At 42.8% G+C, this 144179-nt stretch overlaps 4 protein-coding genes and 1 pseudogene across 14 annotated transcripts in view; 1 reads left to right on the top strand and 4 right to left on the bottom strand.

Annotated features, from left to right (window-relative positions):
- Nucleotides 1-18306, bottom strand: part of AMOTL2 (angiomotin like 2) — a 19736-nt gene extending 1430 nt beyond the window's left edge. The window contains exons 1-10 of one of the 2 annotated variants that reach the window (XM_079977262.1): nucleotides 18047-18306; nucleotides 14309-15148; nucleotides 10788-11055; nucleotides 7235-7379; nucleotides 6020-6112; nucleotides 4244-4539; nucleotides 3268-3560; nucleotides 2399-2598; nucleotides 1831-2007; nucleotides 1-793 (exon numbers count right to left, since the gene is read on the bottom strand). The exon at nucleotides 1-793 is cut by the window's left edge and continues 1430 nt beyond it. In XM_079977262.1, coding sequence (XP_079833388.1) covers nucleotides 735-793; nucleotides 1831-2007; nucleotides 2399-2598; nucleotides 3268-3560; nucleotides 4244-4539; nucleotides 6020-6112; nucleotides 7235-7379; nucleotides 10788-11055; nucleotides 14309-15057 — 2280 coding nt within the window. In that variant the 5' untranslated portion in view covers nucleotides 15058-15148; nucleotides 18047-18306 and the 3' untranslated portion in view covers nucleotides 1-734. Of the gene's footprint in view, nucleotides 794-1830; nucleotides 2008-2398; nucleotides 2599-3267; nucleotides 3561-4243; nucleotides 4540-6019; nucleotides 6113-7234; nucleotides 7380-10787; nucleotides 11056-14308; nucleotides 15149-16926; nucleotides 17134-18046 lie in introns of those variants that run through there. The other variant, XM_079977263.1, reaches the window with a different exon arrangement.
- Nucleotides 18307-38434: 20128 nt separating this feature from the next.
- On the bottom strand, nucleotides 38435-39033 carry LOC307217413 (fatty acid-binding protein, adipocyte pseudogene; annotated as a pseudogene). Its single transcript has one exon. The product of its transcript is annotated as a fatty acid-binding protein, adipocyte pseudogene (transcript).
- Nucleotides 39034-65983: 26950 nt separating this feature from the next.
- Nucleotides 65984-68850, bottom strand: ANAPC13 (anaphase promoting complex subunit 13). Its single transcript, XM_079977325.1, has 2 exons — nucleotides 68555-68850; nucleotides 65984-66730 (listed from the first exon to the last, which is right to left on the bottom strand). Exons 1-2 carry the CDS (start codon nucleotides 68651-68653, stop codon nucleotides 66605-66607), a joined length of 225 nt encoding a protein of 74 aa, XP_079833451.1. The 5' UTR covers nucleotides 68654-68850; the 3' UTR covers nucleotides 65984-66604.
- A 66-nt stretch (nucleotides 68851-68916) lies between these two features.
- On the top strand, nucleotides 68917-95803 carry CEP63 (centrosomal protein 63). Of its 8 annotated transcripts, none has more exons than XM_079977269.1 (15): nucleotides 68917-69002; nucleotides 71677-71733; nucleotides 73715-73889; nucleotides 75579-75674; nucleotides 78929-79054; nucleotides 82533-82646; nucleotides 84821-85054; nucleotides 85311-85456; nucleotides 87338-87457; nucleotides 87911-88025; nucleotides 88882-89079; nucleotides 90654-90719; nucleotides 92758-92963; nucleotides 93220-93502; nucleotides 95309-95803. In XM_079977269.1, exons 2-15 carry the CDS (start codon nucleotides 71702-71704, stop codon nucleotides 95465-95467), a joined length of 2070 nt encoding a protein of 689 aa, XP_079833395.1. In that variant the 5' UTR covers nucleotides 68917-69002; nucleotides 71677-71701; the 3' UTR covers nucleotides 95468-95803. The 8 variants fall into 8 exon arrangements, with proteins under 8 accessions (XP_079833395.1, XP_079833392.1, XP_079833394.1 ...); XM_079977266.1 differs by having other exon boundaries at nucleotides 73712-73889; XM_079977268.1 differs by lacking the exon at nucleotides 68917-69002 and adding an exon at nucleotides 69139-69270.
- Nucleotides 95804-95902: 99 nt separating this feature from the next.
- On the bottom strand, nucleotides 95903-130263 carry KY (kyphoscoliosis peptidase). Of its 2 annotated transcripts, none has more exons than XM_079977273.1 (11): nucleotides 129851-130263; nucleotides 124934-124984; nucleotides 123088-123135; nucleotides 120963-121037; nucleotides 119665-119721; nucleotides 115597-115679; nucleotides 113581-113689; nucleotides 112131-112248; nucleotides 105998-106186; nucleotides 103496-103686; nucleotides 95903-102629 (listed from the first exon to the last, which is right to left on the bottom strand). In XM_079977273.1, exons 1-11 carry the CDS (start codon nucleotides 129990-129992, stop codon nucleotides 101725-101727), a joined length of 1968 nt encoding a protein of 655 aa, XP_079833399.1. In that variant the 5' UTR covers nucleotides 129993-130263; the 3' UTR covers nucleotides 95903-101724. The 2 variants fall into 2 exon arrangements, with proteins under 2 accessions (XP_079833399.1, XP_079833400.1); XM_079977274.1 differs by having other exon boundaries at nucleotides 119665-119713; nucleotides 120964-121037.
- Nucleotides 130264-144179: the final 13916 nt, after the last annotated feature.

Raw genomic sequence — 144179 nt, 5'->3', positions numbered from 1 at the left:
GTGCTATCCCCCAGGCAATGGGAACACACTGCTAGCAATCCCCAGTATCGGCAGCAGTCTTTCTGCCTGGGAGCTGAAAAGTGGACGGGGGGTGGGGAGAGTGGGGAGGGGAGAAGGTGCAAGGAATTAGTTCTAGCCACACCAAGCACCAGACAAACACTCTTTGCTTACAACAGCTTACACTACAGGTCCAGGTACCTGCCAGGAGCCCAGTGATTCAGGAGTATCAACCCGTTTGGTGCCAAACCCCAGCATGCCCCCCCCCCCCGCTGCTGCCCTGCACTCTGTTGGGCCATATCCAGGCAGCACGAGAGTCCCCCCTGGCTTCGCCGTTTGCCTTCCCATCTCTTGGGAACGGCAGTGGCTAAGAAAGTCATGGAGCAGTTTCTTCCGTGCAAGGACTGGCCTCAATTGATGGTCCTGCAGCTGCTGCTGCTCAGTCCACTGGTGGAAGGGAGAGACCTGCCTGGGCAACTGTGAAAACTCACAACCCAGAGAGGCATGTTGCCGCCACAGCTTTGTGCCTGAAAAAAATCAAAGGATCGGCGTGGGGTTTTCCTTCAAGTCCTTCTTGAAAAGTCTTTGCCCTGCATGCCGCACGCCATCCTAATTCTCTGAAGGCTTCCTTCGGTCCTTGCTCTCTTGGTTTGTTACCGTCCCCTGATAAGGCAGCAATCTGCTAAGGAGTGGCAAGATCTGGTCATGTGCTTGGAGGATTCCCACTCCCCAGTTCCTCAGATGAGAATCTCCACCATGTCCGACAAGTCCACGGCTTTAGCAGCTGGTAAAATCTCTGTGAGGAAAAAGAAATGCAGCCCATGTTATAATGCAAAGTGCTTTGCGGAGGAGTGCAAAGCTTTGCAAGGCAGCAGTGCAAACCATCAATGACCTCAGTGTGTCTTCTGTAGTCGAACCTTTTATCCTAATGACAGAAACTAAGGGGGTGAGGGAGGCTCAAGAGCCATCTATTGAAAAATAACTTGGCAAACAGGCAGCCCGCTGGGGGGAAAAACTTGATAGGCCAAGGCACTAAAACCTGCAGCTCTTGCCTCATGCTAATGAAACACATGTCACATTGACCTAACCATGGGCATCTGTCATTCATTCAACCCACATGTTGGAGGAGGCTGATCAAATCCAGCTCCTAGTATGAAGCTGATGCATGCCTAGGCACCTTCTCTTTGTAGGTTCAAGGCAGGGGATAAATATCTTGGGTTCACAGCTCTGAGTGTGGAAAGAGCCCCCCCCCAACAGGTAGAGGTAAGTACCATCATCTCTGGAGGGTGGGATGGGTGGAGAGTAGGAGAAGGAAGACACTCAAGATTTCACCTTCCTGTCTTGAATCCTCCTTCAGAACTTTTCCTCTCTGTGCCAAGCTATTTCAACAAGGGGAAGTTGGGGACATCTGGGCTTTATTGTGGAAAAGGGTCTCTAAGAGACTACTAAGGAATTTAGGGAGCTTTAATCAATGCAGCCTTTCCGCATAAGCCTTTGTTTAATCTCCCCTCTCTCCCCCCTCCAAACACACTGCCCCCCCACCACTTTCTGCTCCACCTGCTCCTAGAGGATAATCCTGTACTGCATTGCACGAAACTCATGATTAGTCACTATGGCAGGAATCTGGATCCTGGCATTTAGCCTGCTGAAAGCAGCTCTGTGTTCACCTCTTAGTTATGTGAACCTTGCCTGGCATCCCTGGTGGGGGGTGGGGAGGCAGTTCACAGGGTTTACTGCAAGCACAGCTATTAGCAGAGCCCATTAGGAGATTGGCAGGCACTAGGGTAGCCCCACAGCCGCACTCTGTAGGTTAGAGCAACCGCTGGCACTCACCTAGGGAATTTGCTGCACTGCCACTGCTGGCGCTGCTTTCAGGCTGGGGTTCATCACACTGAGTCCCCTCGGGTAAGCCTTCTGTCTGTGTGCTCCCATCTTTGCTGCCGTGTTTGGCATGGAAGGCATGCGGGACACAAGCTGATGTGGTGGCTGCTTCTGCTGAGGCTTTGGGTGCTGGAGGAAGGAGAAAAGGAGCCCCATTTAGATGAGCAAACACAATAGAAGTGAGTAGAGGTTCGCAAAAGTTGAGGAGCTTCCCAAGAACAAGCCCTTGTGTGTGGTTTTTTGGGAGGGGGGTCCTAGAGCTGCATGCTAATATCCTCTTCTGCATTTTATCCAGAACATGAGCATTCACAAGTGTCCAAGCTTTGCTTCCTGAAACGGACTCCTAAGCAGCACAATAACAAGTGGGTGCTAAAGAATGCCGATTCCATATAAAATATAGCTACCATCAAGTGTTTCATGGGAAGCTTAACAGGAGCTAGTAGAAAAAGCACCCTTGTATACATTCTAGATATAGTCTCCCTCCCTCCCTTTGCCTAGCATCAAGCAAAGCCTCTATTACCTGGACTCCCTCGGGAACCACTTTCGCTGACAGAGGCACCTGGCCAATACTGGGTACCAGAAGCGGCAAAGATGGCAGGCACAGATTTGGCAGGCCGCAGGGAGCCCTGGTTAGCCTTGCTAGGGTCCTTGCGAGAGCGCTGCTGTAAGACTTTGATGACAGCATCCTTCTCGAGTATTTGCGCATGGAGTACTTTTAACCTGGGAAGTGAGAGGGGGGAAACACAATGTCAGGAAAGAGGCGGGATGACATCAGAATATGCAGGAAGCATTCTTTCTGAAGCATCTGAAGATGAACCCTGTGGGATCAGACCAAAGGAAGCCAATCTATTTCAGCATCCTGGTCCATCCAGAGGCCTATGGAAAATTCAGAAGCAGGACAGGTGCTCTAAACCCTGCTGTTGTATTTTGTGGTTCTGGTTTTTAATCTGCAAGCTGCCTTGAAAGACAGGGTAGAAAAATATATATATATGATAATAATTGTTTCCCCAGCAACTGACATTCTGAGGCATGCAGATCCTGAAAGTAGCATGCAGCCATGAGCACTCCTAACAATGGAGAAGAACATAAAAAGATCTCTCCTGGATCAGACCAGAAGCCTTTCTAGGCCTTCGGACTCTTGTTCTCCTGCAGCTCAATGGAGATTTCCCTCCAAGCCCTGTCTCTGTTTTTCCTGCTGTTGACTAGTTAAGGGACTTCTCAGAGGCACCAGGAGCACAAGCTTCCCTCTGGCATGTTTTTTTTCAGGATGTAAGCAAAGAACCCATTTTTTCAAGGCATGCAGTGCACCAAGGGGACCAATCATCCCCTTTGCGTTGGGACCAGAGCAGTGGACGAGTAACCCTGTATGCCATCTCACGCAGGACTAACCTGTTCTCCATCTCCTGATGTTTGTGGTTTGCCAGCAGCAGGTCCTCGTCAAAGCTGCTGTTGGGCGAGTGGCGCGGGGAGTGGTTGATGATGGTGGTGTCCCGCTGTGCGGCCGCCGTGGCAGCGGCATCCATGGCAAACTGCCTCATGGTGCACTCTTCCAGGTACTTTTGCTCCCACTTGGTCATATCAGCCTCCAGGGCCAAGATCTTCTCTTCTCTTTCTCTCAGCTGCTCAGAGAGCACGTGGGGGTTCAACTCGGGTGATGCTCCACTAGGGGCTCCCATCTGTCTCTAGATCAACAGTGAGGAAGAGAGGCCCAAGTAAGTCTGCATTCTGGGCTACTGGTGGAAACAGCCTATTAACACACCTACAGTAATGTCAAAAAAAAATTCCTTCTAGTAGCACCTTAAAGACCAACTAAGTTAGTTCTTGGTATGAGCTTTCGTGTGCATGCACACTTCTTCAGATAAAAAGAAGTGCATGTACACTTCTTTTTGTTTTGACTATGGCAGACCAACACGGCTACCTATCTGTAACTACAGTAATGTGTTTGGTGTTGGGAATGACCCTGAATTAACAGTGCAAACCCAAATGTGTCCACTCGGAAGTTAAGTTCCATTCACACCACTGGGATTTATTTCCAGGTTATTGTGTATACAACCGTAACCTAAACAACTTTTGAGAATTTGGGCACTTTTAGTTTTAAAGCAATCCACATCTATTAATCGTATTGTTTGTAATATTAATCTCTTCAGGATGTGGCTCCAAATTTGCCACCTGAGGCTTCAGGACCCCCAATGTTATTGGGTTGGAGATGCCACTGTTCTAATATTTTATAAGCATTTCCTTTCAAGTTACGGAAAAGTGAAATTGATGGGCATCTTTCAAGGGGAAGAAATAGGATTGTAACTCTTCAGAAATGACTAAATAGCCCCAATTTGGAAGCACAGGGTTGCGCGGCCTTCCTTCTCACCTGCTGAGCCCGCAGCATCTTCAGCTCCTGCTCCAACCGGGTGCGGAGACGCAGTTCCAGCTGCTCGCGTTTTTCGCAGGCAGCTTGGAGCTGGCCCAGTGCCTGCTGCAGCCTCTCCACTTTTTCCACGTACGCCCGTTTCTTTCTCAGCTCATCCTCTGTTTTGGCGGCCCGAGCCTGGGCACTGCTCAGAGCCTGTTCCAGCAGCTCTGCCCGCCGGCGTTGGTCATCGTTCGCGCTGTGCAACCGTGCAACCTCCTGCTCTAGCTTCTCCCTTTCCTGCTGGTGCTCATAATCTGGGAGAGAACATGAGGAAAAGGCAAGGTCATTACAACCAATCCATGGACATCACTGGGGGAGGGGGGTAGGCAACACAGCCAAAAACCAACCACACAGTATCAACCAATAACTTTTAGCCACCACAAACTAAACCAGCCATTCAACAAGTCAAGAGAAATGGGTGTTGCCTCCATTCTTAGTAGCCATTGACCTTTAACTTGTTTAATTATTCCATGGGGTTGTGGGGGGGGGGGTTACATTGGACCTGTGCCCAGGAAGCTGACTGACACCATGGGGCATGGGAGTGTACCAATTTGTGCCAAGATGCTCTCTCTTATACTATGGATCCTAGGTATCAATGCCCTGATTTAGGTGTTCCCACACTGTTCGTTTTCCATGATATGATCATGATGGGGGCACCATGCACATTTCCCACAATGAACAAAAAGAAAAACCTGTGGGAACTTGGCACAGTCATCTGAAAAGCTTCAGTTATTGTTATAATTAACTGTATTTGTAGTCGCTTTCCTCACAAAAGCGAATTGCACGAAAACCAATGTATATACATGCCTAAAATAAATACTACTTAAGTGTTTGCAGTTTTATACCATGCATGTCTGGACTGGCTACAGAGCTGCCTCCCTCATACCTTACCAGGAACCAGGAGGAAAAGAGCTTTGGCAGTTCCTGCATCAGTTCTGGAGAGCCCTTCTCCTCACTCTCATAACTCTGAGCAAGGGAGTGTCTTCCCAGACCACAAGAAGTGGGGTCGATATAAAGCTGAATCGATACAAGCGAAGGACTGGGGCTTGGGTCCATAATTTAGTTTCAACAATGAAAAGCCACTAACAAAGAGGCCATTAAGGTATATCTCTTTTTACTGCAGCCCTAACAAACTTATGAGGGAGTAAGTTATTTCTGAGTCATTGTGCACAGGGGATCTTGCTTAAGAATATCAGTTTTGCATTTACAAGGCCAGGAAGAAAGATCTGCTTCTGAGAGGGAGCAGGAGAAATCTTCAAGGGCTGAAGGCATTTCCTTAAGTTGGATACTGAAAACTTAAGAACAAGTATTATCCCCATCCCTTGGCAACTATCTCTCCTTTTTCAAAAAATTCAGAACAATAGCAGGAGAGAAGGAGAGAATGAACAAGTTGGGCCCAGGATTCTCAACAGAGGGAGTGTAGCTTGTGTGCTGGAACAGCCGTAACAGCCACTGGAATGCAAAGAATCCAGGTCACACTGATGGCTGTGGTGATTAATGCCTCTAGTTTAAGTGCCAAGAACAGCTTAGCGCTCTCTGGGGAATGGCAAAAAGCTTCCAAGAGAGGATACGCCTCCTCTTCAATCTTAAAGGAACCTTTACTTTTCCTCCCTTCCCAACCCATTCACAGGAAAGCATCAGAAATAAGGACCACACTGTTAAAAAACAAACAAACCCAGCCCAACTAGGTTAGAGCTACAATCACAACAGCAGAAGCCTTTTGAAGAGACTTACTTTGGGCAATAAGTTTTGCCATAGTCCCTTGGTTCCCTTCTTGGTTTTCCTGTGCCCGGCTGGCCAGCTGCTTGTTTGCAGATTCCAACCTCTCTGTGGCAAATTGAAAGAAAATAAATAAACCAGGATTTAATTTATTTCATACAGAGGTTCGTGGAGTAATAGAAAGGAGTGGTATAACCTGTCAAGTGATGGCAGTCTGCTACCAATATGTGGTCCTCCAGATGTTGTTGGACTCCAACTCCTATTAGTCTCAGGAAACATAGCCAATGGTCAGGAAATATGGGAATTGCAGTCCAACAGCAATCTGAAAGGCCACAAGTTTCCCATTCCTGTTGCAGACGGTAATGGCAGGGTTGCTGTAGAACCAGCAACACTTTGAGTTCAAAGCCTTGGGACACTCTTACCACATTTTTTGTTTTGTTGGGTTTCTTTATTATATTTTTCTTCTAGTGCCAGGGTATAGAAACTTAGGGGGAGATATCCAACATTCATTATACTGAGAGCATGCCCACAGAAATATATTGATAAGTAATGCAAGTCCATTTATTTCAGGAGGTCTACTCCCAAGCATGAATAATGTCTGATATTACCCAGGGTATTTTTTTTTTTTAATCATGTGGCTTCCAGGGTCTACCAAGCTAAACAATGCAGGTTGGAAAGTTTTCCAAACAATGGTTTGGAGGACTGGATAAGCCATGGGCTTGCACGCTCTTCTGCTCTCATGTGCACAGCTTCCCTCTTTATTGTCAGCTCATAGCTAAACAGATTCCCATAGGCATACACACTGCAAAATCACAACTGGAAGTCCCACAATTTAACAGACAAGATAGAGAAGTCACATGCAAGAGGAGGAGGAAATGCATAAGTCTGTAGCTCATTCACAATTATATGAATAGAGTCAGGGCCTCTCGTGAGCAGACATGCAATTCGACTACCTGCCTAAGGAGTTTGTTTTAAAGCAGGAGTGGCTAAACTGTGACACTCCAGATATTGCCAGACTCTGAGGTTTTATCAGTCTCAGTCAGAATGGGCAATGGACAGGCATGATGCGAGTTGTAGTACAACACCTGAAGGTCCACAGATTCGCCCATCTCTATTTTAAAGGTATGCAGGATTGGAAGCTTCAGTCATGCATGCATCTTTCTTATAACAAAAATTTCCTCTACACAGATATTGGGACCAAGGTATACTAGGCCATCTCTGTCATCTTACCTTTCAGATCTCGGTTGAAGTCCTGCAACCGCCGCATCTCTCCATCCTTCTTGTTCCTCATTGCCTTCTCCAATGCCTCTCTCTTAGAAGATGCCTTCATTAGGTTTTCATAGTCTTCTGAAATTCGCTGAATCTCTGTTTCCAGCTAAAGAAGACAGCAAAGAGACTTTAGTTAAAATGAATAGTCTGTATGAGAAGATATATGAATGCCCCTTAGTGATAACTGCTCAAGATATGTACTTTGCACACTGAATGGGAATATAGGCAACCATCTCTTAATAACTGGAACTTGGGTTCTGAATATGGATTTGAATTTTGTAGGCTGCTTTGATTCATGAAACAAATAGGCTCAGGAAGGCGAAGCACAGGAAAAGCATGAAAAAATGGCAAGGCATGAATAAAATGTAAGATGCAATATACAGGGAGACGTTGCTTACTATGTACCTGTCCCAAGATGCTGTTTCTGAGCAAAACCTTGTCTTTTTGTTGCCAGATTGGTTGTTAATAATACTGCTCCATTACAGCAGTATTTTGCATATGAATGTATACAAGCAATTAATGGAAAAATATTTACTTTTAAAAAGTTGAGACTTTTGAATTTGGAGTAAATGGACACCCTCACTAAATACAAATTCCAGGAATTAATGAGACAACTCAAGGCCATTAAAATGGTTTCAAAGCAGTTTAAAGTTTGTATGGGACACTTAATTTCATGTATGATACATACACATACACACACACACACACACACACACACACACACACACACACTCTTGCCTTCTCACCCAGATATGCAACTAAAATACCAGCCCAAAAAGCTCTCAATGTTTCTGGATTCCACTCCAAGATAAATCAAACAAGCCAGTGTGCAATTCGGATTTCCTAAAACGCTTTTGCCCCATGCTCTGCTGCTTTGCTCAGCTATCTAGCATAAGCTGGGGCTTGAGCTCTCAGCAGTTAACAGGGCTTGGCGCTTATTTTGAAAACAAGCAATAAAATTCACCCTATCACCCTCCCTCTGTTTCTCCCATAGAGGCTATCAGTGCTAGACAAATCCAAATGGTGCTTCTATATTCTGCACTCTTTCCTTTCCTTTCCTTTCCTTTCCTCTTCCCTCACCCCTACCCCAGTACCAGCTGGCAGGGTCCTGACATCCAATTATGTGTTCCATTTTTACCCCTTTCCTTTGCAGGCTTGGCACATTCCCTCTGCATCCCCACCTCTGTAGCCCTGGCACGTGCCCCTTACAGTCCCCAAATAACTAGCTAGTTCAAAAGGGAGCAGTCTCACCCTTGGCTGAAGCTGGGACACAACAGGCCTCTCCTTGTGCACCTTTGCACAAAAGCCTTTCTGTGACTCGCCTTAGTGCAGACCCCAACAGGGAGGGCTTGATAGGGAAAGGGCACAACTGCTAATAGAGGTGGTGAATGGACTCTTTTCTATGCACTCAACAACTGCTGCAGCTTAAGACCTGTTGTGTGCTGTGGTGCTTGTGCTCCACAGCTGCTTAATGGGGAGGGGGGGTGTGATTAAACAAAATTAAGGGAGATGTATTTTCACGACAGCTGTTTTGGGGGACAAAAGACAAGAGTCAAAGGATTTCAGGAAATGCTCCTGAAGACAAGGCTGGGGTTGTGAGGCATTTTCTAGGGAGCATCAGGACTGCTCCCAGCCACAATGTCTTGTTCATAATGGCCTGGATATACACTTTCACTACAGCATACCCTCCAACATTTCTCTGATGAAAATAGGGATGTCCCATTCCATAATAATTTTACTATTTATACCCCAGACACTCTTACTGGGTTACTTTCAACATATATAAAAACAACAAAACATTTAAAAAAAACCTTCCCTATGCAGGATTGCCTTCAGACAGCAATGAAAATAAGGACATCCTACCATACCCTCCAACATTTCTCCAATGAAAATAGGGACGTCCTAAGGAAAAGCAGGACATTCTTGGATCAAATCAGAAACCGGAATGGCTTCTCTAATCAGGGACATCCCTGGAAAACAGGGACACCTGTAGGGTCTGCTACATCAAGGGGACCAGCTTGAGGCCCATACTCCCTTTTAGGAAACCTTTGAGAGTCACATGCCTTTGACGGCAGGACCAGAGTCAAAATTGGGCTAAGCAACAAATGTAAATTTTAGCATTGTACAGTAGACTAAAAACACACCCATGGTTCTATCATACACCCATGCAAGCAAGTAAGTAAGCAGGATGCATTATCAGAGTTCCAAGGAACATTCCAACCAAGCAAAAACACCTGGGGGGCGTGTAGAGCAGGACTAGTAAAGTGTATAAACGGGGAGAGTTCCAAGGGCCACATGTGGCCCCCCGGCCCACACTTATGGGCCAGAGCTTGTTGACATGACTACCTTCCTTAAAAACTGAGCCAGTTCTCTGCAGCTAGTCCTAAAATCATACTGGGAGATACAAGCTAGCTCTCTAGCCCTATTGGAGAGGAGAAACACTAAGAAAAAATTCCAACTTTAACATTCCTGGTTCTTTCAACACAGTATGCAAAGAAAGCAACTTTAGCTGTGAACCTTTCCTACAGTTTAAAAGCAACCATCCTCCCATAGCTCCCCTACAAAAACTGGTGCCCTCCAGACCTTCTTTGCTTCAATTTTGCATACTGAGTATGTATGTTGAGGATATAAAATTATTCCATTGGTTTTAGGCTTCAAAGAAATTACATTTGTCTATTTTAATTGTGGGCGAAAACCTATGTGCTTATGCTCTGTAATTTTATGTGATATATTGTCCCCTTTCCTATAGCTCCTGCTTGGATTTTTTTTAATAAATAAAATATCCAGCATCCTGAGTTGCTTCTTCTCTCTTTTTTCTGGTTTGCTACAGTTCCCAGCATCCTCAGCCAGCATGGCTGATGGTAATAGATGCTGCACCTCTGGGAGGAGTCATGGTGGGGAAGGCATGTTTGCAGTCTTGCTACCAGCTATGTCAACTTAGAAGAGAGGCAGTCAAGAAGTGGCTTTAAGGAATCCATTTCTTATGTCAAACAATGGATTTAACCTCTAGAACAGCAGCTGCGACTCTTTCTCAGTCCATCATGGACCTCCCAGAGGTTACAGGTCGGTGGTGAGTGGGGCCAGAGACAATAGTGGGTGGAGCAAAGAATGCAATTGTTACCTTTGTATAGTGGGCTACATTCCACTCATACAAGACCAGAGGCTTCCACAAACACCCCCATCCTCCTCTCCACCCTCCATCCAGACAAGCAAGCAGCAGCATCACCACTCAAGGCTACATTCCAGCTAAACAAATATACCAGATGAGAGAGCACCACAGACCCGGTGAACAGTACAGCCAGACAACACTTGGAAGACCAAGATGGCCGCATCAGACCCTGCCCCTTGGGCCGGACGTTCCTTACCCCAGCTCTTGCACCTTGAGGAGCAATTGTCAGGCATGGAGTATCTTGCCTGGAATAGATGCAACCCATAAGGGGTCTGCATCTCTTGCAAGTGCTTTGGGTCGAGTGACCTCCTCAGAAAACGACAGCTACTATGCCTGCTCTTTTACCTTCTGTATGCAGTTGGCTTTTTCGCCGTAGTTTTCCACTTCCCTCCGCAGCATCTCGTTTTCCCTGCGGAGCTTCTCGTTCTCTCTCAGCAACGTCTCGTTGTCCATCAACACAGCTTTCATTTGGGACAAGTGGCTACTGGCAGAAGCAGCCTGGGCTGACATAAGAGCCTCCATCCCAGCAGGAGTGAGAGACCCCAGAGGACTATGGCACAGGGCAGCCTGTTGGTGGGGCAGGTAGGCTTGGGGCATCTGGGCCTGCATCACTCTATAAAGAAAGCAGAGATGAAGGAATTAAAGGCAAGCATCTTGGGCAAGAAGGCCTGAGCACTGATTTTTGCAGCAGTACTGTGCAAACCCTAGTTCCAAGCAGGTACCTGATGCACTCAAATGAACAGCCCAAAATACTAGGCCTCAAGGATACGGCAACTTGAACTTATTGCTTTAAAACCTAATGGTACAGGGACTTTTCACACTGACTTTTCACTAACAGTATAATCCTATACATGTTCAGTCAGCGAAAAATCCATGAGGCTTACTCCCAAGCTCAGCAATTCAACTAAATTCTTGCTAACACAATGGGATTTCCACCCGCCTTCCTGTGTGCACCCTGAACCATCATCCTGTCTGCACCCTGGAGGAGAACTTTCCAATTCACAAGGAGAAATGTCACAATACCGCTACACTGAATACCACTCCAAGCGTCTGGGGAAGCAAGCCAGATTGTTTTAGACTCCTATTGTATTCCCTCATAAATTACTCTTCCCACTTCCCCGCCCAGGGTTATAGGAGGCACACCAGCGAATTATTATAGGCAGAAAAGATTCTTGAAGACCTCCCAATTTATTTTTTGAGAAAGACACAGCCCCTATTTCATAAGACATGGACTCTATGGCATCAGTCAGTGCCAACCACTGATTTAAAAAATGTAAATTTTCACTGGCCAAGTTTGACTGTGAAGGAAAGTGAGGGTCAATCAGAATAGTTAAGAGGAGGATAAGAACCGGGGTAAAGAGGAGTCCATGTTTAAAGCCATAATATTTTCGCAACCATTGCATCCTTACAAGCTACTCCTTCCCAGACTCCCTGTGTTTGTAGAGCAAACATGATCTCACTCATCATTTGGCACATGTTTAAAACAGAGGAGTACAGAATTGTGTTGAAAGAAGCAGCCACTCACCACAAACTTTTACAGCTCCTGGCATTAAAGAAACCAGTATTTTGATTCACAATGGAATATATATTGCACAATCCATAAAGGAGAATGTGCCAGTTTGAAAAATTTGTATACATTAGGATTAATTTATTATTCTGCAGATTTGATTGATAATTCTGTGGCAGCTAAGATTACTACTGAAGTTACTTGTACCTGGATGCTAAATGCATTTACTTAGGCTACAATCCTAAACACGTTAGAGGAAAACCCACTGAACACAGTAAATATGCATAATATCATGTTGTCAGAGAAGTAAGCCAATTTATGTCAATGGGTGAGCGTCAATTGTGACGGTATATACCTATGGTTACTCAAAAGCAAGCCCCATTGAGTCCAATAGGGCTTACCCTGATTAAGCTACAGTCCTCTCCATAATTATTTTGAAGTATGGGGAGGACTGCAACTTAATCTGGGTATATTCAAATGGTCAATAAAAACAAATTTTGTGAACTTGTTTAAATGCTCATTATCTGGGTGCAATAATCAAGTATGGCCTGAGAATATGAAATGGGCAATTTAGTAAATCTAGAAGAATCCATGATATGCACAAGCCTGACTTTTTTTTTAAAAGGGGTTGCTCACAACTCAAACATCTGCAGAAGGACAGCTTGAAATTCTTAGAATTCAAATGGCCACTTTCCTGGGGCCTGAATGGGAAGGTGTTGTCCAAGAATATATGATTTCATCTGACTGAGGCTTATTCAGACATTCTTGTGAAGTGATCTTGGAGCAAGCAAGAATAAATGCACCTTCCTCTCAGCATGTAGCCACCACCCTCTCCTTTTGTTCCCCTGGAAAGAGGCTTATTTCCTGTCTCCAACATTATCTCTTCCTGTCAGCATTCACTACCATTTGCCTCACAGAAAGCAAGCCATGGTTCTGTTCCCAGGCCCACCTCATGCTTCTATAAAGGGGCTGGCTTTAGCCAGCAAATCACAAACTGTGGCAGGCAGCTGTGAAGCCAGCTATAAATGTCCTAAGACATCAGTAGAAATAGAATATTCCTGAGCAAGTAAGTCTTTCATAAGACAACTTCAGAATGATGTACAATGCCGAAGATCAACCTTCAGCATACTCATATAGTATGGCAGTGCAACTCACAATCTTGGAAGGGCAATGGCATGTTAATGAGATAGGATAAGTCCCCCATTTTCATTTTTGTTCAATTTTTTATTGATTTTCCAAAATATTTTTTAAACAAACAAACAGATAAACATAAATCTCAACCATATTTAAACCAAACATAGTAACATTGTTAAGTGACTTCCTCGTATCCCCCTGGCTGAATTTCAGTGTATATCATTTTAACAGTTTTCCAAAACTAGTCTCCCATTTTCAAGGCAGGGCAGACTTTGGTCACCTCGGTTCCACCTCTGAAAACACTCATCACTTACCACCCTCTAACCAGAAAAGGTTTTGCAAAGAACCACATGCAGTTTCTGCTAAGCAGAACATTGTTGCTCTCCTTTCCCACCTTGCTTACATGTGTCCTAGATTTAATCTCACATATACCATCTTCCTAAATATGAAGCTGTACACGGTACAGGAAGAAAAGCAACTCTTTGACTCCTCCCTATCATTTTGTGCATGACTTGATTGGCTAATGGTGAAACCCTGACCCACCCTATCCCAAAACAAAGCCATGTGAACTTTGAGCCTTTTCACTTAGTTGTTTCATAGCTGAGGCTAAAAGTCAGTGAAGCAACCTTCTTCTCTTTTGTAGGGTGCTTAGTTCCTTCAAATATTTCTATAACCTGCAGCTTCTTTGCATTCCTGGGACAATGAGCATCTTTAGGCAAAAGTCCATCTCTTTTTGCTTTGCTACCTTTCTACATTCACTAGTACCTCCTTTAGGTATAGGGTGGTATATAAATTCAATCAATCAATCAGAACCAAACATTCAAGCCCACAAAGGAAGGTGGTTTCCACAATTAAAGGTAAATATGGAAAAACAACAGCACTGGAAGCTAATTTATACCTCTCAAGCTGATCAGGTACACAAATTTCTGAGTCTGTTATCTCCCATCTACCACATCCCACTTCCATTCATTACATTTCAAAATCACTTCCATTCTTGGAAAAAGGGAAGGTACTTTCCAACCAAAGGAACCAGAACAACCATGCAAAGCAAGTTATCAGTTCTCCTCAAGCACCTTCCGAACACTTGCCAATCATGAATTTCCAGCCTTGTGTCAACTGCATGACTAACCCAGTCCACCACCTAAGTCTTTGTGGAATCAACCCATCTTTCACCAACATCTGAAACACACGAGGGTGTGTAAAGAGCAACAGTGTGATTGGTTACCTGATTTCAGGATGCTGAAATGCTGGGCCTTCTCTGAAGTGATGCCTGGGGTCTGGGAGGTAACCCCCTGGCGCCTCCTGCAAAGGGATGACATAGGGGTATTCTGGAGGAGGCCCTCGAGATTCTGGTGCCTCAGAGGGCTTCCCTCTAGGGACAGAGAGATGGTGGTGCCTAGAGAGCTGAGGGTAGCTGTGAGAGGAGCTCATGTGGTTCTGAGCTTTGGCTCCGTTCCTCTCAAGCGACATCTGCAGCAGCCGTTCACTGAGCGACCTCACATGCCCGTGCTTCAGCTCCTTCAGCGACTCGTCCTGGTGTGGGCTGCTGGCGTCCGAGGTGTAGGCCCTGCGTTGCCCGCCTTCAGCGTGCGCCCCGAGCGCGGCAACCCCAACCTGCTGGCCTCGTTGCGAGGCGTAATACTGAGAGTGCGCTTTCGCCTCCTCGTAGGTGGGTAGCTCCTCTCCCTTGTGCTGAGGCTGGTAGAGGTGGTACATATTGTTCTCCAGGTAGAAGTGGTCGCCATGGTGCTCCTGGCCCTGTGGCTCCTGCCGTGTGGACTGCTGGACCATCTGGCTCTCCTCCTGGGTGAGGCTCTCGAGGGAGGACCGTGGGCTGCCACCGCTTCCTCCTCCACGCAGGGCCTGCTGCTGTATTGCCAGGAGAGTGCGGTTCTCTGTGAGGTTGCCATACCTCAGCTGCTCCTGGATGAGGCGGTGAAGGACAGTCCCAGAGGAATCCTCAGCTGTCCTCATTCTCAGCTAAACTGGCTGCCCACAAGCGCTTTCCAAAGGTACAGAAGATACTATCCCCGGAATCTAACAGTGACGGCCCAGCCAAATGATCCTAAAAGTGAAGAGAACAAGAGTCAGTAGGGATAGAAAGCACTGCTCGTTTGAGTCTGTAGGAATAAATCCTTCCAGTTTTCCATCTTGAGATTTAAGGGACTAGGACCTGGTTTTTAAAAAGGTCACATGCCCTTCATGAAGGCCGCCTAAGCTAACAGGGTTGTTATGAGGATGAAATCACATATCTTTACATGTTTCTTGCAGAAAAGGTGGGATGCCAGCATGATAAACATTAACCAGTTGTGTTTGTTTTAATTTATATCTGTTGTGTGTCTTTCAGAATTCTTGGGGTAAATGCCATAAATAAATGTGTCTCAAATAGGGCTTTCTTCCATCTGTTCTTGGGCTTGTAGCCCTGAACTCCTTTGTAGGATAGCAATCTATTGAAGATCCTGTGCATCTCCATTCAGAAGAAAGTCTGGTTTCAATGGACTTTCTCCCAAGTAAGGATGCAGAGTATCACAGCTAAACTCTGGGGAATGAACAAAGATTTCAAATCTAGTTTTTCGTAACAACAACCTTGTTAAGCAGGCCGTGAGCAAAGAAGCATGATTGACTCAGTAAGCATCAGCCAACAAGTTACAATAGTATCTAGAAGTTGCAGGCTGCATTGGTTCTATAACAGTTCTCAAGGTCATATTTCAGAATGGCAAAGAAGGTCAAGTATTATGTATAAGGTGTTCTCAGAAGGCTCATTCCTATTTAGGCAAGTCTGTTACCTGTTTAACAATCATCCTATCATTAGCAATATCCTAAAAAGGGACCATCTACTAAATTGGCCGCAGAAAATCTTTCATCGGTAAGGAGTCACAAGTCACTCAACCGACACACAAATATTTTACTCAACGCCAGAATGAAAATCAGAGCATGAAAATGGTCTCTGGGTAAATTCCAGTTAAACATTTGTTTCCTTTAAATGAGAACAGAAACCTCACAAAGAAGGTATTGTCGGTGCTGCAGAACGGCCAGTAGTTGCAGTTGCTACAGGGTGGCTCCACAGCTGGAAACCAACCCATGTCCTCTAACTTACCTTCTGATGCACAGAGACTGACTCCGGCCAAGGAAAGGCACTCTGCACATGACCAAAGGCATTAGCGTAAGCAATATTTTAAAAGTGCATGGTGCCGATGGCTCAACTACCAGGGTCACAGAAAGGGCAAAGACAATTCCAATGAAAGCATGCTCCACTTTACCTTAGTAAGCTATTTGGGAAACAAGGTCCTGTAAGGGAAGTGGGGAGAGGGAAAACGAACAGAAGATGGCTAATTCTCTTCGCCCACCCTTCCATCCTGTAATGCCATTTTGCAATGCTATATTAAGTCCTTGTACTGTAAAGAGTTGAGATTAATTGCATAGGTGAACCCTATCCCAAGTTAATAACCAAATGGAGGAAAAAAGGGGATATTAACAAGTAATTTTTGCAGATTAATTGAATTGCTAAATTTTAACAACCAGACATTATTGGGTATTTCTATAGCACATTGAATAGGACAAGCTGCTTCATGGTTTTTAACTGCACTCATTTTATGAGCTCCATAACTATTTTCCAGGCAAGGGGGTTTAACGAAGGGAATAAATATTTCTACTGCACTCTGCAGTGTATAAAGTCTGATACACCATTATCTTGATGCTAAATTCCAGAAAGGGTCAAGCATGCCAGAAGTACTTTTCTTTTTTTGCAGCAAATGTTAGCTTATTTATTTTTAAGGAGAGTTCACCTTAAAAAGGTGAGACGACGGAGTAATCAAGGGATGTCCATCGGAAGTTAAGACTCACCGAGCTCAATGGAGCTTAGTCCTAGGAATGGGCGCACAGCTTTTAGCCTCTGGCTGCAATCCTATGCACGCTTCCCCGGCACTGCTTTACTAGGCTGCTCGTCTTTAAGTGCCACCAGCTTCTTTGAGTGCTTCCTTATCTTAACTATCTGCGACAAATTCTACGCTCTGCTCCCGTGGAAAAAATGCAAAAAGTCTCCCTAATCAGCGGCAGCCAAGGGCAGGATCCCGCCGCGCCCCCACCCGTCGCCGTCCTTCCAGCCCAAATGCATGTAATGGAGAGCGATCGCCCGAAGCGCACTCAGCAGATTGCCATCTGCGCAGTATTTCGAGTTTCCCCTGCCTCGCTGCCCGCTCTTTGTTTTCCAAATAGTTCTGCCCTGACATCATCGGGGTTTGGATTGCAATTAACATTCCTGCGAAGTGAGAGCGAGAGCTCCGGGCTCCGGGAAGCAGCGGCCAGCGGCAGGCCAGACAAAGCCAAGGCGGCCGCGCGCGAGAGGGATGCCCCTAGCAGCACCTGCCCGCCCAGCCCACGCGCGCCCCCCAGCCCCAAGCAGCAACACCCTAGTCCCACCCACCCACGTCTGGAAACGTTACCTGCCCGCGCAAGAGAGAGAGATTCGGGCAAGGCGATGCTATATGCAAGAACACGAACCGAGAATGAAGTCAGCCTAGGAAAAGTGGGGGATATTTTTCTCTCTCTCTTTTGGTGGGGGGAGAGAACAACAGAAGGAGGCAAGGAGCTGAAGGGAGACGCACCTCCAGATCAAAATTTAGGAGGGACAGCCAGAAAATTGGTCCAAGGCAAAGCAGACAGGGCAATCACTTTGGAGGTCTCTCTCCCCCCCCCCCTCGTTTTATAGCAAGAGTTCGGGTTTTGGATGGTTTGATCTCCCACCAGTGTGTCACCAGACAGTCGCCACGGTGAGAGCCGACTCCAAATGCGGGGAAAGTTGGCCGCTGCTTGGCGGTCTCCAGCTATGCCGAAGGACATATGTCACACAGCCATTCTCAATGTCTCTCTCTCTCTCTCTCTCTCTCTCTCTCTCTCTCTCTCTCTCTCTCTCTCGCGCGCGCTCCCCTTGCTTGCAGTCGCTCCCGCGTGGCGCGGAACTTACCGGACCATCGCAGCCCCACAATGGCTTCGTGCTAAACTGCGGGCTCGGTTCGGACCCGCTCTTAGCGCCGGGCAGGAAGCGAGGGCTCAACCCCAGCAAATGTCCGGCTCCGCGGCTTGCGCGCTCCTCCTGGCTTCAGCGCCTAAGTGAGCCGAGGGGGTGCATGTAAAGCCCCGCGCAGCGCCTGCCTGCGTCCGCCCCTGCTGGAAGGAAGGCAAACTGAGCGCACAGCCTGCCTCCGCCAGCTGTAATGAGAGCCGGGGAGGCTGGGCCGCGCGAAGAGGCTGCTGCTGCTATGCCAGGAATGCGAGAGCGCCAGGTCCGCCTCCCCCCACTCAGCGAGCAAAAGCTGCTCGCTGCAAAGAGAGGCTTGTCGAGGCGGCTCGGCAGCCTCTTCGCTCCCGCGGTTGCGATTAACGTCGGAGCCCGGGAGAGGGCGCGACGCTGCGTCCCCACTAGCAGTGCAGCCGAGTCGGCGTGCGCCGCGGAATAATAGTCTGACGCCTTGCTGTGCGCAGGAAGGAGGCCACGAATGCGCTGGAAATGTTCATTTGCTATCTGTTCTAAATTGGCCGAGGGGCACGCAGATATTAGGTCGGACTCCAGAGTGTAGAACTCGCCTAACTTTCCCAGTGCCTCCCATTGCTTCTCTCTCCCCCCCCCCCCAACTCAGCTACGTTTTCTTCTAAAAGAGGGGCAGGGGGAGCTTGTTTTGTGAGGCGTCTCCAAAAATAAATTACTTGCTCCTGGCCGTTTCTAATACATCTTCCAGACAGCGGAGTTCCCCCGCAGCCAGTTTATTTAAGACCATTACTGTACAGTTTAATAGAGGAAATATATTTTAAGCAATACGCAGTAAGTTTTTAAAAATGCACCAATTACAAAAATATGCAATGAAACCTTCAACACAAACTGCCAATAAAGTATCAGTACTGTAATTGAGTACTGATAGTAACCGCTTCTCACTGACCACACCACTCAACCTCTTACCAGACCACAAACTCACCAACTATTGCATGAACAAAGCTGAACTGGTCCCCTGAACTGGCTGAGGGTAGAGTTTGCTTTTATGAGATTTGTCAGGCTGTGTCCTATTCAATCAATAAGCTGCTCTTCACACACCCAGTTCCCCAGCTTAGGGGTTGAAAGAGGTGGAGTTGCACAAATGCAAAAAGATAGCAAATATGACTCCTTCCACTCACAGTTCTTCCTCAACTTTCTACACTCGCCTCTTCCAGCTGTTTTGGAGAGGATCCCAAATTTTGGGGTTCCTGCTGTTTTCCTGTCCTTTGGCAAGGCTGCTTACTTTTCTGGGCAGGCCTCAAGATCTGATGGCAAGGCCTCAGGCTTACTACAGTTGTGCCCCATTCAGCAATCCATCAACTGCTGAAAACATCCAATTCCAGACTTAGCAGGGATGGAGGATGCTCCATGCAAAAAAGTACCCACCAATGTAGGGCTTTGTGACTGCAACTTTTAGACTGTGCTGAATCTCTAGTGTGCTGCTTAGGCTAGCAAGGATCGGCCCCGTTTCCCCTGTGGCTTGTGTACATTGTCAGGCACCCTGAATCAGCATATCTGACCTTTGAAAATACCTCTATCTGGATGTACCCCAACAGTAATGGCATCTCTAAGGGCGACTCTAGTAAGCGGATAAAGAAGGTTGTCAAGGAACAACGGAGCCAGCAGAGGGGAATGTGTGTGACCAGCTTTGCCACACTTGCCCTTGCATTAATATTTGCCTCTGATTTGGTATAATTAAAACAAAGCGTGTAGAGCTGAGTCTACCGCCACATGCTTGAGATGGCAGATTAATACGTCTACCTGGATTCCTCCATAACCAGCAGCCTCTCCATTGACGCTGAGCTGGACAAGTGTATTGGCAAGGCAGCTACGGCATTGGCTTGCCTCTCCAAAAGGGCGAATGTGATGCTAATGTCCAATACCAAGATGAAGGTCTACCAGGCTTGTGTGTTGTTTATGGTAGTGAGTCGAAGATTTTGAGCGTCACATGGCAGGACAGATGTGCTCTCCCAAGCCCATATTCCCAGCATTTTCACACGCCTGTCTCAAATATGTCTATGCTGGTTGGGTCATTTCCACAGAATGGAAGATGATGGGACCATCTTGCTGTTTCTGGTCTGCAGCTGTCTTCAGACTACAATTCCCATTATCCCTGACCACTGGTCTTGCTAGCTAGGGATGATGGGAGTTGTGGTCCAAAAACAGCTGGAGACCCAAGGTTGGGAAACACCGCTCTACAGGGAGCTGGCTTCAGGCACCAGGTCTGTGTTACAAAGATGTCTGCAAAAGTGACATGAATGCTGGCAACATTTACCCTGCTGTGTAGTAATCCCTTGTAGACAACCACAAATCCTGGGGAAAATCAGACTGGTCACGTATCCACAACAGTGACTAGAGGAGGAATGACTGCCGGAAGGAACACAGAGAGAAGAAACACTATGGCAGAAGTGGATTTAGGGGAATGTGACTGGTTCAGCCATACTGGACACTGAGCTGAGAGGACACCGCAGAGGGCACTGCAACACTGATGGACAATGGAAGGCAAGAAGCGGCAGGGGGGAAGGTGACGAAGTTTGGCAGCTCACAAGGTGCTGCTGAAATTTTGAAGCCCAAAGTCGGCCACTGGCCATGGTGCATCTGTAAGAGCACAACCGGATGCCTTCATGTGCCCCATCAGCAATAAAACATGTCTCTTTTGTATTGGTCTCAGCAGGTACTGCAACCTTTCAACAGTTTGACTTTACCCCCCAAAAGGTACACTCCTCCTTTGTCTTCCCATGAAACTACCCTATTATATTAGCCATTGTTCACTGCTCTCACAGTGCAGGAAGAAATCTAACTGGCCTGCTTGGAAATTTTTTTGGGGATGCTTCTTGCTGGATTCCTGGGGTGCAGTCCCAGAATAGTTTCCCCCCCTCTTCATACCAGGCATAAATCTCCCAAAGCATTTATTTTAATTTTTAAAATGTACACTGCTTTTCAGCCAAAGCAGTTTGCAAAGCTGTGAAATGTTGCAAGGTGTCTTAAACCTTCAGGCTGACTTGAGAGGAGGTGAGATAATATCCAGGAGTGTAGGGGGCACAGAATGCTTTGCCCTTGCCAGCCTCAAGGACACTGGGGGTCGTGGGACCAAAATTCCAGGCCACAAGTCACAGAACCATGCCAGACTTGAGCCTGCTGGCCCCATTTTATAAAGTGCTTATTATTATTATTTTTGAAATATTTTCCCCTCTGCCTTTCCATCCAGTAATGGGATGCTCAAGACAGCTACCATAAGAAGTGTGATTTCATAAATACAAAAACAGAAGCACTACAGTCCTCTGTGTTTGTCCTGAAGATTGCATGTTAAGAAGGGGAGAGGTCTCAGCATCTTTCAGAAGGGGACCTAGCCCCTTTTCTGTTTAATCTCCCAACAAAGAAGAAAAAGTACAAGGGGTTATTATGGGGAAGAGTCCTTAGTCTAAGTTTTCTGGGCAATTTGGTTGTGGATTCAGGGAGTTCATTCTTGGAAATTCTGTTCATGTATTTGTGTGTCTGTATGAGGCGAGTGCAGGCAGCTTGTTGTTAGAGGAGGGGTATTTATTGACTGGGGATAAGCATTCTGCCTGCCAGCTGCCTGTGGAAATAAATCTTATTTAATCAAAGCTGTGAGAGGATCTGTTGTCTTTAATGCCAAAGAAGGCTGATTAAAAAAGAAAGAACCTGCCTTTACCATCTGCTCCTCTCACTGCACACCCCACAATGAAGCTTCTCTTCCCCCCCATCTGCCCCCATTTGACAGGTGATGGCTGTTTGCAACTAACAAAAAGGCACAATATCCTTTGACTTGCAGGAACATTCCAGGGGGTGGCTTGGGAATTCCTCTCCCCTTTCCTGCTCTTCCCTCAAGATGGCAAGTTTCCAAATATTTCCTGCTTTACTCCGAGGACAGACAGCCAAGGAGATGGAATAGATTTTGATTTTGTGACTGAGGATTAGACTGAAGGCTGAAGACAACACCGGATTAGAATATAGGTGCAGAAGCTTTAGAAGAAACAGGAGGGCAGGCATAAAGGAGAAGATACTTTTGTTTATTACATGTTATCTCCGGCAGAACAGAGCCTCTAAGGAATTTGATCAACCCTAGAAAACAAAGCAGTAAAGTTTCCTAATATGTCACTGGTTGTTTTTTTCCTTACACCCTATGGGTGCAAATGATAAGTTGCGTGGCTGATCACTAGCTATGTTGGAAAAAATATCTGATTATTGCTCACAGCAGTCGTGGACCCACATTTCATGTGGTGAGCATTATGATAATGGCTTTTTATGGAAGTGCTTTACTTTGATAAATAGAAAATACTGTGGCTTTGAGTGTTTGGCAGCAGAAATGCAGGCAACAGAAGCACAACCATGAGGAAAGTCATGAGGTGTAGGTGCGACAAATGAGGAACAGAAGTGCATTTATGGTACAATGAGCTGATTGTGCGGAAGAGCCCAAGGCACGAAGCTGGCAATATCCCTTTGAAAAGAAATATTTAACAAAGACATATAAACATACAATAAGTATATCTCCAGCCTAGTCCTAGTCATTGGAAACTTGGTTATTTTTAGTGTTACATAACTTCTAGGAAATGCTCAAACTTCAGCTTGCAGAACTGGGAAGGAGGCACAAAAACACGTTTCTATATTTTCAGTATTCCGATTTAACTCATGGAGATCACTATCAAGTAAAAAAGTAAAGTTAACTGATTTTAACAAAACTTGATTGCTTGTAAATGTGTTTAGGATTACAATGTAAGGAAGGGATTAATCCATGGGTAGGCAAACTAAGGCCCGGGGCCCCAGATCTGGCCAAATCACCTTCTAAATCCGGCCTGCGGATGGTCCAGGAATCAGCATGTTTTTACATGAGTAGAATGTGTCCTTTTATTTAGAATACATCTCTGGGTTATTTGTGGGGCATAGGAATTTGTTCATCCCCCCCAAAAAAATATAGCTCAGCCCCCCACAAGGTCTGAGGGACAGTGGACCGGCCCCCTGCTGAAAAAGCTTGCTGACCCCTTTACATTCATCTTCAGTAATGGTGCACTGCCAATATGTCTGTTCAATTTTCTGATGGGTCCATTCATTATATGGGGCTACTGACCTAAATGACAGGTTTATTAGGGTTATCATGTCATTGCCTGGAGATGATAATGTACAAAGGCACTAAAAAAGGGACATATTTTCTGTGCTTCACATAGAATATTCTCATCCAATAGGTTCCACTCTGGTGGGAAGGTAAATGGTGTTTCCGTGTGCTGCTCTGCCTTCACCAGAAGTGGCTTAGTCATGCTGGCCATATGACCTGGAAAAACTGTCTGCGGAAGTGGACAAATGCTGGCTCCCTTGGCCTTTAAAACAAGATGAGCGCCACAACCCCAGAGTCATTCGCGACTGGACCTGTCAGGGGTCCCTTTACATTTACCTTTAGTAGAGAAATGGGGCAGGATGTGCATGTTTAATGGATGTGAAGTACTGGCACTATCTTCAGGCAAGATCCTGGGAATCCTAACTGGACATGTACCACTTATGGCTTGGTAATGGTGATCCTTATAGGTGATCAAGAGATTGGAGTTCCACTTAAACATAAAACAACTTTGACTGACAGTCTCTTGGGACCTCAAGTACTAGCCACCCCAGTTTTGAAATTATGTCAACAGCACATTTTAAAATTAGGATTGCTATCTACTCGTCATGCATAAACCACGTTAGGTTAATACTTTCAACATACCAGAGAGCTCTTTAAAAGGATGAACAGGTTTGTTGTGACGTGAACTTGTGTAATCAGTTACGGAATCATTTTTATTGTGGCATGCGCTTCAGTTAAATGACATGGGCTAAAGGAAGAGATGGCTGTGTAAATATATGGCCTGTAATCCAAGGGTGTTTCCACGGATGGAAGTCAATATTTAAATTTCACATACTGCTGTGATGATGTCACAAACATCTGCATCATGAATATTCAGAATGATGCATTTTCTTGCTCCTACCAGGAACTTTGAGACTGAAAGATTATTCCCTAGTAGGACAGTTCCAGTCATACATTTTCAGTAATACTGCTAAGTAGCAAATGGGACCTGCAACAAAATGAATGTTTATGGACATTTCTTTTTAAAAACAGGAATGGAGCTATAAGAAAGGGGAAATCACAAAGGAGGTGCATACACAAGTAGTCAACAGTTGCAGGGTGAAGGCTGGCTAAAGCTCAGAATGAGCTCAGGCTTGCAAGAGAGGTTAAAAATAATAAAAAAGGTGTCTTTGGCTATGTCTGAAATAAGAGGAAGAACAAGCAAGTGGTAGGTTCTCTGTGTGGGAGGAGAAATGTTATTGTGTGACAGAGAGAAGGCGGAACTACTCAACACCTACTTCCGGGGGGGGGCATCTTCTCCCAACCCGTTTACAGCCAGTGTGGTGTAGGATGACCTTGGGCTAGACTAGGCTTCCTCAACCTCAGCCCTCCAGATGTTTTTGGCCTACAACTCCCATGATCCCTAGCTAGCAGGACCAGTGGTCAGGGATGCTGGGAATTGTAGTCTCAAAACATCTGGAGGGCCATGATTGAGGAAGCCTGGGCTAGACACTAGCTCTCAGCTTCATGTATTTCAGACTTGTGAGGATAAAGCAGGGGGATTCACGTATGCCAACCTGAGTTCCTTGTATGAACAGTGGGATAAAAATGTACTAAAGAATAATAGTTGTTTGCACATGGAATCAGTTCCAACACATCAGTGTACTGGAGCAGAGATTCTGTGCCCTCATATCTTATTTGTTTGTTTAAAGATGTTCCTCATCTGCTCTTAATCATAGTCAATCCTAGAGTCCAATGCATAACACAAACATTCAGTTACAGAAAGTGAGTGTGGTGTAGTGGTTAGAGAGTCCTATTAGGACCTGGGCGACCAGAGTCCAAATCCCAATTCAGCCAAAAAAGCCCACTGGGAGACCTTGGTTGGTTTCCATTTCTCAGCCTAACCTCCCTCTCGAGGTTGTTGCGGGGATAAAATGCGGAGATGGAGACATGTGCACAGCACCTTAAACTCCCTGGTTATAAAGTGGGATGAACGTAGTAGCAGCAGCAACAACCACAACATCACACAACCATTCATAATAAAGAATAACAGCACTTAAAAACCAAAGAAAGTAATACCAAACAATTAAAAACTGTGGGGTGGGTTACACATCCTCCATCAAAAGATGATATAATAAGTTGCATACGTTTGGGCAAATAAATGATACATCTCTTGACACCAAGTGTGCTTCCAGGTGATCTCTTCCACAGGTGATCAGGGCTATTCCGTCTTGTAGGAATAGCTATCTCCCTTTCCTCCTGTTGGGTCTCATGTCACCACACTCCCTCCATTTTCCTTTGATTTGCTTGGCCTTGGCCTTTGAAGAGGTTCACTGTGACAGAGTTTAAAACATGCATCACTGCATGGATCCAGCAAATCCATTGCACAAGGCCAATTTAGAATGAATGAAAAATTCTGGGAGCAGAGGGTGGGAAATATCTTCAGCTTGGCATGGAATCATTCTCAGGTGGCTACAGCAAGCCTGAACGCTCCACTAAAACTACAGAAGTCACAGCCCAACACATCAAGAAGGTTGTAGGTTACTTTCCGGTTTGCTGATTAGGTAGTTTCAGGTTCTGTTTTGTTTTTGCATAATCACTGTGGATAGAGCCAAGTCAAAGCCGCCTTGAAAATAAAGCACAGGACACAATAGAAATGAAACTAGAGTGCACTGCAGATGGTGGAAAGTGGAAAACTCATCTTTTGACCTTTGTGCGATGGATGAGTTTCCAATTCTCTCTGTCCGCTTGGCCCTCCAGACCCAGAGGCAGCTGCAGATGTTTCAAAGACAATGTGCAATACTGATTTATAGGAGACAGCATGTTCCCTTATATACTCCTGCCTCAGCACAATTATCTTTGAATAGTAAGAAGCCCGATTCACCTTCCAACTTTTCATTGTTCTTCATGGAAATGAGAGATGCCACTAAACAGATGCAATCTCTGGAGCACAACAGAAAAGTCTTAGTTGAAGGGCTTTGGAATAAGCTGATAAGCACCAACCACTGAGTGATCCAAGCCTCTGCAATCCTAATCCACATTCTTGCTCATTTGTTGTTGCTCAACGTATTTGTTGTTGCTAAACATATTTAGCAGAAAAAGACCATATTTCATGTAGGCCTGGGATAAGCAACTTGGTACCCTCCAGGTGTTGTGAACTATAGCTTTCACCAGTCCCAACCAGGATGGGCAATGGCCAGGGATGATGGGAGCTGCAGCCCACATCATCTGGAGCAGACTCACAACCATGGGTCCCCAGGTGTTGTTGGACTACAACTCCCATCATCCCTAACTAGCAGGACTGGTGGTTAGGGATGATGGAGGGTTGTAGTCCAATAACATCTGGGGACCCAAGGTTGAGAAAGGCTGATCTGGGGGGTACTATTTTGGCTACCCTGATGCTCCTACCTGTGCCTATAGTATGACATCAGGTGTGGTGTCAGTGGGTTTGAGGACTCATGATCTGAGATCAGACCCCTATTAGGCTTAACTGGGCTCACAGGCTGGAGATTCCCCACCAGTGGTCTAAAGGCATGTGATGCAGCAACTCTGACAGTGCTAAGCAGGTGAGCACTTGGTCATTTCCTGGATGAGAGCCTAATATATGCTGCTTCAAGTTCAATTGTGGGAAAATGTGGAGTATGATAGAAAGAAGCTTCTATCTGCATTCTAATCACACACTTTTTCTGAACACATTTATTGGCCTTATGCTTCAGTTGAAATGGGAAATTATTACTAAGACTTTTTTTGGTCACTTTGGGCTAGATTTGTACACAACAGGATCTCTCAGTTACATATGCTTTGAAAATATATATTCATATGCTATTGTTTTGTTTCTGAATAGGCCAAAACCTGTTTCCCCGGGTTCAGAAAACGATGTCTGCATTAAAGCCACTGTTCTTTGTAGGCTCTCTGCGGCATTCCCTAGCGTGCCTCCTGCACAGGTGGGCAGAATTATTTGCTCCCAGCCCAGAACAATTCTGCTTGCTGCTTTGTGAGCAGCGCAACATTTTGTCACACACTTTTGAAAATGTGTTTTTCGCATGACCCCAGTTGGTGAGGAGTAAACTTTGTCCCTAGATGCGTGTGATGCTGTAGTTTTAGTGTCAAGATCAAGGACATTTTTTATGTTTAAGTGTAGCCTTCGTTTTATGTCAAAGCAAAATTATTTTTCTTAATAACGTGGGAGGGGCTCTGGGTAGGGAGACAGGCATCCCTTTGTATAAAGTCACACACACACTGCCTTCCTCCCCTCCCCCTCCCCTCCGCTGTTTACATTGACATGGTAATGTCTGGAATGCAGCTATTTCCTCTTCTGTTCCCAATACAATGCAAGGGGACAAAAGGCAGCAATTTGCTCACCTCAGGTCAAAGACTAACTCTCATGCCCTTCCCTGAACACCATGAGTCCCTGCTGTATATTCCTTCTCACTATCCCATTATCTCAGCGGTGGGTGGAGAGAGCCATTCCTTCTCATCAGGAGACCTGCTCTAACATCAGTCCCTTTGGTATGAAAAAGCTTTTCTCTCACGCACCCCTTATGCCCTAATTTCCAACAGACCCATCTGTTCGGACCCCTCTCTGCAGAGAGGTGGATTGTTGGAAGGTAAGGAGAGCTTTGGAAACTGAAAAGCTGGCCCTGGGGTTTATTACACCAAACCCACACGGAAAAACATCCCTCAGACTCCTAGTCTGATGAGAGGACCATACAAGAGATTTTAGGGAAGCGTCCCTGAGTTTGGGAACCCACAAAACCTTCTCCCAGATTTGTCCTTGAAGTTGACCCTTCTCTTGGTGGATTTAGTAAAAAATAAATCCATATTAAAAGCCTCCCACCAGTCCTTTTAGATTAATATGTCCTTTAGTTTATTCTTTTTGTAAGCCAGCATGAGAATATGGTTGAAGCATGCTATAAAAATACTTCTTTTAAAAAGTACTACAGCAACAGAAGGAACAAACCAAACAGAAAAACCTTCCAGATTCATATGTATGTAAAGAGTGGTTCAAATATGTAGTACACCAATGGTCCAAAATTTGATGTAGGTTAAATGTTTCACATACAGTATATCCCATAGCACCTATTTAAATGTGTGAATTTTCATCTAGGTTGTTTTGGAGACTGTTCGAATTATCCAGCCCCCACCAAAAGTTGCTGTAAACTATGGTCACACTAAGACACCACAGCAGTTTCCTTCACATGGCAAGTGGTTTCTGGATTCTACCTCAGCCCATGAATTTTCTTTGATTTTCATGTGACGTTTTCAGGGTAGCTTTCTTCTTCCTAGTAAAACCTGAACCTGCCTGAATCTAAAATGCATCTCTCAGACTAATCTTCCTCTAATAATTTCCCTCCACTCATTTCCCCTCGAGTATCTAGTTTCTAAAAGTATAAGCCTGAGAGCAGGGTTTATCTAGATCTTAATTTTGCTGAACTATATAAACATCACATTAAATGCGGGGCTGGGCCTTGCACTTTTATTTTATCTTTAAATAGCTGCTGTACTTACCCCCAATCAGGATTGGGGCTGCAATGTGTCTGGAGGGTTTTTTGTTTTTGTTCTTTTAAAATGCCTTATATCTTCACTGTGGTACCCCAATGAAAATCGTCACACACACTCAGCCTTGAGCTGTATTTGTGTGCAGAGGGGAACTGTCATCAGCATTAGTGGCAACTTCCCTTCCAGTGCAGATGGAGCTTTCAATGGGTGCAGGGGTAAAGGATTTTAAAAAACCAACCCTCCACCAATGCAATGGCTCCAATCCTGTTTAAGACCTCTTGTGAATGCTATTAAAGGGGGGGGGGGGGATAAACATGAAAGCCAAACCATGCATCATCATAATCTGCAGTTTGACTAATTCCTGGATATATTCTAGAAAGAACAACCACATGGAGATGGACACTCATTCATGGGAATATCTGCAGATGAATGGCATATCTTGCAGAGGTAGCCAATAGGTTTCAAAGAGTAATCATAATAATAATAATTTAATATTTGTACCCCGCCTATCTGGCTGGCTTCCCCCAGCCACTCTGGACGGCTTCCAACAAAGATTAAAAATACATTAAAATGTTACACATTAAAAACTTCCCTAAACAGGGCTGCCTTCAGATGTCTTCTAAATGTCAGGTAGTTGTTTATCTCTTTGACATCTAATGGGAGGGTGTTCCACAGCGTGGGTGCCACTACCGAGAAGGCCCTCTGCCTGGTTCCCTGTAGCTGGCAAGCTGGCAAATCTGCCTTAGGGGATATTTAACAATATCCTTCAACTATAAACTGCATGGACCACTGCAATTGACTTTTTTTTTGCTTCAGAGGGTGTTGAGCCTGTGTGTGTATGTACCATACATCTTACTCTGTTCCCTTTGCTCTAGAAGGTGCAACAGTGCTGTGTGGCTAAGCAGGTGAGTCTTTCTACAGTCTTTTTACAACCAAAGCACTATTAGAAGCATAGGAGCACAGGAAGCTGCAATATACTGAGCCACACCATTGGTCCATCTAGTTCACAGAATGGCAGTGACCCTCCAGGCTTTTAGGCAGAGGACATTCCCAGCCCCACCTGGAAATGCTGGGAATTGAACCTGGGGCATTCTGCATACAGACTGCAGAGCAGGGAAATAATGTGAATCTGTGCCTATGTGCCTATGTGCCTAATACTCTGCCCAGGGAGGCTTGCCTGGTACCTTCATTCCATATATTTTAGGTGCCAGACAAAAATGTTTCTATGTAACCAGGCCTTTGCAGCAAAACTGCTGCCAAACTTTGGAACAGATTTGGAGTGAATGTTGGGTTTTGGAGTGATAGCTAAGACCCTCCTTTTGAGCATCAACTACTCACTTTGTGGGGTGCTGTAAAATGTGTGGTTTCTGCTGCAAAACACAGCAAAACCATTGCCATTTTGGCACTGGTTTGAAGTGATTTGGACACTGTTGGATTTTTGGGTTTTTGCTGCAGAACAACTGCGAAACATTCACACAGATTTGGAGAGGATCCAATTTGTTGGGGTTCATAGTTAATTATCCTGGCCGATTAAACAATCAATGGCCTTTTACATGTGTTTGTGGGAGAGTGGTTATTTGTTTCTGTTGTTTGTATTTTGTGTTCTTATTTTGTATTTTTTGTATTTTGTGTTCTTATTTTGTATTTTTATGTTGTGAACCACCCTGCGATCTTCGGATGAAGGGTGGTACACAAATTTAATTAACAACAACAACAACAACAACAACAACAACTGATGATCAGTCATAGGCTCACCCACAAAATAAATCAGTGCACACATGGTAACAATTCATCTTAGAAATGAAGAAAATCTCCAAGGAGATAATCCAAGGTGTTCCATTCTTTTTTTAAAGAAAGTTCAATTTTCTGCAGTGCAAAAAGAGAGAGATAATGCATTTAAGAGGAATGCATTTAAGAGGAAGCTTTGTAAATGCCCAGTGAAAATGGACAGTGGCTCTTAGACCGTCTTGCTAACAATATGGGAAAAGAAATCTATAGAGATCCCTGAGCACAATTCAAGTGAGGTAAAATGTCAGAGAGACCAAGGGCTTACAAAGTGCTAAGAGTCTGCACCATAAGTGGAAACAATCTTGTAGTAGACATATAACAAGTAGGCGAGAATGATAAAATACCAGTAAATGATGGCTTGGGTTGTATAATGGTGCTTCTGGTTTCTGTCAGACCAATTCTCAAGACTTTAGAACTGGAGGTGAAGAAAGGTCTCACACTAGGAAGCCATGCATTATCATCCAAAGCATCAAGAAGTGATTGTGGGACAAATCACAAGTCTGAGATCACCAATTCATTTGTGTTATCTCCTGTGCCTTTTCTTGGCTTCTGAACTCAGCCTTCTGGCAAGAGTATTACTGTTAGCCACTTGGAGTAGGATTTTGTTTCTTTAAAAACCATGCTGATTCATTTCAGAAAAAAACACAATCTGCATTTCTGATTAAAGTTTGAGGTAGGTGGGGGGAATTCAAGAGTAGCTTTTGCTTATAAATGGAGGAACAATTTACTTTCCAAATTGCTTGCAGCCTCAGCTGTTGCTGCCTTCTAGTCAGAACAATAATTAAAAGCTAGGTAAAAGGAATATGTTTTTAAGACTAACTACTAAATGGCTGGCTTTAAATAACAGTAATGATACATAATAAAATTCAATCCTACTGTTCTCCTCTCTTACATAAAACCACCTGAATGAACAAAAACCTTCTTAAACACTCCTCAGATATGTACATCTATACACACATATGGTTCCCCCAGGTGCTCAAACTTGGTAGAAATATCTACCAAGTGAATCATCTAAAATATTTGGCAAGGAAACCATGAATCAGCAAAACAACTGTGATCAACCTACAGATTTTTCTTGTTACTTTGAAAGCAATTGTCCCACAAACCTTCCCCATGCTCCTTCCTAGCATGCCTGAAAGTGCAACCTAAGCACATACTTTGTTTTTTTTTTTATAAAATTTTTATTGGGTTTTCACATTTTATAAACACAGACACACACAGACAAAGACAACACATATAAGGTTTCATATCCTTACTTTCCTAACCCCAGTTCTTGACTTCCCCCCACCCCCCCTTCATACATCCTAATTCAATCAAATTAGCTCAGCAAGCTCATATCTCTCATCCTTTACATATTATTATTATATATATATACTTTTAAAGAAATACTTGATTCTTATTATTTGGCCAAATTTTACTTATCCAATTTTCTTATAAATATTAAATCCTTTTCTAAGGTCGACCCAAATTCCTTCCACGAATTTCCCTTTTATCTTAAAAATAGGTCATAATAATCAAACACAAAGGTCATAAACATTTTTAAAATTCTTTCTCCCCCCCCCCACCCCGGTTTCTGTGCCTTCCCAATGTCCCAATGTCCACAAAAACAGTTTTTAGCCTGGATTCCTCACATCTGAGGCCTTCAAGTCTCTGTCAGTCTCTCTCTGCCGATTTTGTTGGTAGCCCTCTTTGTTGGTCATCGGGTCTCGAAGGAGTTCTAGCTCAGTCTCATCAGATTTTCTTCCATCCAAAGTACTTGGTACCAGCTGCTGTGAAAGGTCAGCTAATCTTCCATACTCAAAGAGGAAGCCCCAATCATATTTCTTGTTTCTTTTAAATTCAAATATTCCAAGTGTTCCAGGGGCTTCCTCCCTCCTCTTTCGCATCTTTCGCAGATTTGTAATCCAAAGGTCTTCTTCTTTATGTTCTGACATTGTAGGCTTCTGGTTGGTACTCTCCATCTGTACTGGCTCCATTCCTTGTTCCCTCTCCTCCTGTTCCAAAGTTATCTCTTCTAATTCAGCTGCAGATTTTTTCCCGGTCAAGTCCATTGTGCATTCAGCAGAGTCACTTATTTTAGAGTTCAAGGTTATAAGTTGTTTATTCATAGCCGTAGTCTGCTCCTGCAACTTTCCCACGAGAAAAAACATTCTTTCTATCTCTGCCTGTAATTTTCCATCTGCAGCCATTGTAATGTTTCAATGTTTCCCCTAGGGGGATTCTGGTTACTTAGTAGTCCTTTTCCCAACAGTCCGTTACTTTGTTATTTCACTACTTTGTTCCCAACCACTTTAATTCAAATATAACAAATTTAGTCCAGAAAGGTGTTAAATAATAAGATTTTTAACTTTCACTGCCCGTTTGACAGCTCCTTTGACAGCTGTCAAACTCCTTGTTCCTTTTTCTCCAGCTCACATACAGGACACTCCCGGGTCTGGGGGGGGGGGTTAGGCAAAGGCTTCTAAAATTCCCCTCTTACTCTCCAGCACCAATCTTCTTCTGTCAAATTCATGAAAATATTATCTTTTAAAAAACACCAAAAAGAAAAAACTCTCCACCTTAGTTCTCCGATCCTTGCTTTAGATCTTCTGTAAATAGGGGGGGTGCGGACTTCCCTTTAGCACAACCCCCGATCGTATCGAATTCAAAGGTAGAAATTTTAAAGTCCAAATTCCATTCTACTCACGGATTAATTAAAGTCCGAATTTCAGGGAAGAAAGTCAGCGGTCTCCGGCCATGGCTCGCGGCTTCGCTCCACTGCAGTAGCGGTCCACTCACAGCACCACGCCCCTCCCCGTACCCTCTCCGCAGCCTTTAAAAAGGCTCTTCATGGGTCAGGGGGGCGCTTTAGGTGCCCGCCGAGTCACCAAGTCCGCAGGCTTCAGCGCCTGCGGTTTCTTAGGGTCCCCGCGTCGCCGTCGCGGTAGAACCCTTCTCCAGCGGAGCCGATTCCCTCCGGAGCTCGCGCTAACCCGGAAGTCCCTAAGCACATACTTTGGATGACACATTTTGGCACATGCCAAAAGCACAGGCCTCTTGCTGCCACTGTGGCTCTTCTAGCAGTGTAACCAGAAGCATTTCTACATTTGAAGTAGAAACAGGCAGTTATCTGCCTCGACAGACAGAACCTGTTGCAAGACAAAAGTCTTGTCTATAGACAGCACCTACGGGGTTCATATGGCCCCTCCATGTGTTGAAAGAATGAATGGGGAGGTGGGTGTGCTGCCACCAATACACACAGATTCCTGCATTCAGCTGGATTGTAAAAGGGCTTTGCTTACATGCTGATGTATTTACGGGACCACCTCTCCTGGTATGCCCCGCAGAGGACCTTAAGGTCCATGAATAACCATAGCTTAGAGGTCCTGCGTCCTAAGGAAGTCAGACTATCTTCAACCATGGCCAGGGCCTTCTCAGTGATGGCTCTGACCTGGTGGAATGCTCTGTCCCATGAGACTAGGGCCCTTCAGGATTTAACTTCCTTCTGCCGGGCCTGTAAGACAGAGCTATTACGCCTGGCCTTTAATTTGAATTCAGCCTGATCTTTTATTTCCCTTCCCTTCCCTCCCCTCCCCCTCCCCTTTTATGAAGGTTACCCGATCTGAGATCCCACTGCTAATTCTCCCCTAGTCTCCTCGCTGGCCCAAGTAGGACCAATTCAGCTAGCCCTGGGGATTATCTAATGCTTATTGGATGGATTTCCCCTAAATTGATTTCTGAACTTTGAATTTTATTTTTATTCATGTTTTTATACTGTATTTTATGCTGCTTTTACAATTAAGTGTTTTAAATTTGTTGTTAGCCACCCTGAGCCTGGTTTTTGAACCGGGAAGGGCGGCGTATAAATAAAAAATTATTATTATTATTATTATTATTATTATTATTATTATTATATGATGTGGGCCACATTAACCACGAACCCCAAACTTTGGGCTCCAAACGGGTGACAAGGTTTTGCAGGGTTTTTTTTTAAAGCATTTTGCAGCGAAAACGCCACATTTTGCAGTGCTCGACAAACTGAGCAATTGATACATCAAACACAGGGCTCGTATTTAATATTAACTATGAACCCCCAAATCTGGGATCCTCTCCAAACCAATATTAAGTACAAACTCCGAGTTTGATGTATCAGTTGCTCAGTTCATGGGGTGCTGCAAATCACTGCAAAACTTTGGCACAGGTTTGGAGAGCATCCCAATTTTAGAGGTTGTAGTTAATTTTCCTGCTGATGTGTATGAAGAGGGGCCCAGATTGGACCGAATTTCATGTTGCTGTTCCAGAGAACTGGCAGAACAAAAGAATGGATATATGGGGGGGGGGCACTCTCACCAGCATTGTCATACAATATAGTCTAACTTTGCATATATATTTGGGAGGGGTTGAATATTGATGTACAGGATGAAGAGTTAAGAAGTCTAGTCTGTTTCAGAGGAAAAACATAAGTAGCACAGCGCATTACAGACTACAAGGACAGAACATCATTTCTGATTACCTGTCAAAGGCTTCTTTGCACAAAAACAATGCACATGTGCACAAGATCACCTTCTCCCTCTTTAGTGATCTGTAGGATTAAAAAAACAAACAAACCAGAGCTCTAAAATGCCCACTTCAGAGTGTCTCTTAACAGAAATAAGTACTGTACCTTATTTCTTGCATACTTATGGAAACAATATATACTGGAATTAACAGCATCTGAGGAAATACAGAAAATGTGGTTCCGAGGTAACCCAAAGGCTTAAAGCCTAATGATTTGCTGATTCTGCATAACAAATAAGTTGCTACTGGACTGCTGTCACTAGAGCTGCATGTAAGACCCCCCCCCCCACAAATGATTTGAGAACACCCAAACACATGAAAGCTAGCTCCATCCATTTGCATTATTCCTATTTCACCACGTTTTCAGGACCAAGGTTTGAATTTTGGAAAGCTGCCTCCTTGTTTCTGAATGCCTGACTGTTGGCAAAATCGCCATGTGGAGCACTCCCTAGGACAAACAAAAGCTCCTGTATTTTGTGAATAGCTTACAGCCTAACAAAAGATGCCAAGAAACTGCTCAGATTACTTCTCAGGGCATTAAAAAAACAAAACAAAAAACCTCTGGGCATAGAGGAATGTAGCTGGCACTCGACCCTCCTGCTGTTTTCAAGGGCACTGACATCTGAATTTGAAATACCGTAAGCCTCTTCTTGTCTTTAAATTGTTTTCCCCGAGACACACATGGGCACAGAGCTGCCCAGACATATAGCTGCTGCCATCTGCAAGGACTCTGGAACAGCAGATGGTCAGAGGGATGACAGTGTGAGGCAGAGAGAAAGAAAGAAGGGGCAGGTGCAGGCAAAATTGCTAATTAGATATGGAACATTAAGTTTCCATTCAGCACCTTAAACAAAAAATAAAATAAAACTACCCACAGAGCTTAAATAAACCAAATTCTCTGGGAGAGATTGTAGCTCCCCAAGAAGAAAGGAGAGTTTTTTTCTTGGGCAGGGAATAATTTTTAAAACTGAGAAAAGAATTTTTTGGATTTACTCTGTATTTTGAGCTGCAGACAAAAGATTCAGGTAGACAGAAGCTTATAAATAGGAAAGACTGGCCCCAAAACGTCTTGAAAGACAACAGTCTTCAAAATACAAAGTCCAAAATTCATAGGAACAACTAATTCTCATTCCAATTATCTCTTTTAAACATGTTCCATTCTCTCCCAGTCATTTCATTGCATATTCTAACTGTACATTTCTTTTTCTTTCTTTCTGTTTAAATCATTTAGAAATTCAAAAGTGTACAAATTTAATACACAATACATACTTTCTATTTAATATTCATTTACCATTTGACTTCTCCTCCACCCCTCCATGGTTTCCTCATATTCTCTGCTGCATATTATTACTCTATGCTTTGTTCTTTCTGCTTATTCTCAGATACATATTTTACTGCTGTTCTTCATTCAAATCCTACTTGCTATTTTGCATGTTTACAATAGCGCTTTAGATATTCTACAAATATCTCCCAATCCTCCTTAAAATCTTCCTCTTCTTGGTCTCTAATTTTCATAGCTACATTTGCCAATTTGGCATATTCCGTCAATTTTAATTGCATCTCTTCTTTTGTAGGTACCACCTCCTCTTGCCATTTTTGCGCACATAGTACCTTTGCTGCCGTCGTTGCATATAAAAATAAGTTCATCTGCCTTTTTGGAACATCTGCCCCAGTTATCCCTAAAATAAGTGCTTCTGGGGTGTGTTTTTTTGGAAGAGACACTTTAAATATTTTCTTTACCTCATTATAGACCAGGCATAGGCAACCTTCGGCCCTCCAGATTTTTGGACTACAATTCCCATCATCCCTGACCACTGGTCCTGTTAGCTAGGGATCATGGGAGTTGTAGGCCAAAACATCTGGAGGGCCAAAGGTTGTCTATGCCTGTTATAGACCATCACCCCAAAATCCTTAGCCACTCTACATGTCACCACATATGGTAAAATGTACCTTCTACTTCTTTACATTTCTAACTGATACCTGACTCAGATTTTTACATTTTTGCTCATTTGCTTTGTGTCAGATGCCATCTATGAATCATTTTCATAAAGTTTTCTTTCAGAGGATAACACGCTGGGAATTTCAGATTTGATTTCCACAATTTTCCCCATGACTCCATCTTGATATTATGTCCCATATCTCTAGCCCAGTGAATCAAAGCAGATTTAACCATTTCATCTTTGGTTTGCCATTCCAACAAAATCATATACATCCATGAGATTATTCTATCCCCCCTATTCTCTGTTAGCTCCTTTTCAAACTGAGAGCTTTGGTTAGTAAAACCACACTGCTTATCTTGTTATTCTGACTGTATGCTTCTGCCATTAACACTGAGAAAAACATGCTGAATTAACAATAGCAATATAACTATGTAGCCCAATGTACAAAGCAGAGCTGGCTTGGGACATTTTGCTGCTTGAGGCAAAACAGAAAACGGCTTACTGCCGCTAAAGCTGCCCCCATCAAAGTTATTGTGGGAGAAAAAAGAAAGCTGGAGAGGAGTAGGCAGTGGCAACAGCGGAGGAGGAGGAGCAAGCAGTGGTGTGGTGGTGGTGGAAGAAGAAGAAGAAGAAGAAGAAGAAGAAGAAGAAGAAGAAGAAGAAGAAGAAGAAGATATCCTGCTTTATCACTACCTGAAGCAGTCTCAAAGCGGCTAACATTCTCCTTTCCCTTCCTCCCCCACAACAAACACTCTGTGAGGTGAGTGGGGCTGAGAGACTTCAGAGAAGTGTGATTGGCCCAAGGTCACCCAGCAGCTGCGTGTGGAGGAGCGGAGACGCGAACCAGGTTCACCAGATTACTAGTCTACCGCTCTTAACCACTACACCACACTGGCATGCTCCTCAGATCTGCCACCTCTCTCATTGTCTCCCAAATTGCCACCTGAGGCAACTGCCTCACAACACCTCCTCCCCACCCCCCATTTATTAAATTTGTATATCGCCCTTCATCCAAATACCTCAGGGCAGTTTACAGCATAAAAAAAATACAAATTAAAAACACAAAATACACAATAAAACCAAGAACATACCAAATCAATAAATGCCTCCCCTACCACATTGGTGGGCCGGCCCTGATACAAAGCCATAGCCATTGCTCCACTCACTGCTTTCTCTGTGGCCCCTCCCTCCAATGGAGTGTGTCTCTTGGTCTGAAAGAGGTTCCCCATGCCTGACATATAGGATTCCTATGAAAGAGTAAACTCTTGGTTTGACTTGTGAATTCTAGTCTTTGTCCTTTCCAAATGCTTCAGTGCCCTTTGGGGTGCCATCTGTATTATCCTGTAAAATTATGGCATAATGAACAACAGTAGCATCAGGCAGGAAACTTGTGTCCCCTCCCTCGCCCCACTCCCAACACCCAGGCATGCAGAGGCTGAGAAAATTAACAGTTTGAGGTCACAAGAGACCTTGAATACTGTAGCTGCTGCTTCTCCTTTTCTTCTTCTTCATTCATTAAGCACTTTATTGAATAGTCACCATACTTTTAGGTTGAATACTGTATACAGGTTCTTTGGAATGGTTCTATCGATAATATATCAGTTCTTTGGAGAAAGCAACTGCCTTGTGGGGCTCTGCATCCCGAACCAGCTAACTCTCCTGCTTCTGTGTCCCACTAACCACACAGGGAAAGGAGTCTATCTTCATGCTTTCTCATACACTCTGGTGCAGATAACGTTGTTCATTTCACACTCCACAACCAGCTTTCCATCTTCTATTTTTCTTTTTATTGCAGTCTCTTTGCCATCCCATTTCTGCAACTGATTGTGCGACCCATTGTCCAATGTCACAACACTCTTTACTTTCCTGTCATCTGCGGTGGTCTCATCAAACTGTTCCCCCAGTCTGAAGGAAATCTCAGTGTTCTTTAAACTGCTCTCTGTTTTGATGGTTATAACATCTCCATTGTAACTGATGGTCACATTGGGCTTGGCACCACCTGCCACCTTCCTGGTGGCAAAGCCCACACCAAGTTCTTTCATATAGTCATCAAATTTTTCAGTGGAAACCAGCTTCCAAGTTCCCAAAAATTGTTCACACACGGTGTAGGATTAACTAAGTCTCCCGAGGAACTTCTTACAAGTTTAACTAAGCACCACAAAGAGCACAGCACCTCTGCTGCTTCTCCTTCTGAATAAAAAGAACATTTTGGGTTCTGAAAGCAACCCCCTGTGGGGGAATGAGTGTTTCCTAGCCTCTAGCCATGCCTTCTTCACCTTGGCAAGCCAGCCTTGCATTTTCTTTCTGAATGAGCGAGAGAGTTTCATAAATGCAGTCGTTCTATTCTTGGCGTACTGTTTAATTCATGAACGCTCTTAACCATCTGTCACGTCGATCTCCTTCCTTTCACCTGCAGCCAGGCTAACATTCTTCTGTACCAGGATGAAAAGATTACTAATTCAGCTTTTCTAAGCAAGCAAGCAAGCACACAACCCCACCATCCTAAAAAATGTCCTCATGGAAGCAAATTTGTCCCAAGTAAGAAATTTCTTGGTTGGATAGTGTTCTCGAAGCTACCAACATGAGTCTGACCAAACTGCGGGAGGCAGTGGAAGACAGGAGTGCCTGGCGTGCTCTGGTCCATGGGGTCACGAAGAGTCGGACACGACTGAACGACTAAACAACAACAAGAAATTTCTCTTCTCAGTGTAGAATGCTGTGCTGAGCCCAGGGGTTAACCTGAGCAATCCGGTCCAGGTCCAGTCCCGAATCCAAGGATTCCACAAGGAGTCAGTCCAACGGGACCAAGGCAGGAAACCAGGCTGGGTCAGGCACAGGGTAACAGGCAGGTTCCAGCAAGCAGCAATGTTGCTCCTGCAACCTGGGGCAGGTTCCAGCAGCCTTTTATCTCTGATGGGGTAACGGCTAGTCCTGATCCCCCGGTTACTCACCTCCCTGTCTCGCCCAAAGGCGAGCACTCCTCCTACGAGTACTCAGGTCTCTCCTTCTCTCAGACCTGAGTCTCTGCAGCTCGGGAGATGTCGGTGGGTTACTAGAGGCCACCTCATCCTCTCCTGACCCAACTGGTAGTGTAGCAGCTGCACGTGATTGCCCAGCAGAGGGCAATGAGGTAATCCCTGCATCTAGAGCCAGGGCAGGCTCAGGCCCCTGACTCGGCCCAGCTGGTGCTTGTTGCAGCGGAACCTGTGCAGACTGGGGCTCTTCAGAATCAGGCCCCAGACTTGGTTCAGCTGCTGCCTGAGGCAGAGGATCCGGTGTGGACTGAGACTCCTCCGGTTCTGAGTCTGAGCCCGAGTCCCAGGCCATCACAAATGCCTACCAAATACAAGCATCTTCACTGCAGGCCTAGGTATGAGAAGTGTACTGACTCAGCACCTGAACCGCTGTGCAGTTGTATAATGGGCATGCATAAATACCACCTTATACTGAAAACCTACATATCTGTATGCTTCCATTCAAAACACACCACAAAATCCATTATCTGCAGCAGAGGTGGCTAACCCATAATCTGAAGGCTACACATGGCCCTCAGTATGTTTTTACTGCCCGCAACCCTCCAAATTGGTAGAAATAAAATAAAAGTATAAATAGTTTAAATATTTGTTTGATGAACCCATGGGATCCCCACTGTGCTCCTGATGCCAAAAGGTGTTTTTTTTGTTGCCCCCTCTCAACTTCATCCATTAAAAATTATGGTTTTTGTTTTTTTTTACTAATTGCTCTCATAGGTAGCCCATTGTGATACCACAAGGTCCCCTCACAATTTTTAAACTGACCTCTATCATGAGTTCCCTATTGTAATGGCAAACATTTTTTGACCTCTTGGCGGCCATCTTCTTTTTGAGACTGCTACTCTTGACCTCCAAAATGTATCCTTTAAAAACTTTGTGTCAATGTGCCTCATGCCTGAGGACTGTTAGCCACCCCTGGTCTGTAGCTTGAATGTGTAGCAGGACAGGCTGTAGATTTTACACACACTCTTTCTATCTATTCAGTTGGTTTCTGCTTTGTATTCCATGTCCTAGTGTTGAATTTTGAATTCCTAGCACTTACACCTAGCTGTGGTGATACCAGAGCATATTTTGCCCAGAGCTCCAACATGGCTTCCACATTGCAGGCTCAGTTCCACCATTTGGACTACTGCAATGCACTCTAACTGGGGCTACCTTTAAAGGTGACCCGGAAACTGCAATTAATCCAGAATGCGGCAGCTAGACTGGAGAGTGGGAGTGGCTGCCGGGACCACATAACACCGGTTCTGAGACATCTGCATTGGCTCCCAGTATGTTTCCGAGCACAATTCAAAGTGTTGGTGCTGACCTTTAAAGCCCTAAACGGCCTCGGTCCTGTATACCTGGAGCGTCTCCACCCCCATCGTCCACCCGGATACTGAGATCCAGCGCCAAGGGCCTTCTGGCAATTCCCTCATTGCGAGAAGTAAGGTTACAGGGAACCAGACAGAGGGCCTTCTCAGTAGTGGCACCCACCCTGTGGAACACCCTCCCTTCAGATGTGAAGGAAATAAGTAGCTATCCTATCTTTAAAAGACATCTGAAGGCAGCCCTGTTCAGGGAAGTTTTTAATATTTAATGCTGTATTGTTTTTAATACTTGATTGGGAGCCGCCCAGAGTGGCTGGGGAAACTCAGCCAGATGGGCGGGGTATAAATATTAAATTATTATTATTATTATTACTTCTTTGCCTTCAAAGCAGAACCATCTGATTGTCTGCCCATCTGCCTAGATAGAAGAAGAAGAATAGTGTCGGGGGGGGGAGGGGGAAAGACTGGAATCCATAAGATAATGTTTAATTAAAGCTGGTCCTAAGCTTCAATAATGTTAAAAGGAAGTAGAAGCAGTTGCTGCCCTTTATGTTTTTTTTTTTTTAAAAAAAAATAATGATTTCTCCCACAGTTTTTAAAATAACCAGATGTCAAACCATTTAAGGGATCAATTAGGACAGAAACCAAAGTGGATTGCAAAGCTTGGCTCTTATGAGCATCTTCTGTGACACACAGTATAACTATTTGAACTAGTTTTCCCTGTCATCTTCGTATCAGCATTACTCTGGCTAGACATAAGGACAGAGATGAGATGAGTAGGTTAGCAAAACATTCAAGAACTGAATTCACCCTAATTTCTGAACCTTGTTTTCTTTTCACAGGTCTTCACCCAAATAGTTTATCCTCCCCACATCCGAAGGCTTGTTTATTACATGAAATCATCACTTTGTGAAAAGTATTGGGTAAGCAAAAAGGAGACATTCAAAATTTGTAGTCCTGTTGGACAGCTTAAACAGGCTTCCACTTCTTTGGTGGAAAGAATGTTCTGTTTCTGCTCTGAAATGAACATCTTTAGCGGTTTAGCAACAATTTGGCTAGTAAACATATCCAAAATATCAATACAATATTACCCTGTTTAAAAAAATACCACTAGCGGGTGAGATCATAAGGGGCTTTCAGAAGGAATTTTTATAGCAGACTCATGCCATGATTTAACTTTTTTCCTAGAAGCTTTGGCATGTCCTAGAAAACAGTCAAAAGCAGAAAAATATAAGAACTCTGATGACTGCATCTGGAGGAAATTTACATTCTGGTCCAGAGCTTACTTAAGCCAAAGCATTTGGATTTAAGCTGATGCACAGTCTAAGTCTATATCTGTTTACTCAGAATAGACATGGTTAGGAAGTGCTGTATGCACCACTTTGCTCAGTAAAATGTGGTAAGCACCAGTCTAAACTTCAGTCTCAACATTTTGATTTATAATTCTGGTTCAGTCTGTGTAGAGACTGATAAAAGTAGTGCAAAATAAATCACAGGAAAATGCAGGAACAGTAACACTGGCAATAGGAGAGAACAAATAGGAGCACCATAACAGGCCAAATGAATCAGATTTGATGCATATTCAGCATCTCCTCTGAATCAGGTTCTGTAGTTTCTCTGACACTTGATTGCAGCCTTTACCCAGAACTCACAAAAGCAGATGTTTCTCTGAAGGTTTGTGTGAGAGAAGACAAAACATGGAAGGGCTTTCCTTTTTGTTCACGTATTTCTTGCAGCTTATTTTATCAGTGACCACAGTAAATAGCATCATGTTAGAAGGCTGATATTCAAGGGCAGTGAGAAGACGGACAGTGCCTGCAACATTCCTTTGAAGCGTGTGCAAGATGATAGGCTAGGTGATTTAGCTGTCCAGTATTCTATCTGGGTGGGATGCGGATGGCACTGTGGGTTAAAACACAGAGCCTAGGACTTGCCAATCAGAAGGTCAAATCCCCTCGACGGGGTGAGCTCCCGTAGCTCAGTCCCTGCTCCTGCCAACCTAACAGTTCGAAAGCACACCAAAGTGCAAGTAGATAAATAGGTACCACTCTGGAGGGAAGGTAAACGACGTTTCCGTGCGCTGCTCTGGTTCACCAGAAGCGGCTTAGTCATGCTGGCCACATGACTCGGAAGCTGTACGCCGGCTCCCTCGGCCAATAAAGCGAGATGAGCGCCACAACCCCAGAGTCGGCTGCGACTGGACCTAATGGTCAGGGGTCCCTTTACCTCTTCTATCTGAGAGTTCAAAGTAAGATGGAGTGGAAGATGACTCCTTGCATTGTGGTTCTGCTGGTTTTTGCAGTTTTGTTAAATATTCCACTGGTGGAACTTGAATAATCTCCCTAGGAAAGACAAGTCCATAGCCAAATGTCTTACTGCCAGGATGCTGTCTTTGCTTGTCATCATCTGGAAGCATTTGAACTCTATTCATAGCTGTAATGACACAAATCTAGCTCCCACCATAATAGCCTAAGGGCTAGTGAGCTATCCCCTATCCCACTAACTCTTTGCTAGAAAGCATTTGTAGACTCATAGACAGAAGAACTAGTAGAACTAATAGCAAAAATTCTTTCTGACCATTCCTCCAAGGAGGTCAAGGAAGGATACCTGAGTTAATATCATTTTATCCTCATGACAACCCTGTGAGGCACGCTAGGCTAAAAGCTTCAAAGCTCAGTCAAGCCAGGATTTTGAATCCTGGTCTTTCTCGTCCAAACTGAACCTTCTATCCAGAACAACAAACTTCTGGCTTTGTTTTCCTTCTAACATCTACGCTGCACCATTTCTTCAAGTACAACTGAACTGCATCTGCATTATATCAGTGAAGACTCTGGTAACTACTATTAATCACATCTTGCAGAAGCCTTAGATTAGGGTCAGTTTTGGATTAGGGGAATAATAATAATAATAATAATAATAATAATAATAATAATAATTTATTATTTATTATTTGTACCCCGCCCATCTGGCTGGGTTTCCCCAGCCACTCTGGGAGGATTCCATAGAAACCAAAAATACACTAAAATATCATACATTAAAAACTTCCCTGAACAGGGCTGCCTTAAGATGTCTTCTGAATGTCAGGTAGTTATTTATCGCTTTGACATCTGATGGGAGGGCGTTCCACAGGGCGGGCGCCACTACCGAGAAGGCCCTCTGCCTGGTTCCCTGTAGCTTTGCTTCTTGCAATGAGGGAACTGCCAGAAGGCCCTCGGCGCTGGACCTCAGCGTCCGGGCAGAACGATGGGGGTGGAGACGCTCCTTCAGGTATACTGGGCCGAGGCCATTTAGGGCTTTAAAGGTCAGCACCAACACTTTGAATTGTGCTTGGAAACGAACTGGGAGCCCATGTAGGTCTTTCAAGACCGGTGTTATGTGGTCTCGGCGGCCGCCCCCAGTCACCAGTCTAGCTGCCGCATTCTGGATTAGTTGTAGTTTCCGAGTCACTTTCAAAGGTAGCCCCAGGTAGAGCGCATTGCAGTAGTCCAAGCGGGAGATAACTAGAGCATGCACCACTCTGGCGAGACAGTCCGTGGGCAGGTAGGGTCTCAGCCTGCGTACCAGGTGGAGTTGGTAGACAGCTGCCCTGGATACAGAATTGACCTGCACCTCCATGGACAGCTGTGAGTCCAAAATGACTCCCAGGCTGCGCACCTGGTCCTTCAGGGGCACAGTTACCCTATTCAGGACCAGGGAGTCCTCCACACCAGCCTGCCCCCTGTCCCCCAAAAACAGTACTTCTGTCTTGTCAGGATTCAACTTCAATCCATTAGCCGCCATCCATCCTCCAACCACCTCCAGGCACTCACACAGGACCTTCACCGCCTTCACTGGTTCTGATTTGAAAGAGAGGTAGAGCTGGGTATCATCTGCATATTGATGGACACCCAGTCCAAACCCCCTGATGATCTCTCCCAGCGGCTTCATATAGATGTTAAAAAGCATGGGGGAGAGGACGGAACCCTGAGGCACCCCACAAGTGAGGGCCCAGGGGTCTGAACACTCATCCCCCACCACCACTTTCTGAACACGGCCCAGGAGGAAGGAGCGAAACCACTGTATAATAGTGCCCCCAGCTCCCAGCCCCTCTAGACGGTCCAGAAGGATGTTATGGTCGATTGTATCAAAGGCCGCTGAGAGATCCAGCAGAACTAGGAAACAACTCTCACCTTTGTCCCTAGCTCGCCGGAGATCATCAACCAGCGCGACCAAGGCAGTTTCAATCCCATGATGAGGCCTGAATCCCGATTGGAAGGGATCCAAATGGTCCGCATCCTCCAGGCGTGCCTGGAGTTGTTCAGCAACCACTCGCTCAATCACCTTGCCTAAGAATGGAAGGTTTGAGACTGGGCGATGATTGGCCATCGTGGCCGCATCTAAAGATGGTTTTTTAAGAAGCGGTTTAATAACCGCCTCTTTCAGCGGGTCTGGGAAGGCTCCCTCACGGAGGGAAGCATTCACCACCCCACGAAGCCCATCGCCCAGTCCTTCCCGGCTAGCTTTTATAAGCCAGGATGGGCAAGAATCCAGGAGACAGGTGGTTGGCTTCACTCGTCCAAGCAGCCTGTCCACATCCTCGCAGGTAACAGATTGGAATTGATCCCACACAACTTGACCAGACAGAGCTCTAGCACTCTCCCGCCCCAGCCCTGCTCCCACGGTGTTGTCTAGCTCCTTCCGAATATGAGTGATTTTATCTGCAAAAAACTTTGCAAAATCGTTGCAGGAGATCTTGGGGTCTTTACAAGGCCCCGGTGGTAAAGGTGGTTCCGTTAAATTGCAAACCACCTGAAAGAGTCTTCTGCTACTATTTTCTGCAGATGCGATAGAGGCGGTGAAGAAAGTCTTCTTCGCCATCGCTATCGCCACTTGGTAGGCTCAACGTTGAGCTCTAACCTGTGTCTGGTCAGATTCAGAGTGAGTTTTCTGCCACCGATGCTCTAGCCATCTCAGTGATTGTTTCATCACCCTCAGCTCCGAAGAAAACCACGGGGCTTTCCGGGCTCCATGCAATCGGAGAGGGCGCTTCGGAGCCAGACAGTCAATAGCCCTGGTTAACTCTGCATTCCAGCGGGCCACCAGGGAATCAGCTGAAAGGCCATCAACTTGGGATAAAACATCCCCTACCACTCTCTGGAAGCCAATTGGATCCATTAAGTGGCGGGGGCGGACCATCCGAATCGGTCCCACCTCCCTGCAGAGGGGAAGGGTCGCGGAGAAGTCCAGTTGCACCAGGAAGTGATATGACCATGGCACTTCTTTTGTTTCACATCACATGAATGCAGGCAGACATTGTTCTTTTTTTTAAAAAAATATTTATTTTATTTGATTAGACATTCATACAAACATTACTACACATACACGTACACTTACAACCATAATAACATAATGACAACAAAAAATAACAAGGAAAAAGAAAAGAAAAAAGAATAAAAAGAAGAATGAAAGAGAAAAGTTAAGGTAAGAAAGAAGTACATAAAATAGGTGGGTGATAATACAACTTTGTGACTTCCCTCCACCAGTGCTCATCATTTTTTCATTCAAGTTCTTATTTACATTGCAAATCATGCGTCACTACATTATTTCTTTTAGTATACTATTATATTATAGTATCAAGACAACTTTATGAGCTTAGTCTAAACATATCAGCATGTTATCTTCAGAGCAGTGTTTCTCATGTACTCTTCGAACCATAACCATTGTGACCTTAATTTCTGATGTGTTTGATATCTTATTGCCGCAGTTAATTTTGCCAATTCTATAAATTCTGTTAATTTATATAGCCAATCCTCTTTTGTGGGCATATAATTTCCTTTCCTGTTCTTTGCAAGAAGTAACCTGGCTGCTGCAGTTGCATAAAAGAACAATTTTTTCCTGTCTTGTGGTATCTCATCTCCTACTATACTCAGTAAGAATGACTCAGGTTTTTCCCCCTAAAGATATCCTGAGCATCTTTTTTAGTTCATCATGGATGCAGCCCCAGAATTTACAGGTATCAATCAAATTATTTTTGAAGCCCTGTCGTTTCTTTATCAGAGACTATCAAATAATATTTAACTCACTGAATCTTTTCACGGAAGCCAACTGCAAATTTCCATTTTAACACGAGCAATCTAGGCAATGTTCTCTAGTCTCGGAGAATGCCACTTTTGCAAAACCAAACCACTTACATAGCTGTAAGATGAGGCACAGGCCAACAGAGACAAGATCTTAATTGTTCCATGTGTAAAATTACTCTGTCTCTAAGCTCCCCCCCCCTTTTCACAAAAAATGCAGCCACAGTGGAATGAAGGCTTTGTGGGATACCTTAAGGTTCTCTCATACAATGAAGTGGTGTTATTCATGTCTCAGGGGATGGGCCCATAATCACAGAGGTCAGAAATGAAACTATGGCTGGGATCTGGAAACTAAAAACCAGTTGACCTTCCAGTTCTTTCCAGTTCGATAGTTCTATAATTCTGTGGCCCTGCCCAGTCTCACTTTGTGGAACAGGCAGTCATCTGAATATGCATTACTTTTCCAATTTGACTGGACGAAGAATTAAAGGTTTAAAGTCATGGGCCAGGTGGAATCAGGATACAAAAATCAGCATGTAATTTATAAACAACATAAAATATTATATTTCATGTCATATAACTTTAGTTACTTAGGTCAAATATGTGATTCCTGTTAGGGGTGACCAAAGATATTTGTTTGCTTGAAGTGCAGCTGCAAGTATCTCCACTCTCAAGCAAAGAGACAGAATACTGAAGGCCACACAAATTATTTTGTCTCCTGAGGCAGAAAATCTTGCAAGCATCTCTTCCACTCTTTGGCTGAAATAAATACAATAATAATAAACGAAATAACACACCTAGGTGCCTTGTTCATTTTGTCTGGAGATTTCTTTTAGCAGAAACATACCCAGTAGCTCCATTAACCCAAAGGTCAGCTGAATCACAAGCCTATCTTTAGGTTTCCTCTCTACCATGTTTTTTTTTAAAATTCCAGTAGTAGAAAGTTGCATGCAAATGGGAAATATGCAAAGATTGGTTTTATAACAGGAGGAAGAACATAGTGGGAGTCAATGAAGCCACACAGAAAGTTTAATAAATAAGGACACATCTATAAAGTATCAACGGGAGGAAGGGATAGCCAGTTGGTTAAAATGGAACAAAGCATGTCAGGATTTGGGTGGGCACTGGAATAATTTGATGTCTGCCTGAGAACCTGCAAAACTGTTATCAGTAGATAATATTGGGCTAGATCAGCATTCCAACTTTTTTCCAAGGAGTTCGTGGTCCACTCTTTTATCCTCACAAGAACCCAGAACTTTGTGGTAGGTGATACTGAGCGACAGCTACAGCTCACAGTTTATAACAGGGATGTGAATCCAGGACTCTACATTGTTCTGCTTCTAAAACAGTCTTATTTAATATAAAGCAGCTTTATATGCTCAACTCAGTAATTTCCTAGAGGTAACTAGCTTCATATCTTTGACACGGGTGGCGCTGTGGGTTAAACCACAGAGCCTAGGGCTTGCCAATCAGAAGGTCGGCGCTTTGAATCCCCGCGATGGGGTGAGCTCCCCTTGCTTGGTCCCTGCTCCTGCCAACCTAGCAGTTCGAAAGCATGTCAAAGTGCAAGTAGATAAATAGGTACTGCTCCAGTGGGAAGGTAAACGGCGTTTCCATGCACTGCTCTGGTTCACCAGAAGTGACTTAGTCATGCTGGTCACATGACCCAGAAGCTGTACGCCAGCTCCCTCGGCCAATAAAGCGAGATGAGCGCCACAACCCCAGAGTCGTCCGCGACTGGACCTAATGGTCAGCATTCCCTTTACCTTTACCTTTACCTAACAAGCTGCATATTTGAGATACAGGGAGCTCACAGTTGTAAGTTAACTGCTCAGCTCACTAGTTTAATAACCACTTTAGGTGTGAGACGGTCTTTGAAATTAGCTTTAGGTTTGCTCCCAGGAAAGACTCTTCAAAACGTTAATCTGTAGCTCCTTTATCTCGTTTTTGGATTACATTTCATCCTTTTTGGTAGATTTATTTTCTTCCTCCTTTTCCACTAAAATGGTATGGGGCAAATGGTGACCTGTGGGGCACATCTCCCAGACCTGAAATACAAAGGAGGAAGTTTCCTCCCCAGGAATCCAGCCAGTATATAGCTAAAGTACTGGGCCTTATCACTGCAGCTGAGCACCAGTCATCTGATAAGAGCAAAGGCACCTGCAGGCAAGGAACTGGGCTGTGTGAAAAATCTCTGCTTTCACAGTTCATGCTTCTGAGATAAAGGGATTTTGCTAATTAAACTAGAGGGAAATAGTGTCCTTGATGATTTCTCAAGGGGGTATTGAAGATGTGGCCATCAGCATTGTCTGTTCCTCTTTCCCTTCATCCCACAATGGGTCTCTATTTCTCTGAAATTGTAACACAAGGACATTCAACATACAGGAAATGCCCTTATTCAGGAATCTGTACAGAGATGGGTGATATGAGGCAGTAGCTCTACAGTCCTACCCCCCCCCCCCATGCCACCAATGAGAATGTTCTGTCTTGGAATCTGGGCATGGTGCTTTTTCCAATCTACCTCAGAGGAAGTGGATGGATTCCCCAAATCTGTTTGTGAAGTCCTTTCTCAAGGCACCACTTCTCACGGAATGCTTTTGCTCCACTGAAAGACAAATTGTTCCTGTGCCAAATCCATAGGGTTGCAAAAATAACTCTGGCCTTCAAGGGGTAGATCCCATGGAAACTCAGCTTGTTGTCGTTGCTGGTGCACAGAAGAAGCAAGCAAGCAAGCAAACAAAAACCCTGTTCTGTTTGTGGAGGGTACATCCCTCTAATCATGCTTTGCATGGAAAGTCCCGCTCCTTACTTTGTATTATTACAGGTATCAAGCAAATTATTTTTGAAGCCCTGTCGTTTATCAGAGACTATTAAGGAAAGATTCTTAATACAGTGGCACCTCGGGTTACATACACTTCAGGTTACAGACTCCGCTAACCCAGAAATACTACCTTGGGTTAAGAACTTTGCTTCAGCATGAGAACAGAAATTGGGCTCCGGTGGTGCAGTGGCAGCAGAAGGCCCCATTAGCTAAAGTGGTGCTTCAGGTTAAGAACAGTTTCAGGTTAAGAACAGACCTCCGGAACGAATTAAGTACGTAACCAGAGGTACCACTGTACAGGGGTGTAGGCTGAGCAGCTAGATGGCTCAGATTTAAAGTTTTGCAAGAAAAGGCTACATTTTCACATGTGGAAGATGCTCCAACCCTCTGATGATTTTGTTGCCTTTTTTTATATAGCAGGAAGTGGAGGTCTTTGTAGGCAAGAGACAGAGAGGAAAGTAAGTAGCCCACACCACATACAACTGTCCTACTTCTGCAGTAACAAGGAAAGTAGGAATTGTGTATCTCACCCGCAGCAAAGACCTTGAGCCCCAGGAAAGTCAGAAAGAAATAGGAGAAGGAGAAAACCAAGTTACACACACTTCTGCTTCCCCTGATTCACCCTGAGGGTAATGAATCCTAATTTGCAAATCAAAGCTAATTAGATGTAGCTGTAGTTGTATTAGCCCCTTGCTCAAACTGACATATCTCTTGGCTGCTCCCCCACTTCCCCACCTTAGCTGACCTTAGGGCGTTTTCTTGCCCTGTGCTTGGCTCAGTTTTAACTTTTAATCCACACCCTGTTACACATTAGGATGAGAAATGGGATAAAGAGCAGGCCCTAAATATAGCTGATACTGCAAAGGCCTCTGTCCTTCTTAGAGTGTCTGCCCATTTGTTCCTGGTAGTAAAGACGGAGTTTGAGAAACAGGCATGTGTCGTGATATTTGGATGCTGTTCTTACCACCTGACCCCCTCTCAAACTCTGTCCTCTTAAAAGTGAGGCAGGAACAATGAAATGGACCAGAGGGTGCCTCACAGTCCAGGAAGACATGCCCTCTCAAGAAATATGCTACCTTGGAGGTATTTCCTGCTCCCTTCCACGACCTGCCATTCCAATCTATTTGTTTCATATCCTGCTTTTTACAAGGCAGACTCTGCGTGCCGCACAACAGAAGGAAACAAATACCCTTGTACAACTTACAGAATGGTAAGTGCACAACTCTTTGTAAGACTTCAGCCCAAGAGCTGCATCATATACAGTATTATACTTGGCCACTGATCAGCACATTTAACAGGACAATGCATGGGGCACTTAAAAGGCAAGGCCACATTCTCCCAGAGGGCTTCTTATTGGCCCTGACTGATCTCTCTTGTTTTGGCTGTTATCATTAATGTTTGTATTTACAGCATGTTGCTGGTTTAATTCCCCCCCCCCAACAGCTTGTTTTATATGACACAATTTCACATGGGTTTCGAATATTTTTGCAACTAAAGTAATAATGGAGCACTATACCAGCTCACAAAAGCCAATCTTTTGTGTCGCATCAATTCCCTCCTCCTGTACCACAAGATTAGAAATAATGATTGTAATATGAATAGAAATAAAATAAACCATTTCACAGTGGGCAAACTGTGGCCAAGTGACCTGTGTGCTTGCCTGCTCAGGTGCTAACTATTGATGGGCAACATCAAGGCTCCTACTCTCCCAAGTACAACCTTCAGAGAGAGGATACATTCAAACGAAGTATTATCCTTTGTAAAGTAGGACACATGACCAGCCTACCGTAATTCATATGAGTGATATCTAAAGCATAATGAAGCCAGAAGCTCACTGACTTTAATGAGCTTTCTCTATAGGTTGGTTGAGTGGTACAGTGGTACCTCGGGTTACATACACCTCAGGTTACATACGCTTCAGGTTACAGACTCCGCTAACCCAGAAATAGGACCTCGGGTTAAGAACTTTGCTTCAGGATGAGAACAGAAATCGTGCGGTGGCGGTGTGGCAGCAGCAGGAGGCCCCATTAGCTAAAGCGGTGCTTCAGGTTAAGAACAGTTTCAGGTTAAGAACGGACCTCCGGAACGAATTAAGTACGTAACCAGAGGTACCACTGTATAGTTATAAGCCCTTTTTGTCCCAGGGCAGCACTCACACTTCACTTCATCTAGCTCTCTGCTGCAGATAGGATTTTTGCTTCATCATATTCTGTGACCATTAAACTTGTGTTTATGCTGGTTTGGAAAGCCCATCCTACATTTGGAGTGATCTCAGCTTAGCATGCTATGCAGCTTGAGGTTCACACACAAAAAAGCACGGAGTGAAAGCAGTAACACAAGGGCTTCTTCTCTCTGGTTGTGGGTAAGAATAAGATCTGCTTTGTATGCATAACATTCCGGAGCAGTAACCTGAATGCTAAAGATGCAGGGAATGTACCCAAAGAGGCTGTTTACACCCTCTGGACATGGCCAGTCCATGTTTAGAAAATATTGACACACAAGAAATGAGCTGTGAAGACCCCAGAATACTACACTGAACAAAACAGAACAGCCACTCCTCTCTGTGCGTCGTTTTAATCAGATACTCATCTTTTCATTGTGGGAAAGGGCAACTTTGTGTGGCAAGCATCCAGCATTTTTGTATGCCTGCTAGGAGCAACTAGTTAAATAATTTTGCTTCCTTAATCATTTGCCTTTCACACGAGAGCCTATACTGTATACTACCAACATTATGCCTTTTTGAGAAATTGGTGGAACTTGCTTTCTCTGACGATAACGGGTTGCCTTTCCAAAGATAACAAGTTTCAATGCAATTTTGTGAAGAGCACGGGAAACCTGTAGCACCTTTGTAATTTACAGGTATACAGACTGAGTGGGTGGCATTAGGGCTGAGCCCTTTTCAGTAGATAGTCTCCTTTCACCTCTGTTTCAGTAATGCTTTGGAGAGGGATATTCAAACAGGGGTAATAAAATATTCACTACACTGGCAGAGTGAATCCCACCCACATATTCTGGGCAATGAGTTGGCAGGTTTGGGCTCCACATGATGTATTGCCGCAGTGGGTGATGTATCTTTGGGGGCTGGATCTGCTAACCTTGTGGATCCTGCCACCTGAGGCTGTTGCCTCACCTTGCTGCATAAGCGGACCAGCTCTGGCTAGGCAGGGGCAAAACTCGGCTTTATTTCACTTGTTTGACACCCTCCCATGCACATTTGCACACACACACACACACACACACACAGGCTGAGAGCCTCAGTGGTGCCCCTCATGAGGTTTCACCTGGGGCAAAGGCCCCAGCTAGCCCCCCGTATAGCTACCACACTGGGCCAGGGGTGGTATCTCACTAAGTCATGCTTAGAGAAAGTCCACTGAAATCAATGCACTAACTTTGGATATCACCCAAGGCATGAAGTGTGCCATCACTATGCCTTGTTCACTCACATTTGTCAATATCCAGTTACTCTCCTCCCATGTTTTCCCAGTGTGTCTTCTAGTTTCCCCCCTTTACCACAGGACTTCCAGCTTTTAAGAAGAACGGAGAAGTACAAAATCTCCCCAGGTTTAGGTGCCTTACTGCTATTTTGCTATCTTTTAAAAAGAGGTGTGGTTTTGATACAGGTAGCGGCAAACAGCACACATTCTCTATAACTGTCGCAGTGAGACCATTTAATATCCCTGTTGATTTCCCAGATGGTCACTCAGTGAGCTAGACTTTCCTTCCCCTTAAAACGGCTATGTCACACCCACTGGCATGGGCATAACTTAGTAGGATGTACGTACAGAAAAGATAGATGATCCCCAGCAGTGTGGAAAGTGAATTGCAATTCAGCTTGTAGCTCACAGTGGAAGAGAAATGATTTATTACCTCTACAAACTACTGCCTGGAAGCAGCTGTATTGTTCATAAACTACCAGACTATACAACAACCTATAAAGATGGGTCCCTCTTCCCCTACTTGGCGTGACGGAACAGCATTGTTGGAATCATTCATAATCCCTAGTTAAAAATCACACTTTTATGTTCTTCTAGATGATGAGAGAATTTCTCAAAGCTCCCATTAAGTTTATGGCCCATACTAATCCATCCTGTCTTTACATTCTTCCTTTTGTGATGGTCAGAGGCAGATATGAGCATTTCTTGGAAGAACATGGAATGTGCCAACACAAAGCCATTGAGGGAGGTTCAAGCTGGGGCAGAGAATTTAAGGCACCAGAGCAGAGCTGTGTTTTTCTTAAAGTGTTTTTCTCAAAATAAGGCTGAAGAGCAGAAGAAGGGGGGCAGTGAGTACATTTGGGACTTGTGTAGAGGCCAGTAGCTGCCTCTCTGTCACAATTTACTAAGAAACCCAATAGAACAAAAATTGCTCATTGTACTTCCTTAGGTCAAACCAGAAGTGGAAGGTAGCAAGGATATGGCATGTATGTGAACCACTGCTGCTTTCAATCTTTGACCTGGACTCCTGATCCAGATTCACAATTATGTCTATTAGAAATAATTCAAACCTTCACGTTCCTACCTCCCAGATTCTAGATCCACAGACAGCATAGCTGTGTTACCCAGTTCTGAAGAGCAAAACCATCACTGATGAGGCAGAAATGGAAGGAGAGAGACGTATCCGAAGCAGGCCTAGATCAGCCCATGGGGATGTTGCATTGAGACTGTGCTTTGATGAGGGAGAAGCTACCACCTCAAAAACTTGGATCACCTGGTTAGATCAGGGGTGTAATTTCAGCCGTGAGATTTTCCCGTGCCTATCTCTTTTTAGCATGGGCAGTTTTGCATCTTCTCAGCTTTTTTCACATTGCCTATCAGAAAGAACAATAGACGGGCAATAGGAAAGAAGGATCATGAGCAAGGCTCATAATTTTCAAGGGAGATGTACTGGCTCTCTTCCTACAGCAGTGGTTTTCAAACTGCGGTGCAAAATGCCCCTAAAAGCACCTGTAAGTAGGGAACAAAGGATCCTGAACCAGGCGAAGCCTTCCTGCCCTTACAACCAAGATGAGTTTTACACCCTCTAAAAGAGGATGATCATTGATTCATATCCTTCTTTGGTGGGTTTTAAGCAGAGAGGTTGGATGGCCATCTGTCATGGATGCATTGCAGAAAGTTGGACCAGATGACCCTCAAAATCCCTTCTATGATTCTATGCGGAAGGCCAGCAACTCTCCCACCTACCTCAACATTCCAGCTGGATTTGGGAAGAACTACTGTTATCTTCTAATTATATTTTCCCTGTTGGTATTTTCAGGAGTAGTAAGCGACACCTTGTTCTGCTCCTCTTTCTAACACAAGTGTTTGATTACTGCCCTAAGCAAAAATCTCACTGCACACAACAGCAGGTCGCACATGCATGGCCACGTGCAAGGATCTGTGCATGCTCTGCTATGAAGCAGATGGCTGGAGGTGGGCTTGAGGGTCCCAGAAGGCAGAAGAAGTTCAGAACAGGGGCCCCAAGCTCAAGAATTTTTTTTGAAAGACTGCTCTACAGCAACACTGTACAGACCAGTTCCGCCCCTCCACATTTCAGTTCCTATCTCATTTCCCCTTTCTCACTCTGTTCTTCCTTTGATCTCTTAACACCTTCTCAAATTGTAGCCTTCCAGCTAGTTAAAGAGCCTCCCTCCGATATTCCCTTTCCTGCTTCCTGCTCCCAACATCCCTACCTTTATTTCACAATGATCAATCACTTACACCTCACTGCTTCTTTCAGGAGTGCCCTCAAACAGCCAACAAATCCTGTGGGGGGTGGGGAATACACCCCCTATTTCCACTTAGTCTCCAGCTATGTGGGATGGCAGCAGACCCATTTGTTTAAGTCCATGGCCATCTGCCCCAATAATTTCTAAAGCAGCAGGCGAAGATGGGGTATGATTTTTTTTCAGGAGGAAAAGGGTGAAATAAATGGTACCCAGTCCATACTTCCATGTGGTTCCCCAAAGTCTCCATGAACACTCACCCCTGGCTCATCTTTGGTTTCAGTGCTGTGCAGGGATGGTCTTTGAGCCAAGGCTGGGGGGGGGGGGGAAATGATTGAACTTGTAAAGATCCATGAATACCAGGCTCCATGCAGTCAGTTTTTCAGGGCCCAGCAGGAACCAGCTGTTAGCACAGTTGCCCCAGGGAAAATGGTCACTTTCTGAAAACAGAACCTGAAGATCAGAAGAGCCAGAAGCAACTTAAGGCTGGCAGGCAAGTTCTGAAGGGAGCAGCTGCTTAGCTTAGCAAAATCCGTTTCCCCCAGAAAAACAAGTTACTCCAAACTTTAGGGCTGGCATAGCAGAGCTTCTGCCAAACCCTGTAAGCCCTGTAGATAGAGGATCTCGAGTATACAACTGCACCCTACATCATATCAGGGGGTTTGCAAGTGGAGTAAAGTTACAGGGAATGGTGAAAATCCCAAATATAATTTGGGGACCGTTTCAATGGCATTGATCGTTTCAAAAGCAGAGGTTGGATGCAGTGGCGTAGCGTGGGTTGTCAGCACCCGGGGCAAGGCAAGTAATTTGCGCCCCCTAACCCGTGGATTTTAGCACTCGAGTGCGAGCGCGCCCCCCCTGCACCCCCCACGCTACACCACTGGTTGGATGACAATCTGTCATGGATGACAATCTGTCATGGATGCTTTAGTTGAGATTCCCGCACCACAGGGACTAGATGACCCTCGAGGTCGCTTCCAACTCTGCAATTCTATGATTCTTTGATTAGAGAAGTGTAGGTCATAATCTAAGAAAAGGCAGGATTCAAGAAACAACACAGATGAATTTGGAGCCACACTGACAAACATAAGCAAATCAGCTAGGATAAAATTAGGATAGTAGTTTTTTGAAGTAGGAAGTACCAGCCTAGCAAACAGATATTAAGCAGATGAAGCTTTTCCAATCACTCTTCCTGGCATGAGTAGAAAGTATCGCTTGCTTAGTCTTGGTTGCTGGGCTATTGGCATTGTCTCAGACTGTTCCCATGTTTTCCCTTTTCTATTCTGGTCCGCTCCTCAAGATGTTGTAGGTACTGTATAATCCTCAGGTTGGTTCCATTCCAACAACAACATATTTAGGGTGGTGCAAGTGCAAAATAACAACCACAACCACAACCTACTGAGAAGATACATAGAAAAGCAACTACAGTGGTACCTCGGGTTAAGTACTTAATTCGTTACGGAGGTCCGTTTTTAACCTGAAACTGTTCTTAACCTGAAGCACCACTTTAGCTAATGGGGCCTCCTGCTGCCACCGCCCCACCGGAACACAATTTCTGTTCTCATCTTGAAGCAAAGTTCTTAACCCAAGGTTCTCTTTCTGGGCTAGCGGAATCTGTAACCTGAAGTGTATGTAACCTGAAGTGTATGTAACCCGAGGTACCACTGTATACCAAAAGGAATTATTGTGAAAAGGAGATTTTTTTTGGTGTGGGGGGGGGCAATTTTGTCCTCACTCAGGGTGCCATATGACCAAACTCCTCCCCTGATTCTGATGTTAGTTTTAGAGCCTGGCTAGATATGATGATGATAGGCATGGGTTCCTTTTAATGTGTCTGTCCTGTTCTTGTATAAAATGGCTGATGGGCAGGTCTTGCCTTAAAATGAAAAGAATCACATGAGAGTTTAGGTGCTGCATCCTGTTATGTGCATTATTTCCCTTCAGTCTGCTATTCTAGACACTTTTCTTCTTTCCTGACTTAGCTGTGGTACTGGAGCCAGAAAGAAAGAAAAGGAGAAGGGTACAATTTAGTACCCTTTCCCAAGCACTCTGTTTACTGTTAAAGTAATATATATATGCAAACCAACTTTGTATATTAATGGACTTGACATGTGAATGACAGTTTTGCCACATCTTCCCTTAGTCCCTTACTACTGATTATGAAAGGGGGCTTGGCCCATTAATATTTTTTTTTTACTAGGTGAGTAGGAAGCTCTTGTTTTTACAGGCTTTTGTAAAACACACACACAGTAGGAAATGCAAACATTCCAAACATACCAAGGGATCTGTGGGATTATCATTCTCCAAACAGCCCAGAGAAAAATATTTCTAGCATATGGAAGCACTATGGGGTGAGGGAAAGAATCAAGAATTTAAATGTCTTATTCATGAACTGCATGTGAAAAGTTACCTGAGGGGGGATGGAAATGACCTGATCTCTTTGATGTCCAAGGAACCGCTGATAGTGTCATATTGAGTCTCTGCATTTTTCTGGCTAATTTGATGGGAATTTGTATTGCCTCAGTTCCTTAATGACTCAATGGGTGGTCACTGTTGTGTAAGCCTAAGGCTCTTGTAAAGCCTATTGATGTCAGTGAAAACATAAATGTTTTTTGCATTAGGAGGTCATTCCAACTTTGCACAGATGGCTGAGCACTTGCGACTTACTGCATTCGCTGTCACCCTCTGGAGTGAAATCCTGGCTGGGGTGAGACACTAGCACAAATAATTCTTCACAAGACCTGTGCAAATGTAGACCAACAATATGGGTTATCATTTGCATTTAATACCTTCTTATTAGTCATTAGGATCATCAGCTATTTTTCTTGCACAACTCCTGTGCCTTTAACAGCTACCTAAAATATAAACATTTAGCAGCTGAAACTCTCCACCCAACTATATTTCCATGCCCGCTAAATGATTGATGCCATCAACTCTATCAGAAGCATTTTTAATAAAGATTTTTTTTGGGTTACAAAAGTACGTGCATTGTCTCTATTTTCAGGTCATAGAGTCTTTTCTACATCAGTTACATTCAATGTGAGACAATATCGGCAGCATTTGTGATGTAAGCAGAATGCTCCTAGAGTAGTTCTTTTCTTGGAGAAGAGAAATGTACCCTGCTTGCAGTTGAGAACCACCCGAGTGTTCAGCTAGGATTGGGGAAACTCACTATTAGACTAACCTATCCCTCGGGTTGTTGTGAGAATAAAATGAGGGGACACAACTTGTACACTGTCCAGAGCTCTCTTGAGGAAAAGTGGAATTAAATTATAATAGAGGAAATGGATGAAAAGAAAGGAAATTACATTATTATTGCTGATATTATTATTATTATTCCCTTACAAAAACACATATTTTTCCCCCCTAAGTGATATATATGTTCCTGAAATAGTAGGTAATTGGGGAAGTGGATAATGTTCTCTTTTAGAAGACTATCTGTGTGCCCAAGCAGATAAGTGGTTATGTACAATATACTAGCTTTTATATGTCTACTCAATGGAGTTCAATGGCAACCCCCAGATAAGTATGTATAGCAGGGGTGGCTAATATGTGGCTCTCCAGATGTTCCTGGAATATAACTCCCATCATTCCTGACCATTGGCCATGCTGTCTGGGTCTGGTGGGAGCTGGAATCCACCAACATCAGGAGGGAAACAGGTTATACAGTCTTAACAAGGAGGGGAATAGACAGAGTGACTCACCACCTAAGACTGTTTTAGGCAATAGGTGTCACTGAAAGTCATGCACACATCTATTGCAACAGTTAGATTTGGCCTCCCCCCCTCCCCCTGCTGATCATGCATAAAGTTCTACCAAAACATGCAAAACTAGTTTAAACTGAGGTGGAATGTGGCGGCAATGATGGCTCTTCAGCATCTTCTTCTGTTACAATAGCCTCCCAACCTCTCATGGATTCATGTGTAGTCTTTCTCTTTTCTCTGGGATTCCTGGTGGCTTGAGTATGTGTGTACCACACTTTTACCACTGCAGTTTTTGTATGAGCGATGGCACAACAAAGGGTTATTTAACCACCCGTGATTGCATAGCAAAGGTAGAGAGTGGTCTTTGCTGTAAAGGTTCTCCATCTTTCCTAACCTGCTGGGTGGATAGCAGCATTATTATAGTTTAGTCATGAAGTGGTATTGGACTTGAATTGTCTCTGGAGGTGGAACTGGGAATTTCACGTTACTATTCTGTGCTTGTTTAGAAGAGACAATAAAGTTCTTGTCTAGCTTCCTGACTGGTGTATCCTCTTGTAAGACATGTGCAGCCCCCATCCCAACATTTGTTTGCTTCTGCATACAAGATGTATTATGTCTGTACAAACCAACTTTTTGTCCCTCCTCTCCATGTCACTTAGGCACTTTTACACAACTTGGGCTAACATCACAACTATATTTCCATATGTAAACACCTCATACCATCAGTGTAAGTCCTCATTTTCTATGAACTATTTCCCTTTTGTCTCAACTTATGCTACAGGCTTGCTTGTTTTTAAAGCACATTTTCAAGTTAAAATGAGATAAAAGATTTCCTTGGAGCAAGAGGAGAGGCAAGATTTTGATTCTAAACAGGATTCTCACTTTAATCCACCCTTTTGGCTGGTTCTGAGATCACAAGAAGAAGAAAAATCCTCACAGGGGACAGCAGTATCTGAGCTGGGGGTTTGTGGAACAGCAAGAGTGAGAACCATCCATCCTTTTTCTGTGGCTTTAGGGTCCGCAGCATTAACTGATTTTCTTAATAGTGTGCCTGCCCCCTATGTGTCTGTTGCTTTTATTTGCCTTTATTTTTAAAAGAGAACTTTTCTAGTTCCAGTGAGGCCTGGCTGGCAATGCTGAAATTCCTTTGCCTCTGTTTGTTGCTCTCCTCGTGGCCAGTTTCCATGGTGACCCAGATTCCATGCAAGCTGGCGGAGAGCCTAGCAAAACCCCATACCTCAAGGTCTCCTTGGAAAAGAACCTCCCCCCCCCCCCCCCCCGCTTTCCAAAGAAAGCACAGGGAAGAGGGAAGAGAATAAACACATATCCTTGCCTTCCCTTCTAGCATGCATACACACTGTGTCATCTTTTTCAGTTTGTGTGCTGGGAGTGAGAGAGTATGTTGATTGTTATTATGTTTTAGGGCAACAAGTACCAACAGCTCACTCCTCCATTCCCTGGCATACGCTCCAAAATTACCACATCGCGCTAATATTTCAACATTAGCAAATACTCCAGATGGTCCACATTAAAATTCCAGTACTGTCTCATTTGCCGACAACAGCTTGCTCCTTAAATTATTTCCCAAAATGAAAACCATATCTAAGCATTTAGCAATGTTTGGTGTGTGTGTGTGTGAGAGAGAGAGTGAGCATGTGCACACACGCGCATGGGGTTGATGGAAATCAGCGACAAACGAGGAAAGGGAGGAAAAAAAGAGGACGAACCTTTCCCTCTTTGTTGCTTGAAATGGGTGTTTTCCCTGTCTGTATAATGGGCAGGAATTAAAATGCCCAAGTGCCATTGATTTTTGTGGAAATTATACTAAATGACTAAACAACAAAACTTTTTGCAACCATTGTATTTGCAGGAGGTGAACAAGAGGAATATTAGCACAACTGGAATTCACAATTGCCCTGGAATCAATTTTGATGAAGGGTATATAAATATTATAAATAAATGTTCCCCTTTGACCTGAACAAAGAAATTAGGGTCACAATATGACCTCTAGTTGTTGCCACCTTGAAGATTTATCCTTCCCCTTCTCCAGATTTTTGACAAACTAGTGTAAGAGCAAAGTGAAAGAGAACATGGAAACACAATTAATATAGTGCCAAATCATTGTTTGGCGTTATGTCTGAATGCATCCAGTGTTTTTATATAGACACATTCAGCAGTTTGTGCGAAAAAGGCCATCGCAACTCCAAAAGTATTTACATTCTTATTAAGGCCTCATGTGCACAATCACAAAAGTGACAAGTATTATTACGTTTCTGAGGCTATTAACACCAAGACACAACCAGAGTTGCCATTCTGTTTGCAGAAGGGGATGCAATTCACAGGAGGTTCCTGTTGGAGGAAGATTCTTTCTGCCAGTTCCCTCCAACTGCTTCCTGCAACATCTCCTACACTATTCCAGAGAGATACCCAGACCTCTGCAGATTTGCAAGAGAGTATAGAGATATGCAAGAGAAACAGGCCACAGAGGGAATGAGAAACTGTTGAAAATAGGCTCCCAACTCCCACCAGGAGTGCCCTGTGTGAAGTTCTGTTCTCCAGCGCACCATTTTTGCATGCCTTTGTTGAAGAATATCACTATAACAAGTTTTATAAACAGGTTAAATGAGCTCTCTGTTGATACACCAAAGTTTGATAGCCTCAGTGAGCTGGAGTGGCTTCCTTTCAACTTCTCTTTCTCTCTCTCTCACTCATGGGATGTCATAATCTATGGACCCGGAGCCAGAAAATGAAGGACAGAATCTATCTTAGGGCTACTGCACAAACAAAATGGCAGCAACTGTGTATGTCATCAAAAGTGCATGTACCAGGTAACTCCTGCTCTCTGGTTCATGTACAGGTATGACTCACACATGCGACATTGGTTTGCCCCTCACACATTTTATACATTCTTTTGTTTACTGCTTGTAAAACATTTTGTGTATCTATTAACATGTAAAATGGTTTTGTCTCAGCTGTTGGGAGATGATCAACAAGAAGAGGGAGAGAATTCACAAAGAAATACTTCCCTTCTCAACCTTGGCCCCAAGCCCAGTTGCAGCTGTAAGTTATTGCCTGACCCTACTGTACTTGAAAAAGAAGATGGAGAGAGAAGGCAGGAATATTCTCTCCAGTCATTATAATCAAATACATTGAGAAGGTTTGAGGGGAACCAAAGCTAGTCTCATTAAACCAGGATAGCATGGTATCAAAAGGTGAGTTGAGAAATATATTATGTCAGAAGCAGACCTTCATTTATTAATTTATTGCACCAGGCCCCATATTATATAGGGACCTTTGCTAGTTATGCACAAAATTCTCACGTTTATATAATCAGATGGCTTTAGCCATAAATGGGCTCTTGCTTCCCAGTTCATAATTTGTTATATTTCTACCTTTATTCTTTAAAGTATGACTTCTTGCATAAGAAAAATAAATCTTTAATAACATTACTGTAGTGTGCAATTCTGAGGTGCAACATGCCAAAAAGTTGGTAAGTTTTATAATGCAGTGGTTTTTAATTTCAGTGTCAAATCACTGAGATTGCAATCCTTGTATATGAACAATGTTGTATATCCAGAATGTTAATTGCATGACATAACTAATTGGTCCTTTAGTTTAATAGATGCCAATTTACAAGCAATGTCTTGCATTCCAACAAACTCCCAACATTTTCATTCTCTGGTGTAAAAAGACCTTGTTTGCCGTTAGCAATGTTCTTAATTGTAATTAAACACCTGATTAATTAGTGCAGCTGAATTTTATTTTGCAATTCTTGCAACATATAGGTGTTAGGTAGATGGTGGTTTGGATTGCTGGGTTGTCATCACTGAAGAAATATAGTTTCACAGTAAATGTCAGGAATTCAGTGAAAGTTGATAGCTACCCATAAAACCTAAGTTTTCAGAGACCAATGGGAAATGCCAGATAATTTTTTCCAATTGAGAACACACCTCAGTGACATTCAGGTCCCATTGGTCTGATCTCTCAAGGAACACCCTCCCTCCCAAATCCCCTCAACTCACTTCAGTAAAGTCTGTGGAACACCTACATCTGGCCTATTTTTCTTAAAGGCTTCAAACTGTTGTCCTTAACAGAAAAGGCTTCAAGAGAAACCTGCTTCCTTGCTTCACCTCCTGCATTGACACATTTAGTCCAACTTTAATCCAACCAATGCACATTAAAAATTTCCAGTATTATGTAAAGGGCAAAGTATGCTGCATACTTGGAAACCCAGAAGCCACAAATCCCGTGAGCTCCTTTAGGCATGTGGAAAGCTTGTATGTGCCCAGCAGGACTTTCAACTATTTTCCTTAACAGCTCCTCCCCAGTGGCAACATTGCAAACTATTTTTAAAGTTCTTCAGCCCTAGAAAAAACAGCCTGTAAACTAAGCTGAGAGGCTGTTGTTGGGAAGAAAATATAAACGTTTTGCAGATGGTACTGAATTAGATTGCAGTTTTATGGATTGTGGTCTTATGTGCCAGGGCTTTGCACATTGCTCTCTGTGAAACCAGGGTCCACATATTCCACACTTTTCAGTGAAACACATTTTTGTGGCTGATTAGAAAAGCTCAGTATTGCTGGAGCACATTGTGTGCTGCTGGATCTTTTCACATCACCTGACTCTACAGGAGCTCATCACATAACTACTAATGTCTCCATACGGTAGGTGGGAACTAGTTATCCAAGTGCAGAACTACACATCACGTACAAAGATGCACAATAAAACTCTGATGACAGCTTCTAATAAACAAGTGGACTTTCACTAAAAAGCAGGAGAAAGATTTCTTGATCCTCCCATTTCCCCCTTGCAACTCCCCACCCCCTGTGTGTTCTTGCCAAAGGGGGTCCAGATGAATATTTACCTTATAAACATGTACCTGGAGGTTCTGAGGAAACATTTGGGGTGAGATGCAGTACAAAATCCGTTAAGTGCCTATTCTCCTTGCTTTTTTAGTTGCAAAACCTCTTCCTCTCAAAGCAGCAACCATCAGAATGTTATTATTATGCATGTTGATTATGTAGCACCCCCAATCTGTCTTCTAAAAGAGCATTATGGAAGATGAACTTAAAGAGTATTGATCTAGGAAGCCCCAATTCTTCATGAAACCCAGTACAGAATGAATAGTAATTCACTGTAAGAAAAAACTACCACTTCAAGCACACAAAGAGTTCGTGCAATGTGACCAAATAAGCTGACCAAAGGCTCTTTCGTGACCTCTGCTGGATAGTAGAAGGAAGAGTTTAGCACTTGAACACCATAAGCAGCACTGCATTTTACAGGTGTATAGCACCTCCCTACTGAATTTTAAAATACTGCTCTGGTTGATCAGCACTTTAAAAAGGACTTATTTTTGGAGTCTGTCAACCTGAAATATATATATATTTGGAACCTGTGATCTGAACCAGATAATAGGTCCACCTGCAGTGGCATACCTTGGAGCCTCAAGTTTCAGCAATGCCCTGTACAATGGCAAAATTTGGCACCCCACCTTCCATTCTATATCATAGTTGCGGTGCCCCTGAGGCTCCACATCCAGTGTGACTGAATCAGTCATACTTCCCTAAATCTGTCGCTGCCACCTAAACCCAAAGTTGCTTAACAATTAATAGCTTTAGCTGCAGAGGGCATGGGCCTGCCCTTGTAGGATTCACCAGTTCTTTTCCTGTTCAGCTTGAAGTACCGCAGCCATAAATCCAGCTTCTAAGATTAGTACATATTGTGTTTTTGATTTACTGTCTCAAATTCTCATGCCACTTAAAATATGTATGTAGCAACTGGTAGAATAGATGCACTTTTGTTGCTGTGATACTGTTTCACTCATTTGCTTTCAATGGAAGTTTCTGTCTTCAGGAAAACTTGCTTGTTGAATTATCCCTGAAAGCTAGCCTATTACAGTAAATATTTGGCTGCAGATTGGAGGAGTTGAGACCATGAGTAAGTATTAGAGACAACATGCTTACCAGATCAGGATTCCTAGGACTACGGCCTTAAACTACATTGTCTTTATCTCCCCACATACCCTTACATACAGACTAGAAGGAACAAAAATACGAAGTTTGAATCCTGCCATGGGGAATTATGGCAAAAACTGAAAAATTAGGTCTTAATCATGGCAATTAAAAGAACTCACGGTATGTGTGCCACTCAAAGGAAAGAAGAAAGCTAAAACAAACCTGTAGTTTTATAGTCTTAACTGGACTTTCTCCCTGTAGCAGTTTCTCTCTGTAGTTGTTTTATCCACCCCTCTCCCTCTGCCTTGTTCTTGTTGCAACTGACTCATACTGACTTTGCTGAAGTGAAATCTACACACCTTTCCTTAAAAAGCTAAAAGAGTGAAATTTACAAGACAGTTTTACCCTCTGACCAGCTGCTGCAGAACTCATGAGAGACCCACTGCATATTTCACCAAGTTCATTCAAAGAACAACCACACAGTTACTAACACATTTCTTTAATATAAATACATGGAATAAATGTTATGAGGATTTCTATGACATTGGGAAGGAGATCTGTAATAAAAATATACAAACTGCAAACCTTCTTTTACCCTCTTCAGAAATGTTTGTATAAAATTCTTTTAATGCCTATTACTCAGAAGCAGTGTTTAGGACAGACTCAGACTCATAAAGACCGTAAAAGAAAGTTCAGATTGTTTGTCTCTTCTGCTTGATCTAAACATCCAATATGATATAGTGTGACTGGTCTGGTGAGGTCGTACCATCAGCTTGCAACCAAGTATCAAACAGAGACTAACATTATCCATACACAGTTTGGTTAATGTTTACTGCCACTGGGAACTGTTCCTTGGCTCATATCACAGACCCCCAACAATGAAACATGATGTCAAAACAACAACCCTGACATGTTTTAAGGAATTATTAATTTACACACACTTATTGTGTGCAGCTTCTAAGGCTCTGATATATCTACAAAGACCTAATAATCAGTGACTCAGGATTGGAAGTTTTACAAATGTTTTCTTTCCAAATTAAAGCAGGTAGATGTGGATGAAGTGCTGGAAACACTTTAATTACTGCAAGAAGTATCACAGGCACACTAGTTTCCTGTTGGAGGAATATTTTCATGAAGGTACTGCAAAGCCAAGTCAGTCCACTTCATTTCTTGTTCTTTTACAGATTCTGTTGTGCCGCCATTGTCTTGTTCTGGTTCAGGAAGCTCATTCTGAGAACAGAAACATATTAAATTATTTAAAATGTTTTAAAAAGCAATAGCATCTAGAAATATTTGACACTGATGGATTAGGGACCAATAAATGTGACTGAAAGAAAAATGTATCTCACATATCTGTTTATGAAGTATGCCAGAAAAAATTGCAATTCCAGCTATGTCTATATTTTGGGAGAACATTTTGTGTGTGTGTTTTCTGCCTGATGTGTGTGTATCCCCATTCCTGTTGACTCTCCTTGATCTCTTGGAAGCTTTCGCTACCATAAACCATGACATCCTCTCAGATTAGTTTTGTGGGACAGGTTATTTGAGGCACCGTTATGGTGAGTCTTCCCCTACTTGCATGTCCACTACCAGAGAGTGGCATTGGGGGACTTCTATGGCTTTTGTTCCATACTATCCTTTATACTGTTTAGCATCTACTGGTATATGAAGCTACTTGCAGAGGTCACTCAGGGATTGGGGAATGGTGTCACCAGAAAGCTGATGACAACCAACCCTATCTCTCCTTACCACAGTGAAGCTGTGCAAGCATTGAATCATTGCCCACAGGGAGTTATAGACTAGATAAGGGTCAGTAAAGTGATCTGCAAAGGACTGTGCTCTCCCTGAAGGCGTAGGTATGTAGCTTGTGGGTACATTTGGAATAATATCTGTTGATAGAATCCCAAATGGCTTCAGTGGCTATTTCCAGCTCCAGTTGATATGCCAGCTTTGATTCTTACTGCTCCCAAAGAGGCTGGCCAAGTTATTCATGCATTGTTAAACTCCTGGTTTAACTATTGTATCATGCTCTGTGTAAGGCTAATCTTGAAGGAGGTCTGGAAGCTGCATCAAGTCCAGAATACAGCTGCAAGAGTGGTGAGGGGTGTGATGAAGAGATCTCGCATTACATCAGTTCTGCAGCAACTGCACTGGCTGACTATCTGCTACCAGACTAAAAATATAGCTATTGACATTAAAATACCTTAACTGCTTAGAACTCAATAAGTTTACTCAATAGATATGGTTAATTGTGCAGTGTCCTGAGATAGTTTTCTCTGTGATGGCTCCCAGCACATCATGAAACTCCCATCAGTGATTTGGTCCCTCATGCTTTTGTGTTGGCAAGTGACAATTCAACTCTTTACAAACAGGCATTTGAGAGAGTCAAGAGATGAAATTTACTAGATGGGTGAAATATACATACAATGTAGTATCATTTTCCACTTCAGCTAAACATGCTCACTAGAGCCAGTTTCTTGTACTGTGTGGTATACTAATCCAAGAAATGTGCATAGATACAGATGGCACAAAATGTGGCTCTGGAAAGTACAGTTTTAAACTGTTTTTAATACATTGCATTTTAATGCTGAAGCCCACTATGGGACTTTAAAATAAATAAAGAACCAAGTACTTTTAATGAGGCAATTCTGACCTGTTTCAATATTGCTACAAAAGATGTGAAGGAAGCCAGGATCCTCCATGAAGCATGCAAACCCAGCTACAAATTACATTTAACTATGCTTGCAGTGGGAAGTTACCCACATTAGCAATATGAGTCAAATATTGACTTGGGAACTGCGCTTGCCTCATGCCGTGCAGTTTTGCCCCTGGTTGCAAAAGGTTCATTTATTATTATTATTATTATTATTTAAAGTAGGACTGTGTGCATCTGGGCGTCACCCACCTGATGAGGAGAAAGGGGGCACAGAGATCGGCCCCTTTCCCGAACCAGACTAGCACCATAAGGCAGATACTGCCCCTGCCCATGTGGTTAGATGTCTGACCCAGGGAAACCAATTCAGGGCCAGGCTCTTGAGCGCCCACTCAACTCACCAGCGGTATTGCCACATCTTCGTAGGGCAACTTATCTTCCCTCCACGCGTCGTCGATCAAATCGAGGATCCGCCCGTCTCTCTGCACTTCGCTGTCCATCTTCGTGCAGATCGGGGAGAACCAGGGCTGCGTTATAAAGGAGGCGTCCACGGCACACACGGGCTTCGGACCCTGATCCTAAGCGTACCTGCGCTTTGCTTTCATTCGGAAAAAGGCAGGCGGCTTGGGACAACCGCCGCCGCCCCGCTCCTGTCACCCACCAGCTTCTCACCTAAGAAGCCCCACTGTTTTCCCGAACCTCGGAGGCAGAGGAAGTGACATCGCAGGAAGCGGCTCCAGAAGCCGGAAACCCATAGAGATGGGGGAGAAAAAGAAGAGAGCGTCGCTAGTCTTACCCAAACAACGCGGGCGGGAGTCGCGAACCAGAGAGCGACTCCCAAGTTCTGAGGTAACCGGGGCGTGGGGGCGTGGCTGAGTGGCTCGCGCGGGAGAAGAGAAGCTCGACACTCTTGTTTCGCCGGCCATTATCCCTGGCGCGGCGTTGGTCGGGCGGGCTCATTTCTCTTTCGCCGGGTGACGGGAGATTGGCTAGGCGTCCCTTCTTTCTCCTCTCCTCACCCGGGCGCGCGACGTCTCCTTGGCCCTTGGCGCTTCGCGGGCAGCAGAACCGCCTCTCCCTCGCGGCGCTATCCTCGGTTATTACGCGCGCCTGTGAGGTAACTTCGTATCGTGTGCACGCGACCCACGCGCGAAACTGCCTCCTGGCTTCTGCTCTCCGCCGGCTGGGAGCGCGGAGCTCGGAGATTCGTCTCCAAGGTCGGCCCTTAGAAAGCAGCGCCTTATAAAAGCGGCCAGGGGGAAACAACAGCGCCCTTTTACTTCCATGCTGTGAAAAGCTCCCTCTCCTCCTCTTCCTCGAGGGACAGGAGCCACTGTCAGTCGGAGGCGGCAAATTCCAGCTCAATGGTGGCCAGAGGCCATTTGCTGCAAGCTACCCTTTTTTAACAGGGGGAAACGTTGGCGACCTTTTGCCTGCCCTGCTTGCAGCAATTCAGCCCGTGTTTTATAGCTTTTTGCAGCCCAGCTCTGTGTTGCACTTACTTATTCAGTTCACTCCCAAGCAGCTTGTGCTTCTGATTTTACAGATACTTGTTTTAGCAAAGCATTTCTTTGTTGTGCTTAACTCTGGATGGGTTTTTGAATTAACACTCTTTTGTTACCACCCGCCCCTTTCACCTGAGGCCTTTTAACTGCTTGCAGCTGTAAACCTTGCAGCTTAAAAGTTTTTATCGTATTGCACCCACATCAGTTATTTGTCGAAGGCAGTGTATCCCAAACTTGGGTCTCCAGCTGGTGTTGAGTTACAACTCCCATGATCCCTAGCTGTCCGGACCAGTGGTCAGGGATGATGGGGGTTATAGTCCAAAAACAGCTGGCAAACCCAAGTTTGGGGAAACGCTGGTCTAAGGCTTTTTATACCACCTTTTGCAGAAGTTTTTGGGATAGTCTTGCGATACAACCACCACCATGAAACGAGCAGTTAAAAGCAGCAGGAAAGCTAGGTTTGCTGAAAAGTGCAGTACTTTAAAATTTATTTAAAGCATGCATATTAGCCATATAGCATACATATGTAGACATACATGGCCTAATGGGAAAAGGATACTTAACAGCCCATTATTCAATATTTATACATTGCATGGGTGTGTTAAGCATCTCATTGAAACAAACCTGGATAACATAACATCTGAGGCGACATTTTTTCTTTTTTGTGTTACAATCAGGCTTAATTATTATTGCAATATAAAGTACTACTTAAGAGCTTCAAAAATAGAGACTTCAGCAACAGCCATATGTGTACATACCTAGAATTATGCCCAAATGAACAAAGTCAGACTGAATAAAAAAGAATAGGGGGGGGGTGACTTTGTAAGGAACAGCAAGATACGGTACTCAAGTTGAGTAGCACAAATCTACCGTATGTAGCTCAATAGCTATCTTGCATTTGTTTTAAAAAGATGCTGAGTTTCACAAGCAGTAATATGTTGCTTACATTTATAAATTTGCTTTTAAACATGTAGCTGTCACTCAGAAAACCTTGGAACAATACACATCTTTGTGAGAAACTTTACAAAACCTTTTATGTTTATAGCAGGGGTGGAGAATAAATTCTGTCTGGTGGCCCAGATGGGTGGGGGGCCTGCCCATCTGTCAGTCACCTGGCACAATCATTGCCTGTCAGCCTTATCCTGTTTCCCACCCTTCTCCACACATTAAATTCAAACAATTTGATGTGGAGAAGTATGCCTTGCCTCTCCAGGTGTTGAACCTTCGCCAGTGTTTACCAGTCTCTAGAAGTGGCTCAACTTTCTTATCTGAGTTCTTTGCATTTCCTTCATGTGTGCTCACAAGTTGACCTTTCCAGCTTAAGCTTTCTGGGGGGAAATATTAAATGAGTGAGTTTTATTTTTAAAAATAATGTAAGTATGTTTTTTGGTATATTTTTAATTGGGTTTTAGCCTACATTATTAAATCAGCCCTTGAGGCAGGCATACAGAGGATACACACATCAGAATCTTTCACCCTGGATCTTTTTTTCTCTAAAATGGCTTTCATCACTTTCAATAGTTCCACCAGAAGATAAACCCATTAGTACCTGGATGGCTAATATTTCGTAACTCTGTGTTTGATGCTCTAAAAGAGAGCAGGGCACAAATACAGCAAAAAAATTGCAAACAAGCTTTTTATGTAGAAAGGCCCATATAATTGGTACTTTTGGCTTTATATCAATGTAATCTGCAACAATGTAATCCCTTTGTTATCGGAAACAATCCACATACTTTACTAAAGCACTTGCAAAATCCAGATAGCAAGCGAGGCATAACTCTGATTTGTTATCTAGCAATTTATCTTTCATTTATAAGGTGCTTAAGGTGCTTGATATGTGGCCTACAAATTTATTGAAGTGACAACTATTCCCTGCATACTTAAAGTAAACTCTGTAAATCTTCACCTTTCCTTTCCTCAATTGTGAGACACATCTCACATTTTGCAGTCACCTAGAGACGGATTGGACATGGTGATGAATTACTGTAGCATAACCTTTATTTTGCTTACTTTTTTAGCTGCCCTAAAGGATGTGATTTCAGGATGGAGGCATTGCTAGAAAGAATACAGGGCAGGTATGTACTAGTTATTAATGGCTTTATTCAGATGCATACGTTACACAAATACATAGATTACACTGAACCTGGAAGATGGGTTTGCACATGTGCTTCACATGTCAGTTTCTTCTCAGTCCCAGATATGATAGTTACTTCCACAATAATTGCGCTCACAGCTCCTGTTTTGCTAGCATTATGTGAAAGAATTGTGCTCTTCTCTGGTGGGTATTACCATTTTGACAGAAAAATAGCAGCTACAGCTTCCAGAATGTGCTTATGAAGCTGCTCTTCCTGAAATCCTCTAGAACAAGGGGGCCCAACCAGTCAACCGCGATCAACAGGTCTACCCCTGGGTGATCGTGGTTGATCACAGGATCCTTACCACTCGCGTTGTTTAGAATCATGTCTCTGCCTCCCTCCCCCCTTGGTCTATCACTGTGTCACGTTTAGTAACAACTTTGGTCTGGCTCCCCCCCCCCCGCCTCCACTGGTAGATCACTGCCAGTTTTTCCCCCTGGGAGTAGATTGCATCTCCTGGGAGTTGGACATCCCTGCTCTAGAACATATTTTCCTCTTTGATCTTGTTGTTTTCATTAAAGGGACAGTGTATCTGAGTTTCTTCAGCTTTCTTACACAGAACTTGACACCCTAAGAATCTTGGCTTATTATTATTGAACAAGCATATTTTCCTTATGTGTCAGTTATGTCTTTGGAAGGGTCAGAAACTGCAAAAATGTAACCCATGTTTTCAGGAGATCAGGCTGTTGTCCAGCAATCCCTCACAAAGCATCGGTCCTATTTTTACCTTGCTTAATTATCATTCCCATTTACCCACAGCCACCTCAGTTGTCACTAAAATAACCCAAGTCTTTGATAGCCCAATTCTTAAAAACAGATGAAATTGTGCAAATGGATGTGCAGATCTCCATGATTTGCATTACATAACAAATGCATTTAATATTTTTACTGTAGAGTAGTTTACAGACCTTTAACATAAACCTTGACATTAATTAGCATATACTGGGAAATCTACTTGTAGTTAGGATGCAGTCTTCTGTAAAATGAAAGATGTAAACATAGACATATTTGAAACAAAAAAAGCAGACCTACAGTGAAACATGATTTAAAATACTCAGCCCTTTCATAATGTATCAACAGTGTGAAAAACAGTTGCCAAGTTCTAAATGTTGGTGCTGCTCCTTTTTTAAAAAAATGATATTTTGGGGTTTGGGGGATGGCTAGGAGGGGCTTGCATATTTGTGTGCGTGTGTCCAATGCTACAGCACTGTGGAGCTTCCTTTCTTGGCCAAGCTGTTATTGGCCTCATTAAGGAAAAAGCAACTTCTTACACCCTAAGGTAAAATCCCCAATTCTGAGCACCACTGTGGCTTATTCTCTAGTCTCCTGGCACAACAAAGTGAAGTTTTAAAACTACAAAGTTAGTGCCTCTATAGAAAAGCTGCCAAGTTGCAAAAATATTTGGACATTCTTGGGAAAATGAGGCATTTCAAACTCCACTTAACACTTCCTTGTTGTTGTGCTTAGGATTTGGGGTGGACCATAAGGTTACGTCGTCTAAGCATGATAAATTCAAATTAGCTGAAGCCCTTCTGGTCATTTTCAATTTTAAAAAATAATATAACCCCTGGTGTTATGCAGGCTACCCAGCTTTTATCCCTGTGAGTGTATTGTGGGCAATCATTGTATTCTCAAGTTACATTGCAGTGCCCCGTTACATGCTCTCTGTTAGTGCTTTTGGCTGGAGGAACCCATCCCTTAGCATAGCAATAAAAGGATCCAGAAGAGATGTCTTTGGAAGTATTACCATTGCCTGATTATTATGGTGTGTATGAGGGAGTGAGAGAAGCAAGGAGAGCTTTGCTTACCTGGTATCTCTTTACGGTATTTGCTCCATGATTAAAGCAACTGTGCATGGTTTACCATGGAAAAACAGCGTACAAATAAGGGATGGGGATAATTTATTTATTTTTAATAGAAGTTTCCAGACTTCATGTGAAGCAGAACTACAGGAGCTGATGAAGCAGATAGACATAATGGTGGCTCATAAGAAAGCTGAATGGGAAACTCAAACCCGGGCACTAGAATCCTGCTTGGATGTGCGAGAGCAGGAACTGTCCTCTCTCAGGAATGCATTGGATGAGAAATGTAAAGAGGTACTTTTATAGCTTTGGTGCTATGTGTACTTGTCTATGCTTTCCTTTCTGAAATTTCACTGTAGGGTGTTGCACTGCATAAAGTTGTACCCCCTCTCATCTTTCCTTTATCCTTTTATCTGTTTATGAATGCTGAATCAAAAATCCTGAAAGACTAGCATTACAACTTCAGCATAAAAAAGGAGTAAAATATTCCAATTCTAAAAAAATCTGGAGTAAATAAAATGTATTCACCTGGCTCCAAAGGTGATGTTGAGCTTGGCATCAGTAGAGCCTCATTGAGGGAGAGAATTCCATAATGATGCCATTATGGATGCCATCAGCCCAGGAAAGGCTATATCCATGGCCACTACCTATCTCACTTGTGGGCTGGGGCAGGCATAGGGAGACCTCACAGCAAGATCTTTGAGCTTAATGTTGAGGCACATTCATGTTGAAGAAGATAATCCTTCAGGCACTCTGATCCCAAGGTGCTTTGGGCTTTAAAAACTTTATATTGTGTTCAGAAACAGACTGATAGCCAGTGTTTTTCCAGAACTAATGATTAGCCTCAGTCAATATCTTTTCCACATAATTTTGTATGAACTAACATTTATTCAGCCTTCAATGACAATCTTAAGTACAACTCATTACACAAGTCTAAAAGAAGCTACCAGAGTGTGAATAACTATAGCCACATTACATGCACATGAAGCCCCGTATAGCACAGTGTAATAACACAATTGTGAGGCAGAGCAATATTTTACTGCATCACTTTCTTGAATGAAACTACTGAAGAACAGTAACCCAAATTCCCATTTGGGACAACTGAACCTGAAGGATACCACGCTTGATGTATCTAAAGCTGCTGAATATTCCAGGAGAGTTGGAAGGTTTGCCTTGTCCTTCTCCCAGGATAGGATCCAAGCCTTCTTATTTTGTTTAACATAATATATTATATTCCAGATATTGGTTTAAATTTTACTTTCCTTTTTAGAATGTCACATGGCATCTTGGGTTTATTCTGCAGTCGTTTCATTGTTACTGTGTATAGCTGGCACGGACAGTGTGCATTCTTTTTCCAGTTCCTTATTGTGGCAGGCTATTAATCTCACTTCTGAATAGGCTAATTATAGGCTTATTAAAATGTAATGAAAGCCTCCCTTTGGGAGCACAAACAATTTCTAGGAGCAGCACAAGCTTGTTCTGACACTATTTCCAAACCTCACACTGTGTCTATCTTGGCTCAAGAGAGAAAGTATAACCTGTGTTCCATTTTCCAATCAATGTTAATGTGGGCAGATGTGCTACCTCCTCAGTTTTGTAGATTGTTGCTGCTTTGGGAGGGAAATGGAGTCGTTTTTTTCCTGCTTTGCAGGTGTTCTTGCTCCTCTCTCCACCTTGGGAATTTAGAACGTGCCAGGGGCAAAAGAGACACTTGCTCTATCCCATTTCACTGATCAGCCAAATCAGTGGTCTTCGGTTTTCTTTGTTATACTTGGGTAGACTCAACCACTGATTTGTGGTTGAGAGATCATTGTAGCAAAGTTTGAGGAAAATAACGTGTAGAGAACCCTTCCTTAATTGTGCTGTACAGGATGATTTTCACAGTTTCTTCACTTTAGTGACTTTTTCCATTGTCCCATAAAAGTTGGAAAATAAAAGGAGAGGGTTTCTGCTGTTGGTCAAATGACATTTGTTGTCTTTCAGATTGAAAGGCTGTGTCAGCGACTAGAAGGGATGGAACAACTGAATCGTGATATGACTATGGAATATGAACAGCAGTTACGAAAAGTCCAGGAAGAGGTGAGCTTCCTCAAGTCCAGCTTTTATTTTATATTTTAGGTTACTATATGATATTGCCATGTCTATAATATTGTCATCATATATATATATATATATATATATATATATATATATATATATATAAATAAAATGATGCAGTTCACATGAAAGTGCAAAAACAAGAACCTGAATCATTCATATGTCAATTCTTCCTAAAACCTTTTAACATCCCCTTTTTAACTTGTGGAATTTGCAGTGATTGCTGTTTTGCCTATTTAATGGATGCAAACATTCAGCAGTTATGTTACTGCAATGGACATAAAAAGTGCAGTTTATTTTCTACATAATCACTGTGGGTTTTAACATGGATGTAAACATAAAAAGATTTTGCTTCACGAAATGTTTGCAGTCTTTCCCTCTATGGCGTACTTTTATTTCCAGGAATTTAGAGAAAGTTTAATTTAAAGTAAGTACTTGATTGTTTTTAGTTCAACGAAGTCAAGTGGTATTAATAAGAGAACAGTTCACATACAGCTGAGTATGTCCACTCATTATTGGGAAAATGTCGATGGCGTACATCAAGAGTTGGGGAACCTGGAGCTCTCTAGCTGTTGCTGGAGTCCAAATCCCATCATCCTTGACCATTGGCAATGCTGATGGGAATTGGAATAACATCTGGAGGGTCACTGTTTCCCTATCCACAGCATATGTGTACCTTGATTTGTTCCTTGTTTTACTCCATTGGGAGATCTCAAATAGCTTTACTTCTGCTCAACTATCTATAGAACACTCGTTAAGCCCAGCATTTTCAAATATTCAGTTCATTTATATCATGTAGACTTTTCACTTATATATATATATAAAATCTCATACCCTTCCATTCCTTTTCATAATCTGTGTTAGCCCTTTGGGTAGCTGACCCTTAAGAAAAACTACCTTATTAAATATCTTTAAGAGCTGAGTTTAATAATCTGTGTTAATTAACTCCAAAGCCTAGGCTCGTTTTGACATCTTTTCTTGCTAATAGATAAAAACATTTTGCCTCCTAAGCTCCACTTCTTTTAGCTGGTGGTAGTACAGTGGTTGCTCGGGTTGTGAACGTGATCCATGTGGGAGGCAGTTTGCAACCTGCAGCGCTGAGTCTGCGCACATGCAGGTTGCGATTCGGCATTTCTGCACATGCGCAAAGCATGATTTAGCGCATGTGTGAGCGCCGAAACTCAGAACTAACCCGTCGGGTACTTCCGGGTTTGGCACGGTGCGCAACTCAAAAACACGCAACCTGAAGTGACTGTATATCATTCTAATGGCTGTTGAGCTGCCTTTGCAAAGTCAGTTGGTAGCTTCAATATGGTTGGGTGGGTTGGGGGCAGCTCAGCTCAGAGTATTAAGTTCAAATCTTGCTTTCCCTGTGCTAATGGTTCCTTCAAGTCACAGATGTGTGGGGTGGACTGCTTATATTACAGCAGCTTCTCTGCGTATTATTCTCATGGGGAATTTGTGTCTGTTTTCTTCCTGGGGCCATGTCCTATATGTTTCCTTGCTGTGTTCAGTGAAGTTTACTTCAAGTAAGTGTGTATATGGTTGCAGCCAAAATCTGATTAAAAAAAAATATTCTGTAAGAAAATAAGGAACAAAGGGCTTGCTGTACTGCAGCTATTTCACTATAAGGAGTTGGGTGCTGTGACAGCTTTTCATGTTTGGCCTTCGCTTTTGTCCTCCTTTCTTCTTGCTTGTCAGCTGCTTGAAGTTAAATGCCATATGAGACTTGTAATGCATTAACCTTTTTCTCGAGAGTTGGTTCAAGTGCGGCCTACTGTAGGCCATAAATAAAATTAATTTTGTGCTGCTGCTTTAGCAATCTGAGGACATCTGTCTACATTTTTAGAAGTCTTTTCATTCCAGCATGAGTAATGGTGCTTGTTTAGGAGATTCCCCCATGGGGATAGTAAGGATTCTGCCAAGCAAGATTGAGGTGCAGTGGCAGATATTTGCAAAGGTTGGAAGCTGGACTGGCAGCAGTATGGGGGCAGTCAGGAAGGCTGAAGAGTGTTAGCAATTCAGTAAGTATAGCAGAAGGCAGTCTATGTGTATACTAGCACTAGAGTGTGTAGTGTCACAGTTTTTACTCTTAAGTGGTGCCCCCTTTTAAGGGTACTGGTACTGCTATCTGGAATATCCACATTTGAATTATAAAATTACTGTAATTTTAAGCCCTTGGTCCACAACTAAAAATGCCCCTCTCAATACATGCAGCATTACTAAGAGACCAACTTGACTGACTCTTAGTGCAGATCCAACTCATCAAACCTGAGCATCCACACCTGCCGCCTGCCATGAACCACTGTTGGCATTATTGGCAGCACCAGCAGCAGATATGCTCTGTGCTTATAATAATAATTTATTATTTTGCTAATTATGCTGTTCTAAATGTGCACCTTGTATTTGACTTCCTTTAATAATGTTTTCTTTTAATGTTTAAGATAATGTTGTTAACCTTGCGGCGTTAAATGTACATTCTGTAGTTTACCTCCTTCGTAATGCTTTATTTTGAAATCTTTAAGACAATATTTTAGTTTCCTGTTACTTATGTTGCTTTGAGTTTATACATTATATTTGACTTTCTTCAGTAATGTATTATTCTGGATTGTTTGATTTGGTGTTTTAATGTCAGTTGTAAACTGCTTTGAGATTTTTTTCTAAAAAATATAAATAGGTATGGAAATGAAAATAGTAGTAGTAGTAGTAGTAGTTTAATCTTTACTGCAAACTGTCTGTTCTCTTTACAGCATTTCCAGAGTTGTTCTAGATTGCCTTAAATCAAGATTCCTATTTTGAAATGTATAGTTTTTCTAAATAAGTATGCATGCCATGGATGCTATAACAGTTAAAACACTGATAGCTCATAGTTCCCTGCCAGTTCCCTCCCCGCTTCTTTACACTTGCTTCATCATATTTTCTGATCTATCATAACTTCAGTCTACTTTCTGTTCTCTCTTTTTCCCCTCCTTTATTTTCTGCTTTGCAGTCTTTTATTATTTTGCAAGTTGTTGGTTTGGAGGGAGGTAGAATAGGGATTTATTGGGAATATTTACTTTCGTGGGTTGTATTTTTATCCTTCCTCCATTTGTTGTAATAATGAAGTGTTCAAATAAAAAATAGAAAATCCATAATAAAAATGTATCCTACAAAGTTGCAATATTGCTTCAGAAAGCCTGTGTTCCTCTACTTCAGCAGTAATCACAGTGCTGTGAATTGCCTTCCTTTTCATACAGCTAGCTAGGCTGAAGAGAAGCTATGAGAAACTGCTGAAGAAACAACTGAAAGAAGCAAGGAAATTACCCTCCAGGAGCCAAGAGGAGGACCAATCTGAAGTAAGCATCCTGACTAAGAAGTTAGAGGTAAGTGGATAAAATGCAGTCCTGGTCCTGATTTCATAAATTCAGAGCTATGGAACTCAGTGGGGCTTACTTCTGTGTAGATATGAATTGGCTGGCCTTTAGTCTCTTTTCTCTAGTGCTTTCTGAGCAAATATGTTTTCAGCTGTTTTTTATATACATTTGCATGGTCTCTTTGGAATCTGATGTACAAGCACTGGCGAGTACAATATTCATCAGATTTCTGAGAATGTGTGGAAGAATAAGTGCTTTATTTTTGTTCAGTATGCTTTCCCCATCTGTGGTTAAAGAGCACAACTGTACATTATACAGAAGCAAGAAACCAGCCTGAACCATGACAGGTTTGATAAAAATCAGTGGTTTCCTTTGAACATATTACTTTTAAAATGATAATTTAAACACTGAATTTGGATTTATTTTAAAGTAAAAATCTGATTTAAAACAAAGCTGAAGACTCTTGGACTCAAGGAATTTGTTCCATGATTCTTTGGATTCTAGCTTTAGACTTGAAGCAAGCTATTTGCTTAGTGTCTTTGTATATGTACAGGGAGCTTCAAAAGTATGTGGATTAATTTTTCAATTATTCTCTTGCCCCTATAGAAATTTTAAAAAATGCATCTGGACTGCATAACCAAATGCATTTGATTATACACAGGTATATTTAATTGCAAATTAAATATTTAAGGTATTAAATTAGATACTTAATTATTTAAGTAAGTGGGTCCCAATTAACTGCAGACCTGTTTTTCAAAAGCCAAGTCATGGGCCCCCTACTTTTGAAAATTTCGATATCTCTATGGTAGTTTTTGTTATGTGAATGGTTCAATGGACCCCCTGGGTGGGTCTGTGAACCCCCAATTGCGAACCATTGATTTAAGGTATATTTAATTGTTTGAAAAGCAATATGGCCTAATTGCTCAATCAGTTAGTCACACTTTGGGTAGTGTATGTTGTGCCCCCTGATTAGCTATGCAGACCAGGACAGTGTGGAGCATCTTGGCTGGTCTCAGGCACTCTAACCTCCCTTTCTTGATTTGGACCTGAAAGGCCACATGGCAATGCATGGGGCAATGTCTGCTGTTAAGGCGGCTTGAGATTTCTCAGTTTTGTGGATCTTGAGCCAATATGAGAGAGTCTTAATACTGATCTTAAGCCAGCAGGTTCTTTGATCAATGAATATGTAATAAGTTGCAAAAATATTTAGAAACATTGTTTTATTTGCTAGCTTATTACTGTAATATTTAGCAGAGGTGTGTTTGTGTGAGTATATGAGAGAAACAGGCATCTTATGTTGCATTTTATCCTTTGTCTTGGAACTGAACTTTGCATATTTCCAGTATGTACAGGAATAAATATAGTTCTATTGTTGGGGTCCAAGAAACTTTGCAGGGGGTCTTTGTAATTTGCATTCATGACACATACTGGTACATAATGCTTGTGCATTCAATCTCTGTGTGTCTGCCTCCCCATTTCTCTGTATGCACGTGCTTTTTTCAGATAGCCACATTCCAGAACTAAACCCAGGCCACTGTGAGTTGAGCAGTGATAGAGTCAGAATGCTTCCTATGTCTCTCACTAGATACAGCCTTGAAAACATAAATGCTGCTTAGGGAGTTACCGGTAATTATTTTAATTAAAAAATATTAAATTGGCACAGTTACATATGTATACCATTGCCTTTATACATATGAAATCTCTGGTGTTCTGTATGAAAAGAGTGTGTCAGGATGAACCCTGAGGGCAATTAGGTAATCTCTGGTAATGGACAAGGAAAGTGCTTTTCCTGTTGTGGTTTTGAATGTGCAGGAATTAAATATACTTATGAAATCACAGAAAAATTGAGATTTCATCTGAGCTTGTACCAGGGGATTTATTGCTTAATGAGAGAATTGCAATTTCTTGCAGAGTAAGTTTGTCCATCCCTACTAATTATGTCAAAAGCAGTATTTAATGTACTCATGCTACACAGCCACATCCCACAGAGTGCTTACACAAGAACAAATAAATCATTCAGGGGATGTGTAGCATTTTTCCAGATAAAATATATTTTACCTGGAACATTTGGAAAACGTTATATATTTGCAGTAGCGTAATAACTTGGAGGACTGTTTGTGACACAGGATATGATAGAATCAGTATTTTTTTTTTAATGCTCATTATTTAGAAACCCCTTGAGAGATAATGATGTGTTCTGATAAACTTAGTTGAATGTGTAATGACAGATCATTCAAAGACATGGGGATGCCTTCTTCCTACTGTTGGCTGGAAGCATTTTGTAGGGTCTTGCTGTCACGATAAATTCAGTATTGTTTTTGAGATGCTGTATCTATCTTTTTTCTGGACCTATCATTATTGCCACAGTATACTCCATGCTTACAACCTATATGGTCTCTGTGGCAGACACTTTGAAAAACAAAACTCTTAAGAACTCTCAGATTTATAAAGGCATTTGTCCAACATCTATACAAGCAATAACTGGCATAAAAATATAATGGACTGGAAACCAAAATAAAACATCGTTCTTATGAATGGTTGTATTAGATTACAGTAAGACCCCAACATACACAGGGGTTACATTCTGGAGATCGTGTCTAAAGCCAAAATTGTATATACAGTGGTACCTCTGGTTACAAACTTAATTCGTTCCGCAGGTCCGTTCTTAAGCTGAAACGATTCTTATCCTGAGGCGCACTTTCGCTAATGGGGTGTCCCGCTGTGTGTGTGCCTCTGGCGCGCGATTTCAGTTTGCATCCTGGGGCAAAGTTCACAACCAGGAGCTGCTACTTCCAAATTAGCGGAGTTCGTAACCAGAAGCATTCGTAACCAGAGGTACCACTGCACTCAAAACACATTGGGTTCAGTGGCAGTTGGGATTTGCCAAAGTCTCCCCGCCCCCACCAGGTGCCCACCCCCTTTTTATTTGTTTGTTTATTACCAAGTACATAAGCTGAGGGGACGCGGGTGGCGCTGTGGGTAAAAGCCTCAGCGCCTAGGGCTTGCCGATCGAAAGGTTGGCGGTTCGAATCCCCGCAGCGGGGTGCGCTCCCGCTGCTCGGTCCCAGCGCCTGCCAGCCTAGCAGTTCGAAAGCACCCCCAGGTGCAAGTAGATAAATAGGGACCGCTTACTAGCGGGAAGGTAAACGGCATTTCCGTGTGCGGCTCTGGCTCGCCAGAGCAGCGATGTCACGCTGGCCACGTGACCCGGAAGTGTCTCCGGACAGCGCTGGCCCCCGGCCTCTTGAGTGAGATGGGCGCACAACCCCAGAGTCTGTCAAGACTGGCCCGTACGGGCAGGGGTACCTTTACCTTTTACCTTACATAAGCTGAATGTGTATAAGTTAAATGCATGTACATTGCAGGCTTACAGTACTTAATGAGGTTCTTGACTTGGATAAGGATAGGGGCAAGATAGAAGATACTGGATTTGGGATAGTGGGTATTTTTCAACCAGATCGATAGCGATTACCAATTGTCTTTACAGGAGTTCCGTCAGAAATCTCTAGATTGGGAGAAGCAGCGCTTGCACTACCAGCAGCACGTGGCATCACTGGAAGCACAGCGGAAGGCTTTTTCTGAGCAGTCTGATCTCATTCAGGTAGAGTTAACGGATGAGGAGTTTGCCTTGGAAAGGACTTACTGGCAGACTTCAGAGCCTTAGCACAATTCAGGTTACCAGTGAAATGACAATGAAACTCCTGATGGAATAACCTTGTCCTGTTCAATATGTAGACAAAGCCAGGAAATAATCTGAAAACTGTACGGTGGCTGGAAGGCAATTGCCTATCTTTGCTGTCAAGTGCCAGCTGGAGAAAGGCCATAAAATGATTCTGGTTGGGTAATTGCACAGTGTGAAAGAATTAAAATACGATGTTGTTCAAAACTGTATAGATGCCAGACAACATGCCACCAGGTGTATGCAACCTGTTTAAATAATGATTTTTTAAAATGGTGCATTTCCTATGTGGCAGGGTAACCAAGGTATTGTTAATGCATAGCTGTGCTGTTTGTGTCTCTTGAAGCAAGCGTGCAGAGCCTCTGCTGTTTCTGAAAAATTAATCTGTTCATTGAGTTAGTGCCGCTGTGGCTTAGTTTAACTGACCAGGTACCAGCTGTGAATAAACTTGGTCTGACACAAAACACTGGAGTTGCTGATAAGAAGCTCTTGCTGGGAGCTTTGCACTTAATGGACTCCACAGTTGCCACTGAGTGGAAGTTCTGCATGGCAGAAGTTGGCAGTGACAGGATTAAGGCTGACACTGATAGTGGCTTTGTGAAAGATGCTCACAGATGTGCTTGGACAAAGTGTAAGCCTTTTGAAGACAAATACCTTGCTGTAGCTGTGCTTGTGTTTTTGATGGCTTAGTCTATTGAAAGCAGATTTGTTTGGAGCCTTAGCTAGAAGGTCATATCAGTGACAGGGCAGCAAAAAAACAAAACAAAACCCAGGTAGTAGGATTTTGATTCTCAAAGCAGTCAAAGGGCAGTATTCGGTGAAATAGTTGCAGATGCACGCAAGGATTACCACCAGTGCAACAGGACTTCCCACTCTCTCTTGCCACCTGCGCCATTCCCACATCTGTTCTTGAGGGTTGAGGGAACTTCTAGAACAGATCTAGGGGATGCAGGAGGGAGGAAAGGGGAGAACATTCCATTGGTATAGGGGAAATCCTTGCACTGACAGAACGCTAGTCTATATTTAATATAACCCAAATAATTCTTAACTGCAGGTATGCAGTAGTCCTGTTGACATTGATTTGGGAATAAGTTATATTAAAATCTATGTGACATACACTTGAGGATTGCCTCCTTGGATGCTGATGATGTGAGTTTTCCACGGGGAAAAAATAAAAATTTATTCATAGGCCACCTTTATCTTCCAAGGAGCTCAATAACATGTTAATTGTACATGTTATATGAATATCAGAAAAGTTTTTCTGAAAGCCAAGAATAGTTGAGAACTGAAATACTTGATGAGAGAAAGTAATTAAAGTTCACTTAGAATGGTTTATTACATTCATAGAGATTCAGAGCTTTACTTGGAAATTATTTTGATAAGAATGCTTGTAAATATTTTAAGAAGTGAAACTCAATTACATACACTTCCCTTACATTATTTAGATTTTAAAGTGGAAAAATGAAGGCACTGAAAAGCATTTTGTTAGTTTTAGCATGCTTGAAAAGCTGTGTGCATAAATATTTTTAAGGGATTGTTGCCTAAAAAATAATTACAACTTACATATTTTATTTCGCTAGCTTTATATCCATTCCAGTTGAGCAATTTGATTTGTATTGTGAAACAATGCATTTCTAAATGCAGAAAAATACAATACTGGAAACTTCCACACCCTACATAAGTTGGTTGGATAACTTCAGTTAAAAACAGTGCATGCCTAGGTTGCTTTAAAAGTCTCAGTTAGAAAGCTTTCCTATGCAGTGGGGAAGCCATCCTGCATAAAAGGTTTCATGTATGTATATGCCTTAACTTGTATGTATGTCTTACGGGACACATTATGTCTGCAGATTCCAAACATATGTTTGTCTTTATTCCCTTTATCAGTTATAGTGACCATCTAATAAGTGTAAAAGTGCTATATTTCTTGGGAAACTTTTGTTGCAGTTGGAGAAGTTGGACATGTAAACCTCTTGCTGCTCTTTTCTTCCAGAAGTGGTGTCGTGATCACTGCCACAAGTGGACAAAAATAGAACCTAACCCATTTAATTTATGCCAGGAATGGGGAGCTTAACAGAACAGTGCTCTCTGTGTTACAGGCTCAACTGTCCAGCCGGAAGCAAATGTTTGAGTCTGTGGAGCTGGCGAGCCAATCTGAAATCCATCACTTAACTAGCAAGTTGGAAAGGGCCAATGACACTATCTGTGCCAATGAACTGGAAGTGGAAAGGCTGAATATGAAAGTGGATGATTTAACTTCTAGCAATCAGAAAATTTTGGAGGAACATCAAAGAGTACTAGATGAGCTGAATGTTTCCCGGAACTCACTGGAGGTCTGTGAGTGAATTGCTTGGAAGCAGGTTAATATACAGCTTGTAATGGTAGTGGGCTGGCAAGTCACTAATTAAATAGGCTTCCTCCCAGCTTTATCCTGAGCCTAATTGAGAAGCAATGTCTGACAGGGAAGGGATTGTTCCAAGTTGTCCTCCTCTTTGGGTATATGCACAAGCACAATAGCTTGCTTATTCTAAAATCTTAATCCCGTTTGTTGTATCTTTTCATCACTAATTTCCATCTTTTCCTCTGAAGGTTCTACATGAAGAAAAGATGGAACTTAGGGCCACTCTGCTCTCTCAGGAGGACTTCATTAACAACTTACAGATGCATAAAGAACAATTACAGAAGGAAGTGTCCAAACTAACTGAAACCTTGCAAAACAAAGAAGCTTTTGTAAGGTATGGTTCTTGGCATCAAAACATACCCAAATTATGCCCTTTGCCTGAAACCTAGATATTCCTAGATGTCTAGAAAAAGTCTGTAGCACATTTGTTTTTCCAACCCAACTGAAGATAGATAGTGATTAGTATTCAGCATTTGCTAAAAACGTTATTTAAAAAAAGGAAAAAGAGACAGGGTTATATCAGTCCACAGCATGATTTAAGGTGGATTTTCTAAATGTTTCTTGGAGAGAGAAAGAGAAAATAGATTTTATATTTTTAACTGACTGTCAATTAACTGTTGCCAGTTTGAGAGGCTTTCAGTGAGGCGCCAAAACATCCAATGGAAGTTACTATAATCTACCTCTCCCTTTTGAGAACTGCTTCAGTAGGTTAACAAACATACTTGCTAAATTTAATTGTTTGTTTTTGTAATAGTAGAATAATGCCTCTGGTTATTTATTCTCTACACCACCAATCCTACTTCTCTGAATTAAAAATTGCCACTGTAGTAAATTCATGCATTTTGAATTACATTTTGTGAGGGTACACGTTGGCTCCTTTTAGGATTTTGTACTACCGTCCAGTGAAATATGGGAAATTTCAGCCAAACCAAATGCATTTATTGAATGTCTTATTATTTGTTCCTTTTATTTCAAGGATCCACAAATTTTGACGGGCCTTGATAAGCAAGGACACTTGTGTTTGACATAGACCCCATCTCACGTTGGGGATGGGGTCTTGTCTCTTGGCAACATACTGAACTTGAGGTAATTGCAGAACATTCAAAGCCTAGCACAAATGTGAGAATTAGCCTTCTCCCCTTCTCAGATAGTATGGAAGAAGGCAAAGGCTTATCCCTGTTGCGTATCCTACTCACTAGGATGGAGTCAGTCACCAGATATTTGTCAGATCATCTCTGGCAAGCAGATATATGGACCTTTGCTTTATTGTATGACTTTAAAGTGTTTCAATTTCCCCCCCAAAAAACCTCTTGTTGGATGTTGGCTTTCATAGGTTGAGCACTTTTCTTGGGCAGAAGTTGTAAGGTGGTTGATAATACTAGAATTGAGTCATACTTTCCATCATCTTTCCTTACCGATTAACACCTGGAACACCATTTTAAACTGTAAGATCCTTGTGACTGATAGTTACGACCTACTGAGAGTCCCTAAATTACTGCTCCAAGCTTTAAAAAGGCAGTAGTAACTAATTGACCTGCTTTTCTTGTAACACTAAGCCAAACCATTGCTGAAAACAAATGTGTGGTTTCCTGGAAAAGAGTGTGGCTGCTTCATTTGTTCTTGAGTCCTCATGCAAGGTGAACCATGATTTGGGTTAGTGTATTGTCCAACCCAGGTTCTTGGTTTGTCTCTTTCAGACAAACCACAAGCTTTAACCAAGGTTTGTTCTTGAATTACAGCTTGTGGTTTGTTTTGAGGAGACAAACCATGAACCTTGATTTGGATGACACACTAAGCCAAACCATGGCCTATATCACAGCAGTAGCAGTAGCAGTACCAGTACCAGTGGGGAAGCAAAGTTGCCACAATCTCCCTTCTAGTTTAGTTTGGCTTAGCATTACATGTGAGCTCTGCCTGGCCAGAGCTTAAGGTGAGTAACATGCAAGGGCTGAGCTGTTCCCTTTTTCATTTGCAACGCCGATGGCGAACATGATTATTTCTTCCACGATTATTTCATTGACTGTTAAGTGCTTTTAATGCAGAGTTGAGGTACTACTTTCTATTTTAATCATATATTTAGCACTTTAGAAACAAGCATTGCAATATTCATCTGTGTTGTGGGTCTGTTTGCACATCTACTAGAACTGGTGTGTCTGATTTAATTTGGATGTCAGAAGGCTACAATCTTCAGGAACTCGCATGTCTTCCTGTACAGGTCGCTGGAAGAGTGCCTGCAGAGCAGTGAAGGAACCAATGGAATCTATCGTAGCAGGACAGAGTTGGACAACATACACTTGCAGCTGGATCATCCTGAAATTATTCATCTTGAGGGCAGGTAGATGATCATTGCAGAAATTTCTCCACCTTTACAAATGAGTTTAAATTTAGAAGATAAGTTCTGCATCTTTACTGTAGCAGAGGGCTCTAATGGTGGCTTAGAAATGTCTAAAATTTTAGTAATTTATTTAGGGTTATACGAATAGGACAGCCTTACTTGGAGATGGCTGACTGTAATTTAAGACATTTTTATCTCATACAAAAGTCTAAGAATCATATATGCTTGCTAGGTGACTAAAATTACAACTTCTCATCAACTGTTGAATTGTTGAGTAAGCAACAAGCTACCAAGGAAAAGTTTCTGTAACTTGGATGTTGCTCAGTGGGATTTGTGCATCATATAATTGCAAAATGGCTGCCGCTCTCCTTTCTGTAGCGACGTGCTACAATTTTACAAAGTCTTTACAAAGTCTTTTGTGTTTTGCTGTGCTTGTACCATTTTGGAATATAGTCTGGGTTCTGCAAATTCAAACCATGCCCCGCCGAGTGAATTGCTAACTGAGAAATACCAGGAGCTGCAGCTGACAGAAGAGCACCTCTGCCAGGCCAAGGCTGAGATAAAAAAGGTGAGGGCCTTTTGTGCAAATAAAAGATGTACAGTGATATATCATTTTAAAATAGGTTTGGGCACTGTAGGAATCGATGTTGTTACTGAAAGCCCCATTATACCTAGTAAGCACCCTTGTTTTTAATGGTTGCTTCTGAGTTTTGTCTATGTATTAGATGTCATCTGTGTATTAAGTTAAGAATTTTCTCTGATGTGGCTTGATGTTCATTTTAGGGATTTTTTAGTCCATAGATTGGAACAAACTATGCAACAATCAACTTCTTCAGTTTCTGTGTCTTAAGTCCTTCCCACAATTTTGTTTAATAGCTCAGCCTGGTCCAATGGCTAGGTCAGTGAGTATTTCATGTAGAATGGAAAGCATTTTTTTTTAGTGTTCAGTTGTGTTCAGCATTAGTTTTTGAAATGGTGCTTACAATTTTACTATTGGCACCTATCACCTTTTTTATGACAAAAAGTGGGTCCTTTACTCTTCTGACCTTGCATTTTGGTAATATTTTTTTTTTTAATTGTCTTATTTGCACTTTTGTGTGCAGTAGAAGCTCAGGAACAGTCAGGGGGCATTGTTATAATGTGAATAATTCAGTTTGCCCGTCCACTTGTGGGTAATTTGCTAGTTTATCATTAATCCCCCGATTCAATGAAATACAACTGCCCTAAGAATGCAGAATATCATTGTATACAGGCAGAACTATTACACTGTGCATTAGTACTGAATGAATTATGAAACAGTGCTGCTTACTAGGATTCAGTAGTGAGCAACTGGAGGACGTTGTGCTTCCAGAGAGCTTTGTATGCTGAGATTTCTGATAATCAGTGAAATGTTAACTGCAAATATCATATATGTTTCTGTCTAGCTGAAGGAGCAGCTATTGCACAAAGAACGTAGTCACAACAGTGAGTTAGAAGGAATGAAGCAGGAGGTTGCTCAGCTAACACGGGAGCTTCACCAGCGCGACATCACAATTGCCTCATCAAATAGTTGTACTTTAAACTTGGAGCAGCAACTAAAAATGGAGATTGAAAAAGCAGAACGGAAGGCAGTGGAGCACAGGGTAAATAGGCTGTTATCCCTCAAAATGTTTTGATGTATAGCAATTAGAGCAGGGGGTTGCCAACCTTTATGGAGCAGTGGGCACATCTTGCATTTTGAAAGAGTGCTGTGGGCACCAGTCACCACATGCCTGCCATGGGAGAGGTGGCATAGCACAAAATTTGTGCAGTCATGGTGAAGCTTTTTCTATAATTGTATTTCCATGCTGGAAAAGGCTAAGCCTTTTCCACACAGCTGTTAAAGGCACAAAAAGTCTGGTTTTCCCCAATGCCAACCCCAACCCTTAGCCTAAAGTGCCCCATTAAACACACATATACCATTGTACTATAAGTTGACTATGCAGTGAATTCTTAATTAGTCCCTGGTTTTTAGCTTCTCTGCAGGTAGGAGACGTGCCTAAGCCTCCTTCATAAAGTTTTCACATTTGCATTTGGCAGAGGAGTAGGGATTATTTAATATTAGAAAAAGTAATAATTTCTAGGGCATACCTAATCCCAGATGAACTCACTGCAGGAAAGAAGTAGCTTGGTGTGGCGTTTGTACAGAGCCCCCAGTCGTTTCACGGACTATTGACCTGTACACCACTACTTTATTCTTCCGCTGCCACCAATTTTGTGGAAAAAACCCAGGGTTCCCCGGTGAAGTATTGAGTCTCAGGTAGAGTTAACAATGATGATTAAAGTTTATTTCAAACAAGTTTTAAAATATATTTGAAAAGCTGCCAGTCTATTCCCTCACAGTCATGTCCCTGTCTCTAACTCACTCTGACTCCTCTATCTCCCCCCCCCCAAAGAACCAACCGAACTAACTGTCAAAACCTGTGGGCTGAGCCTCAAAATCAGGTAGGCTCCGCCCCCAGGCTTTCTTATTGGTAAACCTATTAACCCTCTCTCTTCCCCAGTACAAACGTATCCCCAAAGAATGGGCGAACGCCACACTTGGTTACTAGGGAAAAATAAAAGGCAAACTATGGAAAGTCTGAGGTCTCAAAAATAACACAGAAGCAGAGAGGCCACTAAAGGAGAGGAGGAACATCTGCTCTTTGGGACCCCAGGGATATCTGTTGCCTGGTGTCCAAACAACTCATTTATGAACTACAGCTCTCATGTATTCATTGGCAAAAATCACTACCAGCTGGGAGTAGCCAGGCTGGTAATTTCACAGAAATTGCATAGAAAGCTGCCTGTACATTTTGATTTATAACTTTCTAGGATGGCTAGAAACATATTTTTAAGAAACGAAATTTCAGAGTCTTGGGGCCCTGCCTGTCGGTTACTGATGAAGAAGGCTTTTTGCAGGAATGATGGCACTCATGGATGCCTGGTTGGTGAGCCTTGCATTAGAGGAAACCATATGTTGTAGGATGACACTTCTTTGGTTGCATGTATGTTCCAGACCCTTTAGCTGTATTGGCACCACATTTTCAGAGTTAGCTATGAGGGCTAGAAACTTGCTAAGATTAAGGTTGCAATTCTCAGATTTGCACAAGTTTATGGGCTATATGGTTCCTCCATGTGAAATATACTAACAGGGGAAAATGGTAACTTCTCCCCATCCCCCACCCTGTCACTTCAGGCTGTTTTGTCGCAGTTGGAATCTCTTAAGCAAGACAATCACCAGCTCTCAGAAATTCTTCAGAAGGTAAGTGTCTGGTGTGATGTATTGAAGTGTTGTGCACTTGTAGCCTCTCTAGAAAACACGTGTGTGTGTTGCGCAGGCAAGTGCATCTTTCATATATTTATACAAAGCTTTGAAAGGTGATTTGATATTTTTATACTGAAGCTTGCAGGTTAAGTCACAGTCGGGTTTAAGTGAAATTGGTGAGATTTACTTCTGACTAAACATCCTAAGACAGGAGTGCCTGGCGTGCTCTGGTCCATGGGGTCACGAAGAGTCGGACACGACTAAACGACTAAACAACAACAACAAAACATCCTAAGCGTTAGGATAGAAAGATGGACAGATTGAACTATGTATATTTTATTTTCTGGGCCCACTAGGTGTCAGTGCAATGTTAGTGAAGGAGAGTATAAAATGAAACATTGCAATAAAAGTTGGCATTCAAAGCCTGCTCACACAATGTTTTGATTGAACCCCTACACATAGTTATAGTAATTTGAAGCCCATCCACATTGTCACAGAAAAATTGTGCTGTCTCTTCTCAGTAATAAGAACACTGTTGCAGATGATTTCCCCTGATGAATGTTGCTGAACTGGTGGAACTTGTTTTCTGCACATGGCTGCAGCAGACAGAATTGTCTCATATTGGTAATTAAAGTGGGCATATCAGAGGGTGGTGTCTTCTTGTGCCCCTCCCCACCCCACCCCATAATTTAAGCTCTCTGGAGAGAACAAGCATTTGAGAACAAAACATTGAAAATTGAATACTAGTGAAGATTTGTCTAGGGCATTTAATTTTAGTAGGTATTAAGAAGAATACAATTTGGTTTGTGTTTATAATCAAGTGAGATAATTTGGTTGTTCAGACATTGCACGAACACACACACACACACACACACACAGTCTCTTCTGTACCTTGTGAGGCAACGTGTGAGCCTTGGGCTTCCTTCCATCTCTTTTCCCACTTCTGTCATTATGGGGAGAAGTGAACCAAATTGATCCTGTGTTAGTGTGAACATGGGATCTCCCTAGACTTTGGAAAATCTCCTTGTTCATGTGTTCATTTTTAGAACAGATAGGGTGAACAGGGCAGCAGATCATGAGTCCAATAGCCCTCCACATAGAGGGGTGGGAGTTATGTCCCTACAGCCTCCGGGGGGGGGGGTTCTGAGTTTGATTTTGTTCTTCAGTTTACAAATGTACTCATATTTTGAAATGAAATTAATCTAGATCACATGTTATAAAATGTGTTTCAATGTTTTGATGTGACGAGAAACAAATGGTACAGGTTTGATAATGTTCTGCGTCTCCTTGAAAATACAGAAGGAAATTTCACTTGAAAATCTTGAAGGACATCTCAGCATTTGCAGATATGTTGCAGCTCTTGCAAGCTGATTAGAATAGGGAAGTGAAGGAGATGGGGTAGAGGCTCACTGAGTTAAATAATCTTACTAAGGGAAATTACTGAGCTAAAAACTTTATATTTTAAAAATGGATATGTTTGCTCAGTGTTGCTCAGCTGACATCAGTTATGCTCTGATCTGTGTGTGCATGCGTGGTTGGATTTCTTGGTAATAGGATCTTGGACTTGTGACTCTAGAGGGGTCAGTCCCAGCTGGTTATTTCAGCTTTTCTCTACAGTTGGCAAATACACTAATCACACAGCGCTTTCAAATGAATGGAGTGTCAGGAGATTTTTTGTATATCCAGGTACAAGCAGGCAGTCCCATTGGCTTTGGTGTTAGTGGTGAGCTATGCAGCTGGAACACATTTAATGTGACTGACATTTAAGTGAGCACAAATTGGTCTTGAAGTTCACACCCAATTGAGATGAATGAGGGAAGCTTGTACCTACGTAGGTTTGATTAGTTCGGTCTTTCTAGATGTAGACTCATTCAGACAGCTGGTGATTGATTTACACTCTGAAGGGATTTTTTCCTAGTAGAAGACTTGGAAAATTTACTTCTTAAATTTGCAATACAAAATCAAACTTTCTAGGGAAAGCTGGGCTGGTGAACAAACACAGCAGCGCTGACTAAAGCATTTCTGTCACCTTAAGGGAAAAAGTGCCCCCCTGGCAGAATTCCAGGAAAGTTATACCAAAGCCCTAAATAAGGTGGAGTCTGAAAACCAGCGATTATTGAAAGAACTAGCAGAAACTAAAGCCAGCCTGGAAGCCTCATCCCGCAGGTCTCAGGGCAGATATGAGAATATCATGCAGCAGATGCAGCAGCAGATGACTGAGATAAAGAATGTGGAAAGCAGGTAAGAGCTGTGTGTTCAACAAGTTTTTCTCTTCTGATGAATTGTTTACAATGGCTGAAATCCTAGTATAGCTTGACGACTATGGAGTTCTGCAGAAAATCATTCTGCTGTTACACCTTGAGGTCTCTGTGCACTGCATGTGTTTTCCACCTGGAATTGAAAAAAGTTAGTTTGTTCCTAAGCGTTCTTGCATAATATTTGCAGCTGAGAAGAGCTGGTCTGTATTGAGTGAACTTTTTTTTAAATCCATGTTTAGGAGACTGCAAGAGCTGCAGTGTAAGCATGAAGAAGAAATGAGAGAACTTCAGGTTAAATTTGACAAGACTGTTCAGCACTATGAAGAAGAAATTCAAAAAGTGCAGCATTTGTCAACCAGAAGAGTTTTTAGTACAGGTGATGGACTGTCACCCCAGATCAGCAGGAGCAACTCTGTTGAATCCTTGTCCTGTGATCCCCTGCTGAGATCAGATTCCTTGCAACATGGAAACAGTGAATTTACTTACATGTTAGGCAAGAATGAGAAAGAACTTCTATCTTTGGTAAGCATGAAACGAAGTGTCACACCAAGTTATATGCAGAATCTGCGAGGGTTGAGTGTGATGCCTAATGTAAAACCACTACCACAAATGTTTGATGTGTGTGTTACTCAGACTAGACAAATCTTATTTGAAAACGTCTTCCAAATGCCATAAAACCTCTGTTCAAATGAAGACTGCAAGGATTCTGTTAGTAGGACACCAGGTGGCAGCAGCTTGTTAACAAGAGGCATAGAAAGGGGTGTCCCAAATTCAATTGAATTGTTCCTTGTCTCCGAGCAGACCAAAGCAGATTCCACTGCACCTCTTCAGTTGACTTGCTGCTTATCAAAACCTGGGCTGAAGATTGGATGAAAACATGGGCGAACAGGGAGGGCTTATTCATAGGTCCTACTTCTCCATCATTTCTTCCCAATTCCCTGTGCTTTCTTTGCTAGTGGTTTGCATGCATGCACATGGCATGGTGAGATTGGCCAACGCTGCGCTAGCAGTGAGTTCGTTGCTGGCATGCTGCAATCCCTTCTATGGATAAGCAGCTCTTTATCATGCCTACCTCTCTCCTAGGAAAGCTGTAAACAACACTCACACCAATACATTCAAAGTACTGCAAATCCACAGTCACAGCTTCCCCTAAAGAATTCTGGGAGCTGGGTTCCTTTACAGGTTTTCAGAGTGGTTCCTTTACAGGTTTTCAGAGTGGTTTAACAATCAACCCCCTTTCACAGGGAACTCTGGAAATTGTAGGTCTGTGAAGGGACTAGAGGTTTCCTAACAACTCTCACTACCCTTAACAAACTACATCTCCCAGAATTATGGGGGACGTCATGTCTGTTTATAATGTCTTGAATGTGTGCTGTGATTGTGGCCTTAGACATTATAATGGTAGCTTTTGCAATGGAGAACCATGTGGAAGTGGACACACTGAAGTGGATGGAATAGGATTTGGTGCCTGCAGTGTCTAGTACTAAGAAAACTGAAACATTGATATTAAGTTGTTCCTATAATATGAGCTATTGATACACTCATGTGCAATGTCGGTCTTTAGTACAGTAGCTCCCGAAAAGGCAGGATATGTCCTCTTACACTTATACAGTTTCTATTGGTTGTGCATTTAGGGTTTAACTCAACTAAGGACTTCTGCTTGTGTAACAAGGCTTCCCCACCTGCAATGACCCCAAAATTGCCTTGAGGGCACATGGGAGAAACCCCAGAACATGCGGAGGGAGGAGAGGTGGGGTTCATTCTGCCTGACAAGCTGAAATACTTGTGCAGACAGAACGATTAGAAGTGTGTGACATTGAATTCCACCCTATAATTTTATTTTTGAAAGATGTGACTCCTTGACCATAGCTTCCTGAGGTATATTGAGAATCTTGAGGGGAGCATGAAAGGCTTACAGTTCAATCCTAACCTTGTTTAATCAGAAGTCAGCCCCATTTCTGTGACTTGAAATCCTAAAAATATTTCAATTAACTTCAGTGTTTTAAAGGCAAATAATGTACAACTTCATCACACCTAATTTAAGCTCAATAGATGAAAACTTAGGTGTATGTGTGCTTAAAAGCATACTATATTGAAATAATTGAGATTTAATCTCCAAGTTAACATGTTCGGATGATGGTGTAAGCCAAATACTATATAATCCAACATTTTCACATTTTTCAGGGTTAAATATATACCAACAGTGCTGAGATGATGCTTTGCTTAGGGGATTTCTGTCCATAGATGCAGTTAAATAGTAAAATGTAGCAATAGGCCAGAAATAATCTTCTGGTTGAGTCCTGTTCAACATATATGTTTTATTTTTAGAGCCCGTTGCCTACAACAAACATTGGTGCGATTGCTGTCAAGTTCTTGGAGGAGGAAGAAGAAAGATCTCAACATATCTTAGAACGCTTAGATGCACATATTGAGGAGTTGAAAAAGGAGAGTGAAATAACAATACAGCAGTTCAAACACCAAAAGTGACATTGCTTCAAGACCCCGAGGATTGGAAAGCTGGCTTAATATAAGATGCATCAAGAAGGGGACCATGAGAGCCTTCAGTAGCTAGAAACGGGCTTCTCTTCTTTTTCCTGGTTTTAGTGGTGGTGAAACCAAGGAAATGAAGTTTGTAGCAAAGCATTTTGTCTGGGGGCAGTAATTGCACTACTTTCTAGATGCCTTATTTAGTCCTGCTGTGCAAGAGTGTGCAGTGACTTTCAGGAGGGAATGATGTAGTGCTTTTTTTGTAAAAGAAAATAAATCTATTTTATATTTATATATCCATGTGAATGAATAAAATGACAACTAACCCATCTTCTTTTTCTTATATCGTTACAACCCATGTTGCTGACCATTTTGGGAATTAGGTTACTTTTTGCTTCCAATTTTGCTTGATGTTTATTCCATGAAATATGTTATTCAAACAGTTTGAGAAACCAAGAAAAGGAGTTGCGATTTTGCTTCCTTTTTAGTTTTCCTGTAGAGTTGGAGTTTCCTGTACTTTGTGTTGCTATCACTTGCATACCAAACACTACATAATGATGTGGTAGTGGTTCCATTGGGGGTCTGTTTTATTACTATTTTTCTTTCATAGTTGAAGAGGACAAAATGCAGTGAAATAGATATTCCATGAAAAGAGAGGGTGTTTTGGTGGAAGATAAGTTGGTACAGAAAGTGAAGTTCAATGTAAGTAATAAACACCTATACATGAAATCCATTTTACTTAAACAACAGCTGCCTTATGAAGTACTAAGCAGCTGCTCACAGCCATAAGAGCAAATTTAGAAGGCTGGTCAATCTGCCAGACAGCTATTAAAAATTTGTTTTAGCTTAAACAAGAAATGTGTATCTTTAAAAATGTGTCCTTGAGCAGAAACCAAGATCCCAAGCATTAGGCTTCCATTCCCACCCCCATTTAATCATTTTTGCTTATTGGCCCTTGATAATCCAATTACTAAAATGAATTACTAGATTTAAAATATTTTCAGTGAAATATGAAAATGGTGGAGATATTCAGCCTTGCCCCCTGAATCCTTAGAATAATCCATGTCTTCATTTAAATTCTAAACCTCTTGCTTTTCCTTATCAAAGGCTTCGGTTCATCTGCATGTAGTCTATACCTTTCATTTATTGTTTCTTCTATATGTCAGAGAAGCCCATTTATATGACCAATACCTCCCCTTTTCAATAACATATATTTTTAGAGGTTTTAACTTGAATTTGCTCCCATATACATGATCGTATTAATGCTAATTATCCTTTGCTGAATGGATGATCTTGAGAATATGTTATCTTGAGAAAGTGGAGGACATCTGTATTTCTAGATGTAGAAAGGTTTGTTGCCAAGCTAAGGATGTTACTGCTGCTAGAAGGCTGGCCATAATTAACAACCTTCTAGATCTTGATTCAGGAGAATTCCTGCTCTGCAAGAGTATCTTTTTGATGTTTGCCTCCATCTTAAATGTAATAGTCTCTGTACATCACCAACCTCTTTCCAGTGTGCTAACTCTTGTGTTTTGCTTGCTGTGTTTGATTTTTATAGCTTCATGTCATTCTTCGTCAACACCTCTCACAGCAGCTTGACACTGATAGACAATATGAAATCAAATGTGGCATGAAGACAGACTTTTTAAAAAATTTATGTTGTTTTGTAGGAATGGTGAACAGTTCTTGTCAAAGCACACACAGCATTTTTTTTGTTTAAAAGTGGTTGGGTGGCTGCCCCCGCAAAGTGAGTATACTCTATCATTTCTTGTGTAAGAGCCCTGGTGTTAACATTTTGAGTAGAGGGACTGAAAGTACAGGAAATAGCTGCTCGAGGCAAGAAGCACATGCTACAGATTTACTCCTTGGAAGACAGAAGTCAGACAGGGAGACCTTGTAATTTTGCCCTTCATATCAAGCAAGGAACTTCTGCCATACACGAGGAACCTGACATGTACATTGGGATTGACTTTCCCTGCACATAGAGGTGACTTCTATGGGAGTGGCCAGCAAACTAAGTTTTGGATCCCTGAAAATGTGAATAGTTATGAATCCATTCCAGATGCAGTTTCAGAGATGTTGTGATTTGTTTTTGTGAAACGTAAGAGTACAAAAATAATCACTTAGTAACAAATATGACAGCCTTTAAAATGGACTGCTACTGAATGAGAATAACAAAAATTCTTCAAATTCTGTGACTTGAAGATCAAAATTTTCCCACTGTGAGTGTTGGTCAGGAGAGTTCAACAACTGTGGCTTTCTATGATCTTCTGTTTGACACTTTGCTCTCTGAACCAGGGAGAACTCTGACTCTGGCTTGCAGGTTCTGCAGTGCATAAGGCTATTGTATCATGTGTGACAGAGTTGGCGTCAAACCAGTGTTGATGTTTCCCCAAAGGCTATTCATTTCCTACTGTATGATGATCTTTAAGTTGACCTCCAGTAATGCAGAGGGTAGAAAATAAAGTGTAGTAATAGGTGCTCCAGATTGTGCAGTGCTGTGGAGGCAAACATTCCTTAGAGAACATTATCAGTGGAAAGAAAAGAAGATGCTTCTTAAAAATTTGAAATGCATAGTGTACCTTGGGATATAAAATATGCCTTGTTGCAGCCATATTTTTTCCTATCTTGCTAAATCTTCAAGGATGTTGTGCATGCCGCCATCGAGTTCAATATAATTCCCTTTGTGACATTCATAATTGGGCAAAGACGAGAGCACCTTAACATTCTCTTGTAAATATATCTAACATCTTAACATTGCTCAGTCCCTTCTAAAAAACTGTGGGGCATCTCTATGTTGTATAGAGCAAAAGTAGTGTATTTGGTGAGGAGTATCTTTGGTGGCTCACCCCTCCCACCTCCATTCTGATTCAACACAAATTGCTTTAAATCAAAAACTAATTTGGGTGTATCAAATTTTTTTTCCTGGAGGTCTATCTGATCCTAAAGAGGTACAAAAAATGTTCTGTGCCACATCACTCGTGTTGCTTCATGTAACAGAGTTGGTTACTGTGTTTTTTTTAATTCAGGGGAAACACTGGTTCATTCTTGGAAAGAGAGTTGTAATAACAGAGGTGCCAAGAACCTGAGACAGTGCTGTACTTTGGCAGGGCAAACTGTTAGTCCCAAAATGGACAGCAATCTGAGACGAGCAAATTGCACAAGGAGGTTGGTATTCCTGCTTGTTGCTTCCCCGTGCATATAGAGTACAGAAAATGCTAGAAAGGACTGATGAGTTAAGGGCAAAGAAAAAATTATATTAGGAGTTATGTGTAGTTTGTGGGCTACATCATCAAAAACTCTTGAGTGGGCTTAATATGTGTTGAGACTGTAAATATGCATGTTTTGGAGGTGGAGGAAGGTTGTTTATCCTGGAGGGTGATGACAAAGCTAGTGCAGACTTCTGAGGCACTTTTATCTGTGGCTGCAGGGTTTCCATGCATTCATCTATGCCTTGAGAATGTTGAACATCCCTTTGGAATAATCAGTTGGCCTTAACAGTTTTATAATTAATGAAGCTGGAGGGAAGTTTTTTCTTTGAACTGAGCCTTTTAATAACACCAAAGAGTTTCCTTTTTGCTTGCAAGGCTGAGCCAGATGTTCGCCTTCTACTTTACATATTTATTTTTTTTTAAACTGAGAATCAATGTGTATTATATTAGTAGGTTTAATTGGTAATCCTCAGTAAAAGAGTTCAGAGAAAGTTTAAGGATTATGCTTTGGCTGGTGTTCAGTATTATCTGCCTTCACATCAGATATAGAAGATTGCATCCAGCAGCTGAGCTTGCTTGTCCTTTAACTTCCTTAGAGGCAGCCCTGCACCAAATACCATTTTTTGTGCTCTGTAAGATCTAGTTTATAGCCCAGAGCAGGGCCTTTTAGTATCGGAGTCCTGTGAAATTGTTTTCCCTAGGAGGCTTAACTGAGCCCTGCAGCGTAAGCCTTCAGAAAGCAATGCAGGGCTTTCTCTTTTCCGAGAAATTTCTAATGATCCATTAGTGATGTGAAAGTGTAGAATAAAACAATGATAAGAGTGTTCAAAGTCTTTGTAATCCTCCTAGCTATGTTGGGTAGCCTGGTATTGTTTCCAAATATAGAAAAAGAGAAGGGTTTGTTAAAGTCACCTGATCAGACTATGGCAGATGCAAGATTTCGATCAACTGCTTCCTTATTTACAGCACAGAATCCCAGTTACTATATGCATTTTGGGGGTAGCCAACATGGTGCCTTCCAGACATCTGGGTTAAGAGACTTTTCTTCCTCCGTTTTTAGGATCTGTAGATGAAGCTGAATTTGGCAGTAGGTTCAAGAGTGACAAAAGGAAGCCTTCTCAAACTTACTTACCCAGGCCATATTATAATTTTGGGGTAGCAACAGACAGGGGTAGCAGCAATTGTCACTCATCAGTTGGCAGATGTTATCTGTATGGCTGGCACAATCACCTCTAAAGGAACTTTAATTCTTTGGATCCTCTAAAATAATATAGCTAACACAATGGCTGCATGTAATGTGATTGTACAATATTACAAAAATGACACAGGAGCCTATTGGAAAGTTATGAGTCATGAGAGTGCCAAAATGTCCCTCTAATGTTTTTAACTTTCCCTTTTACTTTATGATTATTAATTTTTTGCTAAATGAGTGCTCCCCTCCTTTAGAGACCCTACAAAGCTCATCTTACAATGTTCTTTTAATTATATATGTGGTCTGTCATGCTTGCACCACCTTGTGCTTCATCACTTTTCAGAGTGTCATTGACTATTGCATCCACAGTCTTTCCCTGGCTTCTTCTAGTGGGTACTACAATTTAAAGTGTGGTGGGTTGGAAGTTGTTTGAACAGGAGCATAGCTATCTTCCCTTCTGCTTCCCCAAAGCTGAATAACGGATTAGGTAATATTAGCACCTTCATTCAAGGTGCTGTGGGGAAGATGCAGTTGGGACACATGCCACTTGACCATCTATATTGGTCCTTAAACTGTTGTCTATTGGTGCGAACCAAGTCACAGCAGGAAGAATTACGGTACTCATTTGACACAGGGGCTTGCTTCAAGTATATATATTCCTTCAAAAACTGGTAAAACAAAACTTTTAAAGGCACATGGAAAAAACGAATTGCTGATATTTTTTGGTCTAGGCAAGGAATCCATATGGTTCAATGAATATATGAAATTTGTAATAAAAAATTAATGTCACAGCACTGAAAAACCTCCAGGGCTATCCAGTCAGCTCCCTGAATTTTGATTAGATACAAGGATTTTTTAAAAAGTAAATTGCAGTCTATTGATCATATAGAAGGTTAGACAGATTATAACTTGTGTTAAAATAAATTCATTTTCTGACTTAAACCACAGATCTTTGCTGTTATACTAAACTATCCATGTTTGACCAAAAGGGTTCATGTGTTTATATAGAAACTAACTTTTATCAATGATACCTTTCTGTTCGTCTTTCATTCTATGCAGGTCATCAAGATTGTCTTTGGTTATCCCACTGTGTTTCACACTTGGTGAATTGCTATTTCCTAGAATCAGCAGCACAATCTTTTTTTATTGATAAGGTAGCAAATTAGTTAAGAATTAAATTACCCTTTTGTTCACATACATGTTCCTTACCATGTCATTTAAAAAGCACCACAGCCCAATGAGATAAAAACTAGTATTTAATTGCTTTTAAGATCTGGTGTAAAAACCTGTTTTCGCAGTATCATTTATATTTGTAAGACAATGAAGTGCACACAAGAAAGCTTCCATTTGGATTATAATCTTGCACCAATATGTGTTTTGATGAGATTCTGCAGCCACTCTCACATTGATGCTCAAAAGTGTGTGGTCCTTCTCTCTTCCTGGCCCACAATGAGTTAGAGAATGCCCCTTTGTTGTCCATAACATATTTGTTGAATATAAGCCATTCAGAAATCAGCAGTTGCATCCTAAAATGGAGGTGGACTAGGTGGGGAAATGTGCAAAATGTACTAAGCCCGTAGCACAAGAATAATCTATAGTTGAAATTATGTATATGGGAAGTATGACGTTACACTGGTAAAGAAACTATACATTTCCTACAAATGCCACTCATTGCGTAATACCATTCAGGAAGTTTTGATCAAGTTGTATTGTTTTGTTGGTGCTTCAGAGAGGGGTGAGCACTATTCCCCAATGTTAAGGGAGCCTTAAGGAATTACTCGAGAGCGGTATGAACTGTAATATATCAGATCTCTCTGCACATGTGGACAGATGATAAGAGTAGGATTGGCCTCCTACTGTGGCTCTACTTCATATTTCAAGATGTGAGAGTAGAACTTGTGATTGGCATTTTCCAGCACCATCACATAGACCTCTGTGCAGCCTGATGTGCTGCAAGATCCCTCCCAGTAGCCATCCTTGCTTAAAGACAAGGGGCAGATTTTTTCACATTGAACAAATGCATTGGCAATGCTATGAAGCTTGAGTTTAAACTTAACGTTGCGGTCAGCAGGGAGCAACCCGGCTAGCGGCTCCACTAGCTCATAACCCTCCACCCACTTGCTATAAGTCTGGGGGAACACTGGCCATTTCACCTTGGTGTTTGGGCAACAGATGAGGTAGTTGAAGACATAGTTATAATTTCCAGGATCAGACTTCTTTTTCGCAAAGATTTTAAAAGCAAAGTTCCCTGCATGAGGAAGGTGGATCTTAAAGTCTACCTGGTTTCCTTGGCAAGCTTGCAAGATGTGCCGTCTTGTTGTATCCTCGCTGAGGCTTACGTTGCCCGAATGCAGGGAAGCTAAAACACTCAAGTCCTTACTGAGGATGAAGCTGAGATCGTAGCGCCCGTCACTGGTATGAATGATTGGGCCTTTTTGCGAGGGCTTGAGGAATCCTTGCCTCTCTGAGAACCAGCTGGGCCCAACAGGTTGATGAAGTTCCTTTGGAAAGCAGACGTTCCTGTCTACAGAGCTACACTCTAATGTATATTCTATCACACAGTTGTAGACTTCATCTGAGCCCTTGGATGGTTTGGCGTAGATCTGTAGCTTATGGGTCCCCGTCTTCTGTGGGTAGAGCTCCAGGTTCATCCCATTCCTCTTCAGAGTCATCAAGCTATATTCCTTTGCCCCTTTCAGTTCAAACATGAACAGCATTGGCAAACGAGTCTCCACAGCTACTACTACTTTCCCATTTACTGTGACATGCAAATAAAGGAGGCTGGTTAGGATGTTTCTTACTATTTACTCAAAAATACAAATCAATCAATCAATCAAAAAAAAAAAAAAAAAGCTGGAGAAAATGACCTGGAGAATGGAATTGCCTGCTGTACTGTCAATCATTTTGGCAGTGAAAGGGAGAATATTATGGTTGGCTGGTTAGAATTTGACAAGCGTCTGTCAAGTCCAAATTCAGAATAAATAACAAGAGGGTTAAGGGCGGGAAGCCTTCATTTTCGGGTACTTGTTTGCTTCTGTTTTATTACAAATGCAGTAGAATTGCTCATCATTCTTGGAAAAGATGAAAGCACCAATGTCTTTCAGTTACAGCTCAAGCTGCCTGCACTTTTGACTACAACCCCTTAGAAACTTGTCAGTTTCAGAGAAGTCTGAGAGAGTTCAAAAGACAGGATTTCAAAATGAAATTATTCGTTCCATGTTTAGGTTCTGAATGACACCATGGGGAGCTTCTGAAACTCAAGTGTACTAACTTGCACCCACATAAGGCTCTGAGCCTCAGCCCAGAATTTTCTGAAACTTTCCCCTTCACTTCAGGCTGGAATATAAATATTCTTGGGGCACAAGCAATCTGATGGGTAATAAATAGCACTTCGTATTTTACACCGATTGGTACCTCAAGGGTAATGGTGATTATGATCAAAAAAGGCTGCAGAACTTTGAACCCCATGCTTTAGTCCCACAGAGCTAATCTTTTAAAAGTAATCCAGCAGCCTAAATCCTAACCTTTGCTACTTTTATCTTTTTTTTTTTTAGCTCCCTACTAAAAGCTGGAATTGTTCCTTATAATAAGATCGGCATGGGGCAATGACATGTATCACTGTACCTGTTTGAATAATTGGTGTTTCTGGGTGGGCTGCCAGCAATCCCATCATGTAAAAGTCACTCTTATATAACATGTTGCTCTCAAACTGTTTCAATGTCACAGCTGGTTTGAGGAGCTGCCAATTGCTGTTGTCTGGGAAATGATTATTAATAAATAGGGCGGGGTGGGTGAGGAAATAAAATTCGTTGTATCTGGAACAAGAAAGGAGAGGTCAATACATCACTGGCACCGGGTGCTCTTAGCTTTCTGCCTTAAACTGAATCTTAACTATGGCTGCAGTTCTAGATAGGTTTATCAATGGGGGTTTCCTTTCAACTGTACATAAATTAGGACTGGAATGATGGTAGGAAACACAGCTGAGCTCTAGGAGGCAAAATGAAGAGATGGGATGTGTAGATTTGGGGCTGGACGGATTTGGCTGAGAATACAGTAGAAGAGAGGGTGCAGTCAAATGAGGCTGCCTGTTATAGTGTAATTTATCAATGGCCCAGTTTGGTTATAATGCTCCTGGCTTAATAATGCATAGTTTATGCACTGATTTCCTCATATCAGTCCTGGTCTGTTTAAGGTTGAGTTGCTAGTTATGTTAGTGAGGAACTAATGTTAGCATATTAACCAGGATTTTAAACCATAGTATGGTCCTGGATAGTTAGGTAAAGGTAAAGGTACCCCTGCCCGTACGGGCCAGTCGTGTCCGACTCTAGGGTTGTGCGCCTATCTCACTTAAGAGGCCGGGGGCCAGCGCTGTCCGGAGACACTTCCGGGTCATGTGGCCAGCGTGACGAAGCTGCTCTGGCAAGCCAGCACCAGCGCAGTGCACGGAAACGCCGTTACCTTCCCCCTATAAAGCGGTACCTATTTATCTACTTGCACTTAGGGGTGCTTTCGAACTGCTATGTGGGCAGGAGCTGGGACCGAACGACGGGAGCTCACCCCGCCACGGGGATTCGAACCGCCGACCATACGATCGGCAAGTCCTAGGCACTGTTTTACCCACAGCGCCACCTGCGTCCCTAAATTGCATAATTCAGTCATTCTGCTTCATAGACAGGATTATGCAAAGCACTGAAATCTCCATCCTCCCCAGCTTCTTGGATTTCCCTATATAGTGGTACCTTGAGTTACAAACACTTCAGGTTACAAACGCTTCAGGTTACAAACTCCGCTAACCTGGAAGAATTACCTCGAGTTGAGAACTTTGCCCCAGGATGAGAACGGAAATCTTATGCCAGCGGTGCAGCGGCAGCAAGAGGCCCCATTAGTGAAAGCACGCCTCTAGTTAAGAACAGTTTCAGGTTAAGGACCTCTAGAACGAATTAAGTTTGTAACTATAGGTACCACTGTATGTTCTCTGCATGCACTTTCAAGCCTAGGTTTGCAGGTTTAAGGGATAAAAACTTAATTTAAATAAAGGAAGGCTAGATGGGAGTTCTAAGAATGCTGAATTCTGCTCCCCAAGCATGTGGGCAAATCAGGCATTTTGAAAGAGAGCAATAAGAAAAAAACAATCTCGCCGTTAGTGAAATTTTCAAAAACATGGAATTTAACAACTTCAGTTAAGAAATAACTCTTTACACCCAGTGTAGTCCCTCTATGTTTAAGGGACAATGCCAAATGGAAGTAGCATTCTCTCAGAATTAATTTTTAGCAGGAGCTACTGAAAATGCATTTTCAAAGTCAATGCTCATCTTCAATTGTGTTGTGCCAAAGAAGGTCTATAATATGCTAATATGGGGATTTTCAGACTGGCTAGTAAACTCGGTTTGGCCTGTTGCTTGCCCCACGGTGTCTCTAGCCTTGGTGATCTGTGTTTCATTTCTAATTACTGTGGCCTTCTGATTATAACATGGGTTGTCCCAATACTAGGCCATCACATGGAGAAATATCAAATCCTTCACGTGGGTCATTGTCCAGACTACCAGTAACACTGGCTATCTGGACCAAGTGGATTTCTACCATTTCTTTCCAAGCTTTAATTTCCTTTTAATGGTTCTTACACCTTTCAGGAGTGTTTTGGTTTTAATAGTTAGTGGAAATATTAACATTCGAAGAATGGGGACTTGTTTAGCTAGATTTCTATAACTTTTTAATGCTTAGTTTGTAACAACCCTGTTTAAGAGCTTGACATTTCTCATAGGTGGAAGCCTGAGGAGAACATTAAGGGGCCAGTTGGTGGGAGGGGAGAAAATATATACACCCTTATTTATTTATTTTTTAAATGAGGCTTTGTCCCCTTCATGCTTTAGCCTTTGAGACACGTAGCTTGGAATAGTGAAGTAAATGGTCATTATGGTTAAATGATAAGCCCTGCATCCCGATGATGCTTTTGTTCTTTCAAATCTGAAATTTGACACTGATTTCAATAAGTAGTTATAAATGAAGCAAGCAAATCAAACAGTATATGTTGCAGAGCCCTTGAATGTGACCAAGGAAAGCTACCTGTTTTGCCTATCCCCACCCCTGTGCCTCAGAGCTATAGGGAGGAGGAAAGGACAATCATACCTGAAGGTAAATTTGCTGAAGCAGTCATCAATGGAGCCACTTCCCCAGGTGCTGTCCACCAAATGCCATCTTCCATCAAGGTAAACTGCATTCCAGGCATGGTCATACTCTCCTGTGAAAGTCTCCCCAGCCCTGTAGCCATGGCCTTTAGAATAACCAGATAAATTCATGCATTGCACTCCTGCAATACTGGGGAGAGAGGGAGAGAGAGAAAGGATAGAAAGGACTTAAAGAACAGGGTCTTGCTTCTAAGGGGCTGTCTTTATCATTCATATAAATGTTGAAGTGTTATGATCTCTTGTGCTCACTGCAGATTAGAGTGAATCACACCTGAAATAATACTCTTTTCATGCATTACTAATATTTATGGGTGTTAAGTCAAAGGCTGTCTTTTGTTCTTCCTGACATCTCTTGCTTCGAGCAAGTGTTACTATGGGAGGAGGCAGACTTTTAACTGTTTGGCAGTCAATCCAAGTGCTGTGAAATTTTTATTTATTTATTATTAAAAAATAACAATGCTTGAGTAAGTAAAGACTCCTGAAAACAAGCAGCCTCAGTTTATTTTAAGATAAAGAAGGAAGCCCAAGAGTAGCCCAAGATGTGATTAAAGATGCAGGCGAGAAGACAAAAAGAGGTCTCACTGTTGTCTTCTATGCTGGAGCCCTGCTGCGGCTGGGGAGGGCGGGGTACAAATAAAATTTATTATTATTATTTTGGGTAAATGCTCCCAGTCTCCGCAGGTCAGTCAGGATAATGCTGCACTCTTAAAGGCAAAATTAGCCTGTTAAGAACATAAAATGAGCCCTCCTTGATCAGGCTAAAGGCTCATCTAGCCTAGCATCCTGTTCTCAAAGTGGCCAACCAGATACCAGTGGGAAGCCCACAAACAGGACCTGAATTGCAATTGGCACCCAGCAGTGTAATGCTTCTGACAGCAGAGGTAGATTATAGCCTTCATGGTTAGTAGCTGCTGATAGGCCTGCCCTTTGTGAATGTGTCCAGTTCTCTTTTAACACCAGCCAAGTTGACCATCATTCTCTTGTGGGAGCAAATTCCATAGTTTAACTGCATTGTGTGAAGAAGTCCTTTATTTTGTCTGTCCTGAATCTTTCAACATTCAGCTTCTTTGGATGGCCCCAAGTTCTAGTATTATACGAGACAGAGAAAAACTCTATCCATTTTCTTCACAACGTGCAACTCTGTCATGTCCCCACTCACCTTTTCCCCAACCTGAAATGCTCCAAACATTGTAACCTTTCCCGATAGGTGAGTTGCTCCAGTCCCTTGGTCATTCTGGCATCTCTTTCCTCCTCTTCATGCCCAAACCAGGCATAGGAGGATGTAGTCTAGGCTGGCTCTGCTTGTAAAGGTTCAGCCCCATAAAATCCGGCTGGCTGCTCCACCAGCAAAGCTGCAGCCCTGACTAGAGTCCTGTCTTGACCAGTTCTGAGGAATTCACACAAGTCTCATAGTACAATGTCTTAGTTTATACTTGTTACATCCAGGTTAGATGACTATAGGGCTGTGCATGGGGTTGTTCTTGAATACAGCCTTAAAGCTTCAACTGATCCAGAATGTGGCAGTGAATTTTCTGATAGGAATTGTCCATTCTCCAGCATCACTGGTGACCAGCTTGCTTCCCAGCTCAGTTTAAGCAGAATATCTCCAAAATCACATCCATCCATCTCAGCCAGCATGGGACCATCATTCTATTGCAGAAGCCCTCTTTTGGGTTTCATAACTGCTGTATGAAATGGCACATCAATATCCAGGAAAGGGCCTTTTCAACTGTGGCACTCAGGGTTTGGACCATTCTCCTGAGCAAAGCACATAATAGTTCTCTCACTGCCTGCAGGCAGTGACGATGATCTCATATGTGAACTTTTGTTGAAGTCTGCTTTTATCATGTGTCCCGCTGCTGTTTTACATTGCTGTGTTTGTTTTTGCTGAAATGTGGATTTAGCTGGTGTTTCATCTTTCTCTTGCTTTGTATTATGTCGGTAGTTTTGTAAGTTGCATTGCATATTCTGGTTTTAAAAAGGCAGCAAACAAGCCAGTCACGTAATAATTCTGGACAATCCTATAGAGATGGCCTAACCAGGTTCCTTCCTTTTACTGTTAACAACTCATCAATTAGGAGTGAGTGGCTAGAGAGGACTGTGAAGAGCTCCCTTGACGCTTAACAAAGCCAGTAGCTTGAACAGAGTGATGGTAGATGAAATTAAATTTGTGGCAACATTGGATTGAATGAAACAATTGGAATTGATTGCAGACAGTGATACAATCCTTGCAGACAGTTCAGCGAAAGCATCTGCTCAGTGCATGGAGATGATTAAAAGCAAATAAGATGTTAGCCTGTGTTTCAAAGGGGAATAGAAGATAGCCCGGAAAACAGTGCAAATTACAATGGTGTTACGTGAATGGCATGACCTTCCCTTCAGTACTACTGCAGTAGACAGAGCTGGTCACTTCAATGTGAAGAAAAGTGGTTGAGAACAAAAATTTGAAAGGCTTTAGGGAAAGTGCATGAAGGGAGAAAGAGTTGTTTCAGCCAGGCGTGTGGAGAAATGAGATAATTGCCAGTGATAAAGGGTACGGCTGGAGAGAAGGCAAGTCTATATAATCAATGAAAGGAGAAAATGGTTACTTGGTTGACGGTCAGGTTCTTCCTCATCATGTCTATAGCTGGGCCAGCACTAGAGGCAACAATGATTCCTGATTTAAACTGCTGAAATAGAAGCGTTTCTGCATGTTGCTACTTCCCTCTGCCAGCATGGTGTTTTGTTCACCCAGTTAGTTCTGCCCTTAGTCAATTAACTTTGCTGTTTCGAGCTGTGGGGCTGCCAGCCCAGACAGCTGCCCAAGTCAGCAAGGCTTTGGAGTTTTGGACGGGCTCTTCCTTGATATGCCAAGCTGGCAATCCAGCATTGCTTTAAAAAACATTCTTGGTTAATTATATTATTTACATCAACAATGGAGATGGATGGTGTCTTGTCAACCTCATTTGTTTCCAAAGCCATTTTTGTGGTAATGATTAGGACTGCAAGGTAGGCTTTCCCCAGCGTTTATTATCCTCCATAAAAGTCGTTCATCTCACAAATGCAGCCAGAGCTGCGGCAGGCTTGCCAAGCAAAGCAGCTGTTGGAGGCGAGACCCTGCTGCCACCAGAATCTTCAACTCCTGATCAAACATGGAGGTTACACTGTATGTGAGACCTGAACACCGGAACGCCTAACAGGGTGCCAAAATCTCGGCATGAGAGGCGAATTCCATGGCCCGACATTGAATGCTCTTGCCCCTAAGCCTATTCAGTTAGAAATGTTATGCCCTCCATCCAGTGTCACTTAAATGTATAGCTTGAAGAAAATTGCCTACATACATAGCGAGACGGTAATGAAAGGTTGAGAGTGCACCTTGTTGCTACATGAAGATTATCACCCTGATCATTACAACAGCAGTTGTGCACCATTATTATGTTGTGCTAGTCTTGCTGCAACAACAAGCTAGCTAATCTTGAAATATCACAGCCATTGCTTGGAAGTACCCTAAAGGTTTCTGCTCTAGAATAGAAATGAAAGACAAATGTGTCAGCTTTTGCCTGCTCAGCAGGCACAAACATAGCAAAGCTGCTCCTTTCTCTCTCACCCCAAGCATTAGGTTTTTGGCTGGAGGTACACTTGACAGAGCAATGACAAACCTAGACAGCATCTTAAAAAGCAGAGACATCACCTTGCCAACAAAGGTCCATATAGTTAAAGCTATGGTTTTCCCAGTAGTGATGTATGGAAGTGAGAGCTGGACCATAAAGAAGGCTGATCGCCGAATAATTGATGCTTTTGAATTATGGTGCTGGAGGAGACTCTTGAGAGTCCCATGGACTGCAAGAAGATCAAACACATCCATTCTGAAGGAAATCAGCCCTGAGTGCTCACTGGAAGGACAGGTCCTGAAGCTGAGGCTCCAATACTTTGGCCACCTCATGAGAAGAGAAGACTCCCTGGAAAAGACCCTGATGTTGGGAAAGATGGAGGGCACAAGGAGAAGGGGACGACAGAGGACAAGATGGTTGGGCAGTGTTCTTGAAGCTACCAGCATGAGTTTGACCAAACTGCGGGAGGCAGTAGAAGACAGGAGTGCCTGGTGTGCTCTGGTCCATGGGGTCATGAAGAGTCGGACATGACTAAACGACTAAACAACACTTGACAGAGCAATGGTTTGGGGTAGAGAAGGGAATTTGGATTCAGTTTCCTCTTCAACAGTGTTTGCGATGGAAAAACAACAACAAAGGATGGCAGGATTCTCTGTTGATTTCAATGTCTTAAGAAAGGAAAACAAATGAGGTTGGATAATTTGACTGAAGGCAGAACATAGTACTGCCTCAGTCTAACAGGAAGGGGCTACATGCTTTATTGAGGCACACTAGGCAATATTCAGGTTTGTGAATGGTGCAAAATACCCTATAGAGACTTCCTACCTTAATGGCTTTTTGTGGTATTTCTGCACCCGTTCTGCACCCCTCAATGGGCTACTTATGGTCCCATTTTAGGATTTCATTGTGTGATCTCAGCCATAATGAATGCAATGATGTCTGCAGCAAGTAGTCAATGTAACATCACTGAGGGCTAAGAAAAGTCTTCCACTGGCCCCAGCCCATTCAGTGAGGCAGAATGGAGAGAGATGGGATACATCTCCATTGCCAAAGCAGCCACAATGCTTGTCACGCTGCTCTGGCAGACTTTGTGTTCATCAAAACATGATGTGGCTAACCTAGCCTGACCCATGTGTAGTTGCCCATGATTAGCTGTTGCAGAATGGATAAAGATTGGAATCCACAGCACATTGGAAGACATGCAGTGAAGATGCACAGTGTCTGCATTCAAGTAGGCATGTAAATGCTGTTTTCCATAAGCATACTTCTTACAATGGGATGAACATTTCGATGAGTGCTTCAATACCCCACAATTGCTTAATTAGCTTCCAGCAGGGCTAGATCCTGACAAGGGAACATTTGGATGAGTTGATAATTACTATTGTTAAATGATATCTGATAACACAACATTTCATTATGTTGATGTTAACTTTTTATGGACACCAGGGGCTTGGCTTGGAAGACCTCTCAAAGCTGCAATTAAAAATAGACATAATTCCTTCCACAAGCACCTGTTTTTTCTCAATGGGTAGAGGATGTATTGGAAGAAAACCTTGATTTATTCTCGATTCGATTAAGGTCTGGATGTAACAGAGTGGGTGGCATGGGAATCCAAGTCTTCAAGGAAGTTCTAACAACATCCTTTTTTTAAAAAAAAAGCATTCTCACCAGCCTTAATTCATAAAAACGAAGCTAGCAGGAAAGTTCTTGTGAAGGAATCAACTTGTATGTCTTGTAGCCATTCTTTTGTGAGCAGTCAGGTGGAAATTAATCACAGTGCTTGCACAGCCAAATCCCATCCCTCTAACTCAGGGTGGGAAACTTCAGGCTGAAGGCCAAATGTGGCCCTCCAATCCTCTCTAACTGGCCCTTGGGAATCTTCTCAGGCCATGCCCCTCACCAGCCTTGCTGTCCCTTGAGAGGGAGGAAATGTCCTGTTGCATGAGTGCCACACACACAACTTAAATGAATCCTGCCCAGAGTCTGCCTTCTCACTCACCACTGACTTGTGGCCCCTGGGAAGTCCCCCAGAAAGGAATGTGGCCCCTGGACGGAAAAGGTTTTTGCACCGGGGTGCTCCTGCGCTAGATGTATGGGGCACTTTGCAGAGGATGTCGCCAAGTTCAGTATGGGACACACCAGTCACCATTTCTTGCATGTGAGGAACTGCATGGGGTAGTCTATATTCTTCAGTCCTAATGTTCTTTTAACCTTCAGATGCTCCAGAAAAAAAATCAGAGAGCCTCTTCTAACTAAATTATCCCCATGTACTCGTCTGCCATTATGTTAATGCAATGCGAGCCTCAGCAGATGGTACAAAGTAAATTATGGAGGGGGGGCGGAAAGCAAAATTGACCTTTCTAGGACTTGCTGCTGTTCAACAATACAGCTTCAAAACAGTGCTTCAAATCCTAGTTGGTGTAAAGAGAGATAGAACTGGTGCATAGGTAACAGAGCAAGGGAACATTTCTGATCTTCATGTACCTGCACATTTGTTCAAAGAGCCCAGCGTATCCCTCGCAAATGCTCTTTCCGCTCTGGAGAACATCCTTGGGCTTGAAAGACTGCTGGTCTTTGTTAAAGAAGCCCACAATATCATATTCTGGGGAGCAAAGGTTGAAAGTTTAACCACAGGTGTAAAGTAAACAAATAGACAAAGTGAAACAAGGGTCATTCAGACCTGCGCTAAGTAACCAGGAAATATTCACATACAAACAGGTACAACAGATGTTTACATAGGGTGGGATTCACCTAAGGAAGCCTGTCAGTGGAAACCCTTGGTAATGTGCAATGGATACTGACACACTGTTGTTAAAGAACAAGAACAAAACAAATTTTCCTATCCAAATTAGACTTCTGAAATGAAGAAACTTAACCAGGAGAAATGCATTAGTGTGTAAAAGGACTGTGAATTCAGTTAACTTCTGCTGCTGAAAACAAACTCCTAGCACTAAGTTCAGTGTGCTCAGAGTCACCCTGTTCTTTAATTGTAATTGGGATGTCTTTTGTGTCTGGCTCTGGTTGGTAGATACTGAGATTCTAACAGGGGTGGGAATCAAAGGAGGTCTGATCAGCCTGAAGTCTGCTTTGCCCCAGGGATAGATGCACCACCAGATCTAAATTCCTGCTAGGCTCTCACCAGTAGGACAGAAAGGGAAGAGAGGGCGGCTCTTTTCTTTTTCAGTGCACCAGTCCGTGGGTTGATGTACTTTCCCTCCCTGTGTTGGTGGGGTGTTGGTTAGAGAATGGGAGGGTTTTGGATCTAGCAGCTTCAAATCCCACAGTGACCCACCACTGGTGTACCCCTTTCCAGTGCTTTCTCTCACTGGACCTCAGCTGGAAAGCCCCAGTGACAATTCTTCCTGCACTGCCTGAGAGGGGGTTTTCAAGGAAGGACCTCCCTCTCTGCCCAGAGACCGTAGAATTACATCCTAAGGGAGAAGAACTGTTCAACCCTTTCTCCTTTGGCCAGTTCCCATTCCAAATTGCTACTTTCCCCTCCTTGCAGCAGAAAAGCTGTAGGCACCAATACAAACCCAATCTAGTATGAATCAACTGTCATTTGTTTCATAAATAGTACTAAGAGTCTTCTGTGGTGTCACAACACTATTTTCACAGCTGCGCCAAACTTGAACTGGGAAAGAATGGCCCAAGGGAAGACAATATTTTACATCTGTATTTTCTGGGAATGAATAGTTCTCTGAAAGGTATATGAGTGAGAAGATTATTGACACAGCACTTTTTACAGTGGTGGTAAAAACATTTCAAAGTTTCTTAAAATTCAGATTTTCCAGGCCTGATGCATTTCCTTGACATTCTCCCTCCCTCTATTGTCAACACAATATGTAACCTGGGTTCTAGAAACACAGTAAAAGGCATGCAACTGTTCAGTATTATCCACAGGTTCCAGGAAATGACGGCATCCTCTGCTTACCTATATGATGGCATATCCATGTCCAAATGGCCCTAACCTTTTCCAGGTCGGTACGTGCTACGCGAAGCAAGGTTTTCACCAGCTCCTCCACAGTACTCTTGGCGGTCACCTGTATTATAGGAAGAAAGTGGATAACCGGTGATTTCAAACCAACTGTGAAGGTTGGTTACCTTTTCTGCTTTCCTACAAAATTTAGAGGATCTCTCTTAGGGTCCACTACTTGGCAGAACCATTGACTTCATCAACAAAATCTCTGCTATGTTTCACAGAAAGCACATTAGCTTACAGGTGTGGGGAACCTGTGACCTTTTGGAGGTTGCAGAACTGCAGGTTGCACCATCTCTGGTCATATGGCATGTTCAACAAGCAGAGTTGTAGTTCAGCAATGTCTGGGTGGCCAAAGGTTCCCTACACCTGGGTTACAGTTTGGCTCAGGACGAAGCCATTTTCTGTTTGTTTGTTTGTTTGTTTGTTTGTTTAGAAGCCCTGTCTATTAGTCAGCAGGCTGGCATAAGGCACTCAGAACAGGGTTTTCCTCAGCTTCATCATGCTGTTCTTGGCAGCTTGCTGTGTTTTAAGAAGCAAGTCTTTTACAAGCTTCAAATATATTATTGGGTAGGGTTACTCTCTCCTATCCCGCGTATGCCCTTCAGATACGTTTAGACACTATTCTATAACTAGATTCTATTTAAACTGTTTCCTTTCACATGGTATGATGGTTGTCAGCCAGACCTGCTCAACCCTCAGGCCAATATGAGATTCTGTTACTGTACAATTTCCTTTGCCAGCCAATGAAAGTGTGTTCTATCTGTTCTAAAAGATCTGGAAGCCACATACTTAGCGGACACCTCATCCTGGGCTGATGCTGTCTTTGTGAGAAATATTTAGCAAGTTGTTTATGGAGTTGCCAGTGAAATTTTTGTCCAAAGTGAAATTGGAAGCAAATTTTGGAGCTCCTCCTGAAGTGAAGCATCTGAGGGAAGCCAAACAACATTTTGATAAGACCTGTGGAGTTTCTAAGCAGCTTTTAAGGTTGTCCTCAGATTTTGCCTAAAGCAAAACATTTGGAAGTGCTTCCTCAGGGAAATATCATCTGAGGAATTACTAGGGAAAGGGATCATTACTCAGTAGTAGAGCACTTGCTTTGCAGGCCCAATGCCTCACATCTCCTGTTCAAAGGACCAGCCTTCCTCAGACTAGGGTCCTCTAGATGTTGTTGGACTGTAATTCCCATCACCCCTCATCATTGGCCACACTCTCTTGGGGCTGATGGTGTCCACAACTTCTGGAAAGCACTAGGTTGGGGAAGGGTGAGGCAGCAAATAATTTGAAATGTCTCTTTCAAATGGAGAACTGCTTCCTGTCAGGGCTGGCAATACTTGGTCTAAGGCAGCTTGGGGGTAAGAAGGGAAGAGTTCCATTCAGATGATTGCGGAAGGGTATTCTTAATGCAGAATCTGAAAGACACCTCAGGAATACACCAATGAAATTCAAAGGACTGTTTGTGTTTTGCCTGCTATTCAAGTGGAAGAGGTTGTCTGAAGGAGTTGATATGAGCAACAGACTCTGCAATCATCAGACTTCAACAAATTGTATTATAACTTCTCAAAAAAGTGATGATGATTGCAGAGTATTCTGCATAGATAACTCAGTCAATAACCCAATTCCAAGGATCATGAATTTATGTTAAAGGCCAGTTCCTGTAATCTTTTTCCCCAAAGTGGTTATTATTGTTATTTAAAATATTTAAACTAACACTCTGCTGACTGGTTTTTACTTCACCACACAATTGGCTTCTCAGCATATTTACCAGCAGCCATGTAGCTTTTTCCACACAGTGTTGTAAAAAATAATAATTGAACTGATATATCTGATCATTCAGACAACCAAATTCCACAAGCATTTCATTGTGTAATTACTAGAATATATGCAGTATATATCTGGTGCTGGAGTTTTAGAAATGATGGGAAGCAGAGTTTGAATTCATTATGTCATGACCTCCATTTATGTTTTTACCTTTGTTGCATATGCATCCAATTTCTCAAAGTCCTTTAGGTCAAAAGGTATGGATTTCAAGCATGACTTGTCCCATGGGTAAGCTAGGAGAAAAAACACATGTCATCGGTAATAATTATTCTGGAAAGGAAGAAACATTTCAACTGGACAAACGCTCTAGCAAGCATAAACCAGATCTATACTAAAGTCGTTTTCACATGGAAGGTTTACAATAGTTTAAGTTTCCCTCCATTTATTATGTAAAAATAAATAAAAGTCCACTAGCAAGTGAAAAGGCTAATAAATATATAGTGGCATAAGCTTTCTTTGCCCAAAGCTTGTTTCATCAGATGCATGGAGCACTGAGCAGGTAAGTTTATACACGAACTAGGAATGAGGAAACTCCAGCCTATGCCCCAGTTGTGCTCTAGCAGGAGGTCCAATTTGGCCAGTGAGGCCATGTCTTCCAAACCACGTCCACTTGTCAATCAACTGATATCATGCTGGGCAGGAGGGCTGGGTTTGATCACACCATCCCAGGAGTCCTTGCGCCAACCATTGAGACCTCTGGAGGTTTGGAGGGTGTTTGCAGTTTTTTTCAATGGTGTTCCCAATATATACAGTTTCACGTAAACACACAGTGCCTCAGAACATGGCCCCTGTGTAAATGGGGAGTTGCCTGTATTGCATTGGCTTTGTGCACCTCTTCCCAATTTATAAACATTAAGGCACAAAGGGGAGGCAAAAGGTTTCCTGACTAAGCAGGGACCAAAAGGCTAAGCAATGGAGGAGATTTGCATCAGCTGCAACACATGCAGAACACAGATTATTAATGAAAGATGGAATCAGATCTGATCAGCTTTGTAAAAACATTTTCTCTATGCAACCATGTGCATCCCTATCTACACAGGCTATCGCTTCATGTAAACAGCCTATGCCCGAAATCCTATGCACTATGTCCTGGGACTAAATCAATTTGAATAGATATTATATCTGAGTAGACATGCCTGGGATTGTGTTCATGATGGCCACTACCTTAGGTCACTTTTAAAGGGGATTACACAAACTGATACAGGATAGGTCTGCCAATGGCTGTTGGGCATCATGGCTCAAGGGGAAGCTGCTCCATTAGGCAAAATTGGGCACTGCTGCACCAACCCCAGTCTGCCCTCAGCCAGCCCCACCTAACTGCCTTATTTACAGCCAGTCCAGGGGGGTGGTACTGCCTGTCAGTTTCCTCTTCCTTCGTCTCGGTGTTGCTCTCCTGGGATTCAGCAAGGTGGAGGATGGAGACAAAACTAGAAATAGCTGCCTCTGCCTCTCGTTGGTTCTGGCTCCACCTGTAATGGGCTCTGGTTCTTGTCCTCCCTGCTTTCTGCCCCATCAGCCACCACTGCCTCTTGGTAAATATGCAGAATGCCACTGAATGACAGGCCACAGTAGGAGAGGCTGATTGCCTCAGTTCCCTGCTTCTGAGCTTCCCAGAGGCAGCTGGTTGGGCCCAAATATTCTGACAGATTTGCAGAAGATCAGATTTGGATATCGCCATTATGTTGACTCTTCATAGATGCACAGCCAACACAAGCCATCTATGCTGTGTTGTGTGAATTAGCTATACATCAGCTGATGCACTTGGGTGCTAAATAGTCTCTACTGCAAATTGGCAGCTTCACGGGCCCAGGAACAATGTCCAGAAGTAGTCTAACTGCGTCACGCCTCTCCTGATTTTAAAGCCAAGTAGCACACGACTCCCTTGCTCTGTCTCCCTCCCCAACAGACCTTTTTCTGCTGTGCCTGACCTTTGGGGAATGGGCAGGCACAGCTGAAAAAAAGCCTAGTGTCAGAAGTCTGTGTCTCACTATTCCTCAGGCTTGGTTCAACCTCATTTCCAGACTGTGATTAGTGATGGAGCAACTACAGGCAAGAGGGTGTGCGCTGTCACCTAATGTACCGAACAGCCATCTGTCTGTCTCAAACCAGCACTCAAGCACAAGGCATCTGTCTCTTTAACAGGCTTGTTTGTTTATCTGGCCTTTCGCTGAAGAGGGCTATTACACTGACCTAAAGAGAGCTAAAGCAGATTTACGCACTTAAAAGGTTCCTGCTCTATACAGCTCAGAAAATTACTTTTTTGCCATTTGGGAGCGGGTAGTTTCTTCAAATTGGTGATCAGTTTTAGTCTTTGTCAGGCTATAACTGAAAAGGCTCCCTACAGCTGCAGAATTCACAATAACTCTTACAGTCACACACTGTTACCACTAGCAGCCAGAATTGTGTACTAGGCCTCCGATATGCTGTGCAAACTGGAGCAAGGCAATATTTAAGCACAAATAACATTGGCAGGCACTGACTATACCAATTTTGAATGTTTAATTGGAGGCCTATCTTAAAAGCAGCATGCTCAGCTAAAACACTTGCCCATCAAACTTCCGAAAAGGGCTGTGCGTGGTCAGGTTATGGTGATGCACACACCTTGCCATCAACAAAGTGAGGTTGCATCTCCACAAGGACTGGCTCCAGGCTGGAGGGGTTTCTGGGCACAGTACCATCTTGTGGGCCCCTCTTACACTGGTGGGCTCCCTCAGCTGTACTTGGCAGTGGTGGTGGTGGTGACAGAAACAACACTCCAGAGAGGCCAGGCACTGCCATTTTATTTCACCATAATGCTCTAGAGCACTTCATGTAGCTGTTACGTGGGTTTTGGGGGCGGAGAGTAGGCTGAATGCCTGAACCCCTTCTAATTCTTGGAATAGCTGGCTAGATTCCTGGTGAGGCAACAGCTTGGGTGATGGGCCATTAAACAGAACAAAGGAAAGGGCTTTGTGTGAGATAGCAAATGGGTGGGTAGTTAGAAGGCCAAAGGCAGAATTGAAAGCCGAGAGTTGGGTGATGTGAGCTAAACACTAGAGTAAGGTAACTAGACGTCCCCATTTCCCGGGGATAGTCCCAGGATTTACAAATCAGTCCCCATACAAAATCAATTGAAGTTGAAAAGTGTCTCCGGATTCATTGAAAAAAATCTAGTAACCTTACACTAGAGGCAAACCAGAGAAAGATGTTTGGTTTCTGCAGGAATTAAAGGCTGTGGCTAACGGCGAAGCAAGGCCCTCTTGGGGTGTTAATGCTGTGAAGCCTCTCCATCATAGGCTCAGGTTGCTTATATATGGGCAAATAAACCACGTATCATAAAGACACCACAGTCTCTGCCATGCCTCATTCCAAAGGAAACACAAACCTTGGGTAAGCACCTGGACTCACACCACTTGGGGACTGGGGTGGCGTGCAACGGAGTGTTCACTTCAGGGTGTTGTGGGACATTAAAAGGGAGGCTCACAGGCCCAGATGCTCAAGGTGGAGGGTCCAACGCAGGCGTAAGTGCTGGTGGACCCTGCTGGAACACTGGGGCAGTGGCCTAGGGTGCCAGATGCTGATCTCCACCATGGCTGCTGTGCTTTATACGTTCACTCCCTAATAATCAGCTGTATTTGTAACTAAGAAATGCGGAGGTGTAATCTGAGAGCAGGATTTCCTTCTCGGCCAAATTGCCAATGCATTGATGGCATTTTCAAAAGCTTAGTAAGTTTAGCCTCCTGGAACTCATCGGCACCAGCACCCTTGCTTTGAGTCATCAGAGAGGACTCACCCCTTGTTCCATATGCTGCATACACAATTCTTTTAAAGCACATTACTTCCCCCAAATAATCCTGTGGTTTGTTAAGGTTTCTGGGAGCTGTAGCTCTGGGTAAGATAAACTACAATTCCCAGGGTCCTTTGGGGAAAGCCATGTGGGCAGCAACAATGCTGCTTCTGCTGCTGCTCATGAGGATTGCCATCTAAACAGATGGAAAGTGCTGTCAGGTCAGTTCCCAAACCGCTTCAAAGATAACAGAGCTGGCAGCGAACATGTGGCAAGGAGACCACATGGGCAGCCTTGGGTGCTGAATGCAAACTTGGCTCTGAACTCCATTTGTTTTGTGTGTGCATTTTTTTTTCTTAAAAGGATGCTTCCTGTTTTGTATATTGTTGTTTCCTCTGTGAAATCTGTACTGTAGGAGTAGGAGCGATGGTATAATACAACTCTATAGTTACCATGCTGGTCTTTCAAACCCGGTGGACGGGGTCTGCGTTTTCTGTTCTCCGGAAAACCTATGAAATTGTGAAAAGCATGTGAGATAGGTGAACGGATGTAAAATGAATTGAAGTAGAAAGAAGAAAGAGAAGTGAGAAAGGAGAGTAGGCCTACAGAACAAGTACTTAATTAATTGACACTGATTTGTTCAAGAGGTCATCACACTAAAACCCCACATGGGATTTTCCTAGTCTCACTGTGGTGTGGCAGCCATGAACATATGATCGTGTGAAAAGCATGCTGCAAGTGTTTCCTTTGCCATGGGTTGAGGACATACGTTGAACTCTCAACTATTTGTGTTCCCATCATCTCTGAGATATCAGCTCACTAATATGCCCAAACCATTTTAAAGGGCTTGAGGAATATGTGGAAGATTTTACTTATTTACTTCTCGCTCTCTTTCTCCCTCTCTACTACTAAATATAGTAAGAGGAAAGGTTGGGAAATTGGCCCTACAAAGATGGAAGAATTCTCCAATAATAAAAGTGCAAAAGTGACTGAAGCTTTTTGTATGAGAAAATAAACGAGTGTATTCTTTTCTGCCATTAGTGGAGTTGGGTTGGTGGAATCCAGATTGGACGGGTATGGAATAGGTAGGTCAATTTTGGAAGGGTGATCATTTTGATCATGGCTATTTTATCTGACAGAGTGAAGATAATATGGTTCCATCTCCTCAGGTCATTGTTAATTTGTCACCACAGGGCTTTGTAGTTGTGGAGGTATAGTTTGTTGAGGTTTCTGGTTATTTGTACCTCTAAGTATCTGAATTTGATACGGCAGATTTTTCTTTGTGATGTTGGAAAATTCTTTTTGTATATGAGGTGGGGTGTTGAAACACATAGCCTTGGACTTGGCAAAGTTTACTTGTAAGCCCAACACCACTGCGAATGTGTTGAGTTCCTCGGTTAGGGTGATTGCTGTATTTGTGGGGTCTGGTGTCGTGACCATCAGACCATCTGCGAAGGTAGGCCACTATTAATATCCCACATATCACAGTGGAGGAATTGTGGATAAGAGAAAATGTCTTTCCTAAGACTACCTAGCGAGTCTGCAGAAGATTTGAGGACACCCTCTTTCATAGCTCAGTTTCTTTACTACAGCGCAACATGAGCTCCTGCATATAATTTAATATGAGATATTTCGCCTTTATCAAGGAACCAGTCAATTTATTTTTATTGTTGCGAGAACAAGGGAACAAAAAAATTAAATGTGTAAGAATTGTTCCAAAACAAAATATTGATTTTTAAAAGCGGCATACCTTTCCCAAAGGAGAGTTTTTTGAACAACTGTGGGGTAGAATTTCTAGCATGTACTTCTACTGTCACATGGGTTCCTGAAACAAGCAAGAATTTTTGAAGCTGGTCAGTACCGGGAAATGTAATTCAGCATGTAAGCATCATGCCTTGCATCTAAGGCAGTGAGAGCCCAAGGATGAAAGTGTTAGAATAATCCTGCATTCCTCCTTCCTACTGAAACCCCAAAATGCTAAGAGCTGCAGTGATAGTGGGAATGAAAGTAGTTTTGGGTAATTCTCTCCTCCCGCTACCACTCCCTGTGCCACATTCCAGGCCTTCAAGGGGCAAAGGGGTTGCAGTGGGGAGAAGGACAGCCGGAAAGCCCTCTTAAACAAGCAGATGTCCGTTTGTGCAACACTGGTTACATTCCCATACAAAACAAAATGGCAGAAAAGGCCGTTTTTTCCAAGTCACAACCAGGACAATCCAAGTCACAATCCAGAACAATCAGGAACTGAAAGGAATTGTTCCTTTGCAAGTGGGAGGATTGGTACACTAGAGAGTTTGCTGTCAGGAGCTGTCTGGTGCAGACAAGGCAGCTGTGTGGATTCAAAGTCCTTCCTCCAGTGCTTCGAATCCACACAGCTTCCTCTGCAGAGGGGGCAACACTCTGTTTAGAAAGTTTATGAGCTGGCTACCCACATAAATATGCTTCCTTTATGCTTGCTTTCAGTATAAGCTATTCAAAAGTTCAGATGTATAACTACCTCAAGCCAATTCTCATTTCTCAGCCTCTCTTAGAAGGGAACCATGAGGGACTTTCTTCAATCAAGACATATTTTGACAGTTGTATACCCCTTTGTGTTTGATATTTCCTCATCAAACAGAGAAATTTGACTGGGAGCCTCTGGGCACTTAACAGATGTTCTGTAGTTTCTTTGCAGACAATGAAGTCAAGTAATTGCCCTGTCAGTCCTTCATTCTTACTTCTTCCAGTTCTCTTTTAGTTTAGTAGAATCTTTTCTACTCTTTCTCCACAAGGTATGGCTTACAATTGGGCTTGCAATATATATATATATATATATATTGAGGAGCAGATTTGCAGCAAAAAGTCGTGGGATGGGGGTAGCCTCTAAGAAGATTATAGGAAGCTGCCTAACGACAAGTCAAATCACTGGTCTATCTAGTGCAAGGGAATTTTGAGAAAAAGCAGTGGACACTCACAAAATGGCTGCCATGGAAAGCAGCCCATTCATAAAATGGCTGCTTTGGTGGGCATAGCTATAGGAGTTTTCTGAGGGACCTACTGGGGATTGCAGGAATTGAACCTGTGAACATTGCATGTAAAGAATGTGCTTTATCACTTCATGTTGGCCATTCTCTTTTGGAGGATTAGAAAACTATCTGTATAATGTTCTTCCTCCAAGGGTAGGGTTGTCACAAAGCAAAAACCAGGACACCCTGAAAGTTGAGTTGTTGTTTTTTGTTTTGTTTTACAAAAACACCCCAAAACATGATTTTTTGACTTGCCTAAGATCCAGGACAAAACACTGCCCTTCTGACATCAATTCCGCTTTTGAAATCCTGGTAATGTCCAGGAAAATCCAGACATATGGCAGCCCTATCCTAGGGGCATCTGACAGACTACTTATGAAGACAGAATGCTAGATTATTGAAATATGTCTGTTTTTTCTTCATTTTATAATGCAAACTTTTAAAAAAATGAATAGAAGTTCTATAATTTTGGATCTTTAAGTATTTATTGTTATAATGAGAAATCATCAGGAAAAAAGTAGTTTAAAATGCTTTTGAGATTGCATTACATACTCCTTTAGCAACTACATTTTGCCTCCCTCAGGCATATTTAGACTGATCAGGCATGCAGGATTTTTTTTTTTTTAAGTAGGCCTTCCCTCATCTTAATCCTGCTTTCAGAGGTTAATTTTATTGAGTTTTTTTCTTCTTCTTTCAACCTCTGTAATTTTGTAACATCTGGTCATGGTGATTTTCCAAAATAGTTTGCCATTTTTTGCTCTGTTCAAACATCTCTAAATGCTCTACTATTTTACGATATTCTAAGGTAAAAGCTTACTCCCAGTAACTTGTAGCAAAGGGCACTATCAGACAGTTCATTGGTTTATCACATACCTTGGGCAGAGCAGGAAGTAATGACTTGCTGCATCTGAGCTGCACGGCCTGGTGATGGAAGGAAAGCTTTAGTGACAAGAAAACAACCTATGAAACAGGGGCAAAGTGATAAGTCCATGCAAATGCAGAGAAAATGCAAGTTGGACTAGGGGCAAAAGATTGAAGAGTATCATTATTAGCAGGGTGTTCCTGTTAAAAGTCCCAGCCAGCCAACCATACCCTCCTCCAGGACAGGTCATTCCATTTCCCCTCCCAAACACCAGTTGCTTGTTCTTCTCCAACTGAAATTGAACATCACCTCCTTATGTCCAACCCATGGTCTGAGTCGAGCCAACACATGTACATGGTACAAGTAAGATAACTGTGAAAGGTAGCCTTTGCCATCTGTCATGGATGCTTTAGTTGAGATTCCTGCATTGCAAGGGGTTGGACTAGATGACCTTTGATGTACCACCCAACTCTATAATCCTATGATTTGTGCAATTGTCTATATGTAGACTCTGCTCCGACTTTTGATCAATGCAACTTGGCAGCAAGGATAATGGATTCAATCCCCACTCTGTGCATTCACAGAACACACACACTCATATTTTAACAGGTCCATGGTTTTATATAATTTTGATTTAAAATACTAGTCCCCTTCCCCCCTCCAAGCATGGAAGATAGACCAGTCTACATCAATGGACACACTGAGTCGCATCCCTTTTCTTTCAAAGATCAGTATATTGGCAGTCCCCAGAGAGAAGCTGGAGCATTTCAGCAATGTGTTTGCCATTCTGGGTACCACGTATCTTATGGCTGGCATGGCTCAGACCCATGAAAGATGATGAGATATCGCTGCAATGTGTGTGATGACGGCCCATGTGTTTGTTTTAATATGGCTCAATCTGCAATTGCATCATAGCATTCAGAAATACTGTAGGAGCACCGGCTGCTTCACGGTGTCAGACTTCGTAAGTACAGTAATCTCGCTACACTGCCTGAAATTGATTTGTTGACACCTCCATGCTTGGTGCATGAAGATTTCTGGCAATACAACTGGAGATCTTCAGTGAATACCTATGAGCTGGTGGAAGCCGCTGTAAAGTCTTGTTAGATCCGGTTGTAAAGCTAAAGAGCCTATTTCCCTCTGATCTGAAAATTTCATGCCCAGATTCTTGGTAGTTCCTTTGCTAGGACTCCTGCTCTGGGGCAGCTTTTATAGAACAAGGAGCAGAATGACTCTGCCTCTTGTACTGTGATTTGAGATTAGCAAAATGGAATTATCTCACAATGTTTCCCAAATTTGGTCTCCAGCTGCTTTTTAACTTCAGTTCCCATCATCCCTGACTACTGGTCTTGCTAGCTAGGGAGGATGGGAGTCGTAGTCCAAAAACAGCTGGAGAACCAAGTTTGGAAAATACTGAAGAGTTATGCACACGGCCTAATATTTGGGTTTCTTAATTCAGGTTGCTAATATCTGTACTTGGCCATTTCTGTAATTCGGGACTTTGGAAGCTCTCTCCCCCAGACTGCCTTCAGCACAGAAATCGCTAGCTCTGCAAATGCCGCCATGTTGCTATGGGGATCATGACCGGCTCTACTATTAGGCTGAGTGAGGACAGATTTTTAATGACAGCAGATTTCCAGTTGTTTACAATATCTGAGCAGCCTCTGTGAGTGGTGACAGCATTTGGACCTTATATTTCAGGGAGCAAAATATACCGAGCTAATGATTAAACCTCCAAAAGACCACCCCCCCAGCCTCTCTCAACATGGTATGGCTGCCTTTAATGGGTATTAGAATACACGGATCTGGACTGAATTTCTCACATGGAAACTCAAAGGGTGAGCGAAAATGACATACCATGAAGCTCATTTCCTAGTTTGTTGTTTCCATTGCCATCCCCTCGAAAGCCTAAAAAACAACAACCAGTAAACTGCATTATTTATTTATTTAACAAAAAATATGTACTGTTGGATTGTAACAAAACCTTTAAGTGGCTTACAAGAAATATTTAAATTATCAATAAAGAAGTTAAGAACAATTAATAACTTAAAAAACCCCAATTAAAATAAGCAGTGAACTAAAAATCGATTAAAACATGCCAACATTTCCATACCTGGAAAACAAAAATGTTTTAAAGAAGGCACTGAAATGAATACAGCAAAGGCGCCTACTGATGTCAATACGTAAGGAGTTTCAGTCAATGGAGTTAAGTTACCCAAGTCAATGGGTCTACTTTGAGCGTGATTAACATCAGATATTGCTCATAACATTTTGGATTCGTCCAACTAGCAAACTAACCAAACTGCTTAGAAACCCAAGTCTAAAAGCCACTAGGCTAGCATAATGAATTCACCATCCCCTAGAAGAGTATTTAATCATGGACAGCTACAATAACAGAGCACTAGTAGCCTTTGTGTATATGATCTACTACTAGGGCTGCTCTTAAGCCATACCTGCAGAAACTCACTGTTCTTCCAAAGGTATGAATAGCTGGATGAAGTCAAAGACAAATTCTCAGCTGAGTTGTTGTTTTTAAAAAGGCTGAGCTAAGGAAATTAGAATGGTTTCCCTTTATAAATTAAAGAAATGTGCGTATGTATGCTTATTTTTCATCTTTTACAATGCAATCTTCTATATGTCTCCTCTGAAGTTAAGTCCCACTGGCTTCCATGGGATTTATTCCACTGGCTTCCATGGGATTTATTCCCAGGTAGCTGGGTACAGAGTTACAGTCTTATTGTCCTCCTGCTAATTCTGAGAAGCTGGAGGCACTGAAGTCCTGCTCACCTCTCCCTTTGATCTCTGAGGTTTCACTAAGAATTGAAAGCCTGCCCCTGGCACCATAAAGGTGTGATCACAGGATCATGACACAGCCTGTCTTGCAGAACTGGTGACAAAAGAGAAGTCAATGCTTTGGAGCGCTTGGAGATTTTGCCTAGAACTGTGTGGGGTTTTTTGGTGTGTGCACGCATGCAAAATTAGGCTGGATGCCCGAGTCCCTTCTAATTCCTGGATCCAGCAAGGGTTAAAATCTCATGGAGGATTCAGTTGTTGGAATAGCCAGGCTAGCTTCTTGGTAATGGCCCTAGGTATGAGTCTTTAGTATAAGAAAGGAACCTGCTCTGAGCACGAGAGCAAATTGGCTGGTAGTGGCTGGTAGTGAGAAGGTCAAAGGCCAGAGTGGAGAGAGTGGACTGGGCTACAAGCAAGTAGATGCCTGAGAATGATAGTCATGTCAAGGGTTGTGGCTATGGGAGATGCAAGTCCTTCTGGGGTGTTAATGCCATGAGCCCTTTCATTGTAGACTCAGTCTGCGTATATGTGTAAATAAACCATATGGCAAACAGACACCACAATATTCCCTGCCCCTCATTCCAAGGAAACTAAACCGTAGGTAGGCGATTTGAAGCCCTGGAATCTTACACTGCTCAGAGATTGGGATGTTGTGCAACAATATATTCCTTTTCAAACTCTTTCTATGCTAGGGTGTGTGTATGCAGCTGTTAGTTTAAATTAAATGTACAGCATTTTCCCAAAGGAAGGAATGAACAAATGGGCTGGCTAGAACAAAAACACTCCCATCTCTCTCCAAACCTCCCCAGGGTAACTTCTGAAATGTGTTGGCTCATTCTCAAGGCCAGAATCTCCTGTGTTTGTTTCGTGACCATATCCCTGCTACTCTTCCTTGTTTGGAAACAAACATACAACCCTGAGTGCTTTGACTGATCCACCTCGCTGCAGCTGACCAGGGCACCATGGCGGAGTGATGAGTGAACAGCCTGCCTAAGGGAATTTGGAATGGCTTGATATTGCAGACAGACAGTTTTCGTTATAAATAATGGCCACAACACATCAGGTTTATGAAACACGTAAACACCTAATGCATCAGCACAAATTGGGATGTTACATTTATATTTCTGCTCTGAACTTTGTCCTTGGATATCTCAATCTCTTCTGGCCACTGAAAATAGCGACATTATTCTGACATTGCACTCTGCAGGAACAACACAAAATGAATGCAACATTAACTGTACCTAAGAATAAAAACGATGACTTGCCTACCTATTGGAGTGGAGTGTATGTGTGTTGTTTTAGTATTTCTTTTTATATTCAATTTCTATTTTGTGACTTTATACCATATGTATATTATTGAAAGACCAATAAAAAATAAACAAATAATGGCAACAATCTAGCACAGAATTTGCATTTGCTTTAACATGTCATTGTTTTTCTTTAACACAACTCCTACATCTGCTCCACTGACAAAGAAAGCAGGAGTTAACAAATACAATTTAATGAGCAAGAGAGGTGGCTGGGTAGGGTGGGAGAAGCTGAATCTTCCTTGCATCCTCTGCTTACCCTACTTGAGCTTCTCTCCTCAAGCCCTCTACTCATTCCAGCTAGACATGGAGCTCCCAAAATAATCTTGCTCTCCCCCCCCTAAAAACACTTGCAGGTCTCCCCTATTTTGGCAGGGAGAAGGGGGTGGGGACAGGGAACCTAATATTTCTACCCCCCCCTATCTACTTGATAATTTATAATCCACACTTTCATAAAAAATAGCAAGAGAGTGTGCAACATAGGAGAATCAAATCAACAAAAGTATCCATAATAACAGTATAAAAACATCAACAAAAATATCAATGAATACTGATGGGTCAGAAAAGAAACTTCCTATTGTAAAGGCCTGAACAAACAATATAATTTTCAAAAGACGTCTCAAAAAAGGGAGGCATGATTCCTGCTGAACCTTTATTAGTGGGGAGGGCCACAGGGCAGGCTCTGCCACAAGATAGGCTTGGTGCTTGGTGAAGGCCAAATGAACTTCAGGGATGTGGGCAATCAAGAGAAGTGCCCCATCTCTGTGAAGTTCTCAGTGGTCAAGGTGGAATTTTAGGAATCAGTCACATACAACTCCCTTCCCCAGAGCTACTATTAGAATGACAATGTGTTTGAAAGGCTGCCTGGCTTAAGTCCAGCTGAAAGGTAAAGAACCCCAAGGAGGGAGAGTAGAGGCCCTGACATTGTCCATCACTTGGACAGCAGATTGAGCAGGCACAAGGGCCACAGCCTTCACAACAATTCTGTTCTCTCCTAATAATTCCACAGTGATGCATCACCATTAAAATCTTGAGCATTTCATTTCCCAATAGGCTGCTCTTTGTTGTGGCAGTCTAGGATGTTCTGGGAATGTTGTGCATTGTACTCATGTTTACAGTATACGGTATGTAGGCATTGTACCTATGTGTACAGTATGTAGGCACTTTCGCTTCCCTAGCAACTGGGCTGCCTCAGTGTGGCTGAAGTTGTGCAAAATTCTAGTGTTGTATGTCGCTTCTGAGTTTCTTGGAGAAAGGGGACAAAATTAGTAGTAGTGGGTAAGATGGTGGTTCAAATTTTACCAATTTTTACCTCAGTCATGAACTCACAAAGTGGCCTTAAGCAAGCCACTATTCACTCACTCTCCATTTGTAATAAAGGGACAATAACATTGATTTACCGTATTAGAGTGTTGAATGCTATACAGCACATTTCAGCATTAAATATGTGTGATGTATACAGACATACCTTGGGATAAATGCGCTTCAGGTTGAGCGCTTCGGGTTGCGCTCCGCGGCGACCCAGAAGTAACAGAGTGCTTTACTTCCGGGTTTCACTGCTTGCACATGTGCAGTCAAAATGATGTCATGCGCATGCGCGGAAGTGGTGAAATGTGACCCAAGCACGCACAGACGTGCTATCGTGTCTTATGTTCTGTTTGGGATGTGAACGGGGCTCAGGAATGGATCCTGTTCGCATCCCGAGGTACCACTGTATTATCAATGGGTGATCTTGGACCAGTCTCACTCTTAGCCTAATCTACCTCACAGTGTTGTGGTGAGGGAAGAAATATTGTGGGGAGAATGATATACACTGAGTAACAAATGAATTCCCCTCATACCCTAGCAACTGGAAATGCCTGTTCTTCCCAGTTGCAATATCCTATTATTATCATATTTTATTACTACAGCTGCTGCTATTATTTTTCTGAGGTCACCCATTTCACTGGTTTCTGTACTGTGAAAGGAGAGTACTTAGGTCACCATTACAATTACGTCCCCTGCAAAAGGTGCATCAAGCTATATACTAAAGTTCCTTGTATTACACTCATGCATGCTAGCACACACAGACACACACTGCAAGCATTTGTTCTCTTTGTTTATGATGGCAACAGACAGGAGATTGATTTACAGAATCACTGTCTGTTTCAGCAGCCCCTGTCACTGGTTCTGTCTGCAGACGGGGAACATTTTCTGAATGACAACTTTGGAGGTTTCTCACACTGTAAAACTTCTCACATTGAGAAGGGACAGTGTGAAGACATTGCCTTCACAGTAACTATGCACAATGCTGTGTTTATGCCCTATGTGCTGCTGCAGAGGTTTCTTCCCAGATGGAGATGCAACAGGAACAGTGTTTCCCGTTGTTGTTGTTGTTGTTGTTGTTGTTGTTATCTCATCCACCATCCAAAGTTCACAGGGTGGTTCACAACAATTTTCACAGGAAGGTTGGTAGGAGGGAGCTAAGCTGAAAGTTTGCAAAAGCAGCTCAGACAAAGGGAATACCTATGTTTTGTTAAAACTTGTTTGTGGGAGTGCATGTGCAAAAATAGCTCCCTCCTTCCCTTTATTCCCCCCTCCTACCACTTTCATCCTGCAAAGTTAAACCCTTGTCACCGAGTTTGTTTGCACTTCCCATCCTTGCAAGCTAACCAGCCAACACAGATTTCTTTACCTTCGCTTTGATGAGAAGCATGGCTCTCCGTCTGTCTGTCCATCTGCAGCCTCTGCACCATCTTCCTCTTCTCGGGCTGGACTATCAAGAGCATTTCTAGGGCTACTGCACTGGGGTCTTTCTGAAACTCCATAGTCCCCATCAGAGCATTGCCTCTCCTGCCTTCCTCTTAGAAGTCCTAATGCTACTGCTGCTACAGCCGCCAAGTGCCCTGGGTATTTTCTACCCCTCACCCAAATTGCACACCCGTACAGACATGCACGCAAAACACACGCACGACTTTTGGCTGACCCTGCCAAAGGCACTGTTTGTGGGTACCCGGCAGAAATCTACCCTAATGAGTAGGTTACAAGTCACCTTTGAAAGGAAATCCCAGCAGGGATCCATTTCCTAAACCTGAGGAAGGAGACACATTTTGGAGAGAGAGGGAGGGAGGGAGGGAGGGAGGGAGGGAGAGAGGGAGAGATAGAGATAGGGGTCTAGTTTCAGAACATGTTCTTTTCGAACCCCCTCCCTTCTGGCTGCCCTTTCAGCATTAAGCCCTTGCTCACATGTAAATCCCACTAACACCACTGTTGCTCTCGGAGAATTTGCTTTGTGAAGCCTGCATACCCCCTAAAAGGACTTCTGCTGGATTGCCAAACCCAATGTGGAAACTTAAAACGAGACTGCGGGGAGGGGGGGGGGTCAATTATTTAAAAGCAGCAAAAAATAAAACAACAATAGGGATGCTTTTGGTGAATGAAAGTTTTTGATATCACATCCTGGGGTACTTGTTTCAGATAAAATGAGCAATCCCAATTATTTTCAGAAGCAACCTGGGTTCTAAAATATCGTATTAACAGCAGCGGCAGTAATAGCATTTGCCCGTCAAAAACACCCATTCAGTTTCTCAAGCAATTCACTTTTTCTGCAGCAACCTGTGTGCTTTGCCATTCAGTTTCATTGCAACTGCAGGCAGAGAACATGGAAAGGTGGAAATGTCAACAATTTTTACCAGCTCCCAGTCCAGCAAATAGAAGCACTGGCAGTATGGTATAGCAATTATGAGCGACCTAGTTTAGCCGGCTGCCGTAATGGGGAGAGTGTGCTGGCATAAGAGTTCTTTCTAAATATATCCCGGACCTCCATCCTGTCACAGTCCGAGCTGGCAGCTGAGCAATGTTTGGCTCATCGTCTTGGGGGTGGCAGGGGTTTGGATGGGAACACCTGTGGGCTGGAGGACAGTGCAACACAGCTAGATAGTTTTTGAACTTCTGCAGCCCTCATTCAGTGTATGAATGCAAACCCATGAAACTGATTGCAAGCCATCCTGGGCTTAAATGCTACCACCCTATGGTCCTCAAGTGACAGTTGGTGCTAGAATCAGGTGCAATAATTGTTCACATATATAATTTCTGTGTGTTTCTTGGAAGACTCCTGCAGGGCATAAAGGCGAGAGCATTTCAGCAATCTGCTCATCTCCCATTGTGGTCCACCAGCAACTGATACTTGGACATATACTACCTTTAAAACAGGAGACTGTAGCCCTCATGGCTGGCAGAAAAGAGGTTCTGCGAGAAAGGGTCAAAATCATAAAAGAATATGAAACCAATAAAAGCAGCTCCCTTTATGGAGATAAGACTGTTTTGTCCAATAGCCATATAGGGCTTATTCACACTTACCTTTCCTTCACTCAATGTTGTTGTTGTTGTTGTTGTTGTTGGTGGTGGTGGTGGTGGTGCTGCTGCTTGCCCCAGAGCTTTACCTGTGAAAACCTGCTCTTTAGTGCTCAATCTGAGCAAATGTCAATTGGGGTTTTAAGCAGATTGTCATTTGCTTGGGTTGAGCTCTAAAGAGCAGGTTTTCGTGCAAAACGTCTGGAGCAAAGAAAAGAAAAGAAAGGACACTTGGACACAGAGCTGTAAAGTGTGGTCCATTTCTAGAAAGTGTAGGGCAAAATATAAGAGTGGATAAGCCCACACACTCCATTTCTGATGTCAGTAGTCTATGTGGCAATTCAAAAATTGAATTTTTGGAGTTGAGGCAACAACTTTGCACTTATGAAGACTAGGCAGCCTTTTGTGAAAAACTGGACAGGGTGACTTGCTAATTTGTAATTTAAATAGCTCTAGAACTCCATATTTTGTTCCCTAGGCCAATATAAAAAATTCATTAAGCTTTTCTGCAATTTCCCTGTCTTCCTTTAGCAATGCTCTCATTTGCTACCAAATTGCTCAACTTTCTGCTCTCAACTTTTTAAAGGAAGTCTTTCCTTTTATAGCTTCCCTGATTCTGCTTGTTAACAGGGCTGGCATCCACTTCGACGGTATCTTTCCTAATTTGTGGTGGCATACATTCTGTCTGAGCTTCCCAGAGAAGAATCTCCAAGCATCCCAGAGAGATTTGAAGCTCCTGACTCTCCCATTTGACTTCCTTTCAGCTAATCCCCTCATTGAAGTGGATCCACTTTCTTTCCTGCTTAGACCCAACATTGCTTCCCTTGATGGAATACTTGCTCTTAACATCTATTGACAACATGATTTTTGTAGGGATGGCAACTGGTATCCCAAGAGGGTACCAACTTACTTCCTCAAGGTGGTACTTCCTGTTTTCCTTTGTAGATGGAACAAATCAGAGAAACATGAGATTTCAGTAAAACTAAGAGTGTTGGTCAACTGTTGAAATATATACTCTATCTATTAATTTATTTACTATATATATATATGTCTTGATTGTAATAGTTAATATAGTAAGCATATTATATGAACTGTTAAATCTTCTATAATAATGTTGTTTATGAATTGGGGGAGTGGGCAGATTCCCCTGAAAGTCCTGCGTACCAGTTTCCCCCTACCTCATAATTTCTAGAGTTAATAAATGTAGACAATTACTAAATGCTTGAAGTCTTCACCTGGGGGCGAGGCAACTTAGCAGTGTACAAATCACAGAATCTTAGAGTTGGAAGGGACCCAAGAATCATTGAGTCCAGCCCCCTGCAATGCAGGAATATCAGCTAAAGCATCCATTACAGATGACCATCCAGCTTCTGCTTAAAAAAACTCATGAAACGAGAGTCCACCACCTCTTGTAGTAGTTTGTTACACTGCCGAACAGCTCTTACTGTGAGAAAGTTTCTCCGAATGTTTAGTTGGAATCTCCTTTCTTGTAAGTTGAAGCCATTGCCTCGAGTCCTATCCTCCAGAGCAGGAGAAATAAATCATGCTCCCTTTTCCATGTAAATGGAATGCAGGCTGAATCAGTTTCTTGGCCTGGAATTGCTTAGAGAGAAGAACCATCGTGTAGTACAAAGGAAGAAAATGGGCAATTAACCCAGTTACCCTGTGCTGGGCAGCAGAGGAGTGTGAGCCCTTCCTCATGAGAGGATGATGAGCAGAGACAAAGGTGAGGTTTAGCATTTCATTATCCAATGATGTAAGCTGGGAGCGGGGAGGTTGCCAGAGTAACAGGGTGATATCAAAACAGGAAAAAATGTGTCCTTTTAAAACAGAGGAAGGAGGGGAGAACTCCATGTTCGTTGGCTGGAAGAAGGGGGCTCTGAGAGAGTAGGGAGTATGGCTGCCTTCTGTTCTGGACCCAAGCTTGCTGAAGCTATGAAAGGAGCAACAAAGAGATACTCTTGGGGTGTAATGTTCTGCACTCCCTCAACCTAAACTCAGAAGCAAATGTGTGTAAATAAACCAAATCTCTTAAAGATACTACAATCTCTACGGTGTCTCATTCCAATGGAATACAAACCCTAGTTAAGCACCGAGAGCTGCTTGGCTGAGATTGGGGTGGGTGGTAACAATACTGATGTTTATGTTTTGTATTAATTTAATAGTTTAAATGCAAACAAACCAATCATCACCATCATCCTGGCCACATAATGTGCTTCACTGCATCCACACTTTGATTTTATGTTGGATTTCTTTCTCCCACACCTGACTGCATTATCCACAGATCAGGAAAATCTTAATTTGGGGTGGGGTGGGGGAGTGTGGGCTGCCACTTGGTTGACATCCATGTCATGTGGACAACGTGAAAGACAGGCACAAATGGCAAACATCAAATCCACTTTATACTCCAGAGTCTATTTGCTGGATTGATTTCCATTCTAGATATGGGACAAATAAATGAACAACAGCAATTTCTGCTCCCATTTCTGTTGTCAGATTTCTCAAACATCCCTAATTAAGCTAGCTGTGGCAAGCCCACTCTCTGCCCCTCACAAGTTTCTCTGGGTGTGTCTATCCCTCACTGACTTCACCATGTTTCAGGCTCATGGTTAGATTGAAGGACGATTAATTTCTCATTCTGTGGATAGATTTTCAGAGAGCTGAACTACATGCATATGCATGGATTGACCTCTCCATTAAGATACGTCATGCTCCAAAACTATGTTTTCTGTTTCATCTTTCGATCTTTTTGGGAGAGGTGCACAGAAGGTGCAGACAAATGAATCTGTCAATTTCAATTTCTCATTTTTCTAGTCTTGACTTCAACTTCTACAGCAGCCTACAATCTTTTCTCCAAAGTCCTCTTGAAAATTCACCAGCATTTCAGTGTGAATGTCTGCCTAATGTATTTTTTAATATGTTCACTCTCATATTCATTTTTATGCACACCTAGCCAGTCTATCTATCTGTTTGTACAGATTACTTGATTAGCAAACTGCATTGTAAAATTTGGAGAATTGTGAACTTTGAAGCTTAGCTGTGCTTCAGTTCACATCTTGTTCCAGAAAGGACAAACTAGGTAGGATGGCTTTGAATACTAACTGAAACAAATTTCGGCCCCATCCGAACCTTGCCTCACTGGCTGCATGCTGATATTGTCTTGACAAAATGAGGGAGGGAATGAAAACCATCTAACATATAGTTTGAGTTTTAACACAATCTTTAGCATATTTACTTGGAAATAGTAATTTCCAGCAAGTTTAATGGGACTTGCATTCCAGTAATTGCATTTAGGATTGGAGCTATGGGCCTCCACTGTCATGACAAATAAATCTGTATGTATTAGAAGTTGATTTGATACTGAATTCTGCTCTTCTGGGGTTCAGACTGAAAATTTGCAGTCGAAGGGGGAGGAAGAGATTGTTTAAGTTGCTTGGGGGCTTGATGTGCCAAGTAATAAGTCCCAGGGAGATGGATTAGTGAGTAGGGGAAGCTATTAGGGCACATGATAAATAAATTTATCACATAGGTATCATATTTATATCTTGAGGTCTGTGGGTAAGAAGGAGGGAAACTAAATTATTTAAATTGCAGAAGGAGTGGAAGAAAACTTTGTGGAACTACATGGAGCAGAAAAAAGTCTAATTGAATAGGCCTTAATTGTCAAACAATCTCACATGATTTGTAACAGTATCATTCTGATGCATGGTGTGAAGAACTAGTGCAGAAAAGCAAGGTTGTTCATCAGTTATGAACCAGAATGTCTCTGGTTCAAATCTCTCATTGGCCTGGTTAGGATGTAACACTGAACAATGGTCTATTTAGCCAAAACTATGGTTGTTTTCTATGGATGAATGTCCTGTGTCCAAGTGCACCAGGAAGTAAGCCTCGATAGTGCACACAGCCCTAAGGGCAACATTAGAGACTAGTCAGACGGCCCAAATGGTCAAATACCAGTCCAGGTCCAATACAACAAGCACTACATCCTGGGGTCAGTCCTGAAGTCACAGTCCAGTGGCATTCCCAAAGCAGCCAAGCCATAGTTCATCAATGGAGAAAGTTGCGCAGACACAGAGTCTCTGCCTTGCTTCCCTTTTATCTTTCCCAATCTTGATTGGTGCTCCTGAGCAGCTGTGCCTCTCCACTTGATGAAGCATGTGATCCTCACCTGCTTTGACCTTCTCCAGCTGAGTAACTACCACCCTCTTCCCAGACCTAATGAGCCCCATGATCTCCACCTGGTCCACTAGTGAGCTGGGCTGTGTTCCCTTGCCTGCCTCAGTCTCTTAGAATGCCCTTCCTACTGTTCCTGCTGCCTCAGAGCCTGTTGTGTCTGTGGAAACGGGGCATCTCTGGTTCTGGTGATCTGCCCCCCTCCTCTGGCACCCCTGAACTGTCAGCTGCCCCTAAAACATCCTCTGATGTCCTGTGAGTACCTCCTAAGTCCCCAACTTCCCCTCCCCCCTCTTCAGTTTGACCCGGTGTGTACCAATTGTGGCTACACCCCTCACCAGGATCTATTCCCCCTTCCTCTGTGTCCTGCGAGTTCATGACAGTCAATCTGACCTGGTTCACTAGCTATGATTGGGGAACTTTAAACCACAATTTCAAGCTAGCTTGTGACTCTCAGCTTGCTCTAATTGTAGTGGACATTGTTTGTTCTTAGACACATAACCGTCCCTCAGTCTTTCATCTGAAATGTGGGTACAGTGGTACCTCGGTTTAAGAACAGTCCGGTTTAAGAACAATTTGGTTTACAAACTCCACAAAACCAGAAATAGTGTCTTGGTTTGAGAAATTTACCTGAGTCTAAGAACGGAATCCGAACGGTGGAAGGGCACTGGTGGCGGGAGGCCTCATTAGGGAAAGCATGCCTCAATTTAAGAACAGACTTCCAGAATGGATTAAGTTCGTAAACCGAGGTACCACTGTATACATTTTTTGACCTGTTTCCTAGGGTCGAAGTAAAGAATATTGATGGGAAGCACTTTGAACACCCTGAAGCATTAAGGATTTTAAAGAAATGGTGCCATGGGTTGGGGCACTGATAGGAGAATACTTGTATTCTCAGCTGCATTTTTCAAATGCAGCCAAGGCTTAATTCTAAGTCCACATCAAGACACACCTTAAAAGAGCACAGCTATGTAAAAGAGGTGAACACTCTCTGGGACCCCGGTGCATATGCAAACTAAAATGTATTCATGAAGGCAAAATATATCACTGAACCACTGTAAAAAAAAGCAGGCCATTTGTTGAAAGCTAAAACCAGTAACAATACATGTGTTTATGCATTATCTTGTACCTGTGTACAAGCGGTCTATAGCTGTGTTTAGCTGGTGAGACTGTGTATACACATTTTTTAAAATAAGTTTTTATTAAAGCTTTTTGTGTTACAAACCAAACAGACAAATAGAAATTGTCTCCAATTTAAATTCATAATCTCTTTCACAGTTTGTTTACATATACAGTGGTGCCTCGCAAGATGAAATTAATTCGTTCCGCGAGTTGCTTCGTCTTGCGATTTTTTCATCTTGCGGAGCACAGATTGCCCGGGTATTAACGGTTTTACGAAAAAGGAAGCAAACCCGCAAGACGTTTTCGTCTTGCAAAGCAAGCCCATAGGGAAATTCGTCTTGCGAAGCACCTCAAAAAACGGAAAACCCTTTCATCTAGCAAGTTTTTCGTCTTGCGAGGCATTCGTCTTGCAGGGCACCACTGTAGCAAGAGACACTTTTGGCATAGACATTTTGCAGTTGGAGGAAAAGGGGGGAGAGAGGGTGGTTTTGTTCTTTCATACTATTGCCTGTTATTAGTATAAGGGTTTGTGTCAGGGTTTGTGTGGCTAGGTCCTGTATTGATTGATTGATAATACGAGGTGCTAGGGGTTCCAAGCTTGGTTGGCTGCATTCAATTGATTGCAGTGTGTCTTGTTTGTATGTGTGTTGAGGGTGGGGGTAGTTGTTGGGTCAGGTTAACCATATTGATAGGTCATTGTCCTGTTGTGCTGTGTATGGTATCTACACATGTTGATGTTTTACTCACCTGTTGACCAGTCCTGCGTCTTCTCCATATGGCTTTGACCATGTGTAGTTTTCTAATGCTATGGCAGAAAATGCAGCAGGGCAGTACAGTGTTCTGTCTACCCAAAGCTATCTCTTATTTTCTCCTTTTAACTCAAACGTACTGAAGGAAAGGAGAAAGAGAACCCACATCTAATTACCCAGGAAGATCATTTTTCATAACTTTGGGAATATTGAATCTATTATTGATAGCGTGGTAGGTTTTAACTACACAGCTTGTAGTGGGAGACAGCGAGGAGAATCTGGGCTAGAGATAGCTTGTTTCTCTTGGGGCTAGGATCACACTCTCATGTAGTTTGTAATGTTCTTCCCATCCTATTCCACCCCATCCCACTGCACGTATTGATTTCTTTCTTTCTCAATCATCAGCCAGTCAGCAGGAGGTACACAAAAGGTTGAGGAAGCTGAGAGAGAATTCCCTTACAAATCTTGTTCAACATACCTGCCCTGAATTCTCTGTGGCTCAGCTTGTGGTTTTATGAATATGAATGCTGCCCTATACAAGTTGGCTTCTCCAGTGTGTATCAGATTTAGTTCTCAGAAAATAAACATTTCTCACCCTCCCACCACCCCTCAGTTACTAACCAGGAAGAAAAACAGAGATACGCCGATTCCTATATTTTGCGAGTGTGGCCCTGCAGGTGCTGTTGGACTTCAGTGTGTAGCTCACAAGTTTCCTACTTCTGCTGAACTGGGTAAACAGCTCAACCTAATGCTGGAAAACTTTCATTTGGGCATCCATGTGTTACCTTCACAGTTTCATTTTGCTACCTGCGATGAGTTTACTAGAATCCTCCCATTTCTTTGACCATATAGCTTGTCCTTTGCTCATCCTCATACTGAACAGTGAACAAATGGACTTCACCGGTGTGTACACATCACTGCTTCCACCCGCTCTGACACCTCTGGTGTTTGAAGCCAAGTACACATGATGGTAGCCACATCTCATAGGTATCCGGTAGCTCAGGCATAGGCAAACTCGGCCCTTCAGATGTTTTGGGACTACAGCTCCCATCATCCCTGACCACTGTTCTTGTTAGCTAGGGATGATGGGAGTTGTAGTCCCAAAACATCTGGAGGGCCGAGTTTGCCTATGCCTGCTGTAGCTTATTTAAGAAATCTGATGTGTTTCCCCTCCAACCAGCTTCTATCTGATACCCACAGAAAGTAAAGAAATGAAAGACACCAGTTCTGGACTGGACTGCTAACGTGGACCTGGCCAACAATATGATCACCAACACTTGAGGCAACTTTCTAATTTGTCACAACTGGCCTTTCTTTTGCTAGGCATGTGTTACAGCATGGGAAAAGAAACATTTCTCTAGAAACGTATCCTGTTCCATTTCACCTCTTGTCTGCTCACATCTTTGTGTATGCCTATCAGCAAGCGCCAGTTGGTAGCATCTTCCTGTCCCCCCCAGGCCAATATCTATGTGTGCAGCAATTAGGAGGTACACTCTTGAACCCTTGTGCAGCAGTGATTTGTTTGGACCTTGGAAAATCAAGAGCAAAGCCAAAGCTTGTTCTAATTGAATCTGTTGCTGTGTTACCTAGAAATAGTAACAAAGATCATTTGCCAGAACAGTTTTTACTTTGGGGCATTGCCACTTTAGGGCTTAACCACACTTACCTTTTGCCCCGCTTTTTCCAGGCACATGTCCATGCTTAAAAGCTCCATATCTGAGTGGTTTGTTGTTGTTTTTTTTGCCCTGGAGCTTCCCCCATGAAAACATGTTCTTTAGCACTCAATTGGAGCAAACGTCAACTCAGGTTTTCTGCATCACCACCAACCCAGAGGTGGCAGGCTTCTGTTTACATAATGTAATCTATATTTATATTATCTGTATATGCACTGTAAATATGTTTTATGCTGCTGTTATTGGTTTTAGGCTATTCTAAAAATGGGTGTTTTTTAAATTGTACATCACTTACATCTTTTAAATTTTTATCATGTAAAGCGGTTAATAAATGCTTTGAAATAAATAAATCTTCTGACTCATGCAATCCATGAGTTTGTGTTAACGTAGGACTGTTGTCAACTAACTTTTAATCAGAGTAGTCGCATTGAAATTAATGGCTAAGTTAACCATGACTGTTAATTTCAGTGGATCTGCTCTGAGTAAAATTTAGTTGAATACCACCCATAGACTCTCAAATCTTTGAAGAGATGACTGTTACGCCACATTCCTTGTTTCAAACCCTCTGATGACCTTCTACCACTTTGTGAAAACATTCATTTTCTAGCAGCCGTTTGGCTTCCCAAGCTGTTAATTTTAGCCTGCCTAATTTGATAATGAAAATGTTTTTATGTGTTGAATCTGCTCTCCTTTCTGGTTGTGTATTTTATATTTTATTGTTGGTTTAAACCTGTTGATTACATTGTAAGGAGGGATGAAAACAGCCTCCCAATATTCTTTATGCTATTTCTGAGCAGGGAAGGGGAAAGGAGACATTTTGCCTGAATTTATTCAAAAGCTTTTAATGAGAAATTTTGACTCAACCCAAAATGTACAGCACCTCGAGCTTTTTAATGGAGACGTGTGTTGAAAATGCTTTTAATGAAATAATAACTGAAAAGAGGGGTGTTACCAGTAAGGAAGAATCAGATGCCCTCAGCTTGCCTGCATTCAGCACAACATGTCCCGCTGTCATATGCATTCACACTCTTTCCGTCCAATTATGAACCATGCAAAAGCCCAGATTTCTGATTATGTGCAGTGTTTAGGACCATGCAGTGGTGCACATTAACAGAGCTACCCTAACTATAGAAAGCAGCCTAACATACCTTGTTAGGGTATGCGTGTGACAGACTGAATGTGTGAGCAGACAAATTTGTCACTTATGCTTATGGATGTCAGGTTAACCTTAAAGCAAAGCAGTGATAGGTGTGTCGCGTTCCAGCGACAATGCCCATCAGTTTGTGGTTGTTTGGTTACTTCTTTTAACCATGAAGCACATCATCTGAATGCTCTGTGTTTATGGGATCAAAAGTGAAATACATGCCGTAAAACTCTGTAGATATACATCCCACCCATGATTACTGCAAGCTAGAAGGCCACATAATTTCCATATATAGTATAGGTCATCACACTTCCATCACCATCCCATATCTTTTTGTTGCTATAGGGTTAAGTAATGGCAGGTCATTTGTCCCAAGCATAAACCATGCACTTTGTATTTTCATGCAGAAAAAGAGTGCCCAGGTCCTGGCGACTCTTCCAGGGAGCAATTTTCAGTACGATGCTCATTATGCACCCCCTCCTGTGGTGACAGACAGGCCAATCAAACCCTAAAGCACTTCCACAAGGCAGACAGTTCAAGTAAAATTGTCCTGTTAAGTCGGCAGGTCACCAATTAAATGTGCCAGGAAGGGAGTCTATTTCCCCCCTCTGTTTAAAGATGCTGTCTGAATTAACTGCAGCTCGCCCACTATGCTTCAACTGTACAAAGACTAGTCGAGGGCAGAGGAGTGTAACATGAGCTTGGAAGAGTCAATTAATGCAAGCTGTAACTCCCATCTTCTCACTGGCTGCATTTTCTCTCCTCGTTATGGATGCAAAGGCAGTTTCTAGCCAGCTCCCTTGACTTCCTGTTGAAGACTTCTGACATCCCTAAGATCTTTGCTGGTGTTTGCCTTCAGTCTCTTGGGCATCCACTGTGACTAGTCTGACTTTCCCAAGGCCTTGTCCACTTGTAGAAATGGATGGAATTTATGGGGAGGGCAAGAGGACACCACCACTGAAGAGGGCCCATGGGGAAGATGAGGCCCCATGAGCTTACTAGAGAGATATGCAAGGCTGGGCTGGAATCAGAGCATTTCTGCCTTCAGGACCTACAGGTGCATGAATGTGGACTGGCTAGGATAGGGACGGGAAACCTGTGGCCCTCTAGAATTTGTTGGACACCACTTCCCATTGGTACTAACCATTGGCCATGCTGGCCTGGGCTGATGGGAGTTGAAGCCCACCACTGGAAGGCCACAGACCTCCCATCCCTGAGCCAGGTGTATCTAGCAGCCTCTTCCTCATTCTTCCTACCACCTGTAACACTGCCTCACAGGTTGCCACTGTTCACTCCTCCTGTTAAACTTAGCATGATTACAACAGATGAAACCTTGACATTCTGTTTGCAGAACATGCTTTGTTACTGCTTGAAGAGCTGCACTATGCTTTGCTACTGAGCAGAAGGAAAACAAAAGTTCAGTGCCCAAAGGCATATTTATACTAAAGAGCTGATGATGCAGCTGGTGCTCTTAACTTTGCAAATTGTTTACATGGATTTTTCTGGTGTTTGTAGGTTCACTTAGGGACTGCTTGAAGTATGAGATGACAGAGTAATGCTATTAGAAACAGTCATTAATTCTAGCCAGCTTATTGTACTTGCCCTGTTCAAGCTACAGAGCCTTTGGTCACTTACTGATGACTTTGTTATTGAGCATTTATTCTGATTAAGTTGCAGAAACTTTGTGGAGAGATTAGATAATGTTGACTGTTTATTCAGCCTTCATTCTGACTGGTTTGCAGTGAAGTTATATGATATCACAGAAAGCAATTGTTTCCCCACCATTTTCAGCATATTTTCACATTACCTTCCTTACTGCAAAATTACTGACTGGGAGTGGGGGACCAGGTTTGTTGCATAAGAGTGCCAAATTCACTTCATTTGTACAACCTGAATTTGGCAGTGTGCAACTGAATCCCACCTGCAAAATAACAACAGTCTGAAAGATGTATTTGTTCTGAGCAGAGAATGAAGAAAGTTCAACAAAATGGCCATAGGAATGAACCAGAGATCTTCTGCATGCAAAGCAAACACTCTTCCATTGAGTGATGGAAAAAAATAAGAGGAAAAGATTAGATGCTGAAGAAAAGTAAACTTAAGTAGAACATAAACCTTTTAGAAGACATCTGAAGGCAGCCCTGTTTAGGGAAGCTTTTTTAATGTTTGATGGACTATAGCATTTTAATATTTTGTTTGAAGCTGCCCAGAGTGGCTGGGGAAACCCAGCCAGGTGGGCAGGGTATAAATTATTATTATTATTATTATTATTATTATTATTATTATTATTATTAATCAATCTGGGGGGAAAACAAAGTAGAGAAATGGCAAAGGCAAAAATATACACAGCCAACAGAGTATAGCATATTAACCCCAGTTAATGATGGTCCTGCATGACCTTCATCCTGAAACTTTAAGGAAATGCAGGGAACTCCATCCATTCACACATCAGCTGCAAGAAGTAAACTTAAGGTACCAGTGGGGTTTTTCTTTTAAATTGATAGTTAACAGAGGCACCTTCAGCATGAAACATTAGAGAGTCAGTGAGGCTGCTGACAGTGTTAGAGGCGCAATTGCCAGAAGGCACTCTCAATACAGATATGCCCTCAGATGAGGGAGATGATGATGAAGATGACAGATTTTCTGAAGGAAGAAGGAAGCAAGTTCATAACCCAAACAAGCGAAAGAGGAAGAAAAATCTAAAACCAAGTACATCAATCATCCCCAAACACCACACTCAGCTCTGCACTCCACATCATCTAGATACTTTTAAAGGACTCATTGAAGACTCATAGGACATCACTACGCTATCAGATTATTTTGTGGGCAATAACATTTGGACAACTTCTACATGGATTTCCCCATTCTCCTCAAGGAAGAGTACATATGAAACAATTTGTGGTTAAGACACTATCCTTTTCACAGTTGTATATAATATTTAAGTGTTAAAATGTAACTTAGTTGTAATCTTTCTCATGCAATAACAGGTGAAAATTATTTTTGAAATACGTGATGGAAAAGCAAGTCTGTCTTTGTGACAGAAACATCCATGTTATTCTACCACAGGGGCCAGAAACCTGGCCCCTTTAGTTTGTTTTTTCCTGCACAACTCTGAGTTGAAGTTCAGGGAATGTCTTTCTATTCAGAAGACACCTTAATTCCTTTGATGTTTCATCCAGACTTTTTTTAAAAAAGTTAGTTTAGGATACAGCGGTACCTCGGGTTACAGACGCTTCAGGTTACAGACTCCGCTAACTCAGAAATAGTACCTTGGGTTAAGAACTTTGCTTCAGGATGAGAACAGAAATTGTGCTCCGGCGGCGTGGCAGCAGCAGGATGCCCCATTAGCTAAAGTGGTGCTTCAGGTTAAGAACAGTTTCAGGTTAAGAATAGACCTCTGGAACAAATTAAGTACTTAACCCCGAGGTTTTGTTCTTGTTGTTTAGTCATGTCCGACTCTTCATGACCCTATGGACCAGAGCACGCCAGGCACTCCTGTCTTCCACTGCCTCCCGCAGTTTGGTCAAACTCATGCTGGTAGCTTCAAAAACACCGCCCAACCATCTCGTCCTCTGTCGTCCCCTTCTCCTTGTGCCCTCAATCTTTCCCAACATCAGGGTCTTTTCCAGGGAGTCTTCTCTTCTCATGAGGTGGCCAAAGTATTGGAGCCTCAGCTTCATGATCTGTCCTTCCAGTGAGCACTCAGGGCTGATTTCCTTAAGAATGGATAGGTCTGAGCTTCTTGAAGTCCATGGGACTCTCAAGAGTCTCCTCCAGCACCATAATTCAAAAAACCCCTAGGTACCACTGTAT

Source organism: Podarcis cretensis (genome assembly GCF_951804945.1).
Source record: "Podarcis cretensis genome assembly, chromosome: 5".
NCBI classification, from domain to species: domain Eukaryota; kingdom Metazoa; phylum Chordata; class Lepidosauria; order Squamata; family Lacertidae; genus Podarcis; species Podarcis cretensis.
Note: the sequence above shows the minus strand (reverse complement) of the source record. Positions and strands in the feature narration are given on the sequence as shown.

Coding starts and splice junctions, on each gene's coding strand:
- CEP63 (XM_079977266.1), top strand. CDS start 71,702: ATGGAGGCATTGCTAGAAAGAATACAGGGCAG. Junction 79,055..82,532: donor TCCTGACTAAGAAGTTAGAG/GTAAGTGGATAA, acceptor TTGTCTTTACAG/GAGTTCCGTCAGAAATCTCT. Junction 85,055..85,310: donor TTTCCCGGAACTCACTGGAG/GTCTGTGAGTGA, acceptor TTTCCTCTGAAG/GTTCTACATGAAGAAAAGAT.
- ANAPC13 (XM_079977325.1), bottom strand. CDS start 68,653: ATGGACAGCGAAGTGCAGAGAGACGGGCGGATCCTCGATTTGATCGAC. Junction 66,731..68,554: donor AAGATGTGGCAATACCGCTG/GTGAGTTGAGTG, acceptor TTCTGTTCTCAG/AATGAGCTTCCTGAACCAGA.
- KY (XM_079977273.1), bottom strand. CDS start 129,992: ATGGGGACTATGGAGTTTCAGAAAGACCCCAGTGCAGTAGCCCTAGAA. Junction 106,187..112,130: donor CTCTTTGAACAAATGTGCAG/GTACATGAAGAT, acceptor CTCTCTCCCCAG/TATTGCAGGAGTGCAATGCA. Junction 102,630..103,495: donor AACACCAATTATTCAAACAG/GTACAGTGATAC, acceptor TGCATGTCACAG/TAAATGGGAAAGTAGTAGTA.